The 144,179-nt window shown below is 39.4% G+C and overlaps 2 protein-coding genes across 2 annotated transcripts; one reads left to right on the top strand and one right to left on the bottom strand.

The window, feature by feature from the left end:
• The first annotated feature begins 41,941 nt into the window (after positions 1 to 41,941).
• On the top strand, positions 41,942 to 105,168 carry RBPJ (recombination signal binding protein for immunoglobulin kappa J region). The gene is made up of 11 exons (XM_086464605.1): positions 41,942 to 41,960; positions 75,937 to 75,975; positions 79,455 to 79,550; positions 91,873 to 92,038; positions 93,177 to 93,351; positions 94,827 to 94,964; positions 95,173 to 95,285; positions 97,466 to 97,606; positions 102,475 to 102,630; positions 103,327 to 103,430; positions 104,217 to 105,168. Exons 3-11 carry the CDS (start codon positions 79,462 to 79,464, stop codon positions 104,530 to 104,532), a joined length of 1,398 nt encoding a protein of 465 aa, XP_086320731.1. The 5' UTR covers positions 41,942 to 41,960; positions 75,937 to 75,975; positions 79,455 to 79,461; the 3' UTR covers positions 104,533 to 105,168.
• A 19,454-nt stretch (positions 105,169 to 124,622) lies between these two features.
• On the bottom strand, positions 124,623 to 130,908 carry CCKAR (cholecystokinin A receptor). Its single transcript, XM_086464379.1, has 5 exons — positions 130,788 to 130,908; positions 129,770 to 130,021; positions 127,512 to 127,773; positions 125,765 to 125,892; positions 124,623 to 125,149 (listed from the first exon to the last, which is right to left on the bottom strand). Exons 1-5 carry the CDS (start codon positions 130,906 to 130,908, stop codon positions 124,623 to 124,625), a joined length of 1,290 nt encoding a protein of 429 aa, XP_086320505.1.
• Between the last annotated feature and the right edge of the window lie 13,271 nt (positions 130,909 to 144,179).

The raw sequence follows: 144,179 nt of genomic DNA, 5'->3' as shown, positions 1-144,179 counted from the left end.
ACTTAGTGGCTGTGAAGTTCTGTCCCCTTCATCATGGACAATCTGAAAGTGGGAAATTTTCCTATAAAGATGCCAGAGCATTTAACTGCCTTTCTAAATATCATACTAAGGCTGAAGCGTGCATTGTGCCATGTGCACTGATAACAGCAATGGCACAAACAGGCAGCCAATAGAGAAGGCAGAAGCAGAGGAGGTGCATTTGGTCTGAGTTCTTTTCAATGAAACTATTTGGTATAGAGATTCACAGGTGGTAATGTGATCTTCTCTTTTATGGCATGCTGACAAATGGTCACCATTACTAATCACTTGGACATTTTTTGAGACATGGGCAAAGAATGAAAGGCAGTTAACCCTCCTTCTTTTTCCCTTTCCATTTAGCTGCAGCAAGTTCCTGTGAAGATTCCTTCACTCCCTTGTTCTGAATCTTTTATCATGTTAGCTCTCCATTTGGTAGAACAGAAAAAAGGTGATTTTGTTATTCTTATCTAAAGGTGACTCCTAGTTTCTTGAGGACAACACAAGACAAAAAAACTTAAGAGGAGAGGGCAAACAGGACAGCAAAACAGCAGCAGAGTCCTTTTCTCATTCTATTTCTTCTAAGCCTGCTAGAGAAAGAAAAAAAGTAGCAGAAAGCCTTATCAGCCACTCTGAGACCTGGCAAGTTTACACTAGTGTTGAGCTGTCAGAGACAGCACTCTTGGTTATCTTGCTGGTTGCAGAATTGCAGCAGTGTTGCAAAAAAACAGTTTAGGACAGACTAACTAAACAGATGGTAAGAACAGAGAAAGATTAACTGAACTGGAGAAGGAAAAGGAGATAGCAGGGGGAGGCTGGGAATAGGAACCTGAGCTTCACATGCTGGATATCATTCAGAAGTTAACAGAAGCTAGTAGAAATGGGGTTATCTTTTGGATCCTTCCCATCAACACTGCCACATCATCTCTTAGCATTAGGAGAATTAAGGCCCAACAATGCCATAAAGAACACTCAAGTCCCAGCAAATGGTGGGCATTTTGTACCACAAAGGTAAATCTCACTCCTTTCAGTCCTCTTGACATCAAATTATGGACACAAAAGGTCAGTAAGCAAAAAAGGATTATCCTTTTGTTGTCTGCCAAGTAAGCCAAATTTCCTGCTCATCAGTTTTGGGCCATTCCTCTCATTTGTCAGATGTAATCTCGCCCACCACTTCATTCAGCAAGCATTTTCTCTGAACTTCCTAAGCCTTTTTGTCTATAATCTTTCCTGACTTTATAGACTGTTCTATATAACAGGCAGAGGGAGTCTTTTGTTATTTGGACATTGATCTGTCCATGCAACAAGTCTTGTTAGTTTTGGATTAGTGGTTTTGACCCAGTGACTTAGCCACTATTAGTTTCCTTTAAAATAAATTAACTATTATTTTAGAAGGGCTTTATCATTGTCTTCTAAAAAATATGATATTGTCTGCTGTCAGAAAGGGCCACTGAAGGGTGATATGCCAACAGTCCTAGGGCTTCTGGGATAGTGGACTGCTATGGTGGAAATCACTGTGAAAGTCTCATTGTGCCATGTACCTGTCCCCTTAAAGTTTCATAATAAACAGAAATAACTTAAGGATATATTCAGGCAGTAGTCTCAGCAGAATCAGTTATAAGATGCTAGCTATGCCCTAGGCAGCATATCCAGTATTCGCAAAAGTGATCATGGGGTAGCACAGGATTCCGCCTGGGCACTGGGAACTACCTGGGACCCTGGCTAAAAGCCACGCATTTGGGTCCTGAGCCTTCACATTGGCCTTGCTCTCTGAAGGAAAGCTAGCATGGGTGCACCAAGTGGTGCAGCAACCATTTCGTCCTGCTGTCAAGTACAAAGGGAGTAAGAAATGAGAACATTATGCAAAGAACACTGCAGGGAACGCTAAGCAAAAATTGTTCTACAGTTGGAAAAATGCCATCATCAGATTTCCTCTTTTTGCTTCTGTAAATTGCAGCACCAGGAGAAGGGGGGAAGGGAGGAGGGAAGGGAAGTTTTTATTAGCCATTTAAATGGTAGTCCAAACATAGACTAGAAAGTCTTCTGTTAAGAAATTATTTTTTTAAAGTTGTCCCGAGTTCGTCAAAGTTTAATGCAGGGTTTTATTACACTGTTTGCCTCAGTAACACAATCAACTCTGAAATGGAAATAGTCACCCTCTAGTGCATATTGCCTCTTCATGGTGCAAAGGACTACCCTGTTACATATGACATTTCATTCCAAGAGGCAGAAAACCAGTATTTTGCAAGCTGCAGGTTTTTTATCTGATGTTTCGTGTAGCTGACAGAGAAGCTACCACAAAAAGGGGCCCAAAGAAAAACAAAATAAGGGGATGGATATTTAGCTTTATATGCTAGAACTTCGAGTGTTCAGGGTCCTGTGACTCTGAGACACGCTTGTGTTCTCCAAGATATGTTGTGTCCCTTCCAGCTCTGCTTCTCTGTGTCATTCTCCAGTTCAGTTACTCACATTAAATCACATTTCAAAAACCCGCTTTCTCCCTCTACTGAGTGATACCACCTGTACCACCCATAAAACCTAATTAGTACAGCTGCAATGCCATGAGGTGGGTCTTGTGACTGGAGTGTGAGCATCTGTGGCAGCAGCTTTGTTGGGCAGGTAGAGTCGGGGGAGGAGGTGCTGCACATTGCGGCGGGCACAGCCTGGTCTGCTAGCACTGAAGAGGTCTGGGGAGCACTGAGCCTTACCTATGCACATGTCTCACATCTGTGAAATTTTGAGAGGAAGAGTGACTACCTTTTACAGACCGCCTGGTCATTTTATGCAGCTGGATGGGACACCTACTTGGTAGTATTAAGGAGGAGAAAAAAAAAATCTTGTGCGATTTCAATTTGGATTTGCTAGGTATCTAATGCTGAATGCTAAAATCGACTCTAAAAAGAAGAACCAACTTTTAAATACAGAAAGCCTGGCACCTAGGATGGGGATGACTTAAAAGAGGAGCTGATTCTAACAGAGGAAGAGGAGTGCTCTATGATTTTGTTACCTTATGCAATCCGAATATGGCATGAAATGATTAAAGGAAAAGAGTGAGCCAGTTCCCTAAAGCAGTTCTAGGCATAGTTACTTAGGAACAGAAACTTAAGATGAGAACTGTTAATCAAAATTGGGAACTGTTCAAGGATCTACTGCTGCTTTGTCCATGCACAGCATACAGGAGAATTAAATGGAAACAAGTCAACATATACAGGTGATAAATGGCAGTCAAAAGAATAAACCGACTAGAGACAATTCTGTCTGGTGTTTGCAACGGAGCAGGAGTACACATTCTCTTGGCTGGACAGCAAATAGTGTCACACTGTGCCTTTAGCTGCCTCGTGCACAACACCATAAATGCCTTCAGCATGGCATGCCACTCACCAAACAGAAGCACAAGTCTGACACATGCTGATCATATGGGAGGAAATCTCTGAAAACTAAATTTCAATTCAACAGGCCTGGTTACCTCAAGGCACATTTACTGCTCTGTCACTGCAAGATACCTACTTACGTATCTAACTAGCAACTAGATCACTCACCACCTTTCTGCTCTCTTTTCTTTCACCAGTAAAGGTGAAATGGAAGGAGAGCAAGGGAAAAAACCACAAACCAGAAAAAAACTGAGAACCCACAAACTGTTGCAGAAGGGAGATTATTTTGAAATGTTTTCTATGAAAATACTAACATTTTCCCTGGCTCTAGTGAGTGCATGAAACAGACCTGCTATGTTCTGGTGCTTCTTACACCCTTCAGGTTGCAGCCAAGGGGAAGTATGGGTGCCTTTTTTGCTTGCGGTGTTTTTTTTTTGACAGGATTGTTCAGTATTCATCTTTTTATTTCCATTAGAACTTCACACAGAGCAAATCTTAGTATTTCCAAGCCTCTCCTTAGTAACTAACACTTAAAATAGAAAAATCTCAACATTGACCTCATTGCTTGCTCTCTGCCCTCCAAAACTCCCAATGATATAGAGGATTCTAAGAAAAGGAAGTGAGATGTGCAGGCATGGTCCAAGAGAGGGATCAGCTCCACGAAGACCTAAATACAGGAAAGAGGCAGAGCAGAGGAGCTGTCTTTCAGCTGCTGCTGTATCCATGCTGTTGTGAACACCACTTTTTTTCTTGTTGCAACAAAGCTCTAATAGCAGTACTATCTAACTTCCACTTTTTGTGTTTTCTTTGGAGAGAAAAACTGCCAAAAGGAAATTCTTTTGCCTATGGCCAAGTAATGTTATTCAAAACTCCTGTGTTAGACGGGGGTTGCTAAAATCCCTTTGGAATCTCCCTTGTGTGGTGTTTCTGTACAAACACAGCATGGCACTATGTTAAATCACCACGGTTGAATGATCTCTGCAATCCATGACATAAGGAAAATAGATTGATCATATGGATTGAATCACAATAGATAGGAAAGACTAACACAGAATATATCTTCTTTAATTAGGAAATCTTTCTGTCTCAAGCACTCAAAAAGTGAAGTTAATTCATGTAAACATTTTACATCTGGGCAGACTTAAAAATGCATCAGGACAGAATACTTTAAAGTTCCATCTTCCTAGGGGAAATTCAGTAATTTTTTAGGGCCAAACACTGAAGCCAATAGGATTTTCCTCTGTAGAATCAGAATAAAACAAACCAGCCCCATTTCTCCCCTTGACTATTGATGACAGGCAAAGGAAAACAGAAAACAAGCACTAATGAATTTTGACATGAACTTGCCAAGTTACAATGCTGTCTTCATTTAAGTCTCTTCTAAGATTTTTTCCAAGGTATTCACAGGAAATAAATAGCTTATGAAAACAGCAGTATAATTTCACTGGAACCATTGACATACCCAGGAGCCCAAGTCAAAGCTTTTTAATGTGAGTGAGAGTCTCCATAGCCATTGACAGAACAGCACACGTTTCACGTTTCATCAGTTTGGGGGTTAGTTTGGCAAACAGATATGGGTACAGTTGCTTGCTCTGCCCTGACTTCCTCTGAAAGTCTTCAGTACTTTTAGGATAATCCATTCAGTTCCTTTGGGTACCTCTCCATGCAGGGATGACCAAGCCAACTCTAAACCTTTTCATATGAAGATGATTTCTAAAGCCAAGATTCAGATACTAAAAGACTGTCCCTGAATGAGCAATCCTGGTTTCTAGAAGTAGGATAATCTCATTAGTAAGGCACAGGTTGCTTTCCAGCAGGGCTGACTAGTCAAGCAAGCATGGCTGTTGTTTTCCCAGGGCCTGCTTTGCCCCTATGTGATTAAGTTGGGTAGATTTATGTGTCCCTGCACCAGGCTGCTTAGTTATAACCACTGGGTCTCTGTTCTTTGGGTGTAAAATGAAAGCAGTAATAGCCGCCTCCTGCCTTGCACACATGTAAAGGGGAAAATGTTAGAAGACAGAAAAGCATGTGGGTGTTTCTTGTAAAGGGTACTAGACCTGTCTAGTATCTCAGATCTTTCGTTCTGATGCCTTTGTGAATTTTGAACCTGATCGATGTCAACTGGCCATGTGACTTCATCACTTTATCCACAGTCCTGCTTTTATCCTGTTTCCCTCCTATTAGTCACATCCAAGTTTGGGGAGTGCAACAGTCCAGAGGTATGGTGGGAAATGGGAGAGACAGAGATATCACAGAGCTGATGCTGGGGCTCTGTGGGTTACAGAAGGCCTCAAATGCAGTAGAAATCTGGCTGCGTCAGAAGCTTTCCAGCCACTTCCTTTTTCTGCTGCTACCACAGCAGGATGTGAGACGGGAGGCACTCTATGTTAAGACCTATCCTGAAACTCAGATGATTCTCTCTTGACCACTTAATATATTTTTTATTGGAAGATCATACTGGCAATGCCATCAAAGTAGTCATACTAGAAGGGAGGATGTCATTGAGTAGCCTGCTCAGTTAGAAGGTTGGATACACAAAATAACTGTTTTTGTACACGAACAAAGAAATACACTGTCCTGCAAGGTAATGAGAAAGAAGATTTCTGAGGTTGTTAAAAGTGCAGGCAAAACTCCTCCCTGTATCCCCTCTCCCCTTGCATGGGTAAGATGTCTCACACATAATATATGTTCCACGTATTACTGACTCATTTTCCTTTTCTTACTAAGATCACTTTTAAAGCAAAATTTCAGTCTTTAAAAGCAAGACCCTGCCCTTTTATGTATAGCAAAAGTAAACGACTTCTCTAAAATCTGTCTGAATTTCTCTGCAGTGGGTTTGTGGAGGTTATATCACAAATCTGACAGTCATAGCGAAAGAGGAATATGACCTACTCCATATATGAACCAGGAAGTCTACTCTTTTATGTAGAGTTAGTGAATTTCAGATGCAAGATCTGAACAACTTCCTTCTTCCACTTCAAGCTAAAAATAATGGAGCCCAGCCCAAAAGCCAGAGGGATTCAAAGGGGTGGCGATAGAGTAAGAGACTGTCAGTCCTGTGGCTCAGGATGTCAAAGCGCTGCAAGAACATCACATGCTGATACTGTAAACCAGACCCAACTAAAGTCTTGCAAGTGCTTATCATACTATTTAAACATAATCTTAAACCTTTCTGCACTGTTACTCTGCCTATTTCCCACTTCATATTAGCTCTTTTAGCAATACATTTTCCAGAAAACAGGACTTGATGCGAGAATTGTTAATTAAATGACCTCTGCCTGGTGCTATAAAGAAGTAGAACTATGTCATTTTTATGGAGGTCCGTTACATTTTGCCTGCCCTTCATGCCTACTTTTGAGAGATCTCATATTGGAAGGTAAAAAGACTGCAGTTTAAATTTGTATTTCTAGCTATTTTCTCTCTGTGAGCCGTATGGCTAAAGTTTTGGGCGTCTAAACAGAGCCTGAATGTCTCTCTCTGGATATGTTTAAATTGTACAGCAGGTACATGCTGTGAAGCACTTCAGGTCACTGTTCTCTACTTGTTCACTTCAAGCATGTGGCCGAAGTGTGTGTTGGCTCCCACCTGCCCACGAGTCCCTCCCAGGAGCTGGTGGGGAGACAGTGAGAATCCGAATCTCACTGAACTGCAACCTCGGATGTGGGTGTGCAGCCAACATCCCTTTTGCACAGCTGGGGAACCAATGTCTCCTGTTTGTGGGCCTTTGATGAGTATCTCAAAGATGACTTATAATCTCATTGATTATTCCCTGCCCCACAGCAGGAAAGTGGAGCTAAGTGGTGGAATTCAATATGTAAAACACCAACCTGAGAAAACAAGCAATTGAGTTGGCTAAGAGTTTCTCTAGCTGGCATTTCTTCAATAGCTTCTAGAAAATTGCAGTTCTTGTGTTTACTATTCAAGAATGATCTCAAAAAATTGGAGAGAACTCAAAGAGGATCTACAGCAATGGTTAAAGAACTGGAGGACATACAAAGACTCAGAGGAGCTCAACCTATGTATTAGGTAGGAGATAAAGTTAGGGGAGAGTCTGCAAGTCATGCTTATTGAGGAAGAAACAATTTCATGATAAAGGCCTTTCTGATCCAATAAACAAAAATACAAGACCTAGAAGATGTGATCTGAGGACTCTCCTAAAAGCCCAACAGAAAATAAAGTCTTTCCCAATAGCTCCACTCTGGTCCAACTGAGATGGTTGTGGAGGTAACCGTTCCTTCTGATGAATCCAGTGCAGGTACTGCCTCCAGCAAGACAAGCTGTGGTCATGGCCCTGATTTGGCCTCAGTGGTGATGACACACTATTGGATCAAATGCACTGTGCATTAGAGAAGAAGCCAGACGAGACAATGGCTATATAGCAGTCAGGTCACCTGTGAATTGCTGAGAGATTCTTCAGAAGTCTGGATTGATTTTGGTATTGTGGACTGGGCCTGGTAAAGCAGTCTTTTTAACATATATTAGGATTGAGCAAACAGAGGCAAAAGAAGTAAGGACTAAAAAGGGAAACAAATTTCATTTTGGCCCTTGGAAAAAAATATTTTTTTTTTTCATTTTTGGGTGCTCTGATCATTGAATTTGGCAACCTAGGGTCAGAGGCAGAGACATGGAAATCCCATGATACAGCTTGCTCCCACTGATGTCTGACAAATTCTGAAGGAAATTATTTCTGCCTTCATCATAATTCAGAAGCACCATTTCACTTAAAAGAGGGTTAGAGAATTTCAGATCTCTTGACAAACTTAGAGTAAAATGCTAAAGAATTTTCTATCACATAATGACTTCCAACTGGTAACAGATCCTGCCATCAGAACTAGCGCTGATCAAAACTCAGGCAGCAGACTCCAATGACTGCAGGAGGTGCTGGACTTATAAAAATGGCTAAATTTTTTCTTGTAAAGTAAAGAAAAAGGGACACTTACTTGTAGAACATTTTCTCTCCTTTTCTTGAAATTATTAGATTTGGTGATGAAAAACGTACATTTAACTGAGTGTACACTAGGAAAGATTTCTGGAATAATGAAAGAACTTTTAGAGAATAGAAAAATTTATCACAAAAATTTTTAAACGAACTCTATAACAGCAGCTCTACTGATGCATCACTTCACTCTCGTTGCCCTAATGTAGAGTGAAGGTTTCCAAAATTATGTTCTCCATATCAAGGGAAAAATAAGCAAAACCAAGAGCAGAATATTTATTGCCATTGAATTTTCTCCCTCAGTTTATGGAAGAATAACATTTAAATGGTCAAATTCCAATCCATAATTAAATCCTACCTAAAATTCACCTCTTGCCTAAACTGACTGACCTGTTCACACCTCAGTGCTACCTGCATTCCTTTATTGAATTAAATAATACTGGAATGTTTGTTTGTTTGTAAAACACTTTCGAATTATTTAAGGAAAAAGTTGCTCAATTAAAATTATAAAGTAGATACAGAGCACAAATTCCTCAGATTTAGTTTGATACAAACTTAGCTTATTTATAAAATAGTCCCACAGAACTATTGTATCATCATGTTAGTGGGGAAAAAGATAAAATCTATGGAATTAGTATGTCACTTCATAGGTTATTAGAAGTACAATAGTTTACTATAGGTGCCAGACCCTTAAATTATTATGGTTAACATCTTTAACATAAACTTAATTTTTATAATGTGATTCATAATCCATTGTCATTAGCAGTAATTAACAGCAGTAAAAAAATAAAAAATAAACTTGATGCTAAAGTGAAAGTGAAGACATTTAATAAGGGACACTTAATTGGAAAAGTTTTATATATATTTATCTTTAAAAAGTATATGTTACTTTGTACATCCTTAGTAGTAGGGGCTGTTTTGTCTCCTTTGTACTGCCTTAAGAAATAATTAATTTGGATGTTAAAAATTAAGAAAATATCCTTGGTTCTTAGTAGGAGGGGGTAAGGGACAATTCCCAGACATCACACATACATTAATTATAATTTTTATATGTTTATATATAAAATCAAGGGCCAAAATTAATGACCAGAGAGGACCACAAACAACATATTTAGCCATTATTAGAGGAAAATTAGAAATAATGCAGAAAATCTAGAAATGTTCAGTAAGTGGTTTTGTTCTTTTCCAGGGGAGGCGGAATGCAATACTGTAGTCACACAATCTGTTGATGAAGTACTCTCCACTACAGCAGTTTTCAAGGCATCTCTATTCAACATCTAGAAATGGGAGTTTTTTGCTGCTCATTTATCCCATCTGTCTTGGACTCTTCTCTCAGGACAGACTAAATCACTTTCTTAAAGTGCCTAAGGACAGAGGAGATTAATTCCATGCTCTGTGTCAAAGAACATGAATTTCTGTTGTAAAGTGGTGTTCCTCATCAGGGCACAAAAAAAAAAAAAAACCCAAAACCAAAACCAAAAAGGCTAGTCAGCCACAGAATGCAGTCAGAGGAACAAAGTGACCTGAATGCAAAAAAAGACAAGTAATCTTAGGATGAATCAGGTGAGGGAGTTTCTTTTTTAAAATGGGAAATTATTAATGATATTTGCCAAGACCGTCGGTACGATGTTATCTGGAAACTCTGTTCACTCATGTTTGAGAATTCAAACTTGTGCAGTCGATGGGTAGAGCAGGCACCTGGATGAAATGGGGAAAATTGCTCCTGGAGAGCAGGCATGAAGGAGCTTGTCTTGTTTATCATAGCAAAAGAAAGGCTGGGATGCAATATGATTGCTTTCTGGAAATACATCAGAGGGCTAAGCACCATGAGAGGAGAAAGATATGTGAACTAACAGCATATACAGGAATTGGAAGATCAGTAGGTAGATAGATAGTCACATTCAAAGTGACTCTTTCCTGTAGCAGTGGTAGCAGAGGCTCAAATAGCTGAAAGCTGAAACAAGAAAAAATCGAGTAAAAATGAGATTAAAATTTTAATTGTGATGGTAATTGTAGCTATTTGTCAGTTTGCAGGAGTCTCAGTGGAAACTGAAATGCAAATAGCATTAGAAATAGTGCTGCTCCTGAATCAGGAACTGATTCATGGAAATCAAATGGCTCTTATTTTGTTGTGTGTCAACTAGGTAGTTCCCATAGTGCCTAAAATCTTGTTGCTATCACTCTACTCATTTACTTTACAGCTCCTCTTAAATTGCAAGAACGGTGTAAATCAAACTCAACGGAAATAAAGATTGGGTCCTATGCTTTAGCACTTCTGTGAAACAAAAATCCATTGGTTTATATGTCTTTAATCTGTCTTCTTGAATGTTTTTATTTCGCACATGGTGATAGCTCAGCAGAAGGCTGTTGTTAGCTCACAATAATAGATTATATTCCAGTATTTTTTGTGTAGCTTCCTTTGCTGAGGAGGCCAGCCTCTAGGTTAACTTCTGGAAGTAACTTTGGAAACTAATTTTCAGGCAATGCTCCAAGAAAAAGAGGCACATGTTGAGGAACTGACATAACTTTTTAACACCACGACCAGCATATTTCTTCAGGCAAACCCAGCCAAAACAAATTGCCAAAATCAATATTGATCTATTCCTTCATCCAATCAACAAATGCCATTGTTTATAAGATATAACTTTTCTTGGTTAAAGTTCAAAGCTAAATGCCAAGGATTTTCAAAACTATTAAAATTAGAGGATTTAGGTTTCCAGAAACTCTGGCTTGCTCTCAGCCTCAGTGGGTATTCTGAGCCATCAGAAATAATCCAAAGAACCTCCGCAGTTTTTATATAGAACCTAGTGGTGAAACGACAGCAAAGAGAACGTGAATGCATGCACATGTGCATGTGCGTGTGATATATGTACACAAAAAAGTACTTTACAAATCTTATATCAAAAAATGGCACTTCAGATTTTTCTGGATAATTGAAATTTAGTTTGAGACTAAGAAGAGATAATTATGCAGTATGATTAAATGAAATTTGCAGGATCCTGTGTTTTGTGTGTGGATATAATATGTGTGTTGACAAAATGTCTGCTCTTCCAATCCAGCAAAATAAAAATTGTGTTGAGTTCAAAATTCCATGAGCTTGTGTTTTATAATCGTAAATCCATTGAATCATTGCATAGGCATGAGATTTATTTAACCTTTTCCTTAAGATGTTCCTTTAACAGAACCTGTCAAATATTCCTGAATTTTCCATGGTAATAAGATGTCCAGAACTACACAAACCCAGAAGAGGAAATGCAAACGTATATCTCTCTTAGTAAGAGATTTTCACAATTCCGGTCAAGGATTATATTCCAGAATCTGGGCTTCATTTTGTGAGACACCCTATAGGAGCTTTAGATAACATGTAGACAGGTAGGCCATATAGCAAAAAGCCAAGTTTTCAACAAATCTTCAGGAACCTCAATAATTGGGAGCTGCACTTTTGGAAGTTCTAAGTAATAATCTGTGCTCTAAATAGCACTGTCAGGGTGCTCTTTAAATATTACTGTATGTTGCTATCTAGCTTTGGCAGGCCATTTAGGTAATGATGAAGCCTCTTGCTCAGATACTGAGTCGTAAAATTGAGTTTATTTTCATAGCCTTTAAATTCCTGGAGCCATAGCGTAGGCTGATTTTTAACAGGCTTATATGGTACTCTGAGGTTGCTGCTTTGCTTTTTCCTTAGATTTAGGATTTTTAGTTTCCTAGCTTGAGGGTGAATTCATTGGAACCGATTATAATTTCCTATGTTGACTCTTTAAAAAACTTGTATGTGCCTATTTGCTAAGAATTCTGGTTACTCATTGTGCTGAGTGGAGATAGTGCTCCCTTCTCTTCACTTTCACCACTTCAGGGGCCCAAGTTTGTCTTTAAAACATCATAGCAGTTCCTCTTTGTGCCTCTGCATAATTTAAGTTTCTGTCTTGTGACACAACAGACAGCAATGGCTTAAATGCCCCCTTACTGTGTTACATGGTAATCCTGGATGTGACAGGGGACTGTGCCATTTTCTTACTGTCTTCTTAAAACTCAAAGGTATATTTTTGTAACAGGAATGCCTCTGATTATGACAAAGTGAATACAAATTGCATTAGTTTCACTTAGCTTTTTTGAATTATTCTCTAAAAAATGTGGTGGATTATATGGTCTGATATCTGGTAATCAGGCTGTAAGATGAAAAACCTAACATACTACAGAGTGGGAATTTAGTGTAAAAATGCAAAAAGGGCATTGTCTTTTTAGGTATTCTGAGAGTCCTTCAGATCTTCTTCTATGCAGAAAAAAATAAGAACTTATGCTGTTTACCAATGAACACTCATAGAAGATAGGTCTAGTTCTTCCAGAAATTGTGCATTATTCCGGTCTTAAGCTATGCTGTGCTTTAACTTTCGGGTTTCATAGACTCTGTTGTAGGACATACTTTTTATGCAGATAGCGTCATAATTTACAAAAAAATACCCAAGTCCCAAAACATTTTCTCAAAGAAACCCCCTTGTCTGTAGGTGCTGGGTTATTATGAAACTAACTTTTAAGTGTAGCTTCAAAATGAGAATCCCACTCAGATGTTAGTAGGCAGAGAAATACCCCCTTACCCCTAGTCTTTACCTGCAGGTCAATCATCTCATCTTAGGAGTAACTTGTTCTGGGTTTAGGGCAAGCAAAGATAAGGATCTCTTCCTCCACCCTGCTGGCAGAGCCAGCCCTCCATCCAACAACGTAGGCACTTTCTGTCACCCTCAGCCCAGAACTCTGCCTGATCACAAAACAAATAGCAGGGTGTAAGTACCATGAAAAGCTCCCAGAAGCACCTTGGATCATAGAATCATCATAGAATGGTTTGGCTTAGAAGAGACCTTAAAGATCACCTAGTTCCAACCCCCCTGCCATAGGTGGGGACACCTTCCACTAGATCAGGCTGCTCAAAGCGCCATCCAGCCTGGCCTTGAACACTGCCAGGGAGGGGGCAGTCACAGCTTCTCTGGGCAACCTGTTCCAGTGTCTCACCACCCTCACAGGAAAGAATTTCTTCATTATATCTGATCTAAATCTCCCCTCTTTTAGTTTGAAACTGTTACCCCTCGTCCTATCACTGCATTCCGTGATCAAGAGTCCCTCCCCACCTTTCCTGTAGGCCCCCTTTAAGTACTGGAAGGCTGCTAGAAGGTCTCCCCAAAGCCTTCTCTTCTCCAGGCTGAACAACCCCAACTCTCTCAGCTGGTCCTCATAGGGGAGGTGCTCCAGCCCTCTGATCATCTTTGTGGCCCTCCTCTGGACCCACTCCAACAGGTCCATGTCTTTCTTGAGCTGGGGGCCCCAGAGCTGGATGCAGCACTGCAGGTGAGGTCTCACCAGAGCAGAGTAGAGGGTCAGAATCACCTCCCTTGACCTGCTGGCCGCGCTTCTTTTGATGCAGCCCAGGATGCCATTGGCTTTCTGGGCTGCAAGAACTCATTGGTGGCTCATGTTCAGTTTTCTACCCACCAGCACCCCCAAGTCCTTCTCCGCAGGGCTGCTCTCAATCCACTCATCACCCAGCCTGTATTTGTGCTTGGGATTGCCCTGACCCAGGTGCAGGACCTTGCACTTGGCCTTGTTGAACTTCACGAGGTTTGCATGGGCCCACCTCTGCAGCCTGTCCAGGTCCCTCTGGGTGGCCTCTCTTCCCTCCTGCGGTAAGGATACACCACCACCAAGTATTCAGTGGAGACGGGACAGACGGGAGCACAAGGTCCTGCTCTGAGCTGGTCAGAAGGGGCATTTCACAGCAGGAGAAGGATTTTACAGCCAGCTTGGTTGACAGGGGCCAATTCAATCTTCTGCTGCACTTACACACGCTGCCTCGCAGACTGAGTGGTTTGCATCGTGGTGGCCTCATATGAAAGTTTCACATGCTTGAATGCAATGAGGAGATGGTGCTGTCATTTTTCAGCCGTTATGGTTGTAAGGTGCTACAAACCAGCTGGACCTGTGGGACCTAGGAAGCAGTGGTGGGCTGGGTACATACCAGAGCGTGGCTACACTTACCAGGGGAGGAGTTTCACATTTATCTGCTAATCACCTATTATGAGTTTTGTCTACCTGTTCTTATTTGATTCAGGGCTTTTTAAAGGGCTCCTACATAACTGCTTCACTGTGATGAATTTCACTGTGATTTATAAGACTGCATTGGGTTCATTTGTTCAGCATCTTAGGATGAACTGTGTCTGTACAGCAAAACTGGAAAACCTTACCCTCCTCAGTCCTTGCTTTTTTGAAAATCTTTCTGGATCTTGCTTAAAAGTAGCTGTACTGTTCACGTTTTTTTTCGTCTCAGATACAAAAGGCCATTCTGGAGCAGACACCCAATGATATATTTTGTTTTCAGGGAGATGTTTAAAAATATTTGAAATCTATCGCCAGTAAATATTCATAATATTCCCTGCAGAAAAGCTTGTTCCCAGAAGTTGCCATAGGTGACATGGAAGTTCAGGAATGATAAATGTTTCTTTTTGCTGATGATTTCACATTTTCTTCTTGCTGCTGACATTTAGACAAAGTTTTCTGCTGACTTTAGAAAAAAAAATTATTTTCCCTGTCCAGACGTTCCTGGCCAAAACACCACTTTTGTGCTTGCTTTTACATTCTTAAGTTCCCAGTTGTCCTAAACGAATTCTTTTTTATTGATCTAATGATTACTAGGTTCAAATTCTTCCTGATTATTCTTTCACTTTATGCCTTATATCTGTAGCAGTAGTAGGAAAGCTTGGACATTTCTTTTTTACTTTTAGTAATCTTCCTTTCTGTCTGCCTAGCCACACAATAACTTTCACTTGACTTTAGGTTAGTTAATGGCAGGTGTCTGCACAAATTCACATGGGCTTTTTCCCCATCTCTTCTGCAATCCGAATTAGCTACGCTTTCTTTCACCCACATTTCTCAAAAGTGCACCTACCCCATCTGTTCGGTGCCTTTGTTTATGTGTTGTTTTACAGCAATATGGTTGCAATTTCTTCACCACTCTTACACTATCAGGTGTCTCTGCCTGATCATATCCAGTGTTGTCCATCCTCTTGAGCTCTGGGCTTGGCTTCTCTCTTAACATCATATGTAATGTTCCTCAGTTCTGTACAAAGTCAACTCAGGCCAAAACTTAAGGTTGCAGTGGCCACAAATGAATATATTTTGAAATGGCCTTACTTTCTAGAACTAACATTCAGTATAAGTCTTATTGGTTCCAGATTTGCACAGATTTTTGAATGCTGCTAATTCAAAACTTTTGAATTTAATTTTATAACTCTTAGACAATTAAAAGCAGGCTGGACAACACTGAACAAATCTGGGACTTATTAGGACACCATTGTTGTTATAACAGTTCTGGCTGTTTGTATTTTGAAGTGAGAAAACTGAAAGTTATTCTGAACAAAACCAATGCTTGTGAATGCTAAACTTTTAAACTCAATTTCACTGCCTTTGGTTTTTCTAACATGGAAAAAACCATTCCTTAAAAAGAAAGTGACAAAAAACATCAGGTCTTGAGTGTTATTATCTGTCTGCCAATCAATAAGTAAACAAGAAAGGCACAAGTCTGCAATAACACAGGAAAAGGAAAACAAAACATGCTGGCCAAATCCTAGCCAATCTGAAAAATTAAACCGGTCTTACCTCAAAAGCCGAAACAGTTGGGGAGAGGCAATGAAAACGTTCTGCAGAAAAGTCTACTGCACCTTTGTAAGCTGGAAAAATTTGTTCCATCTATTGCTGCCAAGGGAGAGGGAAGAGAGGATACAGAGAGTTTTGCAGGAAACACACACTTGTGCAGGGCTTTTGATACTCTTCTTGTTGTTTATTGCTTAAAATGATAGGAACCTGTACACAGTGGTTCCTGATGAGCAAATCTGCTATGGTGGTAATACAGACCAAGAAAAATAGCTTGGTTTGGGATTGTACCTTCATTCCCTGAAGAAAAGCCACAGCACAGACACTTGCTGGTTGCTGTTTTCTCGGGTTCCAGATTCCTTGGATCCACACCAATAAAATAACACTTCGCCTGTGGAGCCAGATGGCCCACTTCCGTGCTTGCACCTTTGCAAATTCAGATGCAGTCGGTACCAGCAGAATTGCTTTGCAGTAGAAGGATCCACACTATACTTTCTGTCCTGCTACTCCAAACACTCTGTAATAGCCTTTATTTACAGATGTTAAAGGGATGGGAGGCATCATATGTAACAAAGACACTTGCCAAGAAAATTAAAATATTAAAGAGGCAGAAAATATTACACAATCTCCTAATTTTTAGGCCCATCGTCTCACAGTGCTAAATAACATTCTGCTATACCACGCTGTTCACTTCTACCTTAACAGACAAAAGAAATAATATTCTACCATGTCTTGATTACAGTCTTGAAGCTTTAAATCTGTAAGGTTAAAGGCCCTATTCCTGAAGGTTTGGTTGGAGGCAAAATGGAGCGCTGAAAGCACATGCAGCGTGTTGAAGGTATTACGTAAGAGACACTTTCCCCCCATCTCACAAAATTCCTTTTAATATAAAAAGAATGAGAATTTCTAGCAGAAAACAGTCATCCAAAAACTTCATTTTGCTTTTCTGTTCATGCCACTCCTAGTACCCCCGATAATGAAGCAATGGAAATGAGAATTGGTTCAGCTTCATGGAGGTATAATATTTGATACACTACATTTCAGTTAAAAACTTGACACCTTGCATTAGGTGACAGAAAAGACTACATAAATAACAGGAAGTTTCCTGCTAAAGCAGGAAGCTATTTTTAATTTTTTTCAGAAGCCCCACAGAAAGGTATGTTAATTACAAAGCAGTGATGCTTTGCTCTATTTTTTCCTACTTATCTGACCCAGCACAATGGCTACAGGGGCTTCCAGGTTTGGAAACCATAGCATCACAGAATCATCTAGAAATATACATCGTTAACTCCAGAAGGTAGATAAAAACAGTACTAAAACTAAGGCAATGCTAGATGTCCAGGCAAATGTCAGCTTTGGAGACTTCTAAAACTGCATTTACGTGTACCCTTAAATGATAGTGAAATCCCAAGCTCAGACAGGTACCACTGGGAACATGCTTTCCTTCTCCACACAATTTATATTGTTCAGCCACAGGAGCACAGGAAGTTTAAGAATTAGGAAGCTATGGACTTTTCCTTATGCATCCACACTAACCTTTTTTTTTCATGAGTGATTAGGTGCTTGTTTGTCAGTCTTAAAGCGGATATTTTACTAAACAACCCACAAAGGCCACAAAGGACAGCATTAAAAATTGCTGGGTAGAGACTTTACCAGAGCTGGAGAGGGAGCAGAATTTACTTTTCTGAATTTCCAGTTCTTGCTCAGCTTTGTTCAGCATCTTTGTTCAGTGTAAAGAACATGGAAAACCAAAGAACCTGGGTACTACCCCTTCATGGGATGAACTTTCTCAAATTTGAAACAAAGAAGACGGGCCTGGTCAGCCGAGCTCTACCTTTCCCTCTGTTAGGGTAACTCTGCTACATTTTGAGGGAGTCTTGCCATTTGAATCCATTAAATCATTCCTGAGATTTAAATACCAACATATGCACTGGAGGTGGCCAAATCCTAGAATATCTGAAGGGATGAAATTTTGGCATTTTTAAATTTGTTTATGTGCAGATTAGAAGGGAAAAAAGCCTGTGAAATTTCCCATTGAGCAGGCAGAGTGAAAAAATATAACTCTGGAAATACCAACACACATAATTTCCAAAATGAAAGGTGCTCTCTAGGGATCACAGCAGCAGTTTTGAGAAGCGGCTGCTAGTCAGGGTAAGCAGAAGTGAAATCAACAGGAATCATGTCAGCGTCTGCCATGGCTTTGAGACTCCAGGTGGACTTGGGAAGCCTAGAAAGCCAGCTGGACTGGAATCCTGGAAACCCTGGGACCCTCGGCCCAGGTCAATCTGAATTAGCAATGAACCTCTTGCAGCCTCCTCTGTGGTAGGATGCCTGGCAGGCAGGCAAATTTTGGCTTGAGCTGGGGTTGCAAGCTGACTGTTACAGAGATGGAGGCCAAAATAAAGTTAAAGCTAGTGCTTCCAAGACTTCCCTGCTCTTGGCTTGGGTAGGATCCCAAAACTCCCCAAGCCCCTGGCCCCAGGACTGCTTGTGCAGAGTGCTCTTCTGGAGCTGTGGGCTCTACAACCACGGGCTCCTAGACAGAAACCTTACAGCAATGCCACTGCAGCCCACCAGGACCGGCAGAGAGCACTTCAGGTTTGACAGATTTGTAGAAAAATTTTGTAACTTTTTTTTTTTTTAGACCAACAAGCTGACCTCTGAACCAATGCTTCCATCCTGGCCACAGGGATGCGGTGTGTAAGTGGAAAATACAAATGCCTCAGACTGAACAAAGACTGTACCATAATTTCACAGAGTTAGTAAATGTGTCTCTAAAATGCCAGAAGAGGCATTTGCTGTCATGTCATCAATCCTATGGCTTTTAACCCTACAAAACAGGATAAAACCCCTGCCTACTCAATTATCTTGCTAAGGCCAAGACTGGGATTTTCTTTCTAATAACTGGGTCATAGCACATTAAAAACTATCTATATATATACATTGTGTGTCAGCTGGAAGTGAACTAGTAGGACAACAGTGTAAGAACTTGACTGAACCAGAAACCTCACTAGATAATTTTGCCTTTGACTTTACTACAACTGTAATTATTTTATTTTCAACGTCAGCTTTCAAAGGGCCCAATTAAAGCAGGTCTGTACTTTGACCTGGGAACTGAGTACAAACTGAAGAGTGATTGTATTCCTGAACCTAAACTGCAAAGCTGGCGCACAACACATCTAGTTTTTTAAGGTTATACAGTTGTATACTTACACTGAGACAAGGAAAGCTGTATATCAAAAACATTATGAAACATTACATTGAAATACAGTGATTCAATTTACGAGCCAGATTGGCATAAATAGAAGACAGTTGCTAAAACTGCATTCTTGTGGATCTTGGTTGAAGGCTAAGCCAATACTCCTATCTCTGAAAGTAGCCAATATCGATTTCTCTGAAGGTATAATACTCTGCTACTAATTTCATACTTCTGTAAATAGGAGAAATTTTGTCTTCACCAAGCTAGTGGTCAGCCTGTGAAGCAGGACTGATGCTTCTAGAGTGTCTCCCCAGCTGGTAGTGTAGCAGTGGAGGTGGATGCAAAGACATTACAGAATGTAACATACATCGGTTTATTGACTCATCTTGATTCCTTCAGTAGAGTATATGAACAAATATGCAAAAAATATTGCCCTAACAAACAGAACAAATAATTAGTAGGCAAGAGGAAGAGCTGAAGTTCACACCATCATAGTTCCTTTTTTTTTCCCTTTCCACAAGATACCTTTTTTTTAAAACACGGACAAAGCTCATTATTCAGACACAGCATGAATCCCACACTGTAGTCCCTCTCCCCCCTTCCCCATATACATATAAAGCACAAAGTGGTGGGAAAATACTGTGGCTGCTTCTTACTGATTACTGTACATTCTTGTGATAAAATCGTTTGTGGGACTATCAGGATGAACTCCAGCTGACTGCTTTCAGTCCAGTAATATTCCATATAGCCAGGAACTAACCCTTGAAACATTTCCTTCTTTCCTTGAGCTCTGCAGTGAGGAACACTGGCTAGTTATCTGTACATCTTGAGTGCTTCTCTGTATTTCTTTAAAGCAAGACAAAGAGGCTTTCAATAGGAATTTGCCTGTATTATATAGCTTCTACTTCTGTTTTTGCCATTACCACGTATCAGCTCTGTTTTTGTTGCCCAGCCAAGTTCTTTTCATATTTTCCAGATCATTCAAGTGCCTGCACCCAGTGCCCCAACAAGGTTTAATGAACAAGTCAGTATTACTTTTTAAGCAAGTAATTATTTTTGATTCATCTCTTTTCAGATCTATAAGGGAATCAGTGAATTAAAGAAACTAATGGAAAGGAGTTCTCGCTGCCACTACCATGTGCTGGCTCTGAGCCAGAGCCTGTCTAACATTTGCAGGAGTCATGAGTGTGAAATGGAGGTGGACGACAGCTTTTCTGCAAAATCATTAAGAGTGTTGGTCCACTTTCACTCTTCTCATGGAAAGAAGTCAGACAGTTCTTGCAGAATAGCTAAACTCAAAAACATTGCTGGTCAGTCTGCAACAGGGAACCAGGATATCCTCAGCCAGAATTAGCTCTTCCAACCTTTCCCCCTACTCCCAAACGTGTAAAAAGTTCATAGACAGGGGTAGGTTTGAAAGTCTGACTGTTACCATCTGAAGTAGCTCAGATCAGGATTAGGTCTTTTGGATGAAGATTTGGCCACCAAAGTCCATTTATTTCAAGGCTGTTTTCTTTTCCATGTCTGCTGGTCTGGAATACCACCAAATACAAAATTTCTGCATGCCAATGTCCTACCATTGTCAGTCTTTAGCAGAAAACATCTTTGTCCCTCTCACAAGAAAAACACAGCAGAAGCTGGCAGTTTCCGCTGAGTTCTGACTGAATAGCATCATTTTTTTGCTTCCTTTTCAGCTGTGGTTTTTGTCATCTCTCTGACATCTCAGCCTACAAATATTACTTTGTTTTTCCTGTATCATTGACAACTTTTTATGTGTTGTATCGGTATATTGGAGCATGTGACATAACAGCCAGAATCTCTAACCTGACCATATCTCTAGTGGCCATGGAGGGCAGAAAGAAGTAGTGTCTGCTGTAACCTGTAGGCAACTTCAGCATCTAACTGGTGCTCTTTGGTCCTCCCTTATCTAGGGATGGCACAGTAAAACTAGGATTCTAACTTCAGTGTCCTCAGTGCATCTCATTTAGCTGTCAAAAGCAGATAGCTTTTGTTACTTTTCTACATGCTTACAGTGCCAGAAAATAATCCTTGTGGTTTTGTTTTACATTTGGAATCTGACGCTGGACGTGAAGTGAATTTATCGCTGCCCTACTTCCACTGCAGCATTGAAACTGCCATCCTTGTGCTCCTGATGACTAAGATGTCAAAAGAAATGCTGATGTTAATAACACTGGATCTTCTCACACAGAATTCATGCTAGAGCTCTTTGTCGCTGTGATTGCTTGCACTTGAACTTCCTTATTTATTTATTTTTTTTTTGTCTCTGGATGATGCTAGTATGAATGTCTAATACTTGTGCTGGTATTAAAGCTTACATTTTATTTTTGCTTATGTTGTATCTCTTTAGGCAAAGTTAATACTAAGGCTGTTATTGGAAAATGAGTCAGCACTTTCAAAAACTGCATCAATTCCCCAAATGCTTAACCTTGTATTGATGACTAAGGACTCCTGAAGCTTGGCCTGGACTAGCTGGGATTGTAGTAGTTGAGATGCTGGTGTAAGTTTGCAACTTTCATTTCACCCTAACGAAGTTTCCAGTACTGCCTGTACATGTGAACGGGCACAGATCAGCTGATACAACACAGATTTAAACACATTTGAGAGAATTTGAGTTAGACTCTAATTAGACTTGCTTTGGTATCTCTTCCCTGGAATATTTGGTTTTCAGAAAAGCTGTGGGCTCTTCTGACTTAGCTAGACAAGGAAACATTCTCTCTGCTACAGCGAATCCTTAGATGCAGGCAGCTGGAGTCCCAGTCCTCCAGTGCCCATCTTTTTTAGCCCCATAGCAGAGCTTGACCTGAAGATGAGAAATATGCCTAGGTCCTAAACTTTATCTTCTTCTTCTTTTGGCATTGATTTCTATTTACATCACAGGCCCCTGACTTCATTATCATTAAAAGGCCTTTATCACTCAGAACCATGATCACAGCTTTAAGCAGCATTGCATATTTCAAACTCCTATAAAGCACAGTATCTTAACATACCTTACACTTTCTGTCTGGAAGCATCTCCTGACACTGCCTGCTTTGGTTGTAAGGACAGGAGCCATTGCAAGTACTCCTCTGGACTGACTGTAACAGAAAAGAACAGTGCAGCAACTTTCTAGGAAGGGTTTTTTTTTTTTTTAAATGAAAACAAAGCCTATTGACTGGAAATGATCTAAATGTGATTCTAGCTACTGCCAGGTCTCTTGGCAGCATGAGCTGCCAGCTTGCCTTTCCTGTTTTTTTTTTTCCCTCTGATAACATATGTAAACAATCAGTAGTACACATCAGAAGGTTTTTCTTAGGCTTACGTAGGACCTGCAGCAAAAAGCACACACAGGATATGGGATGGCGAAATCTACTCCATCAGAGGTAGTACTTGTTCTGTCATAGGGCAAATTTGCATTTGCAGGACAGTAAAACAGCATGATGGTAATGGAACTATTTGCAATTCGGGGAAACAGATGCTGAGGACAGGGTCAGATAATCACAAGCCTCTGCCCAAGGCACAGCGTGACATGAAGATTTCGTGGTCCTGGCTTCTCACGCCCATCCCATGCTCATTCTCATTTGCCCCTCATAGGCTGATGAAGGCAAAGAGGTCATTCCTGCAAAAGCCAAGGTTTTGGAGGGTTTAATAGGGTCTTCACATTTTTCTCCTCCTGGCACATGGAGCCACTTGATAAAGTTGTCAGGGAGCCCTGAAGCTACTGAACACTACTGAACTTCATGATGCAGATCAGCATTGCTTACTGCTATTGCTTCAGACTGCACACGCAGGCATCAGTATGGTCATCAATATTTCTTCAGAGAGACTTATTTTTAAATGAATTCTATGATATAATCAAATGAATCTCAGCAGGTTTTGGCTCTAAACTATTAAAAGAAATTATACATATACTGGTAGGCAGGTCTTTCTCACCTTCTCATCTTAAATCCTCCATCAGTTCTACAAATACTCTTAACTTGGTGAAGTCCTTTAAATGTCTTTGTGCTTGTCAGACTAACTACTTGGAGCAGGGAAGGAAGAACATGATATAAAAAGGCAGAAGAGACTGTAGAAATTACTGGTGAAAATCAGAAAAGAAGTTGTAAAAATATGGGCAAAAGGTCACCCCAAATTCTCTCCTTCTGGAATGAAATCTCAGGAAATGGGGGATAATGAAACTTGGGCTGGGTAATTAAGCCTTCTGCCCTGTAAGCTCTGATCTGGGAGGCTCCAGGGTAATCCTGGAACTTACCAGGTTTGATCACTGAAAGACTTCACTGGCATTGGAGACTATGAACAAAAAAACATTGTGTTGCCTTTTTTGTTTTCTCCACCAATGTAAATGACACAGAATTGGGTCTATTGGAGCATCCTTAGAGACACTGACCTGGCGAATATCCTTGATATTAAAGGAATTGCGAATGATGCTGTCAAATGAACCCCTGGCTCCAACAGCCGATCCTTCATTATCTTGAGCGTTATTTAAACAGAAGTGAACAATATCATTTTGACACAGTAGTAAGTTCAGTAGTATCCAGATAATTCTCACTCACTGAATTATTATGCAGAAAAATACATTGCATTATTAAATAAAATGCATTATTAAAGCAGAGGTATAAAGAAGAGGCATGAGTACTCAAAAGGACATGCAACATGTGTTCTTCTCTCTAAGGAGCTTTGAAAATATTTCACCCACTAGCTGCAGAGCACACCTACTTTGTAGTTGACTGTAGGCAGCAGTAGATGTGATGTCCACAAGGCCATGCTGCCCCATATTCAAGTTCGCTTTTCCTGGCCACTATATCTTTGTCACAAATCATAAAGCCAAGCTATCCACATGCAGACTTTCACTCCTGTTTTAAAACCTAGCAAGCAGTCAGATTTCTGCTGCTTGTTCCTGACAGCCTGCTCTGCTCCATAAGGTAAGAACAAGGAAAAGTCACTAAAAGCTGGGCTGTTTTTATTTCATTTCTTCAGACTGACTAATACTCTCCAATCCCTTGTCCTTAGGGAAGATACAAGGAAATGATGTAATTCTTTTTCTGGTTTGTTTTTTTTTTTCATGCTTTGGACTTTTTCTTTTGGCATCATCTGCACTAGGTCTGTTTTTTAATTAATCTGTATGGACTGTGCTAAAGTAAAAGCCTGTGCTGTCTGTCTCTGTGTACTCATTTGTAATAGGGATGCAATGGTTGAGGATACGAAGTATTGATCTCTGACTTACCAGGTGACCCATTAACAATTACTCAGGAGTTCTGCAAGCTTTCCTAAGAAATCAAATTTTAAAAGGCTGACCAAATTTAAATTTTAAAAGCCTGATAAAGTTTAACAAAAGACATCTGTTTGAGAGATGCAGTTGTTGTAACTCCTGCAGCTCTAAACTTGTAAACCTGGGGCAAAAGGGAAGATACTTTACATTTCTGTGTTAAATTGAGAGAAGAAAATAAGAAACTCCTAGAAGATGTTTGATCTGGATGCCAGTTTTACAAACAGCTCCTGGTGTTTTATCAAACTGAACTGAAACCTTGTCTCTGAACACCCCTGTGGACCACCTCCAGTCCAGATTAAATAATAACCTGAAGCTGTCTGTAGTGCCTGACCATGAGAAAACTTTTGGTTTTGCAAAAATGCAGTGGAAAACTTTACAAAAGTATCTTCTGATCAGGAAACAAATACACTTGAGTTGTTTGTTCTAGGACCAGAACTAGAAAGGGAGATAAGGTGCGCTGAGGCAGAGGATGCCCAGGAGGTGGAAAATGTAGGTTTGAGTCCTCTCAGACTCAGAAAAGAGCTAAGCATGGCTGTCTCTGAAAGTTTCCTAAACTAGAATGACATTTCAAGGCCTAAGTGCAAAAGACGTTCTGGAAGCAGGTTTTAATTAGTGTGTGACATGTCAGGAGTTTGGAACCACAGCTGACTGACAACATCACAGCACCCCAGGAAGCAGCATCTCCCAGCTCTCTGGGCAAACTTAGCCTCTCATCTGAGGATAGGAAAATTACATTTTGGGACACTATCCTCAAAATATTGGTGGGAATCTGGACCAAATTGGATATTGCACAAAAGTGGATGGCAGCCTCGTATGAAGAGAAAACTTTCCTGCTCCTGCTGCTCGTACCAAACTTGGCCCTTATGAGAGATTAGGTGTCATTGAATCGAAGCTGGTGTATCAGCCAGGTCTCAATGGCAGTAAGCTGCAAGCTGACGGACACAGCTCTGAATACATGTAAATGCACAACCACAAGTGCCACAGGAGCCTCCAGGTCAGAATAAGGAGGCTGTCAGTGAGGTCGGGCACATCCACGGCAGCAGAGTGCATTTGCCTGAATTTCCTGCAATGCCCATGGTTTTAGGTGCCACCATTCCCTTTGGCAGCTAGCAAAGCAACCTGGAAAGCAGATTGTGGGTCTAATCTGCGGTGTAAACATGGGTGCTCTCTATTAAGCTTAAACAGAAGCTGAGCTGTAATTCTAACAGCACATACTATGAACTTTAGGACATAATTGCTATTTTAAGTGACTAAATCCCTTTATGGATTAGACCCCAGTGGAAGAAATTCAAGAGTATTAGAGCAAAGCCAACAGAGTACACTACTGCAGGAATTCTCTTTTTTAGCAGTCGAATGCTTTTTCACTATTCACTTTACATTCCTTTCTATTGGCTTTCTGGAAACTCAAAATGTCCCTGATCATTTGTTGAGAACAAATGTAAAAATCAGATATGCAGAAATTAACTGAAACTAAATTGTGTACTTCTACAAGCAGCTGAACTAGAAACTTGCCTGAGCTCTAGCAATCCAGCCAAGGAAATGAAATTACACAAATGAATGTGACTAATCAAAATTAAAACATTCAGTGCACAAAGTCATCCAGCGGTAGTAAATGAAATTCAGAGCAGCATTTTAAGAGCAAAGTAATGATTCATTCAAATAAAAACCCTAGAAATCAGAAAAGTAAACTGTTAAGGGTTGAACTCTTTCTTCTGTTCTTTGAAGCACTAATGTTCCTTTGCTCAGGTGGGAAACTTGGAATAGTAATGACTTGGCAAAAGCTGAAAATCCTTGACAAAGTCAGATTTAGCATTTGGGAGTTCTGACTTCTGATCTCATGATCAATACATCGATGTACTATATGGTATCTGCATTTCTAATGTTACTTGTAATTGCCTCTGGTAGCAGGGAGTAAGAACAAATGAAAGCTAACTACTTTTTTCAGACTTCAGATCTGATTCCAGATTTTTACTGATGCTTTTGGTTAAATTTTTCCTGGAGAAATGTAGAAGCAGAAGACAGAGGCTGCTTTTTATGGAGCTTTAGAATGTATCAACTTGCTTTCCAAGATTAACCATTAAAATAAGTGAGTTGGAAAGAAAATGTTCTCTTTTGTTCAGATGCTGAAATATATTTATGTGCTGTACTCATTGCTTAAAACGTAAGTGAAAAGAGAAGTCTATGATGAGCTGAGATATGAAAGAGAATGGTTGATCCTAGCAGCAAAACCAAACTTTTAATGTGAGCAAAGTTTTAAATATCAAGCTGCTTGAAGATCCCAAGCATCATCATTTTGAGTTACTACATCTATGTCCTTTTTCCTGCAGAGTGCCCAAAGTGTCAGCTAGGGGAAGCGATCAGAATTGTGGGATTTCCAATTGAGAAGAGAGAAGGGATTTATTAATTTATTTTACTATCACATTTAAGTGAATGAATTTTCAAGCACATGGCTTTAAATGAAATCTACACAATTCCAGACTTTTTTTTTCCTTCATTCTCTATTTGTTCTCATGAAATCCTATGTAGAGCAGGACCTTCTTCGACCACAAGCAATTAGTCTTTTTTCCTGATTTGGCAAACCAAATCACTGTCTCTGTTTTTGAGAATTGGAGTAAAACTTTCTCAATTTACATCATAGTTATTTCATCATGCAGCTTGAAAACCAGTTCTTCATATTGTTTATGTGAGGACCACAATTGTTATCACTTGATAAAATAAAATCTGCTCTTCTGAATTGCATGTAAAGTACATATGTAAGGATTTCTCTGCTTCAGTGTAGCTGGCTTTGGTCTTTCCATCATTAAACACAGAGAATTTACTGAGGTTGCTGGCCAGAAAAGTGTACAAGCAGATATATGAGTATTACTGTGCAAAATTGCTGGGTTTGCATACAACAGAAAAAATATGCAGTGTCTTCCCAAAGCCACAGAAACATATATGTTGGTGTATACATTAGCATTTTGGTTCAGAGCAGTAATGTAACGTTGAAACAAAGCCCATCCCCTGACATCCCCATTTACTGCCTGGTGGTTCAGTTCACAGAGCAGTTTTGGTGCAGAGAAGCACTGATTTCCTTTTGCAGTGAACTAACCCAGAAGCTCTGCTCAGTGCACATGAAATGCACTTCAGCCTCCAATGGGAACATAAGAGTCCAAACCAACCAGTGGGCCTTGGGGCAGCTTTAAACCAGTTGCATGGTGAGAAGAGCCAATCCAAGGGAGCAAGTTAAGGGTAGCCTGAAGTTCAAATCCTTAAAGTGCTTATAAAGAGCATGCTGATTCTCAGCACTAACTACTTAAATATGCTGATCTATTTCTGTTATGATGAATTACTCATTAATGTAGATATAGGCAGCCCAGGAGACATACCCAGAAAAGAAAAAAATAAATCCCCAAAATTATCAAATAGGCTTCACACAATATTTTGAGAGGTATCTCTACATGTTTGTTTATCATGCTGGTAGCTCTTCTACAGCCCTTGCTATCACAACCTCCTATGACATAAAACATACAGCTAAGATTTTACAGATGAAGCAAGATACCTTTGCTTTAAATTAACTTACAGTTCAGATGGAAAAATCCTGAAATGGTAAATTTGAAAATACGGTACCAATTTTGGTCTACTACATGTGAACTGAATAGATTAAATAATAAACACCATCTCATTCTTAAACTACTATACAATGGGGCATTTCTCATGAGACAGATGTGATGGTGGTCTCATTTTACAACTGCTAAAGCATCTGTAGGTTTTTTCAAAATTATAACACACACAGTAACACACAGTAACTCACTAGTAAAAATATCATAAGAAAATCAGTTCCATTCTACACTGCCTGCTATTCCTACAGAGAAAGACACATTGATCACTCTTCTAAAAATTGTGTGGATGCCATGGGTCATGCTCAAATTAAGTTTGCTTTGAAGAAACAGGTAATTTTTTTGACCTAAGCAGTAACTAACTTACAGCAGTAATTTCTCAAGACTGAAAGTAACTGCCAACTCAACAAGGCAAATGGAAGCATTTTATTTTAAATCTGAATGATAACTGAGAATTTTTTAAGAAAGCTTTATTGACTTCAAAACTCCTGTCATCAGGTCAGGAGCCTTTCTTTGATTAAAAATAAAAACTAATTTAAGATGATGACAGCAGGGTGCTCAAAGGCAAATGCAGGTAAATTGAGTTTACCCACTTCCAACTTGGGCAATACAGAATTTACCCCCTTCTCAGTTCCTGGCTGATATTGCTTCTTGAAACTAACAACAGCATTTCTATTCTTCTGTCTTAATTTTTATGGTCCACTTCTCTGACCTTTCAGAAAGTACCAAAATCTGCAGACGTTAGTTCTGTCTCCCAAGCAATATTCTCTTTTGCATGTCTACTTTACCAAGTTATTCCCAATAAGACCAGCAATCTGGAGTGAAACTGTTGGTGCTGAAGACCCTGTGTTCACCTGATATATGCTTCAGCAGATTTTAACTTGAAGTGGCTTGAGCTGGACCCATGGACTGAAAGGCCATGAGCCATGTGAGGAAATTTGAGGAGCTCCTTCCAGTTTAGTTGCTTTCTAACAAAATTCAGCTCTTGCACTCCCAGACCACCCTTCACCCTGAACAAGCATCACAAGTGGGGCCAGCTGGGAGATTACAAAATGCACTGCAGGCACACCCCCTGAGCTCTTGGATGCCACTCTTAGATGTCCCACCACACGGCCAGGCAGACAGCAGTAAAAGAAGTAAAACCTAGCCATGCTTCTTCAGTCTGAGCTATTGGTGACACCCTGGTTTCTACTCTGCTACACGTTCCCATAGCCAATGCTGTGAAGAACAAGGGAAAGGAGAAAAAGAGCCAGCTCTATGGCTTTGTTTTGGGCAGCATTTGTTTTCTCTCCGGGCTGTTCGAAGCAACAGTAAGACACACCGTCCTCCTGGCTTCCAGGGCTCTCTACCTCTTTCTGCTTCTCTCTGAAACAGAGGGTAAGGATGGGAACTGTCCTGTTTGCAGCACCACATGGTCCCTGCTGTGGGACCTGGTGTCTTCCAGTTGCTCTGTACTTCATAACAGTGTTTGTGAAAGTGTGGGACTAAAGAAAGCACGTCTGTATCTCAGAGATGCAGTGAGAGCAAACATTAGTAAAGTCTTACTTTGTTTCCTCAAGTCTTGCTATCGCAACTATATTCTTCGATAAAGTAGTGCAGAAGTGTTGAATATGACAACGATGATTTATTTTTATCACCCTCTTGCAGTGATTAGCACATTTTTCTTTTGATTTTTGTTCTTCTGCCTTCGGCTTGCTCCCTCATTCCCATTTGATTCTTTCCCCTCCCTCTTTTCTCCCCCTCCCTTGTTTTGTCTCCCTCAGGTTCTTTCATTGTCACATTGTGCTCCTTCAAATGCTGCACACATTTTGTCAATGGAGCCTCTGTAGTGGCTGGAAACCGAGAAGACTCTGTACTGCAGCTTGCCAGGCAGCAGGGGACCAGGGTTTTCTCAGTTTCCAGCTGCTTTTGAAGCAGCACTGATTGGTTTCTCTCGCTGCTGCAGAAAAGGCTGGCACACGGGAGCAACAAATTCAGCATGTCCTTCTGGCCTGTTTTCAATAAATCCGCAAGTGCCAGAACTGAGATGGGGAGCAATTTGATGCTGTCTGCTCAGCCATCCCTCTCTCAATTTGCCAAGGCAGCAGTCTCTCTCTTTGCCTTTCTACCCCTTTTTTCCTTCACTTCTGTGATTTGTCTCTGTCCCACATCTCTTTCCAGTCCACTACTCCAGCTTAGCCAGAGTTTCTGTAGGACCTTAAAGACAGAATTTTTCTCCTGTGCTACTTTTGCAGCACTATTTAAGTCGAGCAAGCACAGTTCTGTTGCTCAGTGAGGTGCTACTCAGCCATTAACACAGTACAATGGCTTAAAAGGTGCAACTAAAACGGAGTAATGTCACTTGCTTTTGTAACCAACATAAAGGACAAAACAAAAGTTTACTACGTTGATTAAAGCAAGACAACTCTTTCAATAATCTTTTCAGAACAGTTCTATAACAATGAAAAGTAACACCAATGGGAACAAATATATATAAATATTAAAAGCTGTGAATATCTTTTTCTCCTTCCTGAAGTTTTAAGCATCTCCAACACGCTTGGGGAACCTTCTGTATTATACGCTTAGGAAATACCACTGCAAAGACTTACTCAGTCAGGCAAATTCACGGGACTAAAATACAATGCTGTAAAGTGGGTAGAGCAAGCAATGAGAAGGGATGGAGGACAAAAGCAACAGAAGTCCACAATAACCATGTGTGCCCTAGGCCAGCTGCAAATCACTAAAATATTGTTTTCATAAAGCTACATAACTGTATTTTATGAATCTGTTATTTCCTAATGCTCCTTTATCTGGCCATTAGACATTAGAAACTGGCAGACGTTACTGCAGAAGCAATTCAGAGAAAATATTTGGAAGAAACAGGTTAGTAGATTTGTAAAAGAGTTCAAGGCAGACACGTTAAGAAACAGCATGTAAGTGGTCTGGGGGTAAAAATTAGGCCAAGGCTCCACCAGGCAGTAAATCCAAAGTTACAGCAGTTAATCCCAGATCAAAAATGTCACCGCCTCTTGATGCAATGTACTCAACTGGTACAGCTTAAGGTAGTAGAACAAATTTGTTCAAAAATGCAAAACCTTGCCTCTGTGCAATTTGGGTTTGATTAAGTATCTCTTTTTCTCCCATAGTTGTCATTGAGGCAGCATAAAGAATAAAGCTGGCATAAACAGCCATTATGTGTATATATTATGTGCTCTGGCTGATTCAACATATGTTTTAATGTGCCTGATCTGGACTGAATTTGTATTGCCCAGAGCTCTAGTAACTTGCAGAGCTGGTCTTCATAAAAACGTACCTACAGCCTCAGAGATAAAGGGTGATATTGATGAAGTAAAGAGGCAATATAAAAATAAATCTGTTATTCTGGCCTACATTTCCCAACAGCTCATCTCACACTTAAATACCTAAACAAAAAGTTTCCAGTGCAGCCCCTGGATGCTGTGTGGTTTCAACATTAGACTCCTAAGCTGTATGCCTAACTGGATACTCATTGGGCTGGACACTATATAAATTAATTTCATTTAGGCAATTAAGAAAAATAAACTGAACGCTTTTGTTCACACAATGACAGATTTACAAAATAGAAGTTACGGATACAGTTTATCCGGGGCATAACTTCTTTAAAGTATGCCACAGTATGGTTGAGGAGGAGGGAGTATTCCACCAACAAGTGCATGGTTTAGAAGGAACATGCCATAGAACAAGAGTACTAACATGCTTGTTCAATCACTCATTCAGTAAAAGCTTAATTTTTATCAGAAAAGTTATTTTATTAGGCAGAATGTATCTACTCTTGTGTTTCACATTTGTTAGTAAACACGGGAGTTATAAAATATCTCCTGAATACTGAAGTCCCTTATTTATCTGCAGAACACATGAAATCAGTCATAAAATTCTCCATCATTATTTGAAGAATACGTCTGAACCATGTCCAGAAGGATAACTGAGAAACCCAGTCTATTCCCCGTGCTAATCTAGTCATTGGCCTCTAGAATAAAGCCTCCAACACAAATGCAAGCAAGTGCCAGAAAGGATGTCTTCCATGATGTAGCACCTGGTATTGTGGACTAGACACACAGGACAACACATCAGTTCTCTTGGACTACTGATGGGAAGGACTTTCAGTCCCTACACATTTGGGGCAGATTTGCATCAAAACCCCTACAGGTTAAAGGCTCTTTATCCTTTCATTTTTTGTCCTGACAGAGCCATTCTGACAGCTTCCCATCCCCTGCCTTCCCCTCTCCAAAATTAGAGACATCAAGCTATTTATACATTTTAATATTCAACTGAACCATACATTGACTACTCTTCTGCAACTTTTTGCTTCAAACTCAGTTCCACAGCACTAGATTGTTTAAAAAAAAAAAAAAATTAAAAATCCTTCTTTTAGTTCTGATCTGACACTAAAAGGCTGCCTAATGGCAGTACAAACCTGTGCAGTTCAGTTCCGTGCCGAATGGCTCAGGGGAAGTGCCCTCCAAGTACAAATATGTAACTGAGCCTGGTGATGTTTTCCAAAGCAAAGGCTGCTCTGCATACGCCCGCAGGCTCAGAACCAGCTCTGTGGCTCCAGCAGCTGGGATGTCCGGGTGCCAGCAAGGCCGGGGAGGTGGAGTCTGGAAGGCATGTGGGTGCAGCTACCTGGAGGTCTCCTCTTCCATATTATGGTTCAGGCAAAGCATCCAAGAAGGCCGTCAAACATTACATGGACTGGAGAAGTTTTATGCAAAAATGCCCAGAGTGGAGCTCAGTAAAAAGCAACTGAGGACAGGACCTAACAAGATTGGGTTTGCTTGTGCCAAACCCACTAATTATCAGATGAAATGTCAAAGATTAGGTATGTGGTAGTGCTGTGACAGACACTGCAGCTATGTGAGGCAGGGACTACAGCAGTCCTTCGTGTGTTTTTGCTAGTACAGCACTGTTTCTAGTTATTTGGCAATGAGCCTTACTTAAAAAATGTCCTGCGTCCAGCTCCACCTGCCCTTTTCATAGCTTTCCAGGGCTGCTGCCCATTCTTCTCACCCCATGCTGGCACTGCTGCCTGCTTTAACAGTGCTGATGCTGAGACCAAACTAATAAACACAGTTGAATACTGCTGAATTTGTCCCGAGCAATGCAGATGTCTCTGCTCTGAGCTCCACTGCTCCCCTGCTTCCATTCTGATGCCGCGCTGAAACACTGGACTTAGCCCTGCAGCAAGATAGCCCAGATCAAAAAGAAAAGTTGTGTTTTACCCCTACGCCTTAACGTACAGCAAGGAGACCCACTGCCAGTTGTAGACACCAAAGGTGTCACATAGATGTGCGTACGTTCAGCCAAGGGTGCAGGACAGCCCTAAGTGAAAGGTTTGCAGTGCCCTGTGTTAACGCCTCATGTGTCACACTGGTGTTGTTGAAGCAGCTGTTTTTAGCAGAAGAAATGAATTACTCACTAGCTCTTCTTTGAGCAGAAGAGATGCTAAAACTGCTCATTCGGTTTCAACATCACAGTGACACAGTTGTACTCGTCCTGTTTCCAGGAACTGTCCAGTTTACGTCAGTCAGGGCTCTCTGCACCTCGCTCCAGCACATGGCATAAGCCCTGTAAAAAGAGATAGGCACAGACAAGCTGGGGTAAGTGGCAGAGATCATCCTGCTGCTGTTACAAAATAATATATCCAAGTGTTCAACATTTATAATTGAAGCTTTTCCCATTTAACTATCTCCTACAGAGGACTTGGTAAATAGGAAAAGGGTAAACATCAGAGACCCAGGCACCTTTTTAGCGATGCTATGTCAATTACAAATACAACGATCACTAGGTTTGGGCTTAGTGGTGACAGTTTTTCTTCCCTTCAATTTGTGTTACGGCCCAAAATCACAAAGCTGTGATCCCCAAGAACCTCCTTTGTAATGCATATCAACTTTCGTTGTGCCCCTTTGTTCCCAATGTGACGGAGCATTGTGGTGCCTGTGTCCAGGGAGCAGGTTCGCTTTATTGTTCTTGTAAATATGTACTGCTGGGCGCAGCTCGGTGGAAGGCATTGAGTTTGTGCATGACTGACGCCGACCCGGACAACTGCTCTGACCCCCAGCAGATGGTGGTGCAGGGACTGCAATGATCTGGAAGTAATAGCATGTGCCATTTCTTTTTGTTTGGAACAGACAGCCAGACCCTGCGTTTCCCTCCCCTGCGCAGCAACAGCTGTACATACAGTACAAACTGGCAAAACCCTAACTGTCACTCCAGTCTTCCTCCTCTGCCATTAATCAGAAAACCTTGGGTGCTGAGACTTCATCGAGATTAAATGCTGTATGAACACCACATGGCTCTTTCCAATGTTAATAAATTTGTGTGCATTGGGGCACAGATCAGTTGCTTTCCTAGAGAAAAGTGAGTAATAGTTAAAAATATCCACCACCCCCAATATTAAACTCAGTAGCAGTGGGTTTGCTGGTTTTTAACCCCTCCCCAGACAACGCCAGGGTACAGCAGTCAGTATTAACTAAGAATTTCAACTCTTAGACTACAAATAGCCTCGGCTGTAGCTTTAATAATTTTTCATTGTCATTTGCATTTGTTTTTATCAGGGACCAAAATAAGTGTTTGTTTTGAAAGCAAGGTATAAAATGGGTGAAAGTCCACAAGTGATGTTTTTTTTCCAAGGCCATGGGAGATTTATTGCCTCAGAACGATGGCAGAGCAGTTGGTATTTGATTTTGTAAGTGAGAGGCCACATTTTTTATAATTCATTGTCTATGGGGCATCTCATCAGAGGTCAAATATGACAAATTATAGTGTGTTGGACTTAATAATCATCCACTGTATGTTTGGCCTGTGCTACCAATCGCCACAAAATTGTCCTGACGGTCCAGAAGGCAACTTCCTTGGGATGGATGGAGTAACTGCTCCCTGCCCCTCCTCTCCCAGCCCTAGACGAGATGGCTATCAAAGAAAGGGGCTGAAAACCAGCTGCGCTCTAAACATTGTATTTCTGGCTGCTATAATGCTTCTGCGAGGCTTTCAGCCAGCCGGTCGAAGAAAGGCACACTTGCAGCGCTCAAAAAGAGGAACAAAGGTAGGGCAGGAGTAATTGCAAGGAAATGCATTTCTTTTTCCACAAAACCTCTTTAGACTTTTTCCCCATTCTGTACTGGCATAAACACCTCTCGGGGATTTCACAAACAAGACCCTCAACCTGTAAGCCCACATGCAAACTGTCAGACAATTCCTCTGAGACAGCGGGCACCCTTACATTGTTTAATTCGGAGCAATCACCCTCTTTCTGTGCAGGGGATACCTGTCCTGGGTTTGCCCCTCTCAAACTCCCCACATTAATGAAATATTCCTGGGGTGACCTGAAGTCTCCCAGGTTGCAGCATCATGGCATTGCTGTGAGGTTACAGTCAGTCTCTGCTGCTGGGCTGTTGGCCGAGATGATCATTTCTCATTATCTTTCATTTAGAAATTTCATCCTAGACTTGAGAAATGACCTCGTAAAGTTTGCTGAGATCTTGCTTCGGTTTTGACAAGCCCCCATCTTCTGAAGAAAAACAATGTTTGAAAATCCCTGTTCACCTCCAGTGTGAAACCACCTTGTGTTCATCACCCACCAGGTTTGGGTCAAGGGAAAAATGTTTGAATTTCTCTTTATATGACTTTTAATGAAAATCACTGTTCAGTCTGAATTCCTTCCAGACTTTCCTGATCTTGTTTCCAGTTGCACCACCTAAAACGACAAACACTTAAACAGAAGTAGCTTTACTTTCTTGACTAATCCCATTAGCTTTACTGAGTCTAATCGCATGAGTAAAATTATGCATGTGCTTAGCTCTTGGCAAGGTCAGTGCCAGTAACGAGCAGAAAAACAAACTGATAATGCAGCCATGAGTAATAAGAGTGCCTGGATATCTGGATTTCTAGAAAAAAGATACAGCTGTCTGGGACATTAAAAATGAAACACCGCTTGTTAAGATTAAAGAAGAGAGAGTGAATTCTGAACCAGGACTGAAAATAAATAAAATTCTACAGAAATTCTTGAATTAATTAGCATCCATGACATGTCTTCAGTTACCTCCATAACAGCTATAAGCTCATTACCTTAGTTATGACTTATCTGTTCATCCATTCATTTATACAAAGCTCATCAATACGATATCCAAGCACTGACGAACTTTAGCATTAAAAGGTCATGTGTAATCCCCTAAAAGGAAAAAATTCAAAAGGTTATTTTATTCAAAAGTGTCAGCCACCCTGGATCTGAGCAACGAAATATTCTTAGGCAATTTGTATGGAATTTATTTTCATTAATTACTGTCAGAAATAGTCCTTCTTGTATCAGGATAAGGATTATGGAAAATGAGCTACAGAACAGCAGAGGTTCAAAATGAAAGTGGTACAAAAGTTAGACTAAGTCCACAACAACCAGATTTTGTGCGACTGTTCCTGACAAAAGAAATAATCCAAATAAGAGATCAACATGGCAGTATTACAAGATAATTATTTTTTAGGATTATGTGGTCTTTGACCATGCCTTTAGACTACTTAAAGAAATCTTCTGTTTCAGAAGTGTATAACTTCCTCAGTGTTTTAAATAAAGAAACAGCCCCAAACCAAGTATCATCTTCATAGCCTGAGGCCATGGACAGTCTCTGTAAGCCACTAAACACACAACATCAGTTTGACTTCTTCATACAGGACCAGCACGAGGCTTAACTATCACTAAATTCTCCAAGTAATGTTTACGCAGTACCTAGCTTTATACTCGTTGTGAAGCAATTAATTTCCTAACTCCTGTCTCTAGCCATAACAAGGAAAATTCCTGTGTGCCCATATTTGTATGTAGAACTACAGGTTAAGGATTTCTGTCTACATCTCCTCCCATTCAACATAGCGTGTGGTTATGACTGGGACCTAGACTTTCCTAGCACATAGTAAAATGGGCTGGTTTATATTGTCAAATGGGTTTTTAGAGGTAGTTTTATCAAGGGGTTATGTGCAGTTTGTGGTTTTGTTTCAGAGTAGGCTGTTGAGCTCTTTTTTTGCACCTTGTTATAGTTAGTCTGAAATTCCCTTAAGCACTGTATCCAGCAGAAAAATGTGCATAATCAAGAGTAAAGGTTTCTCTCATGTTTTGTTGAACCAAATGAGGTTTTGTTCTTTGGGGGCTTTTCCAAAAACACATTTTATTTGCAGGTAAAGGTGAAGCATGTCAGCATACATTTTCTGAAAGAACCTCATGAACGGGAGAGCAGACTAGCTGAAAAAATCAGCTCTAACTCAGCCACTGAATTATAGGCTTGGGTGTGAGCACATCCCTGGCAGCGTAGATGATAAATTAAATGTACGTCATGAAAACAATACAACTGTGACAGCACTTCTGGTTAAATAGTTTTTCTGCACAAAGACATCTGTTTTCACATTGTTTCAGAACTGTCGCGTTACAAGTTCAATTTGTATTTATAGATGAATAAAATCATCTGGAGCCATATCATAATCTTTAAATCTTCCTTTTGCTTTGTTGATTATTTGTGATAATTCACAGCCTCACTGACTAGGTAAATCTTTCCTGTCCTCTTGATTTCAGTTGAATGCAACTAATTTCGTTCGGCGTACTCTGCTCAAAGTCAGTCCTACAGGGAGCAGACAGACTGAAAAGGAGCTGTATCTTCTCTAGCATCTTTTGGAAGCGCGGAGATTTTCACGGTTTATCCTGCTGTACTCCTTGTCAGTAATGACTTCGTAATCCTGCGTGCTGCGGTTTGATCTTAGAACTGGTTTGGTGGGTACACACGCTAACCATGGCATGAGGTCAGGCTGGCGCGGGAGCCATGCTCCCGGCAGCACCAAGGCTGGGCCCCGTGAACCCCTGCTCCGCCGCTCTCTGTGGTCGTGAGCACCAGGATGCAGGTGCTGGAGGTGCCTGGTGGGTGGCGGGCAGGCTCTGCCAGCCTCCAGGACATTTTACTCTCCAGCTAATTCACAGGTTCACTGAAGTCCGTCGGTACCTGCAGGGGCACCTTGAGGATGGGGAGGCTGATGGCACCAGCCACCGCCGCTGCAGAAGAGGGCTGCGTGTGGAGAGCAGGGCCAAGGGAGTAACCCAGTGCCACGCTGAACTGGTGGACATGCAGCATGGGCATGAGCAGAGGAGCGCTGTGTAAGGGAGGTTCAGAGACAGGCTCTTTGAAGAACCCTGTAAAAATAAGGAGAAGAGAGATGCAGGATAGTTTACACGGGAAGAGAAAAAAAACCTCCACCTAATGGAAAATAAGTGAGGATAACTTTTCTGGGGTAGGGTGAGGAGCAAAATTTAATACAATGTAAAGTATCTTAAGAGTGTGTTCTAGAAAAGTATTTTAAAATAAGAGGTTACAGAAGTCAGTCATCAAGCTGTTCACACTGTTAACCTACATAACCACATGATGTTATTACTGTTAACCTCATCTTCCCTCCCCCTCTTCCTTCCTATTGTTTGCTATACTCACTGCTTGCATCTTGCCTTTACATTACAAAAACGCTCTGTGAAGGGACTGTACTTGTTTGCAAGGCAACACCAGAGCGAGGCCCAAGCCCAACCATAGCTTTGGGAACCACACTAAGGCACACTTATACCTCAACTGGCATTAAGATGCAGATTCAGATTTTTCTTTGCTGTACCGACCTCTCTGAGGTTATGACACCCAAGTGAAAACTATTCAACAACGCTCCTGCTGCAGATTGCTAACTCGTCTATCCTTTCTCCCCATCACCCTCAAGACAACACTGCAAATCCTCTGAGCTATGTTGAACAACAGCTTCCATATCAAACAGCAGAGGCACTTCTGACGTCGAGCTGTCCAGCTAGCAGCTTAAGCGATAACTCCTGTTGGCACATGCACCAAAGTTCAGATGTAAGATATGTTCTGTGGGCAACTGCCTGTTTATTTTCTTTCCTAGACATGCGGTTAAACCACATTGTACATCCTGTGCTTATAAAATTCCAGCAGGGTTGTATCACAGTACCTACTACTAGAATGTGTGATTTACACCACCAGATATTAACTGCAACATCTTGAGATAAAACCTGCTGCTTATAATGAAGATTCAGATAACTGTGTGGTTCTACTACCTACAATGCTCTTTAAGGTCACTGGATTTTATAAATAATTAGGATTTTAGAAGACACACTATGAGTTATTTCTTATAAGCAGACTCAACTGAGAAGGGGACTCTTTGTCTTGTAAGGGCTTAAATCAAAAAGTCAAACCTACCAATTTGCATAGGAAACACTAAATTTTAAATGGTTCAAACCCTGATATTTGTTTTTTTACCTCAGCTCTGGAAGCGTTTACATTCATTACAGACCACAAAGTGGGGCCTAGTTCCCCCAGGTACCAGATGCTTTCAGTTTCCAATAAAGTCAACAGGAATTGCTCACACTCTACAATGTGAAAACTTTTAGCAGCAGAAGAAAATTCAATGCATGAACAATATTAAAAACCCTCTGTGGTTTTATTATCTTTCCTTCCAGTGGCTACTCACATTATCTCAGGCTATTGTTTTTGATTTGAATAGTATTCCTGGCCTTTTGAACTACAGACTGTTTATAATCACAGAGAAAAAACATTTCAATAGTTATTTGTTTTATAATGTACCTCCATCAGTGATGGAAAGGACTACAACAGCTTCTGTAATTACTAATTCTTCGAAATAATATACCTGCCCCAGTATCCAATTAATCTGGTTATTAATCAAAATGCCTTCTTTATAAAATATTAAAAGAGTCTAGACACTGCAGATTATTGTGTGCTTTATTTTTAGATTTTCCAGTTTGATTCAAAACACACTAAAAGAGGGGCCCCAGAAAATGACCATCTAGAGACGGTCTGTGGCAAATATCCAGAAACCATTCTTAATGGAATGGAGCTAGCACGAGCTGAGATCATTCTTTAGCCTTGGGAGGGGAAAAAAAAAAAAAAAAAAAAAAAAAAAAGAGATTTTTTTAGGAAGAGATTTCCAAAGGGATTATAAGTTGCTTTTTGCAAACAATACGGAGGATTTCCAGTATGCATTGTGCTTTTGCCGAGAACTGTGCCTATGAGGGAGCCAATCAAAGTCCTTTCATACCTAACGAGGAGGGGGAAATCACAATGGGGAAAGTCCCTTAATGATAGCAAACAATAGCCGTTTGTACAGTGAGTAGAATTACAGCAAACTCTGTTGCCATGCAAGCTCTTAAAACACGATTTTACTCATCCGAGACATTATTTATTGAATTACTATTAACAGCGGACAGCGTATGTGGGAGAGAAACCCAAAATCATATTCATGGGATTACTGACATGTTATCTTCTTTCCTAATTTGGGAGACAGCAGAGGTATGGAGATGAAGTAATAAAAATGATGTGGGTTTTGGAATCTCAGCGGATCTTTGAATCCATGTTGCGTTTGTGCTTGAAGTTAGATTGACATGTTGTACTGAAGACATAGAAGAAGTGGAACAGACAGGACAGAATCTTTGATGTAAAAGGATTAATTTTCAAACACAGTCTTTTAATGAACAATCAGACCCTTGCCTTGGAAGGGTAACGTTGTTAAATTAATCCAAAATTGGGGTCTCCTGTTTTTGTTATGTCAAAACACTGACACGCATCCAGGTAATTTTGTTTTGCAGATACCTTCTGTTCCCATGCCTATATCCAGCTGTCTGTCTGAGAGCTCACCAGAAGGTTCGCTTCACTGGTTGGACTCTTAGCAGATGCGACAATTTTTGTTTGCCAAACAAATGCATCTTACAACCTATTTCAGTTGTAGACAACAACAAAATTATGAGAACGAGCTTTTCATTTAAAACTGTTTTTTCAAAAAAGTGATGTACCATTTCTACACAAGAAATCTATCAGACCTTTCTAAAATAGCCACGGTCGATAAACAGGAACGAAGAAGCGTTTGGTGGGTTACTGCCCAGCAGAGCCATCAGAAGCAATGACACAGGTGACCTCCCGAAGGTGGGTTCGACTTCCCTGACAGCTCCGGTAGGAAGCCCAAGCTGCTCAACAGTTACCAACCTGGGTTTGGTTTCGTATGATTTAAGTGATTCAGACAGAGCAGGCGCCTCACTAACCAAGCTTCCACAGAAGCTCCGGTTTGAACTCCTGAGAAAACGCTCATCTTACACTGGGCGAAAAGAAAACCCTTCTCCGTCGCCCTCGTACACCCCAGCGCCTGCCCCACTGCTCCCGCCGCCGACCGAAGGCCCCGTGTCCTTGCTGGCGGGGCCCGGCGGGGGCGGCCAGGGCAGGGCAGGGCAGGGCAGGGCAGGGCAGGGCAGGGCAGGGCAGGGCAGGGCAGGGCAGGGCAGGGCAGGCCGCGCCACGCGCCCGGCCGCCGGGCAGTCCGGAGCCCGCCGGGCCGCGCATGTGCCGGGCCCACGGGCAGCACGAGGCGGGCGGCCCCACACGCCCTTCCCGCCGCTGGGGGGAGGGGGCGGGCGGAGGAGACGGCGGCGGCCGTGAGCTCCCCCGGCCGGCACTCCCGGCCGAGCCCGCGAGCGCCCCGTCCCCGCGCGCCACCTCCCCCCGCCTCGTCCCGAATGGTTTCTCCCCCGCCGCCGCCCCCCGCGCTGACCCGTCCCTCCCCGCCGGCGGGGGAAGGCGCAGGAGCGCGACGCGCGAGCGGGCAGAGGGAATCCCTCGGCTCCCCCCGGCCCCGGCGCGCTCTGCTCTCGCGAGAGCCGCCCCGCTCCCCGCTCTGCCCGCCGGCCGGCGGCGCCCCGCTCTCGCGAGAGCCGCGCGGTTCCCACGCCTCGGCTGTTGTGTCTGAGGGGAGAGCCCGGGCGCTGAGTGGGCGGCGCGCGCCGCCCCGCGCGTGTCTCACGAGCCCGCGCACGCGCGCTCCGGGCCCGGGGAGGAGGGCGCTCTCGCGAGAGTAGGAGTTTTGGCGAGAGTTTGTGGAAGATGGCGCCTGTTGTGACAGGGTAAGTGCGGGGGGTTCGCGGCGCCGCGCCGGGAGCCGTCTGTTTCTGGGGGTGCCGGGGTGCCGGCTGCTCGTCTCCCGCCCGTCCGCGCCTCTGTCGCCGCCCGGGGGGAGTGCGGGCTGCCCTCCGGACGGCCCGGCGGCAGGCCCCGAGAGGCAAACCCCGGGGGGCTGGGGTCCCCCCCGGGTGGGCGCACGGGAGGAGGCCCCCCGCGCTGCGGGTGACGGGCCGCGGGCTGTCGGGCTCTCCGGCGGTCCCCCGGCGCGGCGGTGCCGGCAGGGCTGGGCGCTTCCCTTGCTCCTCTTCGCTCCGGCACGGGCACGGCGGTCGGGACTCCGTGCCGGGTCAGCGCTGCTCCTGGCTGCTGCGGAGGGGGTCCCTCTCTGAGGGCTTCCTAGGGAGCGGCAGAGCCCGGCGGGCAGGAGACCCGGGGCTGGCACTGGCCGTTCTCCCCGTTCTCCGTCGCCCCAGCTGATCCTGCCGCAGGAGGGGGACCCCCGGGCTCCCTCGGCCACGGACCGGGAGCGCTCGGACAAAGGCGTTTGCCTCTGCGGTTAGGAGAAGTTGAGCGCAGCGCTCCTGTCCTGCCTCGGTCCCTCTCGCGCGGCGGGGTCGGCGGGAGGCCCCGGCCCGGGCCGCGGAGCGGGGCGGCTCTGTCAGTGCCGCACGGCGCGGTGGAGCGCTCTCGGTCGCGCCGAGCGCCGTCAGGCTTTCCACCCCAGCTAGCAGGACACCCCTTCCTTCAGGCTGGGGGACTGAGGTTCCCTTTCTCTCCTCCCCGCACACCGTTCCCAGGGCTTTGTTGGGTTTTAGCAGCCTTCCTCCAAATATTGCATCGCAGTGAAGGGTAGCAGCCTCCCCACCCCACTAAGCCACGCTGGATTGTAATGAATGATAGTTGCCGTGCATTTCAGCCGCACTGGGTAGTACTTAATCATGGCTAGCCAGCTGCAGCGTGTGTCACTGTAATGAGTGACACCCTCTTAGCCACCTACAGCTGATGAATAATAACAGATCCACTGCTGGTTTACAGTGTGCAATTTCACCTGCAGTGTTACATTGCTTATTGCCATCCTCACCGCATCTTGAATTCTGCTGCTTATTGTAAGTGCCGTGCCCTTAATTTTGGAGTACACTGAGCACATGTGACCTCCCTCTATGTGTTGAGGGGAAAGGACAGTCAAGAACAGGCCGTTTGTATACTCCACCTGTTCGTTCCAAATGAAAGCTTGACTAGTGAAAGTACTGCTGTGTCTTTCTAAAACGTGGACCTTATTTTATGATTTCACAGTGTGTCTGTGACCGTCTGTCTTCCCTGTGGGATTAACATTGTCTACAGCATTGGCTCTGTGGTTAGAGAGCAACAGCCTGCTTGGGGGTGGGGTGGAGTTGGTGGTTGATGCTTTTGTTCTCATGGAGAAGGTAGCATTATGGTATTTTGTTGTTTTGTTTGGCTGCAGTAGAGTTTCCAGTTCCTCACTCTTGTTTGTTGAAAACTAAATCGAAGCTTTTGCTTGATTTGTCTCCCAATAAAGGCATCTTGCGGCTCATACACATTTTCCCAATTAAATGTTCTTTAGGGAAGCTGGTCTTGTTTGTTATGGTTCCTGGAGTGTACTGTTTTAGAGGTTAGAGTTGAAAGAAGGGAACAAATGTTTTTGAAGTTTGCTGTAAGTATTAGTCTGCGTTCTAGTTAGCGATTAAGTTTTTCCACGTTTCTGTTAGTTTACTCATCTGAATATTTGGGCTCCATTTCCTTTTGTTTATTGAGAATTACAGGTTTGATAGAAGTGTTCTCATGTTTGTGACGTTACTTTTATCCTTTTTGGAGATCTGTTAAAATGTTGACAAGAACAACTAGACTTTTTTTTTTAAATAAATGATCAAATAATTTGAACATTAGGACAAATAGCATTTTAACAAGAGTGAAAAAAATTGTTAGTAGTTTAGGATTTTAATTCTAAATTTTTTGTTCAAAACCTGTAAATCAAGTAATTATCTGACAAAGTAGTCTTATTTTCTTACTGTTACATATTTGTAGCATTGCTAAAATTAAGTCTGTTAACTTTGGTTAATGTTATTGTTAGATTGCATTAAGGAGCCCGATTTTTTTAATTATATTACCTGCTTTTGGAGTAGAGCTCTGATGGTGAGTTTTCTGTGTGTATTAGGATTAAAAATTGATGATATTCCAGTAGCTGATTTTTTTTTCCAAATAGTCAGGAAGGGCAGTTTTCTTTCTAGACTGTTCTGTGAAAGCTGACATAAAGTGCTTGACTGAAGAATGTAGTACCTGAACGCCACACTGTATTTTAATGGGCAGTTTGCAGTTCTTAGGGGTGCTCAAACTTCGAAATAAAGCATTATGGCTTTTCTGCAGTCAGTGTAGCCTGAATGTAAAAACACGGGATTTTTCCTGTGAAAACTATATGCCTGAGGCTAAATTGTGGTACATAGGTTTAAGCTGTGTTGGAATGGAATAGTAGGGATTTACTGCAGTACTTTTGGGGAGCAGTCAGAGTACATTTCCAGTTTCTTGTCTGCACCATGTGGCACACTCCTGCTGCTTGCATCACAAGGAACGTTTTGATCAAAATTGCTCATATGTACGGTATGACTGAACCAAAATTGCACAGTGGCAGAACTAGATGTAATGAGAAAGTGCACAGAAACTTGAAACAAGTAACTGAAAATGAATTGCTAAATATTTGAACTGTTATTTAAAATGAAGTGGATAATTTATGGCTGGGATAATAGGATAGTATTTTGGGGTTTTGTGGACTATTTTTGGTTTTGCTTGTGAATGATTTAGGGAAACTTACTTTAAGACGACAAAATTAATGAAAATGTTATTTAATTAGAGAAGCACATTTCGAGTGCAAACCACTTCGTTTTAAATAATTATTGATACTACAAAAATACTTGTAGGCCTCAATTGGTTTGAAAATTGCTGTGCCAAGCCTAATACAGCCACATGGCAGCGAGAATTTCTAATCCTAAGCACTTAATTTGTTGTTATTTTAAATGACAGAAAATATGGAATGGTCCCTTCTCTGTAGGCTGGAACAACCTGGTCTTTAAAATACTGGAAAATAATGCAAGCAGCCATTGCAAACAGCCTTTGCGAGATTCCTATACCAGCAAACAAGTAAACAAAATTCAGAAAGGATAGATAAAAATGGTAAATGTGAAGCATTGGTTTGAGTGCTTGCTTGCCAGTGAAAACCTCTGTAATAGCAGTGTACACGATAGTATTTGGATTATTTTTCAAACAGGTTGAGAAGCCTTGAAAAAGTCAAAAATAACTGAGTGGGCTTATCACTGGTGTAATGTTTTCCATTGGCACTGTGAAGTAAAAAATTGTTTTAGTAACACTTAGTATTAGACTATTTAAGTTTTGCGTCTGAATTAGTCATCCCGAAGTTCTGTGGTTAAGAGGTGTTTCCTGACCCAGAATACTCAGCGATTTAAGGGTAAGGGAAGACACATCAGGTCTGTGATGACACAGGAGAATGTTTGGCATCAGTGCAGTGAATTTTAGCGTAGTGGTCTAGATGTGGCAGCTGTCTGGTCATTTTGTCTGTCTGTTTGTTTTTAATGAGAACTTTGGAAAAAACTTGCAGGTTTTTGAAAGAAGAATGTACTGCTTTGTGGAGCTCTCCCAACCACGAGTGCAACAGAAGAGAAGTTCAGAGATGAAATATAAAAATTCATCGAAACTTTAACCTCATCTACATCCTGATTAGGATGAGGACATTGACCGGTGTAAGGATCTTGAAGTAGAGTATGCGGTGGATGCTGCCTGAGAGATGGGAGGGGGAGGGAGACTTGTGTGATCTGACCTTAGGCTAAAAAAGCTGTCGAGAGAAGAATGTTCAGAATAAATACAGCAGGGTCAGCTCTGGATTTTGAAAGATGAAGAAAGTTCCTTCACTAGTTTGGATGTGAACTGGTGTGGTCACAGGATAAAATTTAAGCTACTAAAGGCGTATCTTAGTGATGTGGTGGGCACTGCCAGCGTCTCAAAACCGGGTTATTTCTAGGACCTATAAAGAACCATCATTTGAAGCTTGATGCTTAGTTAAGAGTCCTGAAAGTTAATGACTTGCAGTGGTGGGAAGGAGATGAAGCAATGATAGCCAAATTATGACCTGTGTATTGTCTACACTGAGACTGAGCTGGTAGTGAGGCTTCTGTTCGGAGAGAGGCGCAAGCTGAGGTGTTAGCTTGGACAAACATGGGAGATACGAAAGTATGTTTCTGATTTGTGGCAGGGAGTTAATAGTTGAGTTTGAATCCTGGCCCTGGTAAAGTGAAGGAGAATGAAAAGGGATGCAAGACAGAAACCTATTAAGTGATTCATAAAATAGTCCAGGGGAATGAGGAGGCTCCTTCAGGAGGATACACTGAAAGAACAATTAGAATGATAAGGGATGAATCATGAGAGCAACAATGCCAAGGAAACCAGGGAGAATATTTCCAGAAAAGCAGCATTGCTGATAGTCTTGGGTGATTGACAGGTCTAGGAAGATAAGAATTACATTTTGATTCTGAGCCTCATCATAGGGTTAGGCTGCAAGAGATGTTAGTGAGAATAGTTGCAGTGAGGCTCAAGGAGTGGAAACAATTGTATAGACTACAGGAGTAGAATTCAAGGATGGGATCTTCAGGCTACAGTTTTTACTGTGACTGGAGCTTTAAACTTAGTGCTTATTAAGATTTGAGTAATCGCATAACTACGACTATTGTGTATATGCACATGATGAGTGTTAAAGGTTGGGAAAAACTCGTTTACAATCAAATGAGTAGATGGTTTTGTGTGACTAACATTTAAATCATTATCAAGGAGCATGTGTCTTAAGTCTGGCTATTGGGAAATCTTCATATTGTTGAAGGAGTCTTCTGAGATGCTCGCAACTATTCTTTTAACCTTTTGTAGTTTCAGTAGGAGCAATTCTATGAAGTTAAGCTCTTGATTTGGATTTTATTCTCTTTGTTTATTCATTGTATTAGGTAGCTCTTTGTCATTTCTGACTTACTCTGGTTGATACAGAGCACAAAGAAACTTTGAAAATAATCTTATAGCTTGATTTCTCCAGAAATCTGCGGACTGTTTTATTAGGCATAATATATGCACGGGGTTTACTGCTAGTTAAAAGACCAATATCCTTTACCGATACCTCTTTGCAGAGATAACTCTCCTTTAAGTATACCATTCTGTACTGTGAATTGCATGGATGATCATGAGTTTGTAAATGAGAGTTTCTTTTCTCTGACTTGCTAATTTATACTTTGCAGTAATAATTCATTCTAGGGTTGGTTTTCATTATTTTGAACTTAAGCAATTTTTATATTTAAAAAGAATGTGAAAAGAAGCTGAAGTAGCCTATAGCTACTTCTAAAGTCTTCCTAAAAGACCTGTGATACCTTCATGGGCAAAGATTTTGAAAAAAGGTTTTATAGTTACTAACTTATTTTTGGTGAAGAGTACAGTTAAGGTGCAATACATAACTATTCTACGCTGTGTTTGTTTTTTTGATAAAGTTGAAGATAGAAATTGTAATTTTAGATTTGTAATATACGTATTTAATACAAACAGGTATTCTATCTTGCACAATGCGTTTGAATCTCTATTTGGAATGAAGAATGTAGTTTATGCACAATATTATTTTCACGCTTGGAGGGCAAATCATGTCAGCAGAATTTTAGAGTTTCAGGACATCTTTTCTATGTTTGTAATAATTGCCACCCTAAATTCTTTGGATGTTGATTGCAAGCACATTACTAACTGACATATGTGGCGCTGTAATGTGCTGAATCACTGCCTCCCAAGAGCATTTCACAGGGAAGGTGTACTTTTAAGTGGATTTTTTTAAATTTATGTTTCTGCAGTATTTTAAAAAATTGAACAATTGTAGTGTCTGCCTGCTTTTAAAGAGTTGCTTATTTTTTCCTGTGTATTTAGGTGAAGAAGTGAAAAAGGTAGACGTCACTAGCTGTATTGCCAGATGAAATCTTAATTCAGTTGACAAAACTGGATATGCAGTTGTATCTATAAAAGAACCCCACCTGATATATATAACGAAAAGTCTATAGTATTTCAAGGCAAGTTTATAATTATAGGTTTTAAAATTATATTCTTGATCTTACTGAACTTTCATTATTTTCATATGGAAATGCTTATAACATTCTAATATTGTATGCTTTTCATACTTGTCTTGAAGATAATTGCAATAATTAGTAATTAGGACTATATAAGGAAAGGAAATAATATGGGATTATGGTTATCTCTTTCCAATGTAAAAACTCAGAAAAGGAAACAGCCGATAAATTTCTTTGAAGAGAAAATTATTAATAGAAAGTAGCAATTTCCATATCGTTATACTCTTACTCTTGCAAAAGTAAGTGCTAAACTTAGAGTTTGACGTCTCATTTCCTGGGGTTCTACTTACGTTGTGGTGCACTTTACTCGTAGCTCGCACGCATAGGTGTGTATTTTGTGGTTGCTACCTTTTTTAAAAAAAAATGCTAAGTACCCTTTACAACCTAAAGAAACTCTTCTTTTATTGCCTGTTTCTATGTGACATCATAGGCCACTTTCAGATTCCGTGTATGCTATTTTAAATAATTTCATTTTCTGGAAAATACTTCATACTCTTCAAGTTTAGTTAGCCAGATAGTGTTATATGGCCATGTATCTTCATGCTCTGTTGCTTGTAAATGCATAAACTACAAATTTGCAGTGGTAAACTTTTTTACCAAGAAAGGAAAGAAGGTAAGGGTTTCAGTATGTATTCAGTGTCGCAGTTTTACATCCTTACAATAGACAGAAGTTATAACTTTACAAGGATAACCACTATTTTTATCTTCCATTTAGTATTTTTTTAGTTTTTGAAAAGCTTGACTGATCTATAAAATTTTACCATAAGATATAATCATTATAATGTTTTACTGTTTTGATTAATCAGATTATTTGGTGAATAACATGCTGTTGGGGCATGATTTATTCTTTCTAAAGCAATCTGAACATTTCAGTCATTAGCATCTTTCTTCAGTAAGTTCGTGAGGCTCTTTTTTGAACATGTCTTATGTAGATAAGTTGAAAACTTTTTTGTTGAATTTAACTGTATATTTATGTAATTATTTAAATAAAGTTGGTTTTGTTGCTTCACTTGGAAAACATGAAGACTTTAAGGTGATTGTGTTAAGGTATAACTTTTCCTCATTTGTTTCTTATTCAGGAGCAAGAACTATCTCCTCTTCATGTAATTGCATGACTAACTTGTATGAAGTGCCATTTAATCAGTATATCCAGAACACTTGTAATAAGCAACAAGCTGTTTTGGCAGGTGATTGTTTTTGACTGCCATGCGTGAGATTACACCTGTTACTTCATTTAATTTTTCTCCTTCTGGTAGGTGAGATTCAAGGATATATATTGCAATGGGTCCTAGTCAGTCTTTTGATTGCTGATCTATTTATTTATAGTTATTTGAATAACAGAACAAACATTTATAATTTTCCCTTTATGAATACTGACAAATGTATGTGCCAGAAAAAAAGTCTTTCTACTGGTATTCTTGGTAAATTGCTTGGTCTGTAGAACATTTCATCTGCACTTTGTTTTTTCCAAAGCTATACTTGTGACATGTTTACAGTGTGTGGTGCTTTGGGAGGTTACCGGGAAGCTTTGTATCAGAATGAAACTTGATCCGGCAGACATGAAATTCTGACTTTTCTAAGCCTGAAAGAGGGAGTTGAATTGTGTAAAATATTGGTCCCTAATTTTTGCCAGATCATAGAGATGGCACAGAGTAAAAAATACCCTCTAGGCAATATCCTACTTTCGTTTTCCTGGCGGCTCTTATTTTACCTCTGTAATTTAATTTTGTCTGGGAGCAGTGGCAGAGGATCTTGCAGGCAGTGTTTCTTTTGCAGACTGTGGATTAGGAGCTGCCAGTCTAGAAAATAAGGTTAAACTTGTTTTCTTAGTTTCACAAATTCTTCTGCTAAGCTTTTATCAGTTTTTGATACAGTGAGGGGGGGTCTCTGATAACGAGTTGCTGCTTTCACCAGTGCTGTTACGTAAAGGAAACTTCAAAACGAAGGTCTAGAGAATCAGAGGTGCTTGCACTCACTCTGAATTTATGCCATTGCGTAAGAGTTCTAAGGCCTGGCATAATAGAATAAATAATAATTAAACTTACTCGGTTATTTTATTGTTGTTGTTGTTCCAGCCCTCTACGTAAAAGCCCTTTATGTCTTGAACATGAAAAAACAAGCAGAAAAAACCCAGAGACGTGCCAAGGTCAAATGCAGAGTCCATGGAGAGGTGGAAATAGAATTACTGTCTCCCGATTTGGTTCTCGTTGCTCTGTGTGGTTGCGGGCCATTTGCTGTTCAGAGTTTGCTGGGTTTTGACAGGTGGCATCATGTCTTCTCTCCCTACTGTGACTGTGAAAGATGGTCAGAAGATATCAGACTTCCTTAGATTTTTGCTCTGTGTAACAGAAAGCTATGGTAAGGAAGGCTAAGAGTGACTGTATTCGTAATTCATGCATTTTTGTAATAGTGAGGGATATTAGAATGGACACTAGAGAGATGCTGCTCTTACATAACTGAGACATAAAAGCAATGGATAGGGTATGACCGTTGGGTAAATGAAAAATGAAGTGGCATTGCAGTGTGCTGTAGCCATGCCTTTATACTACTGAAGAACTTATTCTGTGTAGGTATTTATTTTTAAAATGCAAAATACTTTACTGCTTTCCAGATCAGCCAGCCAGCTCTGGCTTCAGTAGTGAGTGTAAGAATTCAGAAAAGAAAAAACTTTATTGAAAGACTGGTGTTATTCTGCATGTGTGTGTTTCTTTTCACGCTCTCTTAGTTTTGTAGTAGATACACAGTGATGACTAGTAAAATCCTTAATAATGTAATATCTTCCAGAAGTGAGGGGGATATAGCAAAACTATTTTGGATGTGTCTTTTCTGTCCAAGTATATTTCTGGCCAAATTTTTTTCTTCTGCTGTTGAGCACTTCTTTGCCAGCACTGAGTCCTGGGGTGTTGTTTTTGGTTTGTGGGGGTTTTTTTGGTGTTTTTTTTTTTTCCTTTTCTTTTTGCATTCTGTCTTTTTTTAGTATTGTGTGGTTGATGTTGTTTTTGGTTTGTTTTGTTTACATGTGCATTACAAATCTTGCATTAATAAGATATGCAGAGCAGTTAAACAAAATAAGTATTTGGGATCAGACTTCCTCTTTGGAAGAGGCGTGTAGCATGCTTGATGCATTGTGACAAACTTTTTCAGTCAGCGCAGATGATACTGACTGAATCCTAATCACACTGTAAAAGTTTGAGAGATTTAAGTACTAAATTTACACGAGTGGCTTCCGATATTAATTGTTTTGCTGCTGATTATGGAGGTGAATGTACCTCTTTTCAAGAGTGATAGAAGAATATATTAGGCAGAGGTAGAAAACAGGGAGTTCTTCAGATTGGAAGTAGTTGTCTTTGCCATAAAGGTCATCAGAAACAGGAAAACTAATGCATAAAAACTTATTCTAGTATCTATTTTAATTGGTAAATACAAATGTTGGCCAGTTTCACAATCAGTTTTGATAATACAGTAAATAGGGTTTGTGTTTGCGGTGCTTACGTTTAGATAGCAGCACTCAAAATACTAAGAACTGTGTTAAAACGAATGTGAGAACTACGCTAAAACAGACGTCAGAACTTTTTCCATTTTTATTTGCAGTGGACAAAATACCTGCGTTTCATAATAGTTAACAGGCAAAACAAAGGAGCTGTTATGAAACAATGTTTAAAAACGGTCGTCTTGAAGTTTTACTCGCAATTAGCTTGTTGAAGTGATAAATAGCACTTCAAATGGTAGCAGAGGAAAAGTGGACTGGGCTTGTACAGTAATTTGCAAGTGTTAAAGGCTACTGGAAAGTATAGGATAACTCTTTTTGTTGGATCCCTTGAGCTGTAAGGATAGTTGTTCTTTTTAACTAGCTGCTGCGTGTACATGTAGTAGAATCACAGAATAGTTTGGGTTGGATGGGACCTTTCAAAGGTCACCTAGCCCAACCCCCCTGCAGTGGGCAGGGACATCTTTAGCTAGATCAGGTTGTCAGAGCCTGACCTTGAATGTCTCCAGAGATGGGGCTTCTGTCACCTTTCTGGGCAACCTACTCCAGTGTTTCACCACCCTCATTGTAAAAGATTTCTTCCTTATATCCAGTCTAAATCTGCCTTCTTTTAGTTTAAAACCATTGCTCCCTATCCTATTGCAGCAGGCTCTGCTAGACAGTCTGTCCCCACTTTTCTTATAAGCCCCCTTTAAGTATTGAAAGGCCGCAATAAGGTCTCCCTGAAGCCTTCTCTTTTCCAGGCTGAACAACCCCAGCTGTCTCAGCCTGTCCTCACAGGGGAGATGCTCCAGCCCCCTGGTCATTTTTGTGGCCCTCCTCTGGACTTGCTCCAACAGGCCCATGTCCTTTCTGTACTGAGGACTCCAGAGCTGAACACAGAACTGCAGGTGGGGTCTAACAAAGCAGAGTAGAGGGGTCCCAGTACAGACCCCTGAGGGACACTGCTTGTTACCGATCTCCATCTGGACATTGAGCCGTTGACCACTATTGACCACTACCCTCTGGGTACGATCATCCAACCAATTGCTCACCCACCGAACAGTCCACCCATCAAATCCTTATCTCTTCAATTTAGAAGGAAGGATGTTATGAGGGCCTGTGTCAGAGGCCTTACAGAAGTCCAGATAGACGACGTCTGTAGCTTTTCCCTGTCCACTGATGTAGTCACTCCATCATAGAAGGTCACCAGGTTGGTCAGGCAGGACTTGCCCTTGGTGAAACCATGCTGGCTGTCTTGAATCACCTCCCTGTCCTCCATGTGCCTTAGCAGAGCTTCTAGGCAGATCTGTTCCATGATCTTCCCAGGCGCAGAGGTGAGGCTGACAGGTCAGTAGCTCCCAGGGTCCTCTTTTCTGCCCTTTTTAAAAATGGGTGCAGTTTCTCTTTTTCCAGTCCACAGGGCCTTCATGTAGCTTTTGAGACTGCAGTAAATAAAAAGTGACCTCAGAAGATATGCTGAAGGTACCTGTCAAGACAGTTTGAAGCCAGTCATTGTGTGAGCATTTCCTGTATCTAGGCTGAATTTCCATGTGGAAATAAAATATATAAGAAAGAATACCCTGGACATATCCAGTGGTTTTCCAGTGTTTCATCCAGATAGTGTTTCTGGACAAAATCTTCATTTATTTATTTATTATTTTATATTATTCAATACCTAGCAAGCAATCAGAACTGAACTGACTCTTAGCTGTTTCACCTTATTGTATATGGCATTTAAAGTCAGCAGTAGACTGGTTAGACTTGTCGGTTTGCATAGTCATGAAAGTTGTATTGCATCAGTTCACATTTGAAAGTTTATCTTTTTTGGTTAAAACAGTTCTTAAAAAAAAAAAACAAAAACAAACAAACAAACAACAACAAAAAAAACCCCAAACCCACAACCCAACAAAACACAGCAAAAAGCAACAGACCTATGTTTGCCGGAAGTTATTAGGCAGTGAAGAGTATTACATCTGTAGAGATAAGAGGCTTCTTCACTTACTGGAAGTTTTCCTCTGTGCTTCTGGTGCATAGGATTCAGGTTGTGGATATTGTTGTTTAAGGTACTTTCCTAACATAGATTTTACTGGTGGAACTTTCTCTTTTGTATTCAGTGTTCTCGTAGTTAATGCCCTGATTTTAGGCAATTTCCTTCAGTAATTATATTACTATTTTCTTTTTTTTTTCAGATGGAAGGTAGTATTCTACAGTGTCTAAATTGCTTTACTAACTAATATTTTCTCCTTTTTGTTTTGGTGTTAGTTGACAGATGTGTTTAACCACTGCCTGCCATTCCTTTCCTCTGATTCCAATTTAGATCAATTCTGCTGCTTCTTGTTATATATACAGCATATTGAAATGATGTTTTGTTTTTTTTTTAAATTTTGCTTAGTTACTTTCAGTCTTGTTCTCTCCTGAATTTTGTCACCATCCCTTGACTAGTTTTGCTTCTACATGTCTTTTTTTTTTTTGTTTGGTTTTTTTTTTTTTGGTTTTTTTTTTTTTAGATGGAGTAGTGCACCAGCATACCCTGGTTTTTTCTGAGAAGTTTCTGTATAAGCTCTGTTGTCTGTGTTCCTGGACAGTCTGTGTTCACTTACCTTTGTCCAGAGCGGTACTTCCCAACAGTGTTGCTCCTTACTCTGGATCTGTTATGTTCCATTTTTTCATCCTAATTTTTGCTTTTACTAGCCCTGTAAGGCTTGTGGTGTGCTTAGGGCATCACCAGCATTATCTACAGAATGGGGAAGTCACAGTTACGACTCAACCAACGTGATAATCTAACAACTGTGTGTTTTATGTCAAGTCCAAACCCTATTCCTTGCTTTTTGGAACTTGGAGCTTGGCCATATCAGTGTCTTTGATTGTGAGAGGGGATGTCTAATGAGCACTGGTATGCTGCTTGTCTCTCAGTTGAAGAACTGGTGAGGACTGGAGAGAAAATAGAGCCTGAAGAATTCAAAAAATCCAGATACCTCGTGTAACAAAAGGCAAACCATTGATACAGAGAGATAAAGAAAATTAAGTTATATGGGGAAAGCCAAAGAAACGTCCTAAGTGTTAACATTGTGAAAGCAGGAAATGTATTTTGGGAGGGGTGAGAAGACATAGTAGAAGATCACTTCATTTTGGAGGAGTTTTGTTATTTCCTTTTCACTATCCTTCTCTCTTTTAACATGTTCAGTTCTCTTCATTGTCTTAGAAGTGTATGGGAAGCTATTACTATTTTGTTATCCCTTTGCTACTCCAAGAGGGATGGATAAAATAGAACTTCGAATGAATTCAGAGACTGCAATCTATTGCTAGTGGCTTTGTAGGGAGTAGACTGAAAGCGGTGAAGAAACAGGACACTTTGTACTTACTAACATGGTTCATTTCTAAAGCAACAGAATGGGGAGAAAAGATTGTTTTTGAAGTGATGAAAGCAAACAAAGGAAAGCTGAGACCAGGTTTTAAAAGCTAAATTCTGTAAATAAGCATTGCCCGAAAAGGAGGGTGGGTGTGTGTATACAGATAAACTTCAGGTTGTTTGTTATACAGCTTTATTATACAGCTTTAATTAATATTTACTATACAGAAATTTTTTCCTAACGTAAGATGGGTTAAAAGAGCGTGTGTAATTTTCTGCATAAAATCGTAACTTTTCTTTTTGCCTGGTTCAGTGGTCGAATACAAACATTAGATTTGCTTTTCTTAATGCCTTTTCAGAACCATAGAAATAGTATTTTTACTGGGATGTTTTAATATAGGTTAAAAACTACCAGTTTAATTGAAATATTATCTCCTGCATTAGTTGTTTTCATCAGAGAAGGAGTCTTTAGTAGTTTGTAGGTTTTTCTGATACGTTTGACATGAACTTGTCTGCTATTGTTTTGTCACAAAAACATACGTACTTGAAAGGTTAACATCAAGACACTCCTGAAGTAGATTTGTCACACTGGTGGATGACTTGTTTCAACGTTGAGCCTCACTTTACTCTCGGTGATTAAGCAGCTCACGTAGCCCTCCTCTCCCCTTCACTTTGCAACAAAATTTAGAAAGTCAAATAGGCATGTTCTTTGGCTATCAGAATTGAGTCATAGTTCCAGCCAGTGAGGCTCGATGCGTGCAACCTTTCTGCTGTGGTAAAAGGAACCTTCGAACATTCAGTCTTGCAGCACTGGACTGTAGTTGGAGAAACAGGAAGCGAACGCTTAAGCTTTGTTCCAGATCTTCATTGCTCCTTCTGTTTGTGGCCTCTTCCTTTTTTCAGCTATTTTTTTTTTTCTTAATTTCTGTCTTGGAGGTCAAAAGTAACTTCATGCTGTTCTCCTAAGAGTTGAGTCATTTATCAGCTTCTCCTTTGCCAATAATTTGTAATGGAATCCACTATGTTTCCTTCTGCCTGAGGCCATTTATTACATTGTCCACTTGCTTTTGCCTTTCTGTCTCAGTCCTCTTGATTCCTTATTCCGTCCATTTTCTATAGTGTCTACAGTTAATTGTAGCTGCTGGAAACATCTTGAGGACTCCTGAGTTTGCAGTGTCCTAGGTCCTGGCACAGTATCATTCCTATAAGTGGCCTGTGTTCACCTATAACTCGTACTGCTGGCAAACTGTCTGCTGGATGGATGCAGGTTCAGGGAGCCCTTTTAACAGGGGCTCTAGTATACCTGAAAAGATGGACTGTGTCCGTTTTCATTACAAAACCAGTCAGGATAACTGGAGCTCTTGGGACCTCTCTGTACTCCATGTGTATTGTGAAGAGTGGTGCCCTGGTGGTGAGTATACTTTAGGTTTGTTCAAGATGTGCTGGCGTGCTCAAACACATCTTGTAACTATTAAAAATGGCATTGAGTAGCTGTTGGGTGCCTGTCATGGCATTGTCTGTATAGTTAACGAAGATATATTTCCTAAACGACGTTGTGCTTCGTAGTTGGCAGTCTCTGGGGAAAACTGGAAAAATCCTTTCCTTGGGAAAAAAACCTTAAATAAATGAAACAAAACCGAAAAAATCCACAAGCGCCTCCAAAAAACTCAGCTGGATCTGCAGCGCCTTTTTTGCCTTTTTTTTTTTTTTTTTTTTTCTTTAAATAAGGTCTTATTTTGTTCTCCAAAGTTAGAAATGTCTGATAGCAGGGCTGTCATGGTACCAAAGCAAAACTGCTTGGAACCCTCAAGTGTAGAAGCTCAGTTTCCTTATTTATTTAAATTAGCTTTCTGAAAAGCAAATACATGTCTAGTAGACATTCATTATGCTTTCCCTTACTGTTTGTAGTTAATTTTACTAATAAGCATTTGTATTCTTGTACCACACTTGACAGCTGGTCTTCTGTATGTACCTTCGGACAGCTGGGGCATTCTGTTGCAGTGCTCAGGTCAATGGTGAGTGTCTGTGGCTTCTGAGCCATGTGATTTGTAGGCTTTTCAAGTGTCACTCCAATATGAAACTGGCTTTGCTGACATGTTAAAACTGAATTTTAGTTCTAGGGTGAGGTGACCCTTTGAGGCTGATAATACTGATGATGCCAAGTTGCCTTGGGTTTCCCTTACACATCTAGTGTAGCCCTGGTCTGTGGCAGAACTCTCCCTTGGTCTCTTCTCTGCCCCGCTGGTCTCCAGAGCACATAGTATGTGTCCTTTATTATCTACAGTATGCTTGGACCATGTGCAGTCCAGTTATTGATAAAAGCTGCGTTCATTCCTGACATCAACATTGGGCTCAGAAATCCCCTGAAGAGAAACTAGTTGTAGGCAGGAGAATGTTCAGGGAAGTACCATTTAGGCTTGTCTGGTTCTTACTCTTCTTAAGCTGTCCATTAATCCTGCTGGTGGAGGTGGACAAATGGATTGATGGAGCCTTGGCCTGAATAAGAATAACCCCTGCATCCACTAGCAGTGGGAGCAGAAGGCCCTGCACCTCTGGGTGGACTGTCTTAACTCTGCACTTCTTCCTCATTGTTGCCTTGCTTGCTTTGCAGCAGCAAAAGGGAGTGGAGAGTTATGGATGGTCAGTAGTTTGGGGTTGGGGAAGAGAATGAACTCTCTAAAGACAAAGGTAGATGATGATGCGTATGTGTGTCTGGAGGCATCCTAATCCTCTTTTTGTCTCTTGATTCTCTTGAATTTTCTACTACTGCAAAGACGTTTTCTGAAGAAATTTTGGAAGTGGGAAAATGCGATTTTGGTATCTCAGTGTTGAAGTTCTTGTCTGATTCTTTAATTATTTTTTTTTTGTTAAGGTATGGAAACGTTGAATGGCTTTGCTGTTTTACACATGTTCTTGTATTTAGCTGTAGGGAAGTTGGTCTTTTTCCCCCACGGGAGTTTCCTGTATATATGGCAAAAATACAAAACAGAAGTGAAAAACACCTCAGGCTTCTAAACCTGCCACTCACATTTCACTTCTCCCACTACCCTTCTCACCATAGAAACAGTCCATCAGTTCTTCCTCTCTCCCTGTAGCAATGCCATCTATTTAAAGAGCTAGACACCATCATAGCTAATATGGTAGGTAACTTGGCACACAAAGGTATTACAACAACCTGTGAACCACTGGGGAAATAAGTAAAAAAAAATGAAGTTACTCAGTGATGTACTTTTCTGGTGTTTATCTTCAATTTGCCAGAATGTTTTATTAAGCTTTCTTCAGGCTAGTAAACATAACATAATTTGGTACCTGTTCCAAGAGGTTTGTAGTCATAAATAAATTTAGTATGTCACTCGTGTTTCTTTTTGTTTAAAAATCCACTTAAGGCAGGGGCCCTAAAATTGTGTGTAACTCAGCAGTTAAGTTGCATTTCATGATTGATTATTGTCATTAGAAATTCTGGAGCCCCTTTGCTTACAGTCTGACTGTAGAGCAAACAGTTGGTTTCTGTTTTTCTTATGCCTGGTTGAACAGCATGTACATAACAAATTGAAAAGACTTGTAAGATGAAATGCTGATATTGAATTCTATATGTATGAATGCTGTTTTGGCAGTATTTAAACTTCCCCATAACCATATAAAATCATTTTTGGACTTTAAAATTGGCATTCTGAATTTTCTTCATTTGTTTAGACTCTGTTTTGCATATACTATTGTCAAGTAACAGGGTTTTTTTGGTCTCCAAGTTGTTCTATAAACAGCTGGACTAAAGAACTTGTCTTTGCTCTACATTTGTGCTCTGTGTGGTGAGGAATGTACCATGAGAGGGACTTGAGGGATGATACTGTGAGCTCCTTCACTCCTAATGGGCACTGTGTAGCTGTAGTATAGTTAAGGCATATGTTTACTATCTATCCAAATGGCATATGCAAAGTGACCAGCTGTGAAACACTATGTAACTTCCAAGTTCTGCTTGTCTTTTTCAATGATACCAGTATTTTGGAAATGTCTATCCAGTCCCCGGTTTTCAGAAAACTCATAGCAACTTGTTTGTCTTTAAAAGCTCTTTTCTTCTTTTTAAACTTAGTTAGAACTGATTTATGGGTTCTAAAGTTATTGCAAGGATGGCTAATCAGTTTTATAGCATAAGCTTAATTTTTTGGTAATCTGTGAAATGAAAGCAATGAAGGAGTATTAGCTGTTAGTAGAATATAAAGCCTGCTCTGTGGACACATTAGCGTGTGTGTTATTTTCCAGAATGCATTTAATGCCTTGGAAGAAAAGATACCATCTCTCTAAAATGCTGAATTCTAAGTCGTAACTTCTAATATAGGTCACCTCCTGATTTTCTTTGGGATGAGCCTTTTTTTGTTCATTTATCTTGGCTGCACAGGCATCTGCATGCTTTAATTCAGGAGTTCAGCTTATCTGATTGCTGAACCTTAATGATTGCGTTTGTCCATGATTTTCCCGTTTTCCTTGGAGAGCTTAGTCTGCCCTGTTCAGAGCAGCAGTAGGCAGGAATTGCAAGAAGGAAATATCCCTACTGATTAGTGTGTTCCACCTACTACGCACTTGGCAGTCCCGTGTTGGCAGTCATTTTTAAACCAGTCAAGATAGGATTGAAACAGCGGTAGCTTCTAACTGAAATGACTTCTTAAACTTGGTTGTTTAGTACTTCAAAACAGTTTTGACAATTTACTTTCCCTTCTGGCCTGAATGTACTTGAAAGGATGAGACAATGTTTTGAAAAGAGGTTGGGTTCAGAGCTCAGCAGTTGAGAGTCTTTGCAACACTGCTTAGGCACGCTTATCGTGCAGTAAAATCCTCACACAAAAATTTGTGCCAGCACAGGCATTATTCTGGGAAACTAGTGTTGTAGCAGTCACAGGTTCAAGATCATGCAGAAGTTATGTTCAGTTGGATAAAACTTTCATTTAAAATACTAGCTCCTTAAACAGAATGTCTAGGTCGAGTTAAGTTTGCCTTAGAAACATTCTTGTTTTCAAGTTGGCTTGGTAGTTTATAGTGTACCTCATTAAGATGCAGGGAGAAGTTTTGCCAGTAATTTGCATCTGTGTGGAGTTTAAACTTGACAAACCTGAAAAGCAAGACTACTTGAATTAAGTATGATTCACACAATTTCCATTTTAAAAAATGGACAATAATAACTGCTTTGCATTTGTGCTCTGCAGATATTTTTTCCGTATGAAAAATGCCCCATAAAAGCTATTTGGGCACAATAGAAGCATGTGTAACTACGTGAGAGAACTGTAATATTATCATACCAGAAGACAGGATGATAAGGTGTTAGCCTGCTGCCATCCCAGACACGTAATCTAGTCTTTTCATATGGTTGTTGTAAATGTACTGTGATAAGGAGGAGTAAAAGTGTATTTTTGGAGTGTCCATTTAATTATCTTGATCAGGGATCATTGACTTATTTTCCACAACTGTTATTAAAAGTATTATTGTATTTGATGGTAGGTATTGGGGAGACTATATTTCTCTGCAATTTATTTCTAAATATTTGAGTTTTGCAATTAAAAATAGCAGTAATTGAAAGGAACTTCTAGCTTAAGCAATTTAAACAGAAATATACTTGTTGTTATACTCTATTTTCTTCTTTCTTTTTCAGTAGTTAGTTATTTGTTAAATGGGAATCTCTGTGTCTCCTGTGTGGGAATGCTCTATTTGTTATTGTAGGGACTGTAGCTGAAGTATGAGTTAATCTTTTAGAAACAGAAATAATTTACCTATGAATCAGTTCAACAACAACAAAAAATCCAAAGCTTTTAAATCCTTTAAAACATTTATGTTTGTATTAAGACACAGGTTTGTAAACTTCAGAGTGAATGTCACCTAATTTTGCTGTCTAATTATGTGTCTAAAGGTTCAAGAATAATTTGCTTGTATAAAATGCTCCCCAGTTGGAGACCTTTAGCACAACCACAGCAACAAAGATGGACGAAGAAGAATGACCTCCAAATGCTTTAGCTGTCCTAGAAAGTTGAAAAAGAGCCTTCTGATTCTTCCTCTTCTGGGATGTGTGTTTCTTGCTGCTGGTTTTTATATTCATGGGATGATGTATTCATAAGCTTAATTATGAAACAATATACTTGTGATTGATTAATTCTAGGATCCTGACAGCTCATTTTGCAACTGCGCCCAGTTAATGTTAGTGTAACCACATAATTCCTGGGTGATGCAATAAAAAACCATCTGAAATCTAGGAAACCCTGTAATTTTGTAAAACAGGTTGGTGCCAAATATGGCTTTGCTAAAAAGTGTATGTATTCACAGGTTTTGTGTCATCATGTTAATCTACTGAAGAGATGAATTTTATTTGCCAGTTTGGAAATTACTGTTTGAATGGCGACCACTTATGAGCTGATAACCTGTTCTCTGCTTACATACTGATATCGTTTGTGGATTGTTTTACAAGTCTGGAATCAGTGGATGAGACGTAGATGCATAGAAGTGAGCTTGTGTAACTCTAGCAGTTTCCTTTAAATGAATAGATGTAGCTGCTTCCATTGTGCATTTTGAAGGATTACAGCAGTATGGAAGTTGGAGGAAAAAAGGGAATGAAAGGAGAGGTTACAGAGCATAGTAATACTGTGGTTTTTTTTTTAAAAAAAAAAAAAAAAAAAAAGAAATAATCTGCAATATAAAAAGCTACTCAACTGAGTGAGTTGCTGGAGGAAGGAGTTGATACGGAATCGTCCCTATTTCCTGAAGGTGTTTTTTAGAAGTATAAAAATATAGTAAAGATTTTTTAAAATGGCTCTTGAAGCTTCTGCTTTGGTGGGCTAAGCACTGTATATACTATTGCTGTAAGAGCTTACAGTTCTTAAAACAAGATCAGTAAAGGGAATGTATAAATTGGGTTTTTTAAATGGCGTTATTTAAAGTTATTATGAAATGGGTCTAAACTGAAGCTATGGATGCACCATATTTTTAATAGTGCACTGCTACCGAAGTGGGAGGTCACATTCTCCGCTGAGTGTTCCTGTTGGTTGCATTGTGGTGGCACTGGCACTCACTGGGTTCGTGACTGAATCAATAAAATGCACTTTCCTTCCTTCCTTTCATCCCCTTCCTCCCCCAAAAGATAGTTTTTGTTCTGGGTTACTGATTTGTATCTATCTATGGAAAGGTCTGTCAAGTGCTGGAGTTTGGTGTGTAAGGGTAGGTCAGTGCAGCTGGGGGGAAGCCGGCAGGCGAGATCTCTGTGTGGTGGTGACAAATCAGCTCAGCTGCCCGCGAAGCCACAGTCCAGCTGTGAACTGGAGTGGCTGGGACGCAGACACGTTTGCTTACCCTGACCTAGCAGAGAGGTGGGGAAGGCATTTGAGACAATGATGACTTAAACTGTCACAGCAAGACTTGTCACAGTTGGTCTGCTTAAACCTCAGAGATGTTAGTATACTTAGCTGTCATTTCCCATTAAGTTCTGACTGCATTTGGGGTGAAAGTGTTACAACTATCCTAAGCTAAACTTTGACTGAGGGTGTGTTAGTCTGCTGGTAAGATCTCTTCATTACGCGTAAGACTTGATTTTTGCAAGTCCAAAGTTTTGAAATTTCCTTACGGAATTCTTCTGTGTTTTATTTTCTTGCAGATAGTTCTTTCCCATGGAGTTACAGGCTTGCTAGAATGTAAGAGAAAACAAGCTTAGCTGCTCCTCCTATGTTACCTCTTTTGGCTTCTGTTAGCGTTGAATTTGCTCAGGTGACCAAACAGCGTTCTGCAACCTAAACCACTGGCTTTCCCTCAGTCTCCTGCTTCGCAGTGTGTTAGTGGTGTGACAGATTGATGGGCAGAGTTGGCTCCCTCTGAAGGTCTGAGCTCTACAGGTCATGCAGGGGAAGCTGGCTGAGGAGCTTGGAGCCAGGACAGTAAGCCCCTTAGACAGATTAGTACATTCTCCTTGTTTTTTGTGGTCATAAGAAGCTGTCACTGTAGTAATGAAGCTCCTTTGTATGTAGGTATAGAGGAAGGAAGAGCACAGAAGAGTGATTAACCTATTACCTTGATAGAGCAGTGGTTAGAAATTGTGAGCTGACCAATGACTATCCCTGTCAAGAACCTATTATCTCTTAAAGAGGTGTTCGAAAGAAGTACGTATTTGGTTAGTGAGGTTAGGCTGGCTTTTTGACAGTCTTCCTCCTTTGCAAGCTCGGTATGGTTCTTTACCACTTCCTTGCAAAATCATTCACAATTTCTGCTTCTATTATGTGTTTTTGGCATTACAGCGAACGATGGCAATTCAAAGAAGACTGTGAACCTTAAGTTTCTGTGCTTCTTTTTTATTAACTTTTTTTTTTAAGTTTCCTTCTACACAGAAGATGAATGCTTATCTTTCAGTTAAAGAGGGGAAACTGTTCTCTGAACACTGCAGACATTCAGTCGTGGAAAGCAAGGTTGAGCAAATTGTCAGGTACTATAGTATAGTGGAGAGTTACTATATTGGCAGGAAAGCGGTCTGAAAAGTCTCATCTTGTGCGTAATTTGTGAGTTTGTCAAGTAATCAGGCAACGGAGGTAACAGTCAGTAGGTTTATTAAAGCTGATTCCTCACGCATCTAAAAAAATCCTTCATACTAAAACTTATTTGCAATTATGAGCAGTTGGTAACTGTAAAAAGTGCTAATATATTACTCAATAGCTCTGTTCTTACCATACTTAGAAATTTGATTTCATAAAAGAAAAGGTAGCTGCTTGTTTTTTGAAGGCTCGCTGGTACTTAAATTATAGTTTAGTAGGGGACATAGAATCACTTTCTTAGGAAATAAGAGTCCAGTTCACTTGTGAAATACCTATTCACAGCTCATGTGCAAGGTGAGATCCAGGGGAAAATTTACTATGCTAGATGGGCAGGAAGAATCCTAATAACCATACACTGAGCAAAGCAGTTGTCACTGAAAGCTGTGAATGTGGGATGTTACATGTGGAAGCATGCTTCAGACTGTTTTTATGTATCAGTAGTTTACCATTATTTTAGTAGCCAATTTTGTGAGCTATATGCAGATGTTTTCCTTTTTCCTAACAGTCACTCTTTTCTGGTTTGAGTGGATGAAGATAAAACTAATGAGTCTTACATTGCAATTCCCTATGCAGTTAAAATAGCTGAGCAAATTACATCGTGTTTTAGGGACTGAGAGTCTGTTGGCACGCTGATTTTTCAAGCTGATAACTTTCAGTTGCTAAGGTAAGTGTGTGCAAATCTGCAGTTTCCAGTGGACATTTGAGCCAACGTTAATTAGGGAGTCCATCAAAAAGAAATAATATCATGTGAATATAAAGGAATATTAATAAATGGGGTAATTTTTTGTGATGTTTCTCACATTATATAGCATTCCAACATTTTAATGGCATCCCTTAAGTTGATAATATCTAAGTTCTTCAGTATACTTGAGATCTTCGGGCTGCTGTAACTTCTTGCAGCAGGTACCCACAGCAAAAAGCGAAAACAGGGAAAACACATCTCCAAATACATGTTTAGTCGCTTTCTTGCTCTTAAATAAGCTGTCATTACTGACTTTCTTGCCTTACTTAGTATGGCAGAGTGGTGTGACTTTTCTCTGGATTAAAATTATGTCCTTTTTGGACTAGACCTTTGATTTTTTAGAACCTTGTGCAAGCGTAGTGATTTACTGGATGAAGGTTTTTTTCCAAATGTAGGTTGGCTGCTATAAAGAAATGAATTTGTTTACTTTCTGTAAGCTGTTTAAAAGTGAGCCTATTTACTGATATAGTGCAAGTTGTATTTAAATTGCAGTTGTGGTTCTGTGATTTTCTTTTTATGGGGATTGGAAAAAGAGAGAGGACGATAATGAAAGCAACGTGGGAGGATGAAAGTGGGTCAAAAAAGGGAGAGGGAGTTTCTAATTGAACCAGTGACTTCCAGTGAGAGGGCGTGACTGAATGAAGCAGAGCTTTTTCTATTGTATTTATGTCAGTATTATTTGATATAGTGCCAAAAGTGTATATAGTGCTGTACAGTGGAAGGCTTGTTTCAAACACATAACATGTTCCCTGTGCTGGAGGACTTAAATTCTTTAAGTATAGGCTGGAGCAGTACAGGATCATGCAGTACAAAGATGTGATAGTGCATGGTTGGTGGCATTCACCCTGGAGCAGGTGGGTGGTTTTTTTGTTTTGTTTTCTTGAAGAGAGGAAACGTATTGTGTATCGATCAAAAAATTTCTGGTTTTGTGATTTCAGGGGCTGCTGTGCCCCCTACTTCCAAAGACCCACGATGCGGCTGGACCACCCATTATTTGCTCTTTACAGAGGAGAAAAGGACTTTAGGAGAAATGCTAGCGTTGTTCATGTCCCTTAGGCATTCTTGGTTGGTGAGGTTTTAATTAATTTTATCTCCTTTTGTAGGATGGATAAGAAAGAGGGTACAGTGGGTCAGTATTATTTCAAAGCAGATTTGCTGAGGGTTGGCTCTTTGTGCATTATGTGTGGATACGAAATCTATATTTATTTTTAAAAACAGGTTACCTTTTAGTTCAACTCCTAATCCTCAGGACAAATTCTTTATAGCAATATTTATTACATTAGACACCCTAATGAGAATCAGGGCCTAAGTGCTGCTGGCAGGCAAAAGTGAGAGTGAGTTGATGACTGCATGTGTCTGTTAGTCTGTGTGTTCATCGTGAATGATGAACCGGCCTGCGGCGTGATGGTGATCTGGAAACTGTCATTTTGCTGACTTCATCGTCTCTTGAGGATCGTGCTTACGAACTCAGTTGCACCTGGAGGGAGCAACAGGGGAGATAGGTGTCATTTCTGCAGCAGTATCTGTACCTCAGATGTGTGATATTGTAGAAAGAATAAGAGCCTTTGAAATGCGTCATTTATCTGTGTATTTAGTTACGTATGTCATAGTACATAAATCTAAGTATGTTCATAGCAAAAAAAAAAAAAAACCACCACTCCTAAGATACGTGTATCACTGCAAAGTAGCATAATCTTCAGTGTCTTCTGCGCCTTCCTTAGAACTGAATAATGGCCACGGCAAATACTTTTATTGAGGAAGTGACACAGCAATAACTTCTGTGGTTCTGCTTAGTGAAAGGAAATAGTAGAAGACCTACCTAAAATGTTGAGAGTATGAGTAGTCTAAGGATTTGAAAACTCCTTTCTCTAAGGTGTTATGCAGATAAATCCACAGTAGTTAGGGATGCTCACGGTGTAGGTTGGGTCATATTAGGCTGTATGGCATTAAGTTACAACAGACTTCTTCAGTGGAGGGCAAAGAAAAAATACATGTGGGACATCGACGCGGGGTAGCCTGAGAGAAGTAAATCTGCTCAGAACTTTTGTGAAGAATGAAGGGTGTGTGGAATCGCAGGCTGTGGAATATAGAGTGGCTAAGAGAAGAATTACTTCATCACCTGTCCTTTCTTTTGACAGTACAAGCTTGTTTATTTTAGTTCTTTCCTTTTAGTTTGTGTTTCCAGTGTGGTGTTTGTTTAGTGCTGGATGTTAACAACTGCCTCTTTCCCTTAATGGTCAGACCTGTGGATATTGAACCCATTTTTGTTTTGGAGAAGATAAAATTTTCCTTCTGAAGGTCTTTGTTTTAGCCATTTGTCTGGTTCATTTGTGCAATATCCTCATCCATGGAAAAGATAAATGTGAAATGGTTTATTTGAGTGTAAGTAATACTATGCCATCTTAACTGAATTCATATATCCAATTATGTGTCTCTTGCATGAATCTCTTAGAAATTGTGTCCTTTAGGTGTTTGGGTTTTTTGATTGTTTTAAACCTGTAGAACATCACTTTATTGACGTGTGCATTTTTACCGTTGGCAAATCATAACAGCCCTCTATTTTCAGCTTCATCTAAAAAATAAAGGATATCAGTATGGAATAAGGTGCACTTATAGAAATTAAATGTATCAGTTATCTCCAACAGCAAACAAATATTAAAAGTAATGTGAATCAACATCTCCATTTGATGTGTATTTCATGGACTAATCATAGAAGAAACCACTGTAGGAGATTTTCTGGTCTTTTTTTATACGCCAGCTCATGCCAGATCACAAATGGCTATTTTTTAATACATAGGAATTATCTTTGTGTCTATGAAGCCACCAGATAAGATAACGTTTGCTAGTGATAGATGATCTTTTCCCTTGGGAGTTCTAAAATATTTGTAGGAGAATATAGTTGTGTAGGTGACTGCACAGAAATATTTTCACTGTTTGCATCTTGTCTTCACAGAAATCTATGCAGAAGAAAATACACTTACATAAAGAGAAAATTCCTGTGTTTTAAAATATACCTCTGCTGCTTTGCCTTTACTGTTGATGTAACATGTTATTCTAAATGTCGAAATCTGCAGAAACAAAACTAGGCTGATGTGGAGTAGCTGAGTCTTACTATGTAGGTTGCAGTGTGCTGCTTAACCACTATGAAACATTTTTAACAAATGGAAGATTAAGGGATAGCTCCTGAGAACTATTCGATGTGTCGTATACATGGGCACTGTTTTATATATGTTGGCTTTGATAATGCTAAGCATGTCTAAAGCCCGTGAGTATGAACTTTCCTTAGTGCTTTTTCAGTTGATCAGTAATTTGTCTGTGGTAAGCGAATTGGAGCTGGAAACAGGCAGAGGATAGAGCATTAAAAGAAAGAGAAAAGAGAGTTCTAGCATGCTACTTGCATCCATCTCTTTCAGCTTTCCCAGATGCTATCTCTGTTAACAGCTGAAAGGGAATACTTTTATATAAATCCTCAACCTTTAAATGTAAAACTACAAAACGTAGTATTTCACTTTCCTAGATTTTAGATCACCTCAGTAGGCTAAGTAAACCTAGTGAGGGTCATGGACTAGTGAGCTTGTAGTACACAACATTTGATAGGTTTGTGATAACTGATCACACGTAGCAACTTGAAATGAAAGCTTTGAAAAGTATTTTTATTTCTTATGGTAGAAGCAATAGGCCCTGTTATGATGAGAGTCGTCTTGTGCTAAAGGCTGAATGTACATTTGAAAGACTTTCTAGCTTTCCAGATATGTAGCAGTTGTTTTAAAGTTGAGGGAGAATGATAAAAAAAATACCTGTAAATGACTTGTTCTGATTTCTTTCTTTAAAAGGCTTTTGTCTCATTGTCCAACCCCAAACTCTTCACATTGGTTCACAAGTCTCATGACTATATGAGAGGTGTAGGAGGAGGTTGCATCTAATAGTTTACTGTGTTTCTAGAACTGAGATTAAGCGAAGCACAGAGGTTTCTTCTGCTACACTCCTAACTACAATACACCTATAGTAGTTGAAATGGCAGCATTTCTTCCTCCCTAATCCTGTCACATTTAATGGCTTTTGGGATACCAGCTATTTGGTAGATACCAGAAATGTTGGAACTTAACTTTGACCTCTCACCAAACTTCATTGTCACTTCATATTGTTGGAGAGTGGAGGTTGGAATTTCTTTCTTTCTTTCTTTCTGAATTGCATAGTGTATTCTGAAACTTCTCTAGGGATTATATAAAAATCTGAAATTCTTTTCGTTAGACTCCTCCTGTTTCAAGCATTATTTCCCTGAGACTGCCTCTGAAGAAGTAAAAACTTGCTTTAGTCACTGTGTTCCATATTTAATTTAATATACTTAATCATCTCTATGACCTAGTAAGCCTATGCAAAGCACACTCTATTTGTCTCAAAACCCATTTGACAGCTTTGTTTAAGGCATGTGGGACTTGCCACTCGATTGGTTTTATACTGCCCTCTCTTACTTCTGACAATGTTGAGACATTTGTGCTTCAGGAGGAGGAGATGGAACTATTGCACTGAACAGTTATGGGATAACATCCTTCCAGGGAAGTTTCCTTTTGAGCACTTGTCTGAGCTTTGTTTCCAGAATCCGTGCTGAGATAACTATAATCAGCTCTTGTAGCTTATTGAAGAGTTCCTCTAACATGTTCTGCAGCAAATACTGCGATGAGTGCTATCATATAACTGGACAGATAGAGAATTGGTTTTGCTATTCGGGAAAAATGTTAGGCCCTTGCTAGATCAGTCAAAAGCACCAACAAGTGTGTAGGTCCAGTTGAAAATGATTTGACAGTCGGATGTTTGGGAGTGGAACTTTTCCAATGAACAGGTACTCTGTGCCTTTTCAAAATCCCACACTTGTTTCCCATGTAGAAAGTACTGTTTTTTCTTTAGTTTTTTTCATTGTACTGGATCTGGCTGGGATGGAGTTAATTTTCTTCATAACAGCCGGTATGATGCTGTGTTCTTTGTGACCAAAACAGTGTTGATAACACACTAATGTTTTAGCTCTTGCTGAACAGTATTTGCACATTGTCAAGGCCTTCTCTGTTTCTCACTTTCTCCCATGTCCATCCCCCCACAGTGATTGGGGGGTGCACAAGATGTTGGGAGGGGGCACAACGAGGCAGCTAGCCTGAACTAACCAAAGAGATATTCCATGCTCAGCAATAAAATGGAGAGGAGGGGAATTTAGAGAGGTTACCAGCTCTTTGCTTGGTTGGGAACTGGCTCGACATCGATCTACCCGTGGGAGGTGGTGAGTGATTGGCTGGTTTCGTTTTGTTTCTCTCTTCTTCCACTTCTCCTTTGTTAAACAATTTTTATCTCAACCTACAGTTTTCTTGCTTTTTACTCACCCTTTTCTCTTCACCCGTCTGATGGGTGGGGGGAGTAAGCAGCTGTGTAGTGCTTAGCTGCCTACTGGGCTTAGCGCCCAACACCCACGATGATCTCTTCATGCTTGTGTAAGGCAAAAAGAAAATAGAAAGTTCTCAACTCAGATCTCAACACATGGCTATCTGCTATGGTTTTGGATTCTTCAGGGTAAGGCAAGTATTTTGCTTTTATTTTCAGTGTTGAAAATTTTAAGGCACCATGAAAACTTCTGTCACAAAAAAAATCAACAGAGAAAACAGTAACTGTAGTGTATTTTTCTATATTGTATATTTTTGTGTTTGTATATTCGGGAGTTAAATCTGAATGTTTTGCCTTGCCACAGGCTTTTCTGGTGCCTCATCGTCGGTAGTGTTCTCAGGCCCATTCTTCTCACTTGCAAGTCTTTGTTTGCCACTCATGTCTTCCCATTCTCAGTCCTCACTCTTCCTGCTATTTCCCCCATGTTGGCCTCTACAGTATGCTTGCTTTCTGCTCAGCTGTTATTCCTACTGTATTCAAATTTGACAACTCCCTTTTGCTTTTTGCCTCTCCAGAGAGGCATTTACAGAAAGATCCATGCTATTCCTACTAGATGCCAAAAATTGTGTCAAGTCTACAAGCCAAGTGAAGATAGAATTCTTAAGGCAAATTGATAAAGTTTGCCTCTGTTTGAATGTTGTGGAAATATTTTTTTTAAGGCTTATGTGCTCAGTCAATAAAGGTGAATGGACTTTCTCAGGGACTGTTAAAAGGATGTTCTTGGCTGAAGGCCAATACCGGAAAAATTTGAAGTTCTTATTCTAGGCAGGAGGATGCTAGAGCGGTTTAGTGACCACAGATTTTCAGGCAGAGTTCAGGATGTGACAGCATGTGATTTTATTTATTTTGGTTTTAATAATTTTGTTCTTGCAAGTTGCAAAACTTCTTGGTTAATTTTCCTTCCAAAGTTGACTTGACACAGAACCATTGAAAAAAATCAAATTCAGCCAAAACAGTTAAGTTTATCTCCAGAAATTAAGACTGTATAACAGAAATAAAGTTTGATACTTCTAGTAGAGGCATGTAATAACTGATAGATTGTCCTTGTGCTCCTCTGTAGATGCTCGAAGCAGTAAAAATTCATAATCCTGCAACCATAGAAAACTATAGTATAGTGCATACTGTATCTGAGCTAGAAATTCCCAATGGGATTTGGTATTCTGGTATTTTCTGAAAACATTTGAAACTTACCCATTATATGTTATGTTGTGTTAAAAGTTCGAGCAAAAGTGGTTGGTGTACTTGTAAGATTGTTAGTGCACTTGTTCATTTCCACAGTTACTTGAGGGGGGCAGTAAAGAGGTAAAAAGAAAAAGAGTTAAGTTCTCTTCCCATTCTGTGACTGGGGAAAAGAAGTTTGAATAAAAGTTTGAATGGCAAACCGGGACTTTCTAAATGAAAAGGATGGCCTTGAAAAGAAGAATGGTTTGGGACATGATACAGGAGAAAAGTTATGCCTAGAGTGCAAAATGTGGAAGTGAATATTTCCACATTTTCAATAATTTATGCAAAGTATCAGAAGACAAATAAAATACATGAAATAATAGAACACAAACTAGTGGTTGGAGAAAATACAGGACTGGAGAAAGAGTTATTAGAACAAGTATAACTTGCTGCAACTGCAAGTGATTATGATGTGACTAATGCTCACACTCATGTTTGCAGTGCAGTGTGTTTAGGAAATACCAATAAAATACAGTTTGCACTGTATTGAAACAGCAGCTTGACTGTATGTCCAGAATTCTAATACAGTACACCTGAAATAGTGCTTGGTCTAGGATAATGCAATTAAAAAAAAAACAGGGGAGGAACTTGGTGAGCGTTCAGATATAACTTATAATTAGGATTTCAAATTACGTATATTTAGCTTGTTTAATAACCACTATAGGAACAGAACTATGATACATTTTTAGTTTCCTCTCCTGTGTATTTTTGTTATCTATCAATCTGTGTATTTTCAAGATGTAAACAAAGAGGCCAAATAGAAATATCGAATGTAAAAAGAAATAGCAGAACAGTGAAATCCAGGGAAAACCTATGCAAGAAAAATGTTACAGTCTCTGCTGTCTCTGACAGGTGGCCTTGAAATGTCTGAACTGGCTTGGTTTTCAGCATGCCAGTCAAATAGAAAAGTTTGAAATAACAGCTATCATAGCTTGTACAATGTCTGTTGTTTAGTACAAAACCACAGATAATGTGTTTCTTGCACTTTCAAATGAGCTGTCTTAACATCAGAAAAATTAAAAAGCTTCTTAGACTTTTCTTTTACATGGTAGTTACTGACAGGTTTTGTACTTCAGGTTGTGTTGTTAATACAGGTATCTACATCAAGTTGCAAACATATGGAGAGGGTAAACTAGATGAACCATTAAATGAAATACATGAGATACTTTTTTTTAAGTTTTCATGTCTTATTTGTATATCTTGAGTTTTGCAATGTGACTGAAAATCTGGCATACTGGATGCAATGGCTGTTGTGGAATATATCTGGTTCATAGGAGTATACATACTGGACCGTGCTTGCTGGTCGTCAGTAATGGATGATTAAGGAAAGGATATGAAAGACAGGGTAAATTAGACTGTATTTTTTTCCTCCTGGTAACTTCTTTGCTGCTGGTAGAACATGGTTTAGGTTTTCCTGAGAACAAGGTTGTAAGAAATAGGTCATTATGCTTAATAGAAGCTAATGGAGTTCTGTACCAGACTTTTGCTTAATCTTTTGAGTCCATTTATGCTTTCAGCCTCCACAATGTCCTCTAGCAATGTGTTTCACAACATAGTTATAACAGTGTGTGTAGAGCAAGGAATTTCTTTTTATTCTAAAATGAAATTTTCAGCTATTAGAGATATTTCGTGATTCCTGTGTTTGTGAGACACAGAGAATAACTATCTCCTTTTCACATTTTGCATATCTTTTATTAGTCTCTTAGGTCTTTGCATCCATTTGTCACTTTTCTCTTGTGCTTTCATTCTTACTAAAGGCTAAAGAGTTTTAGCCAATTACATATGAAAACTATTGATCATCCATATTGACTTTTGTGATATCTTCTATTATTCTGAGATAACTTTTTTCCACTATGTTTTCAGTGAACTTCAGGCAGTTTTCAGAATTGTGGGTGTGTGGTAGAATGATTCTATGAAATGGTAATGTTTGTGTTTCCTATTCCGTTCTTAATCGTTCTTGAATTCTAACTTCTTTGGCTATTGCTATTGACCTAGGGAGGTTTTTTACTGTATGTATAAAAATGCAATGTCCATCAACCTCATTCATGTACATATCGGTTACTTATTTAAATAATTTATTTATAGCATTCCTGTACAAGTCATATTAATATGAGCAAAACATAAAATATGGTTATTTCTGTGAAAATGTCTACTAATCTAACTGGTTTGTAGGTCAAGTCTTAGATTTCTTAGTTCTGAAGAACATCTATGGGATCTTTGAAATTATTTTGAGGTAGTACAGGAAAGTGCTGTTCTTTGACACCAAGTCTAGGTTACATAACCGTCAGTCATCCCTCAAGGTGACGTTATTGAGGAGAAAGTAGCTGAATTTAATTTAGAGACAATAAAAGATTGAACTTCAAGTAAATATGGAGTTCCCTCTAATGTATATTGGAAGAGTAATAAAAAGATCTACCAAGTTTAGTTTGAGTCAGCTCTATGGAAGGCTCATGTTGCGAAGTGTAGGATTTATATGTGTTCACACATGGATTACAGTGACATCATTAACTTTTATTTTTGATGGGGGTGGCTAGGGAAAGCTGACATGTGATTTATAAAGGTACTGCACTGAGCATCGGATGATCAGGGTTTACCCTGTACATCTCCAGAATGACTCAGTGCTTTAGCTCTGCCTCTGAAGAATGGGGATTTTGGTACTTTTTCCTGTGCTGTGTATTCAGGATTTGACTAAAGAAAAAGATGGGGGTTTTTTTCTTTAAGTAATTACAGCTGTTGTGTGTAGATGCCTTGTTAATAAGGCTCCTTTTAGGCAGCAATACATGTATGTGCAAGAGGAGTGTGTCTGCTGTGCTCAAGAGTTCTGTGTGGGTAAATGTGGCCTTAGGGGAGTGTAAGATTTTTGTCTGGGAGGTTTTTTTTGTGTTAATGCAGTTTCTGATGTACTAGTGTCCTCATCTTGGATTGGATCTGTTGGCCACAGTACAAGCAAGTGTGGTGTGCGTAATGCCTCCTTTGCTCCAAAATAGGCACCTCTTAATTTTTTTTCATGAATTAAAATGTGCAGAGAGATTGAAACAGACTGTAGTTCTACTCAAAATCAGGCAGTTAATCTATAGGGAGATTGTTTGTCTGTAGAGTATTGCTTAAAGGTAATCTGTTGTCTAGTCAGTGAGTCACAGACAGGTGAATCCTCTGCCAGATATAATGATCCTGGGTCTTCAGGGGAGAACAGTAACTGCATAGATAGTGCCAGGAAGGTGGGATACACACACCTACTCACACTGTTATCCAGGCAAAATCAGAGGCAGGGCGTGCTCCGGAGGTGAAGCTGGGCAGATCCTGAAAAGATAAGTGGTATAAGCAGAAAGGCTTTGGGATATAACTTCCCTGCTGCCAAACTGCAAAGCTGTTTGGGTTTTCAAGTTACCTTTCTGCGTAACAAATACAACAACGCAGTGATACAGAAAAAAATACGAATGAAGTACACGTCAAATAGACCTTGAAATTTAAAATATATAAAAACAAATCTTGCAGCAAGAATTTTTGTTTCATTGTTTCATTTAAAGTTAAAATAAAGCCAACCAAGTGAACAGCATACTGACAACAAGAAAGTAAAACATGAAAGGAGCTTCTGTCTGGTGTAAAAATCATTTTTAATTTCATTGTTTAAACTGAAAAAAATATTTGGCTTCATCTTGTTTATTCAATTCCTCTCTGTAGACTGCAATACCAGTACTTTAGAAGACTAATTTCTGAAGTTTTGAAAAATAACTTCAAAATTTGCTGAAAGTTCTTGTCATGGTCTTTTCAGGATAGTGCTGTTCTACTCAACTGTATAAATGGCAATAGCTTTGTATTTTTACGTTGTACATTTCTAGAATTACTCAAACAAAATTGAAATCTATCAAATCATTCCACCACCAGTTGCTGTAGACTTCAGGACAGACCCACTGCACGAACAGGGGAATTTCGTGTCACATCATTTAATGATCAAGTTCTTGTTGTCCTAGGGAGCCTCCAACATTGTCATGGGGCAATTAGGAGAGGGGTTTTTTCACTATCCAGGAAGCATAAAGGGAAAGATACGCCCACTTAATCAAAGAGTTTGGTAAGTCATATAGATATTTATGAATGCTGGCAGCAGAAACACAGTCTTTTACACCTCAGTTTATTTTTGGATAGAAAGGTGTTAAGCTAAGCCTGCCTCTTTTTCTTTTTTTCTTTCTTTCTTTCCTCCTTCTTCCTTCCTTTGTCCTCTTTTTAGCTTGTGGTTATACTTCCTTACCAGGTTGAGCAGATGTACATTGCTGAGTACAGCCTTCCTTTTTTCAGGTCTTTTACCTGTTTGGTTTGCTTTAATCTGAGGATGTGTTTGTTAATGAAAATGTTTCTGTCCTGTGTAAATTCAGGGTCTTATGTAAATAAAGACTTTTGTGGGAAGTCTTAACCTAGTGTAAAGAGGGTATTCTCTCAAGAATAGTGATACAGCACTGAAAGAAAAACAGTTGTCTCAAAACATTTTGTGGCTAAAAAATGTTCAGTTTCTAGTAGGATATTTCTGGATCACGCTTAGCTACATTCCATGACAGAGATTTTTCTTATAATTCTGTACTGGCAAATATGAAATTGATTGTCATCCTTTTTGTAAGAAGTCATTAAGGAAAGACAGGTTTCTGAAAAAATGTCCCAATGGGAAGTATTCACTGTGATTTGCCAACTCAGAGATAAGTTTGTTAATTTCTGTATGTTAGCTGCTTTTTGTTGGCACTTCTGGTCGATGCTATGGCAAAGATCTTCTCATTATTTACATACTTCTGATATCTAAACTGTTCAAAAGCAATTCAGAGGGAAAGTAAATGTGACTTTAGCAAAGAAAATTATTTAGTGTTCCAAATAAAAAATACCTCTGCTATTGTGGGAAGAGCTGTTACAAGAAGGTGGCTGATATTTTAATGGTAATCTATTTAGGAATTTACAAAGAAAATAGACCAAATTCCGATACATTCAAAAAGTTGTAAAACTGGGATAGTATTTCACTGAAAAATTATGACTAAACAATTCTATTTTAAATTAACAACTACTACTTTTTTCAGGAAATTCGGAGAGCGACCTCAACCGAAACGGCTTACCAGGTAAGCATTAAAGAAATTCTGGTTTTAACAATTTTATAAAGTTACCCTTTTCCTTTTCAGAAGGATTTCTAAGTTAAAAAATTGTGGCTTCCTAATACTATAGTTTTAAATATCAGAGTTTTTCAGTTATTGTATGCAATCAGCTGCCGGAAGTAAAATTTTCAACAGCGAGTGGCTTTAATATGTTTTTAATATGGTACTCAAAATGCCTTTTTAGAAATGGTGTTGACTTCACATATCAGTTTTTGTAGATTATTCAGTAGGACGTGAATCTGCTTAGTTTTAAATCACCAGGAATGAGCTGGATTTCTTTTCTTGAGTAAAAGTGTCTTGAGAGGTCATGTACAATGATGCTTTTTACTGTCAAAATTCAGCTATGATATTACCACGCAGCAGGTAAGACCAAAATGAACACAGTGCTGCCAAGGAGTGATCTTAACCAGTTTTTGGTGAAACCTAAACAGTCAGAGAGAGTATCAAATAGTACTATTAAGTCAGTCCATTCTGAAAAGTGTTTAGAGTGGCTGGTGTACTGTGCCTGATTTAACTCCTGGTCTGTCTGGGAAGTATTTATGCTAGAAACTGATAAGTAGTCACCGTTTTTTCAAACTCTTGTAACACAGTCTATGCAAATATTTGTTATTCTGCACCACAAACTGTGCCGATTGTAAGTAGCTACTGAGGTTTAAATCCACTGTTTGCTTGAAGTACAGAAGATGTGAAATTTTTGTATAGTGTTATGTGATAACAGTGCTATATAAAAACATGGAAACCCATTGTCATTCTGGCCTACTTATGTTTTGAGTGAAATTATGATGCCTCATGTAAAGCACGGGGTGGTGGGGAGCATTTACATCTTGTGTTGGGGATAGCTTTGTCATTGCATTGCTGGGTAAGCTTCAGGTTAGCTTATGTCATTGTTAAACTTCATTTTAATGCAAAATTGATCTATACTGACTTATAAGTAATTGAACAAACATTGCCATTTCCTGTTGGCCTACCTATTTTTAGGGATATTTAAAGATCCTAAGTTTTAAGTAATAAACTCTTTTCCATCTGCAGCAGCAACACCTGTTAGTATCACCCTGAAGTTACTGATAGCATTTATCTTTCATGATTTAAAAACAACAAAACCAGAATTTATCTTCTGTGATTTAAAAAGAACAGCAAAAATAATGACTATTCAGTGTAAGGTCTTTTAACAAAGTTTTCTACTGACCATTAGTGGCTCTGAGTTTCATGTGCCAGGTACTCTCTTCTATGAGTACAGGGTAGGCACCGGGGAACTTCTAGCCATCCTTCGAAGCAGTAGCTTGTAAACTTTTTCTAGCCTGGTAGAGGCTGGAAACAAGCAACCTAACTTTTTTCCTCTGAAGAGAAAAATGCTGAAATGGAAAAACCATCACACAAATTTTTAAAAGTATGATTTGTTTATGTAGTGCTAAAAAATGTATCTGTAAACCCTTAAAGGCATTCAGTTCAATTATTGGAAAACTATTCTGTCTTTTTGTGTAAAGGCAGTCCTGTTTATCTAATAATCTATTCATTGTCGTGCAAGCTCCAGCAGAACAACACTGCTTTGTTCATACTCTGCTAGTTGTTCTTAGATGTAAACTATAATAATATTACCCTTCGTGGAGAGTTCTAAGATTTAATAATGAAAAATGTCATGTAAGAATTTCAATGGTTATATGTTTTCTTTATCAGTGGGAGGGGTTGGAGGGGAACATTCCTAGTTCTTACAGGAGCTTGGATTGTACAAGTCCACTGTAGCAACAGACCAGTAGAAAAGGCAGGATTTCTTCCTTACACCGTGCAAAATAAACATCAGATAGCACCTAGCATTTTTCTGTGTGGGTTACTGATTTTGAGTGGGGTGGTGGTTGTTTTTTTTTTTAATGGTAGTCAAGTCAAAAGTTTTTAGTATGACAGGTGTTCTTAATTTAGTATGACAGTACTCTTAATAGAGTATTTCATATTGTCAGATAAAAGGTTTTAAAACTGCTTAAATGCAGCTAATATATATCATAATGAAATGTATAATAATAATTTCACAGTGAATTATGTTTTGTGGTGTAAAATATATTCTTAAACTATGGTTGTAAATAAAGTAAGTCTGTGCACTTTGAGGCAGTTCTTCCATCTGTGCTTTCATGGATAAACATAAGTTTTACCGATGTTAAATGTAAATAGGTGAAATCCAAATTAAATTAAATCAGTCCAGATTTAAAACTGTAATTCCAAGTTTTTTTCTCTGTTCTTACATCCTGTTATTTACACAGAAAATCTAGCACGTTGATCACTGTCTTATGCCAGCATGACAAATGCAAGAATTTACAAAACATTATTTGCAAAGAAGGATTGTTGTTGTCCAACCTGCCTCCCACTCATCTACTTGCTTTCCTCTGTGAAACTATATGTGGAGGTTTCTTTTCAAAAAGATCTTGCTTATTATTGTCCATCTTTTTTCACTGGAAATGTTTGATTTTCTAGATCTGTCTTAAGGGAATTCAACCATTGGGTGCAGTTCACCAAAAAAAAAACCCAAACCAGACCAAAAAATCCCTCTTCTGTAGGGTTTCATCTCTTCATGTAATTTCCTGTTAAATTCGTAATTAGTTTCTCTGGTTGATGACTTTGAAGATGAGTGCATTGGTGGGCATTCAACCTGCAAAAGCTCCTCCAGGGACTTAAAAGTGTTCTTGTCAGCACTCTGACATGGCTAAACCCTGGGGTGTTGAATTTGGCATGCTGCTTAATGAACAGTTAGATTATTACACAGGAGAAAGATGGGATTTATTGTTCTCTTACTTCTTTCAAGGAATTGCTGTTGGTGTGTTTGAGGTAATCATAGCTTTTATATGACGTCCATAATTACAATGATGATGAACGATAGGAAATCTAATTTTTTTTTTTTTACCTGATGGTATGCAGGAAGTAGAAGCTTTCTTTAGAAAACCAGATGAAACAATAAGATGAAGAATTTAGCTTTTTATTAGTATCTTCACAACCAAAAGAAAACTTCTTAGAGAAACGTTGCATTTAGTTAATAGCTTGAACAAAATTTCAGCACAATTTGTCATTATCATGACAGAGAGACTTAAGTTGGTTAAGGAGACAATATTAATAAAGTCTGTTCTTAACAAATATTTGTGCCATGATACTTTATAAAATCAGGCTTTGAACATGGGGTAGTGATTGGCATTGGTACAATTTTACATCACAACCATCTTTTTATCTGGAAAATATAGTAATTGTAAATGACCATAGGCCCCTACTGCTAGCCTCATGCAAGATGCTGCTTTTTGCTATGTAATTGTCTTAAACACCGAAACAAACTCATCTTGACTGTATTAATGGTTGCCTTTTTTTAATTTCAGGTGTTTGGGGTTTTTTGTCCTAAAGCTGTCGTTGGATTATTATAATTATGAACAAAACCAGAAAGATGATCAAAGCTTATTTTGCCTTCTAATTTTTAGGGAAGCAATGCGAAATTACCTAAAGGAGCGAGGTGATCAAACAGTGCTAATACTCCATGCAAAAGTTGCGCAGAAATCGTATGGAAATGAAAAAAGGTAGGTCTCTGTCCTTTCCTGGCTTTGCTCTACAGCTCCCAGCTAGAGAAACTGTAGTGTGTAGTCTGGTGCGTAGTACATTGCAGAATTCCTCAGATTGGACTATAGTCTGAAGAAATGTAAAACAAAGTGTGTTCTCCTGAATCATTTAATTATGTAGCAAATGCTGCAAAACTGTGGCATTCAATGTAGTGATGCCTGTTTCTACCAACAGATTCTCTATCTGTGGGTGAAGTTTTCCTTCCATTGAACTAAAATGGCTCTAATTTTAAACCTTCCATTTTAAGTCTGGAGTAAACAAGGTGATTAATGGTGACTGTAGAGGAGTTTTTTTCCTGAGTAATTTCAAATTAATAGGAAAGAGAAATTGCTGGCCTGAGTAAAATACTTTTCTGAATCAGATTTGTAATAGCTTTAAAAAGAATGACAGGTCAATCATAACCATATTTATGATAAACATTTTCTCATAAAAATCAGTATAGTACAAGTTACAATAATAGGTATCTAAGGGACAGAATCTACAGGAAGACATGAGGATGAATGCTTTTTAGGCAAAGGTGAATTTCCTGCAGTCTTTTTATGTGATGCTTTTATTGGATGACTAGCACATGTGATGGTCATATGCAGATTTCTAGTCCTCTGATGAAATAGAATTTTCTTTAAGTATAAATGATATTATTCTGCCTGACCACATATTCAACACATTAATGGTTTTGAGGTTTTAGCCTTTCTTTCGCCGCTGTTGTGCAAGTCTTGTTGCATCATTATGTTTTTTACAGTTTTCTGAGATGTGAGATTATAACATATTTATGTATGAAAGTGTTAGAAAACAGGAATGTTAGAATTAAGCCTGCAGAGTTCTCAGTTCATTGCTACCAGTCTAAATTACACTTCCTGATGTCTGTGAATCAGAGATGCAGACTATGTTTTCAGCTGTTCTTCAGTATTCTGTGCCTGAGTGCTTGTCTTTCAATATGTCTTGCCTTTTCTGTTAGCAAATATCTCAAGGCCTTTCTTTTGGGCAGTGTCCAGGTTCTGTAGCTCCATGGAATTGTTTACTCAAAAGTGCTTTTTACATCTTCTTGAAATTCTTGGTGAGAATCAAGTGGGAAATCAGTGAAAGAGGAAGGGTGCAGAAGCAAAGTATGCTGTGTATCTGCTATATAACTATACAGCTCACTGCCACACTTAAAGGCAAGAGGGTTGCAATGCAAGGCCTTACTAGCAGTAAATGATAACTTTAACCCTTTGTAGCAAGCTCAACAGCCAAAAAGATTTATCATGACGATATAGGGATCTCCGTTATCTTCTCAGATTGTATTGTCATTCAAGAGTTGCATAGTTATCACTGTAGATGAGTTAGGCATATTACTCCCCAAAAATGAGGGGTATGCCTGCACATGAGAAGTGACTTTCTAAACAGTGCATCTGTAACTTCAGTCAGTTTGTTCTCCTGGGGCCAGAGCAGTTCATAAGAGCTGGAACATTTTGCAAAGCTGTCCTGTTTGTCATTATTTTGAAGAACAATTTGCATCAAAAGAAGGGAGAAAATAAGAAGATAAAGTATGTGATTCTGATTATTAAAAGTTCCATTACTGTTTGGAAAACTTACGTAAGTTTTCTGAAGAATACAGGGCAAAGCTTCAAGTTGTTATTTGCTAACAGTTTCTGAAAGCTCCTACGTGCATTTCATAGCATTGCCATAAATTCTTGTTGCCTTGAATATACCTGTATACTTCACTTGATGTTGTTAAAATCACTTGACACATATGTTACCTAAATGCTAGTAATGTTTGGTCATCTAGTCACTGGTTTCTCACTGCTTGAAACAATTGCTAACTGGAATTAGGCATTCTTTTACCACTTTACATTTTGTAAGGTGCAGTTCAGTTGCCTGTCTCAGTGCAACTGTATTTGTTCATGAAAGGTATCTCAGATTCACCTCTTTAAAAATGGAAGCATGTCAAATGAATTTCAGAGCTTTGCAAAAGACAACTAATAATGAAAATGGTTGGATGTTTGTTATAAAATAATATGGTGGTGAAATGATTGCCATTCTGTATGGGTATGAAATGAGAAGTTCGGAATACATGCTAAGATTTCCAGCATTTCATTTTTCAGTTTAAATATTTTAGATTTTCTCAAGTTTTAACACACCATTTAGGCTGTCTGGGGTACTGTTCTGCTAGTTCCCAGACTGTTAGCATCAGTAATGATGTCCTGTTGTTATCAGTGTAAAGAAAAATGCCAGGTATTAAATCCTTGGATCCATGTGTGCACTAAGGTACGTAGTGAAACTGAATGATGAAATAGCTTCTTTCTTCTTTTTTTAGACATTTTTGATTGCTTCTGTTTTATTCATAGCACAACTTGCCCTTTCATTCTCCATATTGCTAGACTGAGCAAAATTAGTAAAGATTTAAGGCTGCTTTATGCAACTGGTCAAGTTTTCACCATTTTTACATTAAATACCATTTCTGAAGTGAGTTGTTTTGCATATATCTGCTTTATGGACAGAAACCTATTTCACACCTGGTTTTATGAAGATATTTCATGTTTTCTGCAGGACTTCATTATGGCATGGATATAATCTGGTTAATTTTTGATCCATAAAGTGTAAGTTAAATTACACTGGTTTTGTACCTAAGAATTCAAGTTACAGAAGGAATTATTTCTTAAATTTGACATTCTTTCAAATAAATATAGAACGTAAAAAAACCCTAACCCTAAACAAACTTCCACCTTTTGTCTTTAAACCTTGTTTATTGTGAGATCATAGAAAATACTTATCACTAATAAATGTTGCATGGCACAATTAAAAGGTTAGCATGCTAACTACCTTTCAGGTTTTGATGAGCTTTAGTAGATGGTGAAATACTCTGTTGAAAACTCGCTGTAGGTGGTGCAGATCTGACGTAGCGTGGCCTGGTTTAAACAGGCCTCACAGAAACACAGTTCCAGGTTGTTGCCACGTGAATGGAGATTTTCTGGGTTAATTTGAGAGTGTTCTTGTTACTTGTCCCTAAATAACAGTAGTGAAATCATAGAATAACAGAATCACAGAATGGTAGGAGTTGGAAGGGACCTCTGGAGACCATCTAGTCCAACCCCCCTGCTAAAGCAGGTTCACCTACAGCAGGTTGCACAGGACTGCAGCCAGGCGGGTTTTGAGTATCTTCAGAGAAGGAGACTGCAACCTCCCTGGACAGCCTGTTCCTGTGCTCTGTCACCCTCAGAGTAAAGAAGTGTTTCCTCATGTTGAGGTGGAACTTCCTGTGCTCCAGTTTGTGCCTGTTGCCCCTTGTCCTGTCACTGGGCACCACTGAGAAGAGCCTGGCCCCAGCCTCTTGAGTCCCGCCCTTTAGATATTTATAAGTGTTGATAAGGTCCCCTCTCAGTCTTCTGTTCTCCAGGCTAAAGAGCCCCAGGTCTCTCAGCCTTTCCTCAGAAGAGAGACACTCCAGTCCCCTAAACATCTTAGTAGCCCTCCACTGGACTGTCTCCAGTAGTTCCCTGTCTCTCTTGAACTGGGGGGCCCAGAACTGAACACAGTACTCCAGATGTGTCCTCACCAGGGCAGAGTAGAGGGGAAGGAGAACCTCCCTTGACCTGCTGGCCACACTCTTCTTAATGCACCCTTTAGCCTTCTTGGCTGCAAGGGCACATTGTTGGCTCATGGTCCACTTGTTGTCTACCACAACTCCCAGGTCCTTTTCCTCGGAGCTGCTCTCCAGCAGGTTGACTCCCAGCCTGTACTGGTGCAGGACCCTACACTTGCCCTTATTGAACCTCATTAGGTTCCTCTCTGCCCAGCCAGCTAGCATCTGCCAGCTCCCTCAGCACTCGTGGGTACATCCCATCGAAACCTATGGATTTGTGGGTGTCTAGTTTGCCTAAAAGATCCCTAACCCAATCTTCCTTCACCAAGGGACAGTCTTCCTTTTTCCAGACTTCTTCTACCCCCTGGGTCTGGGATTCCTGACAGCCAGCCTTAGCAGTAAAGACTGAGGCAAAGATGGCATTCAGTAACTCCACCTCCTCCATATCCTCCATCACGAGGGTACCTACCTCATTCAGCAGCAGGCTCACGTTTTTCCTGGTCTTCCTTTTGCTGCCAATGTATTTGAAGAATCCCTTCTTGTTGTCTTTGACATCCCTTATCAGATTTAATTCCAAGTGGGCCTTAGCCTTCCTCGTTTCATTCCTGCATCCTCTGACAACACTCTTATATTCCTTCCAAGTGACCAGTCCCTTTTTCCACATTCTGTAAACTTCCTTCTTTCCTTTGAGTTTTTCCAGAAGCTACTTGCTCATCCAAGCAGGCCTTCTGCCTCCTTTGCTTGATTTCTTCCTCATAGGGATGCACTGATCTTGAGCTTGGAGGAAGTGGTGCTTGAATAGCAACCAGCTCTCTTGGGCCACCCTACCTTGTAGAGCCCTAGCCCATGGGATTCCTCCAAGTAGGTCTTTGAAGTTACTAAAGTTAGCTCTCTTGAAGCCCATGGTTGTAATCCTACTTATTGCCCTGCTTTTTCCATGCAGGATCCTGAACTGCCACCATCTCATGTTCACTACAGCCAAGGCTGCCCCCAACCTTCACATCACTGACCAGGCCTTCTTTGTTTGTTAGTACAAGGTCCAGCAGTGCACCTTTCCTCATTGGAGAGGCTTCTTTCTTTTTTGAGTGGACTCTTCTTACTAGCCTTGCTCTTCCCAGAGTTAATGTTGTTGAGTTTAACAAAGAAGCCAGGAGGTGAGAAGTTCAGGGGTGGACTTTAGTGTGAGTTTTTGGCCTGTGCTTCTTGGGTTTTTTTCTTATTTACTGTTCACTAAGACTTCTCTCTTCAGAGTCTGAGCAGTGTGAATATTCCACAGTTTAAAGGACTGAAGTGTTTTGGATTCCAAGACAGTTCATCAAAGACTGTGAGCCAGATTGGTATTTGTGGATTACATGCTGTTCTGAGTTTAAACATTATCACTACTGATAATCCTGAGAACGGTCTATTGAGAGTCGGTGTTAGTGAAGAAGCTCCTGTAATTTCTGCTTAAGTACTTCCCTTCACCGAACTGAGTGTGCCTGCCCTCTGGTTAATGCTCTTGTTATTGAGAGCATAGCCTTTTGCAGGGCTTACCCCATGGCTCCACTACTTCATCCTTAGCACTCTAGTGCCTAATGATTTTTAATTTGTTTGTTGTTGTATTGATTTCTTTAGTGGATGTTGTTAGTTCTTTCAGCTCCTATGAAGGAAAGAAGACTGCTGAGTAGTTTCATGCTCAGAACAACATGGGTAATTGATAAACACACCTCTTGCCTTGACTGAATCGGAATTGACCAACAGGTACAAAGGAAAAACTTCCTTGCTACTGTCACCCTGAATGTAAAGAAAACTAGCTGCTAGACACCTCTAAAGCCTCGTGAAGGCAAAGATTTCTGTAAGATGAACGCAGGGGTGACTTGAATGATTGAAAAAGCAAACCTTTGTGAACAGAAGCCTGCGGTTTGAAAAAAGCATTGAGTGCATCAGAACTAAGTAGCAATGAAATGAGCTGAGTTTATTTTACTTTCTACCCCTTGCTTCCTGGTTAGGGTAGTAGCTTCTCTACTTGAAGTAGCATATTTTTCTTGGTATTGGTTGGCCTGAATTGACTGAAAGGACTGAAGGAGTATTATTCTCTGCTTTGGTGATTGATTTAAAACAATATTCCAAGTGGTGCCAAAGGCTCAAATTATTCCACTTTCTGTTGTTGCAGTCAAGACTCAGAAAACACTAGAAATTATCTTGTTCTTAACTTCAAGTCATTTGGGATAAAGGGGAGTGTCCTTGGACAAAGCTCAGCTTGGTTTTCTTGCCATGGAAAAATGTTCAGTTTCCAGTTGGTCTGATGGAACAGATCTGTCAGACCAGATGAGTAACAGCTTGCTTCTGTTTGCTATACTGAGTTACTGAGCCTCGAGCCTAACATGAGGTTGATAATACTATGGTCTTTCCTCACTTGAGTGGCCCATGAAATTATAGTATAAGGCGGCACTATGGGGAAGCGCTTTACTTTTTGGAGATTGAGCCTCTGACCTTTCCTGGCTAGTATCAGTCCCAAAGTTAACCTCATTTAAATTGTTTTAGTTACACTGATCACAAATTCTTGGAAGATGCATAGGAGGAGCATCACAGAGAGCCTGTTCTGAGAAAGTGGGAGTCCACAACAAATCGTTGTAGAGATATGTTAGATACACAAAGTATTTGCAGAGACCTGGTGTCCCAAAATGTTGCCCTGGTTCAGTCACTGTGCTGTATGCCAGCAAGTAGGAAGCATTGAATCTGCATCTCGTCATACAGCTCTAACAAGTGTGGAGTAGTTTTGTCTAGGAAAGACATTCTTGGTGGTTGTTCTTCCAGTAATGAAAGAGCTCACAGAATTGATCCCTAACAGATCGCATTTTTTTAGATCAAGTTGTTAGGTGTTTACCTCATGGAAGAATGTCCTGTATTGTTTTACTGATCATTCAGCAAGGAATTGCCAGTCTGCTCATGGCATGGAGAAGAAGTGTTAAGAGAGTATGTTATAAATCCAGTGAGGAAATTACATCCTACATGATTTTCCATCATTACCTCTTGCACTGAAAATTCTGAACAAGATCAGAAGAACCAGACACAGCTGCCTTTCCCTCCAACATAATTTTCTTTTTACTATAGGTCAGATTAATACTTTAGAAGGATTTTTACCTCCTACTCAGTCTTACTTTAGTTTTGTGGTTAAAGAAAAAAGAGGGGTAGGCCCTGTAAATCAAAGGTCGAAGGAAGAGTATTTTAATTTTTTCCACCAAATATTGTCCTACATTATTTCCCATCAGTAATACTGGAAATTACTTTACTTATTTTGAGGAGGTGATTTTCTTTTTCTCATTTCCTCTTTATAATTACTTGAAAACCAACCTCTCACACAAACATTTACATTCCTATTTACATTGGAAATGTTTTGTTAATGAGAGAACCTGTTTCCAGCAGTTACTTTATACATATCAAAGACACTTTCTTTAATGCTCTGTGAAAATTAGAAATATGAAGATGCTCATGGTTTACTCACACTGTATTGGATAGAAAATTTAGAGTTAATGTCTTCTATTCATGACCTCAAGGGATTGTGAATGTGAAGTAAAAAGCCCCAAGATTGTACTTGCCTATCTGAAGGGTTAGTAAGAGGCTGACACATAAGAAAACTAATTCAGATTGTGAACCAGACTTTCTTCTTGTTTGGTAGTTTTAACCAAACTTAAAATTGGCTCAACTTCAAAAGTTTCTTTCTTTGTTCAGTAAGTCATAGTTTTCCAAGTTGGTTTGTTTTTTTGGGTTTTTTGTGTGGTTTTTTTTTTTTCTGTGTTCTAATTTAAAAACAGCACTTCAACTGCTGTGGCTTGTTTTCTCGTCATCAGTGGGTTAAGACTTGTTTCTTACAGGACTTCATTGCCATCTAGTGGCCATAGTTGTTAAAAGACTTGGTTTAGAATAAAGCTGAAACGAAAAAGGGTATGTGAAAAGGCCCGTCAGCCTGACCTCGCTACCGGGGAAGACTATGGAGTGGTTCATCATGAGGCCGCTCACATGGCATGTGCAGGACAACCAGGGACTCAGGCCCAGCCAGCATGGGTTCATGAAAGGCAGGTCCTGCTTAACCAACCTGATCTCCTTCTGTGACCAGGTGACCCGCCTAGTCAATGAGGGGAAGGCTGTGGGTGTCATCTATCTGGACTTTAGTAAAGCCTTTGACACCGTCTCCCACAGCATTCTCCTAAGAAAGCTGGCAGCTCATGGCTTAGACAGGTGCACTCTAAGCTGGGTTAAAAACTGGCTGCATGGCCAAGCAGAGAGTTGTGGTGAATGGAGTTAAATCCAGCTGGCGGCTGGTCACAAGCGGTGTGCCCCAGGGCTCAGTATTGGGGCTGGTCTTGTTTAACATCTTTATTGATGATCTGGATGAGGGGATCGAGAGCTCTCTCAGTAAGTTTGTAGGTGACGCTAAATTGGGTGGGAGTGTTGATCTGCTTGAGGGTAGGAAGGCTCTGCAGAGGGATCTGGACAGGCTGGATCGATGGACTGAGGCCAACTGTACAAAGTTTAACAGGGCCAAGTGCTGGGTCCTGCTCTTGGGTCACACTAACCCCATACAGCGCTACAGACTTGGGGATCAGTGGCTCAAAAGCTGCCTAGTGGAAAAGGACCTGGGCAGACATGAGCCAGCAGTGTGCCCAGGTGGCCAAAAAGACCAACAGCATCCTGGCCTGTATCAGAAATAGTGTGGCCAGCAGGAGTAGGGAGGGGATCGTGCCCCTGTACTCGGCACTGGTGAGGCTGCACCTCGAATACTGTGTGTGGTTTTGGGCCCCTCACTACAAGAAGGACATTGAGGTGCTGGAGCGTGTCCAGAGAAGGGCAGCGAAGCTGGTGAAGGGCCTGGAGAACAGGTCTGATGAGGAGCGGCTGAGGGAACTGGGGTTGTTTAGTCTGGAGAAGAGGAGGCTGAGGGGAGACCTTATTGCTCTCTACAGCTGCCTGAAAGGAGGTTGTAGTGAGGTGGGGGTCAGTCTCTTCTCCCAAATAACAAGTGATAGGACAAGAGGAAATGGCCTCAAGTTGTGCCAGGGGAGGTTTAGATCAGACATTAGGAAAAATTTCTTTATTAAAAGGGTGGTCGAACGTTGGAACAGGCTGCCTAGGGAAGTGATGGAGTAACCGTCCCTGGAGGTGTTCAAAAAAACTTGTTGATGTGGCACTTGTAGACATGGTTTAGTGGGCATGGTGGTGTTGGGTTGACGTTTGGACTTGATGATCTCAGAGGTCTCTTCCAACCTAATGATTCTGTGAGTCTGTGAAAAAAGGTTGAGATTTTTTTTCCTCGTATTCTAACCAGTAAGATAAATACAAAAGAGTACATGAGGAAGAAAGGTAAATGTGTGATGTTTGCTTTATGGTGTTGTACCTACTTGGAATACAAGGAGTTTGGTTTCTTTTTGCAAAGCATTGCTTTGTTAATAACGGTTTATATTAATTTTTAGTCTGTGTGTAATTTCTTTATTGGAAATAGCTTATAATTGCTGAGAATAAAATTAGTGGGATGCTTCTTTTAACACTGAAAGGGTCTTGTATTGTCATTTGAGTTGAGAGCTCAGAAGCTGACTAGATATGTGGTGTGCTTTTACTGGCAATCTGAGATTGTTTCTAAAAGCTTAACTCTTGAATAAATGCATGTGTTACTTGAAATTTCTTGCCCCCAAAATTGCATTTCATAACCTTGGGAGTTAGTTTATAAATCCCCATTTGAAAAGTATTGTTCATAGAAGACCACCATCGTGTTTTCTGTATCCAGGATGGCAAAGTAAAGTAGGCCTCCTAAACAGTACTTGGGCATGATCATTGCCCTCACTTGACCCCTTGCCCGTCTAATTAAAATGCAACTCTTTCTTACTCTTTTCCTTCCTTCCCACCCATATATATATATATATATGTGTGTGTGTGTGTATCTGTATTTTTTAAAAATGTGATCACGGTTGCCTACAGGAGAAATTTTCTCAGTTTAATGCTAAAGCTGTTTTTTCTTGCTCTGTTTTGGTCTTCTGTTTTCCTGGAACGTGCCAAGAGTTGCAGCGACCAGCAGATGAGCCTCAGAATATATTTTTATTAACAATTACGGTATTTACATCTAGATGGGGAGTGATATAGGGCATATAAATTAAATTGGTCATGTAGAAATTAAATATACACATTGTACTTAAAGAATTTTATGATCTTGACCCTTGTCACTGCACTGTCTCCCTCACAAACATGAGTCCTCTTAAGATCATTTTTAGGGTAGAAAAGCATTTGAGGGAAATAAGGTCATGTCATCTGTGCTGTTTGAAATAAATGCAATTGAAAAGTAGGAAATGCATTCCTGGTTTTGAGATCAAACATTTATCCTAGGAAGAGGAGGATTTAATTGGCATGTAACAGACACTTATGGTGTTCTTAAATATACCCTTACTGAATCATTCAGCATCTTCACAAAGCAAGCTGGAACAGAGGTCAGGTAGCAGAAGACAAGAAGCAAAAGGTGTACTAGCAAGCAAACAGTGTGTGCTGTTTGATAACGTTTATTACTGCTTACTCTTCCTATTCATGGTGACTTTCAAATTTCGGAACTTCTGTTCTTACAACAACCCATTCTAATGTCAGGTTGCTATAAATTTCAGCTTTATGATTCATGGTTGAGCTAGTGGAATTACTCTCTTTTGCTGCTACTGGTAAAGTGTTAAATTTTCTTTTTGAGGTAGCTTATTGCGTAGTTTGTCAAGTTGACAGTTCCATCAGGAAACATCTGCTTTGCAAATTGGCAGGTTTCTACCTGTTGCCTTGTTTATCTGTGTTCTGCATTTTCATTTGGAAGAAAAAAATGCCAGAGCCTTCATATGACCCATAATTACCCCAAAGAATAAAATACAAATAGTTAAAACTGATGCAATAAGCATATGAAAAAAACGTTAGTTGTTAAACTCCTAATAGTTTGCTTCTACAAGTGGCTTTCTGTTAATTCATAATTCCATATTTATCAAAATTTCTATGCTTCGGAACAGTGTGAAGGCAATAAAAGGAGAAAATAATTGTTATAAGTCTTTGCATTATCATAATGGAGGAAATACAACAAACGTTTCTGTTGGTTTAGAACTATTAAGTTTAAAAAGCAGTATGTAGGAGCAGTTTCACAAATTAATTTAATGGGCTTCTCAAACATGCAGATCTTTTCATGCCACGTAGCAAGCTACTTTCTACGAATTCTCTTTCGTAGGTGGTCTTTTTTTCGAACCAGAGCATGATACATTTGAAAGACATTCATAGCTATTTAAGCTGTATGCATATTGGTATATCATCAGTTTTCTTGTTTTAAAAAGAATGCAATTAAGTGAAAAATTTTCACTGTGGATTTATTGGCAAAAAAGTTGTGGGTTTTTTTTTAATTTTTTTTTTTGCCTGCAGGAGGTAATTTTTGCTCATTGCCATAACCACTGAGACATTTTGAAGTGCAGTAAAACTTAAAATTTGGTCGTTTGTTTCTCTGACAAAGAATATGTGTTAATTGTGTGCATTAGCTGAAATGATTACAAATGTTTGTGTTTATATGGATTCTTACTATTTACATTTTATTATTATGTGATTATTAACTCAGGACTTGGATTTCATCTGTTAAGAATTCTGTTACTTAGAAGAGCATTTTATATCTATCAAATAAAGGTAATTTTGCTAAATAGCTGAGATAAAGGAGTGTATTGGACTTGATTTTCATACTAAAGCTGACTTCCACTGGTTGAGGTTTATGTGCTGTTTAATAGAAATAATTCACCAATTCAGTTGTCCCAAGCCAAATTTAAAAAAAAAAATAAAAAAAATCCTGCCTGCCTACGTGTGTAAGGTAGGAGTAGTCATCTCTGGATTTCAGAAGTGCCAAGTTTTTTCCAATCTGAAATAAACAGAATAATTAAACTTTTTAATTTATCTTCTCCTTTCATGTCTCTTTAGCTACCTCACAACTGGATGTACTTGTTCTGCTTTTTAAACTTTGATCTTAGCTAAGTGATAGTAAAAACGCTGCAGCTGTTGGCTAAACTAAAAACCAAAAGTGATTAGAATTTGTCTTTTTAACAGTATTGAGAAACTTCAAGACCAATATGTTGTATTATAATGCTGAATTTAATTTTGAGCATGTTGCTGTAAGTAGCATCTAGCCTGATTTCAGTCAGTGCTGCTAAAGACTAGATCATACCTTTTACAGTTACTGAGGAAGGTGTAAAATTGTTTGAAAACTGAAAACAGATTTATGCTTGGACGGAATAGATTCTGTCCTTGCTAGTGACAAAACACTGAATGTTTAGGAGTTATAGTCAGCAGTTGTCCATTAAAGTAGTTTGTGGAACTGTTCTCTGTGTGTTAATCACTGCATCACGTTAAGCACTTACAAAAGCAAAAGTCATCACTTTTAACGCCTTTTTGCTTTCTTTGAGAACCTCTTCTTTGTAAGGGTAGAAGGAGTTTTCGTTTATAGAGTTGCAGACTGTTACCTATCATATATTGAAATCGAAAGATACTTGGTGACAGTGCATCTAATGCTGATCTTCCTTACTTTTTCTCTTTTTTTGATTTGCATTTTAGAAAATCTTCAAGGCAAATGAGGAGTATGCATGTATAAACTCGAATGTGAAGTATGAATGGGCTGAGAAAGCTTTGGGTACACAATATTTTCTGTCTCAAGAATTTTCTTGAAAGCTATGTGTAATCCCATAATGCATTTTTGTTTTCAGGTTCTTTTGTCCTCCTCCATGTGTGTATCTCATGGGCAGTGGATGGAAGAAAAAAAAAGAGCAAATGGAACGGGATGGTTGCACTGAGCAAGAGTCACAACCTTGCGCCTTCATTGGAATAGGAAACAGCGACCAAGAAATGCAGCAGCTGAACTTGGAGGGAAAGGTAGTGGAATTGTAATAAACCACTTGGATTACTGCAAAGGATATTATAGCTACTTGTCGCATATTTCAAGGAATATCCTTGCTTCTTTTTGATAACTTTTGTTATGCTGTAGTAGATATTCCGTAAGTGATTTAAAAAAATCCCTCAGAAATACATAGAACAGTTGAAATTACATGGGCTCATAGCAGGGTACTAACCTTTCGTTTGTAGGTTGTTGATTCAGAGTCAGTAAAATGGTAGGTTATTTGGTAGGCATCAGTGGTGAACTGAAGTAAGGTTTCTGGCCCGCGCTCCATGTCCCTCTCCCTGGCTTGCATGAATGGATAATCTCATCAAGGAAGTATCTGAACAACATCCATTGCTAGAAGTGGTCTTTAAGTACCATTGCATAAAACCACAATTAAAATAGCATCTTAATAAATTTAGTAGATTTTTTTTTTTACAGTGATGTAAATTGCTACAAGATTATTTTAATGATATTTGTGATGACTTGAACAGTTGGAATAGAACTGGCAGGCAGCATGTGAGTGCTCGTTTTAGCTGGTTGTTTTATTAAGCGATATTTTATAGCTACCTAGTATTTCCGATACAGTCTACTTAGAAATGCTTCATGTATTGCTGAATAGGAAAAGGGTAATAAAAGTCCCTTTTGAAATTTTTTTTTTTAAGCTCCTGTTGTCACCTAGCATAAACACTTAACCGAAAGTAACTTTCTAGTGTTTCAAAACCCAATCATCTCCCATCCTTTCAAGAAAAGTTTGGCTCAACATGTTTTCTGCACAGGCAGCCTCTTCTGCATGCCCACTGTACTGCCTGCATAGCTCTATGCAAATGTAGTTTTTAGTCGTGCTCTTAACTACTTGGAGATGGCTTTGACACAGCTATAGTCTCTAATCATCTGTTTTCCAGTCCTGGTAAGGGTTTTTAGAAAGACGCTGAAGTACTGAAGTCAGGTGCTGCAACTTCCCAAAGCTGAACAGCAGTCATAAAAGATAGCCATACGGAAGAGATGGAAAAAGCAGTTTCATGTTTTAGAAACTATTGCACAATTTTCCTGTTTTGTTCGTAATTAAATATACGCAGTTTCTTGAACTGGGTTGACTTGACAGAAGAAACAACAGTATGTTTTCACCTACAGAATTATTGCACTGCCAAAACATTATACATATCAGACTCAGACAAGAGAAAGCACTTCATGTTATCGGTAAAAATGTTCTATGGCAATAGTGACGACATCGGTGTGTTCCTCAGTAAACGAATCAAAGTCATCTCCAAACCTTCTAAAAAGAAACAGTCACTGAAAAATGCAGACTGTAAGTATTTTACAGTTCTTTTCTTTATTTAGCAATTCATTTTGCCTCCTACTAATTTTTCTTATGTATTTTGAAAATGAAATTTTCAATTTGTTTTTTTTTTAATGTATTTCAGAACTGTACATATCAGTGTATTTTAAAGTATTCTGATATGGACAGGTTACACTGTTGAGTTTTATACAGTCACAGTTAATTATTTAGTAAACATAAAAGGTCCACCAAAAAAACTTGATCTCAGAAGTGAATCCTTGTAGACAAATGCATAAAGAATGCTCTACGTCAGCTTTCTAAGCTGTTGCATCTCTTAAGCACAAGATCATGGCAGCTTAGGATGTTTTGACCAGTATCACAGAGATAGTTTTCAGATTGTGATAAATGACTGACATCATGTTATCCAAACTGCACTTTGTCAAATTACAGCCACCTTCTTACTGTCTCATGCCATTTTCGTTTTGTTTTATTTTTAGTGTTTTACATGGTTCCTTTTAAGTAATTAAGAAATCTGTAGGGTGATATTTCACCCAGGTTTGTTTGCTTACTGTGTTTTTTTCAACTAAAGATACCTCTGGTGCTAATGTATAATCAGGAGCATTTTTGCCTTTCCTCCAAGGTTTTTACCTGCATACCACTGGAGCACCTCAAGAGAGACTCTCTTTTTTGTTTGTTTTTCTCTCTCTCTTCACTAGTGCTTTAAAAGGCTCTTCCATCTATGTTGGGCTGGAACCCATTCACCTATGGAATGTGGATCTTTAGCCATATGGCTAAAGGCAATCTGTTCCTGTGCAGTTCACTCCCGTGGGCTCAGAGTATGCACTGTTGACTTTGTATTCCGACATAGTTTTGGTGGACAGTGAATAGGAACCAAGCGTTCTTCGGTAGTAAACGTGAACCAAGTGCAAGAAACATGCTCGTTTTGATGGCAAAATGCTAGTTGCTGATTTTTTTAGGGGAGCAGACTTAGTGTTTCTCTCTCTTGAATGATAAGTAAGTTCAGATCTGAGATTTCAAGTTGCATGGTTTCAATTTTACGAAGTTCTGTCTGTTTTCCTTTCAATTGGTTGTGATTTGTAAGAATAATTTTTCTTTATACTTCAAATATACTTCAGATGATCACTGAAGGTGGCCTAAGTACTTCACAAGGGCAAGCTAAAGCTTCTGCTCAAATAATCAGTTGTTGGAGAACTGTGAACAGAAGGAGTTTTCAGCTGGCAAGCACTGGCCCATTTGGCTAAGTGGCAAAATTCTGTGAACTAGCGTGCCTTTGGAGAACAGCCACTGTGTATGTTATCCCACTTGTAATTCTGTGATTATTTTGGGTCTGTCACAAATATTTTCTACATTAACCAATAGTCGAGAATTGTTTCTTGATTTCCAGTATTCATCAGCTTATTTTACTGTATCTGTGACTTTTTGTTACTTTTCTATGTAATAATGAAGTAATTTTGTAATCTCAAGTCTGTATGTGTTTCTTGCAGTATGTATTGCATCAGGGACAAAAGTGGCACTATTTAATAGACTTCGATCCCAAACAGTTAGCACCAGATATTTGCACGTAGAAGGTGGTAATTTCCATGCCAGTTCACAACAGTGGGGAGCATTTTACATTCACCTCTGTAAGTAAAAATGAAACAACTTTTTTTTCACCTCCCTCCCTCCATCCCCACAAAAAAGTCCTGCATTTTTTCCTCGATATTAATTGCCCATATGCAGATTTTTTTGTTACTGAGTGTGTATTTGATGTAATAGTGTGATGTAAATGTTCCTCCTGTCGAGGAAAACAGTGATTAAAACAAATAATGTGAAAATTCCTGTTCCATGCAGTGGATGATGATGAATCAGAAGGAGAAGAATTCACAGTGAGAGATGGCTACATTCATTATGGGCAGACTGTCAAACTTGTATGCTCAGTTACTGGCATGGCACTCCCAAGACTGGTACAGTTTGATTTCTCCAATGCTGTAATTGATTTGTAGATGGCTACTTAGTGTAATTGCATAGTTGAGTTTGCATTGTTCACAATTTTTGGGTTTTTGTTTTCCTTTTGGTAATACATGTTTTATATGGAAAATGGCATTCATTTTAATAAAAGCGTATTTTTATTATCTGCAGATTAATTCTGTAAGCAAAGAACAGCTTGTAAAATAAGCACAGGGAATTTTTCAGAATCCAAACCTGCCAAAGTAGGTTAATCTGCACACTGTCCTTAAGAAAATGTCTATTTTAAAAACGGTAATGTAGGTCCCAGTGTAGCAAAGTACTTTAAATATTGATATCGAATAGATAAGTAAAGTCTTTGCAGCCAGTAGGACTATTCCATGTGTTGAGTTAAGCACAGCTTTTTAAAAATGCTCTGCTGATTTGAATTTAAAAGCACTTCTATGTACTTCTAAGGATGCGTAATTATACCAATATCAGCTTGTAAAAGCATTTTGGACATTTATTAATACTGTCTGTTTTAAATATGGAACATTGGAAATGCCTTTGGAATAACTTTTTTTAGAAAGAGACAATTTCAGCCCTTGTCTTTGTCACAGATACAAAATTGATTATAACTGGTTCAGGTTTGTGAACCAAAAAAAGTATACACAGTAATGGTTTTTATAAATAAATTTAAGGATAGTTACAGACTTTTTTGTTCTGTGTTATGCTCTTAATGCCAGCCTACATGGAATTTTGTGTGACTGATAATAAACGATGCTTCATGTGAGCTCTTCTGTGAAATTGTGGTTTGTCAGCCCATTATGAATTTCATACAAGGCTTTGCTAATTCCACTTTTAACTAGAAACACTTCTTAGCATGGGCCAATGTAAAACCAGCCTTCCCTGCAGGCAGGTGGTTGTTCTCCTTCCCAAACTTACTTTACTAGGACTGCAATGAGAAATTATCTCCTGTTATCAAACTTGGGTAAAAAAGAAGATAGCCTGCTCAGAGTAATTTTTTTTTTTTTTTTTAATCACTTTATTTGACAGAGATAAATCCAGACCTGGTTACTACTGATCTGGTTCAGTGCACATGAAATTTAGTAAGAGGATCTCACTTCATTTGTGGGCTTCATGTTAATATTTTCTTATTGCCAAAAGGAGATACCATCATTTATGATTCCAGAAACCTTATTTGTAGGTAGAAATAGATTAAAACAAATTAGGCTAAAGGTTCCTGGCTTATTTGCTATTGGCAACATTTGTCATGCTGCCTTACAAGATTGATTGAAGGTGATGGGATGAAAAGGTAACTTGCAGACATTTTATAGGTTAATGCAAAGAACTTTGAAGAAACAAGTTAACCTTGAAACTTATATTGCTAATAATGCCATTTATTATCATTAGAAATCCAGAGGACATGGTTGGCTTTCTGATTGTCGGCTTAGAAATCTTCAAGCACTTTGGCTGCTGCTTCTGCTGATGTTGCATTAAACTTTTTTCTAGAAGTTGAGTTAAAATTCCAAGCTACAGATTTCCACTGTCTGTAAGGGAATAACTTTTTTAATTTTTTAAAAATAAATTAGTATAACAGCTCTGAATTAAGTCAGCAGTTATTTTTTCACTGAACTGCCAGATGTAAGGAACAATTGTTCTGCACAGTTGTCTTTAAGTAATATTTAATAAGCAACTATTGTTAAGATACACTATGATTGTGGTGTTTGCAAAACTGTAGTTAAGGACATCTCAATACCTTTAAAGTAAATCCTTCTTTTCAACTGTTCTGGTTCAGCAACCAATCTGCCACAGAATGTTGTTGATGCTATCAATGGTGGAAGCTTCTGTAGAAGTCTATTATATATACTTGACCTACTGCTCTTTTGTACCAGGAAATGGAACAAAAGTAGATTTTGCTGAAGCTTCAAGTTTTTTTGCCCATTCTTATGGCAAAAAAAGATAAGATATATATGCGTGCAGCACATTGGAGCTGTAGCACTGAGTGTCACTTCAGTGTTGTTTTCTTGTTTCGTAAGCATTGAGGATTATGAATCTAATGTTGGTATTAAAACAGGAGGCACGGAAATTAAAAAAAAAAAAATAAAAAGACCTTTCACTTCCTTTACTAGCAGTACATATGTAATCTCCAATGTAATGAAGTACAGAAATTGTCCTAAATATATATTTTCGTTCACAGATAATTCGAAAAGTAGATAAACAAACAGCGTTATTGGATGCAGATGATCCAGTATCGCAGCTCCATAAATGTGCATTTTACCTTAAAGACACTGAGAGAATGTATTTGTGCCTTTCCCAGGAGAGAATAATCCAATTTCAAGTGAGTTGTTTAAAACTATTTCAATAGATGAGAAGCATGGTTGTGAAGCTTTTCCGAATATTCCTAAAATATGTATGAATGCCAGTTTTGCAGTTGGTTTTTAATGCAAGAGGATGGAAAGCAACAAACTTTATCTGTCCCTTTCCAAATCTCTCTCTCTTTCCTCGTAACTTTGTTCCATGTCTGTCTAGACAAGCAATTCTGTTTTCTCCAGTGGAAGATGTGGAAACACACTAGCAACTTGTGCATGCGGTCACAATACTGTGGCTTAACATGTTGACATATGCCAGTGGAGTCGCACCACTTGTGTGTCCATTTCTAGATTATAGCAAACAAGAAACAACACAGTTCATGATAGTCTTATTTCATGATGGTCTTATTTCATGATGAACTTGGCAGAGTTGCACTGTCTTGCTCTTGGTTAAGAGCGTAAACTTAGACAGCTATGGCAGTTGACCACAGTAATTTGTAAAGCCACAGAAATTTGATTTGTCTGTAAAGAATATAGCTGTCTCTGTCTTCAAGTATTTGTTTCTCCAGTAGGTAGAGAAAAATATCCCTAGCAAGTTACTGTAACAGGACTGAACCCCTAGGGAGAGCTGTAAAAAAAAAAAAAAAAAAAAAACCCAACAACAACAAAAAAGCCAAACACCAAAAAAAACCCCACAGCGTACAGTTGTTCTGACAGCTTGTACAATATGCTGACAAATTGTGGGTTTAGTCTAATGTGTATGTTAACGTGCTTTTAGCAGACTTGCAGCATGATAATTCCCATCAGAGTAACAAGACTTACTCTGGAACAAGCCAAGTTCAGGCATACCTAAGTATTGCAATTTTCTTTAAACATCCAGGACAGCTCAAATAGCAAAGGGTATTGAGAGATAATGCTGTGCTCCAGGAAGATGGCCACACTTGGATAAGACTCGGGACTTCCTTAGGAGGACAGCTGTAGCTTCTTGGGTAAGAAAGGTAGAGGTTGGAAAGGGGGAATGGAATCTAACTTCTTAAAGATTTCCCTTAATTTAAGGCAAGGGATAAGAAGGATTGTTAAAGGCTCAGCTGGCTTCTGTACTGAATTGGGACAATGGAAAGAGAATATGAGAAGCTTTGTTCATATTTCAGGAAACATATTCATGACTTGTGGCTCAGAAGGGCCCAGATCTATTGGTTCTACCTACAGCATGTAGCAGAGCTATGTCTGTCAATATACTTCTTTGTAAAGGAGAATGGACCTTTGTCAAGAAGAAGAGAAAGCTATGAAATTGGAACTGCAATAATTCAGCATCAGCCTTGCTATCTGACCTTTCTCGAAGTACTTTTTGGGAAGGGCTGAGTGAAGAAGCAACTCCTGCTTCTCTGACAGCTGCCTTAGTTCAACATCGTGGAATCCCCTGTGGGACTACCAGGACGTCGTACCACTTTTCAGTTTCTGCAGCACTCATGGAGCCAAATATGATAAGCGCTCTGAACTTTCCACCTGAGTAGGGCTTAGATAAAAGGACAGCCCACTATTCTGAATTCTTTTAGTGGAGTAGATACCTGCTGCTTCTACTTGCTGAATAAAATATGTTAATTTGCACATTAGGCTGTAACTTTAATCACTCTTTGGTAAGTGAAATCACTATAAAAGATAAACTCTTCCTGCCAGTGGCAGGAGAGAAATACAATTTGACCTGTTTTTTCTTTGGACCAGAAGACCAAGGCGAGAGAAACAGGCATGTGTAGCGTCTTTCACCTGCCCGCTCTTAAGCATTTACTATTGAGTACAGTTCTGGTGGTAGGAGTCTAGGCAGACTGTTGTCAGAATTAAAAAAACAAACAAACAAAAAAACCCCCAAAAAAACCCACAACAAACCCAAATGTTACTTTAGGGTGACAAGTCTTTCTTGGGTTAATGGAAGTAGCCCAGTATAGATACCTTAGAGGCTTAAAGCAGAGAGCTGTAAAAAGTCAGCATGAACCTACAAAAACCTTGAAATTCAGTTGCTGAAGCGTCAGCCAGATCTCTCTTTAGAAGGTCTCCTGCCTGGAAAATACAGAAAGAATATAAATAATGCCTTACTGGATCAGAGCAGAGTCCGTATCTAAGTCTAACAGCAGCAAGGAGATGGTGCTTACAGGAAGCAGGCAAGCCTGGTTGCTTTATGCAGTTGAATGCAATTGAACTCTGCCAGCATCCACACTTCTTGTATTAAGGGTTGTTAAAGACTGCATCCCTGACTCTTCATCTTTTGGTATCATTTTGTAGATGTGTAGTCCGTCAGTTTGATTCGCTTTCAATGTGCTGATGCTCTCTTTTGCTGTATTTGTTTTGAATGATCTAATAGTTTATGTGAGTGATTCCTAGTTCTGGTTTTGCAGGATTTAGTGAGCAGCAGTTCTGCGTTCACCTTACCCATCAACATCTTAATTTCTTCTCTCCAAATTGGAGAGTCACAGTCTCTTCAATTTCTTCTCGTAAGGTCAGCAGCTCCTTGGTGATTTTAGTTGCCCCTTCTGTACCTTCTCTTTTTTCACCATGGCTTTCTTAGTCAGGGAGACCAGAACTGCACTCAGTTTTCCAGAATTAGGTGAAAAAAGGATTTACACTGGCAAAATAATATCTGATACCTTGTTGTCAGTATTTTCTGATGGTGTCCTGTATTGTGTTGCCAGTTGCAACTGCTACTGCACATTGAGCTGGTGATTTCAGAAAACTGTCCTGATGACTCCAGGATCCTGAGTTGTAACTACCAGTTCCAAGTTGAGTGTTTTGTGGGAATCATCTACAGAATTTTTCTTTAAAAACTCTCTTTTATCTAAATTGGAGATCTTACCCCTTTTTTGCCCTCTATGTTCATTTTGATGTCCTTCTGGACATAAAATCCGTGCCATTGTGACAGCATTTAACTACCTGAAAAAGATCATGCAGAAGTTTGAAGATTTGACATTGCCAGCACACTGGTGAGGATGTTGAATAAAATTGATCACAACACAAGTCTCCAGGAGGGTACTGCACTTGGCTTTTGTGCATTTTGAAAGGAGAATGAGTATTAAATTCTACCTTTTGCTTTCCTTTAATTAGCTTTCTAGCAAAGAAAAAAACAACCAACTTTTTCTAATCCATTATAATTTAATTTCTTTAATATCATTTGATATAGAACTTTCTTGAGGGTGGGTTTTTTTTTCTTTTTTGAGGGGAGGGAGGTGTTAGTGGTATGTGTTTGTTTGTTTTAAATTCAAATAGATTATATTCCTTGGATTCCTTGTCTGTGTCCTTGTTGTGCTTACCAGTTCTTGGGGAATTCTGTCCTTTATCCAGTAATGTTATGCAATTTTTTGTTTCCCATCCTGTCTCCATGTGAAGCCAGTCAATACATGAGGTACTAAGCATGATGTTAAAGCATTTCAGTCTTCCAGTGCCACCTGTTGAGAAAGTTTAGTTAGGAAAGGAAAGGAAAGGAAAGGAAAGGGAGCGGGGGAGTGCCTGGAGGTAAACTGCTGTATTTTGAAGTGACAAAGAGGAATGAAGAGGAATTGTAATCTTTCAAGAATTTCTGTGGCAGGAGGAGTAAAATGTTCCTGAAATGATTCTTGACGTAGCAGGACTTTCAGAACAAATTCTGTGGTATTTGCCTTCCACTTTGTTGCAGTGGTTTAGCAGATCTGAAGAAGCCAGTCAAGAATCTTGTACAGCATCATTCATTTTTTTATATCCATGGTTTTATTTGTCATGAGTTGAAGTACGTCGGTCCATGCCAACAGGAATTGTAATCAACCTGTAGGAAAAATGTCATGCATCAAAATAGTATACAACAGTTCCTCTTTTGAAGTTGGGCTAGTAATTTAGAAGCTCCATATGTCTCTAATAAAAGTATCAGTTGGGTCTTGAGCTTGGAAAGATCTGTAGTTAGTATCCTTGTTGCGCACTTCCCTTGCAAGCTGTTTTCAGTGCTTTTTTTACATGATCATATCAGAATGAAGAGTCCACATGGGAATGCAGCTTTGATTTTAACTTCCTTTCATCTGAACTGGTACATTTGTGCTAACTGAAGTTTATCTAACAGTTAGGAAGAGTAAAGGTTGTGGTTACATACCTAGATAGCCTTAAAGCTTAATGCAAGAAAACAGAATTTAGGTATTAAAATCAGAATTTTTGAGTCGCATTATTTTCTGTGCCTGTGTTTAACCTATGCACAATTTTCTTAATGGTTGCTAGAGGATAGAATTGTTCAGAGAGGCTTTCATTGCCATAAAAAATAGTTGTCTATCTACGTATATAGTATGTATACTAATATAGTAATATTTATTAATATTTACAAGGAGACAATGAAAGTTTTGAACTAATTTGCAAGGTTATTATTTCAGCTTCTCTCCCATGTCTTTGCACAAACACTGACATACAAGTTTGTGTTTTCCATCATTTTGTGGTGAAGAACTCTCTAAAAAGAGAAAAAAAAAATCTTGGCCAGATGCAAATCATAACTAATGAAAAGTATTCCACTTCAGTCTGTAGCTGGTTTAGTCATTTTGCATTAATAAAACAAAATCTAAAGTCGCTACTTCTAGTTGCTGTCATTTGTTAGTTAATTGCTGTTGAATAACATTAAAACTTTGCAAGCTGAACTGAAATAAACCCCAATAATAAACATAAGGTTGGAGCGGTAACAGCATCATAGGTGAGAGTTACAGTGTTCTCACAAGTTTTAATTTTCTTCTACTTTTGCTGAAATGTATATGACTGTGTCTCTAGGTCATTTTGTTACAGGAAAAACGTAAGGGAATATGTTTTTGAAATAATAGGTGTTGTTAGTGCCCGAGTTCGTTTTTAGCTCTGACTTGGCAAACAAGTCTACAGGTCAGATCTAAAACTTTTCTTTCTTTCTAAGGCCACTCCATGCCCAAAAGAACCAAATAAAGAAATGATTAATGATGGAGCTTCTTGGACAATCATTAGCACAGACAAAGCAGAATACACATTTTATGAGGGGATGGGACCGGTCCATGCTCCAGTGACACCTGTGCCTGTTGTAGAAAGTCTTCAAGTAAGTTTATTTTTTTGAATAAACTCATTTATGTGAGGTTATTTTGTCATACTGATTTAACCTTCATGGTACCTTTGTGGAGTACTGTAGGAAAACATTCTTACTAGCTTTATAAATAGGAAAATTACTTTATGTTGCAATAATTTTTCTTACCTGCATTTCAGAATACATGAGCCTATCCATCACAGGAATAGTGTTAATATTGTTCTATACATTAAGAATTTTATTTCTTAAATTGCTGTGGAAGTGAGATCCTTAAGACTTCTGTTTGCTTATTTAGAAATTTATGTTGGCTCTTAAAACAGACAATTATAGACCAAATTGAGCCAGACTGAAACCTTATTAAGAAAATCGGCGTTCTGCTGTGGAAAAAATTGAAGCCCTTCTAACATGTGTTCTGAAAGATTCTTTGTTCTTTGTTTTCAAAACCTTGTTGACTTCTAAGCAGCCACTATCAAAACTTAGAAGTTCCTTCAGGATACCAAATTAATTGGCAGTCTCTTTTAGATGTGTTGCTTCTTTACAGTTCAATTGTGTAGGTGTGTTTCTTTCAGTTTTATCCAGCTGATAGAAACAGCACTGGTTACAGTTACTGTACGCGTATGAAGAGTTCTTTTCTGGGGGAGGGGTGTTCAGTTTTATTAATACATGGTTTTTTGTGGATTTCCTTCTCTTTTGTATTCACTCCCTTTCCAGTTGAATGGCGGAGGGGATGTAGCAATGTTGGAACTTACAGGACAGAACTTCACTCCAAATTTACGTGTCTGGTTTGGGGATGTGGAAGCTGAAACCATGTACAGGTACAGTATTTCCTACTGCTCTTATGGTGATTACATTTTACTGGATGTTTTGAAGACTGTGTACTCACTTGTATATATTCAAGTGTACACTTTCTGCCCTGCAGAAAGGGATGTGGGGGTGCTGATTGACAGCAGGCTCAATAGGCAGCCAAGAGAGCAAACCACATCCTGCTGATCAAAAGACGTGATTATCCCACTGTATTTAGTGTTGGCGCAGCCTCACCTTGAGCGCTGTGCGCAGTTCTGGGCCCCGCAATTTAAGAAGGATGTTCAGGTACTTGAATGTGTCCAGAGGAGGGCAACAAAGCTGGCGAAAGGGCTGGAAGGAATGTCCTGTGAGGAGCGGCTGAGGACTTTGAGGGTTGTCTAGTTTGGAGAAAAGGAGGTCGAGGGGCGACCTTATTGCTCTCCACAGCTTCCTGAGGAGGGGAAGTGGAGAGGGAGGTGCTGAGCTCTTCTCCCTGGGATCCAGGGATAGGACAGATGGGAACAGTTCAAAGCTGCGCCAGGGGAAGTTCAGACTGGACACTGGGAAACACTTCTTCACTGAGAGGGCGGTCAAACAGTGGAACAGGCTTCCTAGAGAGTGGTTGATGCCCCAAGCCTGTCAGTGTTTAAGAGGCCTTTGGACAATGCCCTTGATAACATGCTTTCACTTTTGGTCAGCCCTGAAGTGGTCAGGCAGTTGGGCTAGATGATCGTTGTAGGTCCCTTGCAACAGAAATATTCTCTTCTGTTCTTTAAGCTTAAGATTTATTATGCTCCACTGACTCTCCTGTTTTTCAGATGCGCAGAGAGCATGCTATGTGTTGTTCCAGACATTTCTGCATTTCGAGAGGGTTGGAGGTGGGTCCGTCAGCCAGTCCAGGTTCCAGTAACTTTGGTCCGTAACGATGGCATAATTTACTCCACCAGCCTTACCTTTACATACACACCGGAACCAGGGCCACGACCACACTGCAGTGCTGCTGGAGCAATCCTCAGAGCCAACTCAAGCCTCATGGCTTCCAGTGAAACAAATACAAACAGCGAGGGAAGTTACACAAACGTCAGCACAAATCCCACCAATGTCACATCATCTACAGCAACTGTAGTTTCCTAACTACTGTTGTTTGTCGGGACTTTAACTGACTTTTAAGTGCTACATTCAAGAGAACCGAACAATTTTTGTGGTTTCATGGGAAAACACCTTTCCATTTTAGGTGATATTATTTGAACCTTGTTACCTGCAAGTGCTGATCTTAAATATAGAAGCCACAATAAAAAAACAAAAACAAAAAACATCCGAAACTTAAGAACTTTATTGAAAATCTATTTTTCAGCTGTTTTTTTTTAATGGGCAAGAAACAAAAAATGTGGCTGGGATACATGTTGAGCAAACTAGAAAACATGAACACAACATAGTTTTTATGGACCAAGGAACTTGTATAAGCTTTAGTATAAAAGGTACATTTTCACCATACCTTTTTTGTATCACAACATATAGTACACTTTTGTTACCAAATAGTTTATATTTTTTTTTCCTCTGAGCTTTTGCTCTGAAGTATATTCAGGTTCCAAGCCTGACCATGCTTGTATAATCTAATTACCATACTCTTCCAGTTTTAAAAAAATATATATATTTTTGGTCTGTGGCTGGAACTGTTCCTTTTTTTAAACTGAAGTCTTGTGACTTTTTATGAACTGAAATTGTTTTTATTTCAGCAAGTAGAACCTTGTAAAGGCCAGCATATTTTTTTTAAGATTATATGAAGTCTGTGCAAAAGCTTTAAAAAAATGCCTCTGCCTTGCCTGCAATACATGCAATGTATGTTAACTTTAGTGCTCTGTTTTCAGTCATTGTTAATAGTTATTTCTGTTTTCCTTTTTTAAATATGTATTTATAGTGATAATTCATGAGGTTCTAACATTACATGAGTTTTTTTTTTAAGTGGCATCTCAAGCAGTCATATTAATGATTGTTCATGTCACAGGCATACGTTGGTGTTTTTGAAGGGTTGTTACTGGGTTACTCCCTCTCTTCCTTGCTCAGTCATGTTGCATCTGAAAATGTTTCAGGATCTGTTCAGGTTTTTCTGATCTTGTACATAATTTGTATTAAGTGTAAGTTAAATGTTTTATTTCGAAAGTGGAATGTTCCCAATAACTTCATTTGGCAGCATGTCTTCTGTCTTGTTGGCATGTAACTAAAATACCATGAGAAGTATGTGCTACAAATGGGATTGGTAGGTGATGCCCTTCATCACTTGAGAGTCACAGCAAGCATGTTTTTCTTCATACTGTTCAGTAAATTAGGGCAGACTTCAGTGTAACACTTGTATTGAGAACGTGCTTTCATTGTGAAGTGATCATACCATAATAACTAGAAGTAAATTTTATTACTTAGAAATGGGCAAATAGAAAATCGTAAAAGCACTATGAAGATGTCAACTCCTCCCATCCTTATTTCCTGTGGGTTTCTCTCTCCCTGCCAACAGCTTGTGCAACATTCAAGTCTTCTCTCCATCAGAAATTCAAGGCTCATTTGCACTTTGACTTTGTTGGTTGTTGCATTTGTTTTTCATTTTGCCTTTGCCATGTTTTTTCCTCCTTGTAGACCTGCGTGCTTCATTTGTATTTGAAAGTATACCCCAGTAGTTCATTTGTAGTCACAGAACTAGGCATAGACTCATAGGACAAGTTCTGATAGTGTGATCTTTCCGTTTAAATGCCAAAATACGAATTTTATGGTGTGTTCAGCCTTTTCTATACCCTGATGCAAGAGTCACAACTGCTGTGTAAATCTGAACCTGTGGCTTCCTACAGTGCATTGCTTACGAGCTTATCTGTTGACCATTTTCATAGGGTTTTTATTTCTGACCACTTATTCCAGTTTCAACACCCACCACCATTTTAAAGCATTGTCTCTGCACGGTATTTGTGTACTCTGACGCTCCATTCTACTTGTTTTTAGTGCTCCGTTGTGTGTGTGTGAAAACAATGTGGTTAAAGGAAGAAATCGGTTATAAAGCATATTTAGCGAACAGTAAAATCAGTGCCACTGTCCTTCTAAAAAGTGCTTGTACTCTACCACAGGCCTTCATATTTGCTGTTCTGTATTACGAAACTTATTCCCATGACATAGTCGCAATGCTGGTTCTTAGCACTAGTGAAGACTGCCTCACTTCACCTCTGTTTCAGTGACCAAGGGCAGAATTCATTGTGGCCTTATCTCTGTTTTAAACTGTTTACTGGCATTTACTTGCGAATCTGTTTACCTTTGTATGTGCTATAAAGTTTTATTTCAATTGTGTTGTGGCAGGAATCATTTCACAGTGTTTTTGTTAGAAGCACATGAGTATCTTACAGTACGGCTTAATTCAAGAGCCACAGATTTTCATCACTAATTAGACTGAGAATTAAAATAAGCAAGATAGATAGATATAGATATAGATATCTATATCTCTCTCAGATTTTGAGGGTATTCAAGAACAAACCATGATATACACAGAGTAGGCAAACCATAGCAAGTCTTTTAACCTTCAAAGACTATTTAAAGTAGCTTTTCAGAACTTGACATGTGCTTTTATACTCATTATTTTAAATTTTTTACATATAAATGCAATACTTTCTATATTCAGTTTCTTTACTTGCAGTAATTTTGCCCGATAGATATTATGTTCATTGACTTGTAAAGAACCTAATGACTTAGCCTAATTTCTGCTGTTCTACACACTACAGCCAAGTGGGTGAAAAAAAAGAGACTATTAAGTTCTGCTTACAAGACCATTTTAAACCCCATTTTTCCCTTGGGCTTGTGGCTCCATTGTTGCCAGTAGTTACTCTGTAGTACAGAAATGGTCTTCCAGGTCCTTACTGTTGTTAAGGTGTCCGGTTGTTCAGATATATTACCTTCCTGAACTTTTTGCTGTGAGGTGATATTGTTACATTTATTGGCCTTGTGAGCTGTTAATCAATTTTCGTGATATTAACAATATCTCAAGATTTTGATAAAACTACTTTTAGAATGTTTCAGTATGAAACTATTATAACTGTTCAAGTCTAGCTGTTAAGTCTGCTGTTAATTCTATATACATAGAAATTGAGTCTGTGTTCAGAATGTTGTTATAGTTCCAACTTTAGGAAGAAAAAGCAAATTAAGTGCTCAAATGTAGCTATGCCTTTTCTTGTTTCCTTTTGTTTGGAACGGCATTTCAGAATTCAACACTAGTGTAGTCTTTAATAATCTGCTGCTGATGTTTTTCCTAATTATTTGCCCTGAGGGCATCCCACGACTGTGTTAATAATGGTATTCTGTACTACTTTTCATTGCACAGACGTATAAGGTCAGAATGGTTACCTGAAAAGACATGAACTCAAGACAGAAATCAGAGAATTCCCCATATACAAAATATTAATGCCGAGTGAAACAAATAATCCATTGGAAGTAAGTTACCCACTTGCAGATTAAATGACTCCATAGAGGTGCCCATCTTGAAACTAAGATGCTCTTCAGTTATTAACCATATTATTTACTTTCTTTCAAAAGCAGCTGTGTTTATGAGTACTGAACAAATGTGTATACTTTCCTGTGCCAGACTTTTGGCTTTGTTTTCAAGCACTGTACTGTGGGATTGAGTGGCAGCTTTGTTAGAAAAAGAAGTATATTAGGGTTTCTACTTAACCCTTTTAGGACTGAAGAATTTCTTCCCTTTAGAAGCTGTAAAATAAATGAGCAGTTCTAACTGCAAACATTCTGTCTGTGTTCAGCACTGCATTTGCCCCATCTGGAGGTGCTATGCTAATGTCATTTTTTTTAAAATCCTGTAGCATGTGCATACATTCAGTCTTAAAAGGGTTATTTTTACAAACTGTGCACCTGTAAAGTTTCTTAGCAATAAGGTAGAAAAATGAGCAAGTTTTTACCATAATTTTGTAGAATTAATTGCTCAGTTCCATATTTCATCAAGAAAACCCCTGCAATATGGGCAGTTTTGAGGATTAAATAAAAGTGAAATGTAAACCACATAAAAGTGTTTTTGTCAAGTGTACTCTGTGTGTGTATGTGCATATACTATCGGGTTTCTTTTTTTTTTTTTCTACAAGGCAAAAGATAAAATGCCATGTTACTGTTGATGTGACAAACATTGAACATCTGTATGATGATACAAGAGTAGTTATGATTTGATCAGCTGTTGAAACTTGCCACGTTTTTGTGGATTTTTTCCAATGTTAACCAAGGAATATGTTTTTTTTGTTTGGTTTTTTTTTGTTGTTGTGGTTTTTTTGTTGGTTTGGGGTTTTTTTGGTTTTTTTTTTTTTTGCGAATGAACAGTGAGTGGAACCAGAACACAACAAAAGAAGACCAACCCCAGGAGTGGAAAAGTCATCAGTAGTTGTGAGGCTGTGCACACTGGACTCCACTTAGACGGGATATGGAATGTCCACCCAGAAATCTAAATCGGTTTCCTTATTGCTTGTGTTATTGCTGGAGTTAGATAAGAAACTGTTTTTTCCAATAATGTAAAAAAAGAAAAAAAAACGGTTCACTTTTTTATATTATTTATTAAATACGAAAAAATGAACTGTGTTTAATTGTTTAACTTTAGCAACTCTATTATTGCAACTAGTATACCGACTTATTTTCATCTTGTTCTTTGTTGCATTTGATATCTCTTTCAGTTGGTTAATAATTAGAACTAGAAATTTAGCAAGCTGGCTAGCTTCTTGCTTTGACAGAATACTAGGGCCGTAAGGAACAACTAGAAATTATGCACTCTTTTAGTTTGCAAGCACAAGTGACACAGTCACTTGAAAAAAGTTTCCCGGATGGGAAGTAGACACAGCAGAGAGAGGGTTTGGAATGGCAGAAACCTACCTGTACTCCTTTTGTATTAAACCAATACAAGAACTACTAGCTTTATCTGTAAGACTGCAAAGAGGCCAAAAGTAGTTGTTAAGAAAGCGTGGCAAGAGCGAGAGAGAGGTTTCATTGGAGAAAATAGAACATTTGACTATAAGGAGGCATTACAGATTATTGAAACATCTGCAAAGGTGAATGCCATCAAGACACATAAAATAGCCAGAACCTCAACACTGGTAGAGCTTCTGCTGTTTGAAACGCGGACAGACGGGCAGATTACCTTTCAAAAGTATTTTAAAGACTCTTGCAGTCTGTTTTCGGAATGATAAATTGATTCTTCTGGAACAGGATAGAAATTAGATCTGAGGTTTTGGCAAAGCGAGTGCTTGCTTGCTAGACTTCTGTGTTGGTATAGTTGGAAGAAACTTCATGGGATGGTGCTGGTCTTAGGTGAAGAACTACAGAGCTATAAAAATCTCTTCATCTAAACCTTGGCAATTAGCTATATAGACAGTCTCAATAATAAATCCTGTTAAAATCCAGAGTAGTGGATTGCAGTGAGAATGATGTGAAATAGTTTGGCTGGAGGAAAGAGTTCATTAGGAGGATTACATGCAATATATATATGTATGCCATTTCAGAACATTGAGAATTGCTGAACTGGGACTATCCTGAGAAGGACAGAAAAAAACCTGTATGTGCTCAGTTAGCGTGTTTGTAAAGGATATTTATTTCTGATGTCCAGTTGCACATGCTTAGTGTGAGGCCAAAAGCATGAGGAGTTACAGCCCATATTATTTGTTTAAAAATACCTTTGTATTGAATATCAACATTAATTATCTATGCTAAAGAGAAATAAGTTGAGGACATCTTGATTCTCTGTAGATCCAAACTTGCAAGCTAACTGCTGTCTGAAAAAGTTCTGCTAAAGCCTTCTGAATTTGACATCTTTCAGGTTCTACGTTTCCTTCAAGTATGGAGAAGTTTACTGTCGTCTTTTCCATGCACTATTGCCTTTGTATTCTAGTCTCGGTTCCCTTGGTTTTCATGTGTACTTTTCCAGATCCTTAATTAGTTTGCAGTTTTTTCTCAGAACGTGTAGATCTTGCTGCATAATTTAGGACAGAGGAGTCAGTGTTAAGTAAGGTGAACTTTTGAGGCTAACGTGCTGCCATCTCTCTCTGCTGTTTCTACTGTTGTGCTGTGGGGTGGGGGAGAAAGAAATGTTAGTTGGTTGGTTTCTAAGCTGCTTGTAGGTACGCTGACTGGAAGTTTCTACAGACCTGGCCTTAATGATCTGCAGGTCTTTGTATCTGAAAATGACACATGTAACTTGGAACTGCATAAAGGTGCCTGTGAATCTTTATCTGAATTCAGAAATTCTGTGCTTGTTATTCATCTTTTAATTCCATTTGCTGTCATGTTGCCCCCTCATCTGTGTTCATTAAAACCTTAAATCTTCCCTGCTCTTAACTAAAATACCTTTGTTCTATTTGCCAATTTGTTCACTAGGAAATTGGTCCATTTCCACCTCTGCGAATCCCCACAGATGTGTTTCACGGGCAAGATGGGACCTTGTGCCATTTGAGCTACTTCTGTGCCCTACCTCCATCTCTTACTTTCTACTTTAGCTTCTCCTGAGTGACTTCACTTTGAGGCCTTTGACATACAAATAAATCACAACTGCATTCATTTGTTGGTTGCTATACCAATGCATTACGATGTTTATAATAAATTGTTATCCATTGCCATCCTTTACACAAGGCAGGATTTCGTTACAGAAGCCACAGCCTTACAGACCATATCATCAGAATCTTTAAGCACAGATCTATACATACGATGTTTTCTGTCTTGAAATTGTCTGTTTTAATAGCCAACTGGTCACAAACATATAATAAGTTCTTAAAATCTCCAGGTGAGTTTAATTCTGGTTTGAGCCCAGTGACTTTTTTTTGAGTGAGACAGTTTGTTCTTTTTCTTCTTGACTTTGATAGTTCTGATCGAATTGTGCATAATCTGCTTAGAGCTAATCAAGCCAAGGTATCTGCTGTGAAATGGGATGTGATCCTGAGATCCACATTAGTGTGTTCATTACACATGGCAAATGACAGCAGGGACTTCAGACCTGGTTTTTTGGTCTCTATCCAAGACAGCTTTGTGTGATACTTCTGTATGTGCATGGAGCTGCACAGGTTAGTTCAGTGTGAACTCTAAATTTAATTTCTTTACCTGCATAAACAGGTCTCATGCGGCACCATACAGAGGTACACAGGCACACACTAAAAAAAACCCAGACACACATACGGTTGCTTTGTGTCTTGTTAGCTTCCATTGTTCCCTTTTGTCCCCAGTAATCTATTACTGTAATGGTTTAAATTACGTCTTTTTCCTATTCTTGTACTTTTTTCTGTTTATTCTTAATTTTGTGTGCTTCAAATTCCGTTTCAGTTCTCTCTCTGCCAACAACTTTACTTTGTGCAAGTTCGGAAAGAGCAGGTAAAGGATTCATAGTGATTGAATTTACTGCCTTAAAAAACATAATTGGGAATTTCCCAAAAAATGTGAGACACATTCAACAACATCATTAGATTTTAACATGAAATAAATCATTAGGTTAGGAAATGGTGTATCTGATTTTTCTAGTGCACTCATGTCTTGGTCTTAATGAAAGGTGCTTCAATGGTTTGCCTTTGAAAGCAAGAGTTTTATATTTCTCCCACTGTTTAACGCAATTCTGTGGAATTCTTGGTGTGCAAGATTGAGAAAACAAGCACATCAACATACAGACAGGGCAACTGCAGATTTGCCTCTTGATGCTGTTTTAGAGGCTGCATTGACATCAACTTTCTTTTGAGGGAAGAAAGTAAGCGGTCCTATTGTTCTCTTATCCTGCTCAGATTTTGTAGGTGTTGCAGCCTGATTTGTATGAGAGTCATTTCAAGCATTGCGATTAAGTACAGTTGCTAAGGTGTCACATTCTGGCAGTCTGCAGTAACACAAAGCAGAATGCCATACCAGACAATTAAAAAAAGTTAAATCTTGTATTGACAAAGTAGACAACTAACAAAATTCTCAATGAAGTAGGGGTTTGGTTTATTTTTTTCCGAATGAAAATGTCTTGCAGCAGTGCTGTGCAGATTCCTGATTAGTTATTACAAATTTCAAAATAGAGTTCCAAGCAAATTAAATTATTTCTGAAGGGCCTGATGTTGATTAACCTTTGTGTGGGCATATGTATCTGTTTTGACAGTCCTTTTGCCGCTCCATACTGCTTTTTACAGCACGCCAGGGTTTGAGGAGCTGTCTGGGTTTTGGACTCTGCTTGATGTGATGGCCCCAGTTGTGAGACTGATCTTTGTCATCTTCCCAGTTTCACTCATTCAGAAAGTTTGGGACTAAATTGATTTTTGGCAAACAGTTTTGCCTTGGAGATGTAATAGGCGCACAATCAAACAATGGGCTGAAAAAATGGTGCGTTCTCTTTTAATTTACAAGGAATGTTGATAAGGAAAATTATTCTCCTTATTTTGGGAGGAGTGTTGAAGTGTTCAGATACATTTGCACTTTCTACTAAGTGATTAGTTTTTCAAGTTAATAGCAATTTTATGCTATTCATTCAAATAAAAAATTTAATGTGATTTTTATTGTTGTTTTGTATGTCTGCCTTAGATACCTTGGCTCTCGAGCTGTCATGAGCCAAGTGTGTTTCATCCTAAAACTTAGAAATAATCTGGGTGTCTTTATATCCTGGACTTCTTTGAAATTCAGAGCTTGAAATGATAAATTTTGATAAAATTCTACTTTTGCACAATTTTTTTACTGTCAGCTTACAGGTAAACTTACAGAAAATAGATCTCAACTACCAATATAAATGTGGTAAAGTAGAAAACAAAAAAATCCATTTTCTCTCACTGGACGTTAGGCTGGTGAAATGATGAACTAGACTTGCTGCCTGCATGGGATTATTTTAACAGCAATGAGAACATTTAAATATGTCATGCAGTCATAGCTTTTAAAAATTGTATGTGAATATAAAAGCTTGTTCCTCCAGCTGCCTTGAGGAATACAGTTATGAAATATGGATAGAGTTTTGACATTTGTCTACTGGGATCTGAGTAAGATTTATTAACCAGTTTCACATTATATTACAATTTAACTTCTCTTTCTCTCACCTGTATTTCATCCTGTTTTAACAAGTACATTCTTTGCAGCTTGTCATACTAGAGTGAACACTAACAATATTGATGTTTATCTTGTTTTTCAATTAATTCTGTACTTACGTGCCTATGAAAATGTTCCTTTCTTTTAAAAATTACGTTTAAATGCTACTCAGCTTGTGAAGTGTTCTCTGCAAAAGCACTATGGCAAGTTCAGTGCAAGTTGAACTGTTTTCATTATTCTGATGCAGGAGATTCACAGCCCCAAAAAACAGTAATATCCTGATGCAAAGGACATTTGTCCAGGTCCCAGGTGGAGGTTTAGACCTTAAATGAAATGTAACTACTGCCAAACTGGAAGGAGAGAGATAACCGCAAAGGTGAACACTGATTTTTAAATCAGACTGCTGGGAATTTCAAGGCTGATGGGAGTTAAGAATTATGTAATGGAGTCAGTCTTTCTTGTCGTGTAGGCCAAGAGGGTATGTTGTTTGTTAGGGTTTTTTTTTCCACTGGTCAGCAGTGATGTTGGCCCAGAAGGAGGAATGATCACACATGAAACCTCCTCGATGGCCAGAACTTACGAATCATATTATTCTAAAACGTAACAATGTAAAATGGGAAAAATCAAATGACAGGTGAATGATAATAGCAATTCAGTAAGATGCTGGACTGTAGCAGAACTGAGTTACAATCTGTTGTTCTCTAACAATTCATTAATTGTCATTGGTAAACAGTTGAGATCCCAGATATAAAATACCAAATCATATACAAGGTATCTACTAGGAAAACTCAGGCACATGTGCCATCCAAGTTGAAATCATCTTGGATTTACCTAATCTTAACCAATTTGATGTATTTTACAGGGCCACATAGAACAAGCTTTAAAAAAAGTGGAAAAAGGTTAAAAAAAAAAAAAAAAGTCTGGTTAAGATGCTTGCTTTGGATGTAAAGCTGGGACATGAGTAGCTCTCTTGCATCCCACTGAAGTACAGTAATCATTTTTCTAGAGTTTTATTTTTTTTTCCCTGTTTTTCCAATTAAGAACAGTTTATAGGCATTGATAAAAGCCCAGACCAGAGAGGCTGTAAAGTCCATCTTCCAGGTAAGTGTTTAGTGAGTCTGTTTTGCCTGGAATGGATCAAACAGGTTTAAATCCTTTTTCTGAAGCAGGATCAGAAAGAACTAAAACCTGGTTCTCTCCTATCTTAAATCAGAAATTCTGTCTCGGACTAGAGAAGCTGTCTCCCTCCCAAAAAGTGTTCACTCTGACTGGCTCATCTCCATCAAAAAGGTTTTTTATTAGAAAGTTTAATAGGAAAGTTCCTGATGATCTCTCACTTCACCTGACTTCCCAGTTGAAGTGGAACTGTAAAGTCCTTCAAGGAGTGAATTACACCCCTGAGATGGAGAAATACAAATGATTTGATGCGAGTCGTGTTACCTGAGGATGCTAAGGAGCCATCGCCTGTGGTGCTTTTAGGTCCTTGATAATGATCTGAGCATAGCAGACCATAGACAAAAATGCAAGGGATCAGAATGGATTTGTGTATAAGGGAAACTGGGGGCTGTTGGACTTCAAACTGTAGCTCTGCCCAGAACAACCCCGCTGGCTGTTGTTTGAGGAGGAGTACACCAATAATGTGCTGGGTTTGTACTTGCTAAGGCATCCAAATTAGTCAACCTGGTAATCGGCTGAGCTTTAGAATGGGGAGAGGCAGGAATCCGAGCTTGGAGGCAGAGCTAAAATTTCACTTCATTAGGAAGGTGAAAGAAGGATTGTTTTCCTGTCAATGATACAAATCCTCCAGCACCTTACTACAACACTAAAACTGCTCTAAATAATCTGAAAAAAAAAAAAAGAAAAAAAAAATATTAAAAATAGAAGTGGCCTGCACTTCGGCTGGCCCAATGGAGACTCTCCCAAGCTCCGGCCCCACACCACCCCCCACAAATGAGTGTTTGGGGTCATGATTAAGTCCCACTGGACATGCCTGAGTAGGATTCTGGGCTCATGCATTTAGGACCAGTGGGAACAAACATCTGAAAATAAATAGACAATCTCCTCTCAGATACCCAGAGAAAAAGGAAGTTGTGCTTTATTTGTCCATTCCAGACAAAATATCATTGGTGACAACAGACTCTGCAGATGTAAGACCAAAATTGGTTCACAGCAGCTGCTGTTTGGGAACAAACAGGATTAGATGGGACTGACCCCAGACTGGGTTTGAAGCAGAACTAGCTAATGAAGTATACAAGGTTTCCAAATCATCATCAGCACCTCAGGTATTTGGTACCTTTATTTAGACTATTTCTTGCAAGATTTATCCCTTTCTGAAGACTTCTCTTGCAGGTGTAAACTACCTCATCCACTCACCCAGGCCAAAAGACATTTAAATGTCTGCATTTGAAATTAAATTCCTCCTGTTTCAATACAGGCACAACCTACGTAGTCATTCAGTGACCTGAAAATGCACTTGTACTTTACCAGGTGCCAAAAATTTTAATCCACTCTCACCTTGCTGGCCCAAACCTCCGCCTCCCTTAACAATACATATGTATGTGCTGTTAGTCCTTAAAATGTGTTGCGAAGAGTGAAATCTAGAAAATACGTCTGTGTCTCACCTTATTTTCAGTGCCATTGCTAGGCCACTCCGTAAGAGGCAGATTTGTCGTCACATCTCACTTCACGCCATGGAAAGGCCTGAAGGGACAAATGCAAGAAACTAAAATGTGCAAGATGGTCCAACATTTTTGAAAGGTAACTTGTCAAAGAGGACATGGAGATCCTGAAGTACCAATAAAATTAACCTTGGAGTTTGATGAAGCCAAAACGCATCAGGAGGAGCAATCAAAACTTGCTTTAATTTTCTGGACACAAACTCATAGTTTTGCTGGTGACCTGTGTGAGAAAGCATTAGATCTGACATACTCCACATGGAAAAGTGGAATTGCCAGAATTAGAGATCAGTCACAGAAGGTGAAAGAGAAAGGTTCATATTAAAACTGTGAAAGAAGTTAAAGGGAACTCAAGCCAGATGTGAAATTTTGCAGTATAAAAAAAAAAAGTGGATGTAAAGTTACTTGATTGTGTAACTAAAAAGCAGGTGTTTCCATGTGTCCCTTCTTCAAAAGCCCTCCCGACTGCTATCTGCGATAACTGATCACACAGGTGGGGAGAGTCTCACAGACACAGGAAAGTACTCAAAAGCACTTGCACAAATATGTTCCTCCAGAGAGAACCAAGGACAAATGTAAGTAGATAACAATTCTTGGCTCAGAAGCAGAGCCTGAAGTTGCACAAATGGCTACATTTGAGCCCACAGGCGTACGGAAATAATATCAAAGTTCTTCAGTTCATTTTACGTAGTAGTAGATTGGAAAACAATATTCAAACTAAATTTGGTGGAAGCACAGATGCAACATGAATCAATTATAAAATTGCATTTTGGTAAGTTTATATTAATTTAGAAACATGTTGCTCTTGGTAGAGTTAGAAGAATAATTGAATGTACAAAGCATTGTAGTCCAAGCAGACACATAGATTTGGAAATTCTTATCTGGCAAAGCCAACTGGTAGCACCAAGATGCATAACAGACTGCTGCTGTCAGCCGTCAGAATGAGGGCACAGAAGCTCTGTGGTGAAAACAGCTTTAGCAAAAGTGAGCTGGAGGTGGGGCAGGAGAGGCAATATCTATTTCCTTCTAGCAGAGAGTACCACTCTTTTTAAGTTTGTTTACAGAATGCTAGTGAAGAGTAGACTTACAATTATTGGTGACTATTAAATGCAAGCATAGCAGTTTGGAGGGAGGAGGGATTTGGTTGTGGTTTTTTTTTCATTTCTTTTTAAAATAATCTCTTGTTTATTTAGGTACCTGTTTTTCTATTTACCTGTCTCCAACCGTTTTTTATGGTTTCTGAAACCTTTGTCACTTCTAGCTCTGTCTGATGGAATATAGGGTCCCTATAAGCTGCCTCCTACTACGCCAGCAGTAGTAAAGATAAGGTCTGTGTTGGCTGGTGGACGAGACGCGAGGCTGCAGCTCTCAGTAGGTCCCAGGGGGTGCACAGCGTTCTGGGGTATTGGGCTTTGGGGACAGAGGAACATAGCATTATATTCTCAGGCAGACTAGACCATGACAATACTGTGGCAGTGTAGTTTAAACACCTCACGTGAGAGATGCCTGGCTCGTACAGGTGTAATACAGCACACTGCTTGCTAGCAGCACTTTGTGCGCAGCGGTTCTCCGTGGCCCTGAGAACGCTTCCCTTTCTCTTTCCCGTTCACCTTCCCTTCCGTTCCTCCCCCAGCCCCATGCTTGGGCTCTGCAGAGCCACGTTTTTAGCTGCAAGTGGTTTGGATTCAGCTTTGTCTTCAGTCACCGCCTTTCTAAATACTCACTCTTCTACCAGCCTCATTAATCTCTCGTAAATCTCACAAAAGCAATATAGGACAAAGCTGTACACCTGCATCTTGCGCTCGCTCTCTCTTTCTCTCCCTCTCTATGCAGCCTCTGTAATTGGAGGCTTGTCAGTCTTGGCTTCAGTGTGTGGCAAAGAAAGTCTGTCCCAGTTTTAATAAATCTTTGACAAATTAGTGCAGCGGTGGAGTCGCGTTGGATGTTAATAAACATTTGGTGTCTTGTGGAAAGACCTGCCTTTCAATAAAGGCTTTTTGAGTTTCCACCAGCTTTTACTTCTCATTGCTTGAAAAAAGGGAGGAAATAAATACAAAAGGAAAAAGAATGCTTGAAAAATGCCAGGGAACACACAGCTATGCCTGGCAGTCTCTCCTGGACTGTGTTGTTTTGCTTCAGTCAGTTGACACTATTTAAACAGGTTTCCTATTTAATAAACACAAGGGCACTGAGATATGTTTTCTGGGTGCTTGTCCTAGATCTGCAATCCCAGTGAAGTGAGGACTTTGATATTTGCAGAACTTTCTTCTTGTTAAAAATCCCCTGTGAGAACCTGTCTTAGAGCTGAAAATCTGCTTTAGTCACCACTGTTTTTCTCATAACTCAGTTGAACACTGACCACATCTGGACTGCAAATGAAAAGCTCTTTGTCTTCAAGACACGGCAGCCTCCTCATCCTGCAATGAACTCTGTCTTTCCCCATCAGATGACCAGAGGGGCACTAAATTAGTCGTAGCACCTGGGGAAGCTAGAAGGGCCGTGAGGTTGGGTTTTCAGCAGAGGCAGCAGCTATGCCCTCTCTGATACAATGAATTAGTCTCGGTGCTGTAATTGTAGTGTTATTTTTCCTACTTGTGTGTGTACCGAGGCAGGACCATCTTTTGGGAAGCCACCAGAAAAAACAACTCTAAAGACAAAGTGTCTTGGCTGATATCTTTATGTATCTTTATATCATATATATATCCTTTATATGTCCTTATATTCCTTTACAATAATAGTAAGCCAGTCACAGCAACACTGCCAGTTGCCACCACAGGGATGTGGACTGAGTTTTGAGCCAGTTTCAGAGCAAGGAAGCAGCTCTGGTTGCTCCGCATCTACCTGCAGTTTGGCTGTGAAATCCGGAAGATCTCAGGTGTTAGAAGGCCCACAGCAGGTTTGTAAGAGTCAGGGCAGCGTTCCCAGCTGGCTGGCCAGTTCTCTCCTGGGTGTTGTCATCTGTTTATTGCGGTTGCCCCTGTGGTTTCACCTCTGTGTATCATTCTTCACTTTGTTATGAAGGAGGCCTCTTACCAGTTGCTAAATATTCTCAGAACAAGGACCTGAGTCACTGTCTATTAAAGAAAAAAAAAAAGGCTCTGACAGCAAGCCAAGAGCATGAGCAGCCCCTCGTCTTTCCTGTGGATTTAGGTTCTGTACATATGACTGTTCTCCATGCTTTTTTTTTGTAACATTGGTATTTGTACAATGTTCACAGGAGCTATGCAGTGATTTGTCCACTCATTTAAATCAAACTCAGTGTATGAGCTGCATTTCTTCATTCTATCAGGAGATATCTTTAAAATTTGTAATAACTGCCGAAACAGCAGGAAATCAATGAAATGATGTTTACCCGGCAGGGGATGATTCCTACTTGACGTTTGCTACCTGCGGATGCTAATGAAGATGTTTTGTTCTTGTCTGACAGTGCATTGGGCAGCTGACATCTCACTAGCTCAAAATTAGTGCTTTTTGGACACAACTGGGAGCGGAAGCCAAAGAAAACTCTTCATGCCATAATTATCTGTAGAGATGCAGACAAATAACTCCTAGTAGGGATGATTTGCCATTAGGCAAGCAAAGCAGGAGCTTTACAACTCACAAACATTTCCTGTGCATTATTTTTTTTCTTTGGTAGGTACCCAAGGCAGTCTTGCAGGAGGAAAAAATAAAAGTTAATGCTAGAAATAGGTCTTCTTATAAACCACTTTTAGACAGAAATTCTGGCATCTTTAAGGCACGCGTTACGATGATGTGGATGTAACTGATGAGAGAAGAGCCAGGGATGGATTGTGCATAAAAAGCTGGAGCTGTTTAACAGAAATGAATAATGCAGATATAAAAATGGTTTGGTAAACTATGGTCAGAGGGCAAGCAAACTGTGACCTACATGCACACCTGAGTGAAGTGTGATTTGGTTGGTCTGTGTCGTACTTTAAATAGAAGAGAAAATACTGGGGGGGAAAAAAAAAAAAACAAACAAAAAAACCAACCAAAAATCGATCCAAAACATGCCAACTTTCAAAAAATATTTTCTACCACGCTGTCTCTGATGCTGTAACAAAAAGATTACAGCCTCTCCTTTCATATAATCCTTACTCAAAGCCATTAAGTTTTATCTTTCTTCACTTTTCTCTTGAGAATAGGCATCTTTTGCCACTAGGAATCCCAAGTTTAGCTCAGCATCCATTCAATTTAAACTGAGGAAAAAAAGGAGAGGCATGTTTACCAAAGTCCTGAGAAATGGAAGAGGAAGTAAGTATACCTGAGAAAATAAAGGAGATGAGTAGCTGCTAAAAGCCTCTCAGCACCTAAATGAATACTCCCAAGAGTAATGCTTCATGAAGAAAAAACCATTTAAAAAGCAGCATTCACCATTGCAATGGTAAGATTACAAGCTGGTTTGCCTGCAGTCAGTAAATGCCTACCACACTCTGGTCTGTGCAGGGTGTGAGTACATCTGACTGTAGGTTAGATTTGCTTCAGAAACACTAGCAGTGTATATGCCCTGAGCCACACGGCTGTTCATCCAGGTTTTCCTGGCAGCGTATCCTTGTGAGGTCCCACGAAAGGCAGCTATCTTCAGATCAGCCTTCTGCCCTAGTACAGGTGTGCATGTGGCCTGAGCAAGTGCCTGCTTTTAAGGGAAATCCTGCCAAATGCTGTTAGAAACTGTGTGAGTTTGTGTTTATTTTCTGTGCTTTGGCTGTAATATGTCTGTATTCTATCGTATTTCAGGATCAGATGATCCTGAAATAATCTATTCCAAGACAGAAAAGCTTCATGATGAGCCACAAGGCATGAACACAGGTTGCACCATCCCTGGGTTTGGAGGCAGGAGGAGCAGGAGGGGATGGAGGAGCAGGCGGGACCCTGGACAGCTTCATCACCTTGCAGAGAAGGGCTTGGTAGCATTGGAAAAGAGGCCACGACTCGTGTAAGTGGGCTATAAACAGTTAGTGGCTGCAGTTCCAAATCCACATGCTGCTTTTCATTCAGAGCACCTGTATTTTGCCTTGGCAACAGTGAAATATATCCTTAATTTGACCCCCCACCAAGTGCTGTATTTAGCAGTATTTGAGGCATTGGTCTTAAAGCACGCCCTAATAATGGAGGTTGCGAGTAATAATGACAGAAGTGGCAGAGGAGGCCTTGGAGGTTATTTAGTGCTACGGTTTTGTTTTACGAACTAGCATATGCTGCTTCTTTGAGCATGCCAGGAGCCAGTGTTCAACAGAGACCATGCATGAACTCAGACGTAGGGTTGCAAGGGGCGATGCCAGGACTGTTGTGTTGTGGGCAGGATATATTGCTTGGAGCAAAGCGTTTCAGGAGTCTGTCAAATGGAGGTGACGGGGAAGTGAAGATGAGAGTGCTTTCTGGGAAAGTAAATCTGGGAAGGAAAATAAACCTGTCAAAGAGGAAAAAAACTCTAGCATTTGGGGGAGGGGGGGGGGGGGATGGACAGGGAGTAACCTGGAGATTGGGAAGGATACAAAAGAAAAAAAGTCAGTGACATGGAGCTGAAAGAGATAAGAGACAAAGGGAGGGGAAAAAAAAAACAGGAGAAAGAGGAAGAAGAGAAAGACTTCAGAGATTTATGGGTATATACACCTGAAATGTATTGGTTTGCCATTTGTCTGCTACATCTGGGAAAGAGTTTGCCTTTAGGTACTGCCCACTGTAGAAATAGACATTTAGGATAGGATTTCTCCCCCTAGCCCCTATAAACTAATGTTAAAGTAAGGAGACTTCATGGGCTTCTTTTAAATTGATATGTTTATTCACCTACAGTAAACTGTTGAAGATACATTTTCCACTAAAACGGCGATAACTGAATTAAAGGTCCTGGGAGGACTCCACAACTCTTTAGCAATGAAAGGGCAACATCTGCAGCCAGGAATGACCTCTGCAACACACGGATCAGGGAAAATGGCATTAAGATGCATGCTGGTTGCAGAAAGGGGGGAAGTTCCTGTGCTGGGAGACCAGGGCAGAAGACAACAAAATTACTGGATTACAATATTGTATTTTTAAAACTTAATTCCTACTCCTTGCTGGTATGTGGCTTAAGGCTTGTGATTTTGGGAATTTGGCCAAAGAGTTCATGGTTTCATTTAAAAAGAAAAAGGGTGCGTAGGGGGCAATGGAGAGGAAGAGTGACACAGGCACAGATGAGCCTTGGACAAAGGAAACATGTCTGTTCTGGTACATTTCTAACCCTTCCCTGATTGTTGCCTGACCACTATTCCATCAGGATCTTCTTCTCCTGCCTCCCTCACTTCATCACCTCCAAATTGTGCTCCCTGATCGATATGAGTGGGGAATCAATCAGAGACTCTGCTCCTTTCAGCCACAGGTACAGGAGGCCACAGGGGGCTGTGATCTGATTAAGGCATTGTTGAAAACAGCTTTTGCCTTTCATCTGAAACCACTATCTCCAGAGGAAATCAGTGGGAGCAGGTGAATGGCGCACATACTGCTATGAGGGCTCTAAAGGTACCAGAGACTCCACATCTACAAAAAGGAATTTGCCTTTTAAAGTGCATAGAGCTGTGAAGTAGGCTGTCTTGCTGTACAGCGTGTACTCAACAATATTCACATCCAGTACATTATTAAAACATGATTTTTTTAAAAATTAAAACCAACAATTTTTACACTATGTCCTATAATAAAGCCGGACCTTCAAATGGCATAAAATACTTCACAAATATTTTTTCTGCTCTCATTGTTCCACATAAATCCAAAAGCAGCAAAGTTTGTTCCTCCAGTTTCAATGCTCAGGACAGGTTTGCAGAGGGAAGTGAAGCAAAATTTTCATTTCATTGTTATGAATTAAATCCCATAATTTAATTCAGTGAGCATTTGCAAAAGGTCAGATCGATGTCAGTAGTCTCAGCAACGTTCCAGGAACAGTGCTAGGTTATTGACGTGGCAGGCAAAACATTGTTTCTATGGATTGTGCATAAATAGTGTTTAGAAATTTTTTTTAATTTCCTGTCTGTGGACAAGCTGGATGCAAAAAAAAAAAGAATAGCAAAGTTATGTGCTAAGTTGTATGGGTAAACTGTTCCAGGCAATAACTGAATGCAGAATGTGAATCTGGGTGCCTGGAACTCAAACCGTGTTCCCGAATTAAAATCATTCTGTAAAGAGATCAGATTTTCCTGATTAAAAACCTTGAGAAGGGTTATATTTAATATCCACATCTACATTCCACGCTGTGCTCAAATTTAATCTCTGTCTAATAACAAGTTTTTTTAAATTATATTGATACAGCTAGAAGATAGAAACATCTCCAACAGGATAGCTTCACAAAACAAAATAAATGATAAAACTTCTCTTGCTGAGCTCCACAGAGCAAAGGGAATGACCTGAACACCTACACTTACCTGTGCGCTGCACAGGAAAGAAACTACTGTCAGCTGAAGTGTTTCATTACCTCAGAACTAAATCCTCACTCAATAAAACACCAATAATTACATCATTCAAAGGTGGGGTTTTTTTCTATGTTGAGTTTTTTTACAAATATGTGTAGTTGGAGAAAACAGTTCTTCTAAAGTTTAGAAAAACTATATTTTCTGACAAAGTCTTTCAGCCTTTGCTCATTGTGTCTGCTCTTTCTGCCTTTCTACATCCAAAGGCTTCTGTTTCTGTGTGGGCAATCCCACACCAGGAGTGACTGTGAATATACCACTTCTTCGGTGAGATGCATTTATCCCTGTGCTTTCCAGTGTGACAATTTCCCTGAGAGCCTTTGGGGCTCGTGTAAGATGCCACCACTTGCACGTGTGGGTGCTTGTAGCTGCACAGAAGAAAGCTACTTCTTCATGCTTCTTCTATGGGGTTTGTTTAAACAAAAAATATATTAAATTATGTTAATTTAGGTTATTGTATAAGTGAAGAATGCATTCCATCACAAAGTCACCAATATTTATTTTCATTTTATTAGAAAAAAAAAAGGATGAAATTATTTTACTTAGAAGCATTATTTGCACATAGACAAGCCCGTTCTCTCCACCCCAAAATTCTTCTTTTGACTGTGACACCAAAATGACCTCAACATGTATTAGCTCAGCTAGAGTAATGTGAAAAAATACTACAAATGAAAAAAAGATTTTGATTATGAGGCATAGATATTGAAGACTGCAGTACATGTATTCGTGTTTGAGGAGAATCTATTAGCATCTTGGAAATTTTAAGAGCTGAAAACTGAGTGAAACTGTTCATGTAAGGGACACCAATTTTTACAGGAGAGTTTATGACAAACAAAGCATCTTCTAAGGCTTTGTATAAAGTCCCTTATCTTCAAAGAGCTCCCTTCCTCCTTTGTACTTTTGAAGGGAAAGTGATAGCATCCATTTCCCATAAAATTCTCACTGTGTTTACTGTCAGCTGAAGTGTTTCATTACCTCAGCACTAAACCATGTTCAGCCGATGCCACAGGCACTTTCCAAGACCAGGTGATAGCCACTTGAATTTCTGTAGGCCACTCGTTGCCTCTTCTGACGCAGCTCAGAGGGGTGCAGTTGCATTCGTGTGCGTGTAAGAACATTTGGAGAGTGAAGCTCCTGTGGTCTTCCCCTCCTCTTCATCACCACCCTCTCCCCGTATGGCAGGGGGCTTTTGCTTTGCACAGCAGGTGAAAGTGGCTAGGAAACCCATGCGGAAACGCTTGTTCATAAAGCAGTATATGATGGGATTCACACAGGCAGAAGTGTAGGACAACAAGTGGATGAAGGAGATGGGAGCCCCTGAGAGACGCTTGTCTGCCGAAGCAGTGTCAAACGCGCGCCAGGCATTGACACTGAAGATGGGAGTCCAGCAGAGGAAAAACAAAATCACTATCACCATCAACATACGGATGACGAGTTTCTTGGCCATTAAGTTGGCAGAAGAGCTGTTGCTTCTCACCCTGTCTATTTTGCTGTGGCTAGTGGCAGAGAGCTGTTGCAATGGCATTTTCCTTTTTCTTTTGGTTTTGTTGAGGTAGCATCCATCTCCATCCTCATATTTGGTGCTGCAGGTACTTATTTTTCTTTCTGTACATATAAATTGGTGCATATAAATAGTTGGCAAATTATCTCTGAACAGTGATCAAAAAAAATGAAGAATAGAGTCTAAGTCTGGAAAAATAACATGATTCATGGCCGCTGCAAAGCAAGCACTAGCCTACTTCTGAGTCCGTTGTGCATCAGCTGCTCTGCGTCTGCTACCTCCCAATATTCTCATGTCTTAACTCTATACAAAGTGATGCAAAAGATGTAAGAAGACTGTTTGCTCAAGTATTCACTGAAGATACTTTCCAAATTACATGCTTCTTTCTTAATTTGACAATTTTTATTGTGGTGTTTATTGACAAAAATGGTCCTCATCCACGGCCACAAAAAACCCTCTTGGTATTGCTATAATAAGCAAATTAGAAATTTTACGTATTCTGCCCATAGTCTTTGCAAACAAGCCACAGGTGAGGAATTATTTGCTAGTGAATAATGGAAAACTTTAATCAACAAATGCATCTGGCAGGTTCACAACCATGACTGACCATAATGATAATTTCTGCAAATAGAAAATCTTACTTTTAGTAGCCTCAAGATGACTGCTTGTATCTTCAACTCTAGCTTAAAAAAAAAACCCAAACCTAAATGTATTGTTACCTCTTGAAGATTTTCTCTGGCTGGTATCAAATTTTATTCCTCTGTAGAGTTCCAAAGAAATTAGGCCATAGGCAACCATCATTATAATCCCAGGTATAAGAAAAAGTATGAGTAGCAGGAAAGTGTACCTAAGGAATCAAGAGACAAACTGAGACCAGTGAACAGCACAAAACCAGAAAACCTCCTTTTTCTCCAGGTGAGAAGGGAGGGGGGAAGGGGGTGGGGGGTGGGGGGGGGGTGGGGGGGCAGGATTTCAAGATTTTTCTGAAATTTTTTCGTGCTAATACAAAGCATTATTTTGACAGTTCTGGAAATTAGAAGCTTCCCACCTCTTCTCCTCCTTCCCTCAGAAAAGTACAGCAGGAATAAGGCTACTGTGGCTGCAAAACATCGGTCACCCAACCTCTGCAGGCCCAAGGAGACAGGCGCGCCCATAGAGGTTAGAAGGGGTAGAAGGTCTCTCTGTCCATGAGTGGGGCCCCCTGCTGTTGGCAGATGAGTGTTGGGTGCCCTGTGGCTTTGAAAGATGTAAAAATTGCCTTGCAAAAGCCAGATGAGCAGCTGCAGATTCTCAAAGGAGCCCCTGGTACTGGCAGTCGCTACTTCAGTGAGATCTGACTTGCCAAGGGTCGTAGCACATGTGAGCAGGGACAGAGCAGCCACCACCTGGGCTTTCATCCCTGGGGCCACACAGAGCCCCCAGGGAGGGATCTCAGGGCTGGCAGCCCCTTTGCTAAAGGAAGCAGCTCTTACTTGGTTGCACATGTTACTCTCCTAGGCAGCTTCCCTAATGTGATTACAAGTTGGGGAAATAATTCTGTTTAAATGCATCCACAAGCCCAAGTCTCTTCTGCTTCCTGGGACTTTGGTGAAAACTCCCTAACGCACCTGGGAATCTGCAATGACACCATGGAGAGAAGAATTTCGCCTTGCACCCTCGCTCCTCATCTGTACTGATACTGCCACATACCCGAGACTACCGAAAGCATTAACACAAATCGACTATGTTTGTGGACACACCGTACTGAAGCAGTCTGTCTTTAGTCTTGTTCCCGGTTCCAGCTGACCTTCGGTAGTCAAAAAAAATCTTACATCTTCTCAGTGCCAGTTAAAGTGCTTAGTCATCATGCAAGGACAAAATACCTAAGTAATATTGCTGCTCGACAGTGCTACTATTTACTTACTCTGCCTGGACATGTAGGACTTGGAGCACTGTCTCTCCCCCTGTTCTCTATAAGTGACCAAAAGGGTTCAGTTCTCAAGTAGGGCATTTTGAACCTCTCCGAGTTGTCATTCTACTTTACTGCTTCAGAGTACCTTCAGACAAACAAATTAACAAGCAAAGCAGAACACAGAGGGGTGCTTGTATGTGTCTGCATTTCTGAAAGATCAGTCAAGGATTTATCTGAAAATATGTATGTTTATGTATAAATAAGTGAAATCAGTATTCCTACTTGAGACAGATGCTTTCTTTACAGCAACAGTAGGAGCTTAGCAGACCATAGTGTAAGAATCATTGTCATGTTGGGTATCATTCCTATGACACGGGAAAAATCATACAAGTGTCAAAACGTAAGCACCTTAAAAATATGTTTGGTTTTAGTTTGGTTTTTTTTACTTCTTAAATAAGCATGATAGAAGTGTAAATGTTTGCTGAAGGTTAATACTTGCTTTTCATTAGGCTTAATGCTACCATGAAATCCTGTTATTATAATTATGCATTGGCTAACAGTTGGTTATGTCTTACCAAGACTGCTGAATGACATCACTTGGCCAAAGGAGCCGACACATATTTGCTGTGGTGTTGTTATACTTGGTAAAAGGTACCAGTTTGCTGTAAATTGGGTATGGTGACATGATAGCAAAGGAAACACACCAGGTAGCAGCAATCACTTTCAAGGCATGAGATTTTGTCTGCCAGACCCTGGACTGCAGAGGTTTGCAAATGGCACTATATCTCTCCAAAGATATGGCAACCAGGTTGAATGTAGATACACTTACAGAGACACCTATATATATAAAATAAAGAAAAAAGTTATTCTTTTGTTTTAGTGGTTCGTGTTATTTCAAATAGTCTTGCTAGCTTTCTGTATGCATATAGAAAAACCAAAAATATAGCAAACTATAAGCTAAAATATTTATAAATATTATACTGATTAAGTCAGCGAAGAACGTTTAGGCAATAGGTCTGGGTCTCCAGACTGATGTTCCTGCTCTGTGCCTCTCTAACTCCAGAAGTCCAGAAGAGAAAAGATTCATTCTGTTAAAACATGAAATTCTGAGAGCAGAGAAAGACAACACTTTTCCTCCTAATTCTTCTCTTTGCTACTGTGCTTTATCCACTCCACTAATTGCACTGAAACGCAAACATTTGAAACCAGTGGCATTATGCTGTTAATTACTCTCTTAACGTAGAATTTCATAGTCCCTCTTCTATTGTTTTAATTTTTTTACGTGTCCTGCTTGACTGGTGATCTGATTTTCTCATTCAAGAGAGTTTAATGTGTTATCACTTTTTTAATTAGATGCTAATGGAGTTGCAAAGCAGGAGAAGTGAAGTCATGAAGCAGAATCTTTGTCCTTCAAGTGCCCTTAATTTCTCCTGTTCGTATATTATAAAATATAACACAGTGGTCTGTATTTCTGTCACTGAGGTGTCCTAGTTTATCACTGCAAGATTATAAATATTTCTTCTTAACTTTGTCACAAATTTTTCTTTCAGTGAATGAGCTTTCTTTTAACAGCCTTTGTGAATGTTCTAATGGGGGCCAAAATATGAAGTGCCAGTATCTTTACAGTTAGCTTCACACAAATGATCTGTAATTTAAAATAACCCTTCCTACACGTTAAAAATAAAATTTGAGCATAGGTGATGCAATGGATGGCAGTGCCTGTTCATCAGTTGAAGCCTCTGTTAACCTGAACTGCTAATGGGAAATAGCCACATTCTGACTTAAAATAAAACATCTTCATAATGAAAAACTTCATGTTCAAAAATATTTCACTGTATTTTTTTTTTAATAAAGTAATTTACACAGTGCAAAGTAAGAGAAAGATGACAATGCTTTAGTAATGTTTTATGGTATTTATGGCAGCAATTCATTATAATTGTTTAAACATGGCCTTTAGTTTTATGGTTTTATCTACAAAAATATGTTGATTTCCCATTCGCACTCTTTAGGTGTGTACTTTCACATTACATCAAAGTGCTCAAGGGCATGGGTTGAAAGGGGACCTAAGGTTTCTGCAATTAACCAAGGGTCTCCCAAGGTAGCAAAGACTTTACATAATGTTCTCTCTTTTTTTTTTTTTTAAAGAAACAAGCAAACACAGACATAGTATTGGAAGTGAGACAAAAGTCGCTTACACAGACATATGTAATCCAGACATTTTGAAACTCCTGGAGCCACAATCAAATGGGGTACGGCAAGGCATATAAAAGTGATGCTTCTTAAAGTCAGACTCTAAAACCTGTATCTGTATTTTGTCATCTCCTGGTGAGATCTGATCACACCTGGTCTGTTCTCAAAAAGTGCTTCTTCTAACTTCCAGCTCTGCAAATGACACCCACTTTGGCCTTTTTTTTTTCATATATCACTGCTACCAAATGCCTGTGGGCAAAATCTGCCCTTAGCGAGGACTGTCCAACCCTGTCATTTTTGATGGGTGATCTGAACACCGCTAACAACTCTGTCAGTGACGGGTAAGCAAGCATGTGTGCCGGGTTCCTCATCGAAGCTTGATCATGCAATACACTTCTCGCTTAACCTGATCCAGCAAAACACTTACGTATGGCGTTAAAATTAAGTGGCTGCCTCTGTATTTCTCTGGATCAGGCTGAGGAAACCAGAACGAACAAGATCTGTACTACAAAGCTGTTTCTTCATGATTTTGGTAACTGTTCAGTGGCAGATGGAAAAAATCAGCTTTTTACTGGTCTTTAATGACCATCTCACCTATCTCATTAGTCAGTCTCCAAAATAAGTATAAACTTCCACGACTTACCCATGAAATAAGTGGCAGTTTTGCAAACAGTGCTACCAAAAATAAAATCTTTCAACAGGTTGGGAATGAGGGTGAACGGCATGCAGAAAACACACAGCATCAGGTCACTGACTGCTAGTGACAGCAGAAACGTGTTGGTGACTGTTCTCATCCTCTTGTTTCTTATCAGCACTGTAATTACCAGCATGTTCCCCAAAACGCTGAGCAGAAATATCAAACAATACAACAGAATCCGAATTATCTGATGCAAATCTGAAAATTGTCACAAAGAAAAATCAGTCATAGTGTGTACGGTTCATAGACTAGTATTATACGTTTTATCATTTGACAAAAAGTTATAACCCTTTCTGTATTCAGTTTTACTATAGTTTACGTCTTTATATCAACGCAAAGTCAGTGGAAGTGCTGAAATTCTTAAACTTATTCTGATCCACCTGAACTGCGTCATATTAAAATACAATACATGCAATACAATGTACATTTGGAGAGCCAAATACAACTTCTTAAAAGCGCTTTCTGCTCACGCTTCTCAGTGTGCACCTCTCACCATGGGAGTTCCTCCTTTATGCGGAAAGTAAGAAACGATACAGCAATCAAAAAATATTTTAATACATGGATACTTTTTTCAGCCTCAGAGTGCTATAATTTCATATTTAATCACTTTCATACACAGTATCAGATCAGATAACTCCACCGTTATTGAATTGCTCAAAGAGTAAAAATCATGTTTCTCCAAGTCCTTAGCAGAGCTGTTTACATTTTGTGCACAATAATGCTACTGGTTTAGTTTTCCATTATATCCAAGTTTTGTTCTAGTTGAATTTTTAACTTTGAAAACCAGCACATACTAAATTCTTTCCTGCCTGTTTCTCATCCTAACTTATCAGCAAGCAGTTGATTTTGCACTGCCTCAGAGAAAAAGCCTTGTGTAGCTGTTTCTTTCCATAATATCTCTACTTCCAGCTAGAACTAAAACTGCCTGGAAAAAAAAAACAACGCACTATTTTTCTAAACATACCTTTAGAAGGATAAGGTGGATCATCTGCACAGAAGAAAGTCTCATTTTCCAAGATGATATCACACAGGAAAGCAGTAATATTAGTAGTGTTCCCAAGGAAGCTAGCATCAACTATTTCCATTCTTCAGTATCCACAAGTTAGCTTTGATGAAGAAGAGGGTGGGTTTGTGACTATCCGCCCATTCTTTCAGTAAACAAATACATTTCTGAATGAAATCTTCACGAGAAATACAAGAGAAGCAGTTGTGCAAGGAAGCTCTTCTACCTCTCCATCAGGAGCACCCGACACACAGAGTCGTGTTCAGGCTGAACAAGATTTATTCCAGGGGCACACAAGGCAGTTCAGAAAAGCAAAGCATGTGTGCACATCCACGCTCACGCGTATGCACGGCCATCCACACACACACACCCCTCAGGCACTTTTTTAGATCCACCCTCTTCTGTTACTGGACTAATGTTGGGATTATAAACAGGCTCGAAAAAGATTACAGCATTAACCCCTTGCAAGATTGTTTCTCCTCATGTCTCTGCAATATTTTTCAGAGGGATTCTGTTATGCCATGGCCAATAAATCACAGCCAGTGAGTGATGAGAGTGATAAATCAGCCTCTCAACCAACAAGATTTAAAATGGTAAGAGTAGCTGAATAAAAGGGCACAGAAGGGAAAAACATAATGAAGACTTTGCCTGCCTTATGTGAAAACTATTCTTATCTTCATATTTTTCAGAGCAGACTGAAGACTGGGTATGCTCAGAAAAACAAGAGCTGTTACATTTATCTCATTTGGTGAAGTGCTAACTTCATACAAAAGTGCTGATCCAAACCCCAGCAAGTCAACAGAAAGACTCAGTTTCAATGTTCTTGGATCAAACCTTATGAAAGTATATTAGAATCATCAGTAAATATAAGCAGAAGCCTACACATTTTCTCAGTACAAGAATTTGTGTATGACTTGAATACAAACTTGAACTGATAAACTGTGGCACATTAGTCACGCATTAGTGTAAAACACAACGATCCTGATTGTTTAAAAAAATCCTTTCTTCCGAGTTCTGCTTTTTGAATACATAAACATCATCCTCTCTAGTATTTTCACAAAGTCACAGGCTTTTTACTTCTGGTATACAGCTTGTTTATGACCAAAAGTGTAAATTAATATTATGAACAAATCCCTGCTGCAACTCAACAGAAAAAAATTCACATTTAAAATCTCTTATACTTAGATACGCAAAGCAATAACAGGTTCCTAATAACAAGCCCGGACCCCTTAAACTTGATATACACAGACTGGAAGGCCTGAACTTCTTTTCCAGTCTTGCCAGCTTTGTTTTATAGTGTCATCAACGGAAGTAGGTACGTAGGAGAGTAGATTGAAAAGTTACGTCTAAAGTTCTCATTTCTAAGTTATCTTTTCTTTAGCAGATTAATTATATTTTCTCCATTTTTTACAGATTTTTGCAGTTTTTAAAATTCTGAGATAAAACGAGTCAAACTGGCAATTGGTGTATACAATATGTAACTGTCTCAGCTGAAAAAAAAAAAAACATTCAGTCCAGCAGGACTCCATTCCAGTTTCAAAGGTGTAACATACTGGCAGGAAAATGATGCAGAATGACACATTCTAGTTTATTTTTCTGCTCATGGATCTCAAACTGGGAGAAAATCATATAGAAGAAACAAAAGTTAAAATATGTTTCCATTCCTGCAATGATTGAGCATTAAGCTTGAACACTAGGTACCAAGGTCTCTGAAACCAAATTTTCTCTTAGCTGCCTAATTCAGCTTTAAATTTTTTATGGGGTGCTACCAATCAACCACTCTATTAAATGACAAACATTGCCCATTTAATCAAACACAGACATTTTTTGTTGTTGTTTTAGTTTTGAATTTATTTGTAATTATTCTAGTATTTCCTGAACATTTACTCTGACAATTTAAAATTTTTCTAATATCCCAAACAGATGAAATGGCAGCCAAGACAGGTGCTGATTTAGTAGTGGTAAAGCACAGGAAAAGCAATAGATGCTTTTTAGAAAGGACTACTGAACTTAGGTTGTTTTTTTGCTCTTCTTCATAGACAACAGCAAGATGCAGACTAGTCCAAGCTGCCCAAACTTCCGGTTAACAACTTCTCTTTACTCAGAAAACTACTTTCTATAGAAGAATAATCGAGGACAAATCAACTCAGACCAAATTTTGTAGCCTATATCTGCCTTTCTAAGGTATCCTTTACACTTGAGGTACTGAGCCTGCTTTCCATATGTGACTCACTTCAATGAAGTCTTTAAATTCTAGAGCATCCTTTAGAGCAAGGATTTAAATAATGGCATGCTGAGTTTTTGTGTTGTTTTTCCTCTGTTCCTTTCCTAATAATACATGTAATCCTATTCGCTTTTTTAATGACTACTGAGAATTGAATTGATGCTCTCATGGAAGAGCCTACCTAAGTTCAGTAGTCTCTTTCCTGCATACTAATATCCAGTTTAGAGCCCTACACTGTTCATGAAAAATTATAACTGTTTTCTGCTTTACAGTGATTTTTATTCTCCCATCTTATCAGAAAGAGCTTTCTGCAATTCTTCAAAGTCAGTTTTTGCTTCTCTTCTCCATGAATGACTGAACATCAGCAGATAACTGTTTTACCTCACTCCTTTTTCCATTTTCTGCAGCATTTATGAAAGAGATGAACAGCTGTAGCAAAACTTCCTGTGGGGCTCCATTCCTAATCGCCTTTTGCTCCTACTTTTAATTAATCATGCTGTTCCACGTTTCACTCCAGACCAATGATTTGCTTGTCCATGATATTAATTGCTCCCGAACGCCTGCTTCCATGATTCTCCTAGTTCCTTCTAGCCAGCAAATCCACACCAACTTTGCTTTCTCTGCCCAGATATCTTCCAGGATGATCTGTGAACATTCATTGCCATGTGGTAAATCATCCCAGGCCTTAGGAAGCTATACCTAGAGAGGTGATGACAAAACAATGCAAGAAGTGATACAGCAGCTCAGTGATGTGGGTTGTACCCATCATGTGTTTTTAAAGAAACAAAACATGAAGCCTGAAGCACACATGCAAGTCATTGAAAAACTCAGCATGTATTCTACTGAGTTGTTAAGACCTTTACTGGTATTGCCACCACTGAATCACCAGTTACTCATAGCTCACTGGCTGTGTGTCCACAAAATGCTCATGTATGCCAGGAACTTGGCTTCCAAGTAATTACCTCTGATTGTCAGCCTAAGGAGTGTGCCTTTTTGACTTTTTTTCTGGGGAGAGAAGGAAATCAGTCCTTTCCATTCCACTTTTCCAAAGCTAGCCCAGAGCCATGTTTGCATTGCAGCTCACCTTTTCTAGATGTGCAAATTCAGATGAGATGTCAGGCTTATTGTCCTGCATTACATGTCAGTGGATGGCTTCATCCCTTGACATTCATGTCTTCCCAGCACAAACTCACTAGTGGTGCCAGTGGCAGTGCCAGGCTGTGTATAAGAAAGCCTGCCATGACCATGCCACATGGAAAAGGCTGAACTGGCAGAGAGTAGAGGGCTTTTGTGGAGGACTTAGCACAACATTCTTCATCTGTGGAAGTCCTGGACACAGCTGGTCACCAGTGGTACACACCTGCATGGTCCTATTAACCCCCTTGCTCTCAGGTGGGTGAGAAGCTGGCCAGGGCTGCAGGGCAGTACAACAAACGCTATAAAATCAGTGCATGTCTCTCACACCAGTCTCAACTGTATGTGGGAAGATGTGAAGGACTAGCTTTCCCAGGACAGCAGAAGCCCCTCACCTAGCCCCACTCCAAGGAATGGGCCCACTAGAGTGTCAAGACATGCTTCCTAAGCACATGCAAGAAGGCTGAAGCCATCAGGGCCAGCAGCCATGGCTGAAGGCTTTGTGTAGTCAGCAGAAATGCAAAATAGCCCAAACTCCTTGGACGCAGCCTGCTTTATGAAGCCTCTCAGCTTAGGCACGTGCTGTACAGACAGCAAATGAGCTGAGAGCTGTCTACCTTTAGCCCATATCTAGGGCTAAACTGTAACAGCTGTTGTACCACCTGATGACTCCTCACCAGCCAGGAAGGGGAATTGGGAAAAGGAGAGGAAACCCATGGTTTGAAGTGAAAACAGATTTAACGAAACATCACTAATACTAACAAAGGTACACAAAGCTATACTCAGCCAAATGAATACACAGCAGTCACAATCAACAGGAGAGCAATCCTCAGGAGCAGCAAGCCAGAGCACAAGGGACTCCAGCAGGAATCCCACAGGAGTTCTCTCTCATCAGCAAACTTTCCCCCTTTAATTACAAGGGACCATGACATTATGGTGTGGGCTACACCTGTAGCTAACTCAGGTCAGATACCCTGGCTGACTCAAAACTGCTAGCGGCCTACCCAGCATGGCTGGGCTGTGATGCTGTTCCAGCCAAACTAGGACAAGAGCATAGTGGTGAGAGACAGCATGTGGAGCATGGTCATAAAGGCTTGAGGGGTAAGTACTGAGCCATGATTGACTCCAGAAGGTATTCATTTCAACCAAAAGCAAGCGTGGAATGAGTGAGGGAATGCTATCTTATGCAAATCCCAACAACTGTGTAGTTCCTGTTTAAAACAAACTGGATCATCTTGTTCACATGCTCAGATTCTAAATCTGCAAGGTGTAGCTTTCCTCTACAAAATTTGTGCACACCATGCGTCCAGAGATTTTTATCTGTTATTACTGTCCCCAACAGTTTTCCTTCTGTGGGTGCCAGGCTTACAGACTGGCTCGTAATTCTATGTTTCCCCTGGAGCCCTTTTCAGACATTGGCATCACGTTTGCACAATGTTTTTCCTCTGGCAACAACGTAGTTTTAAGCAAGAGATTACACATCATATTTAATAATTTTACTATTTCCTTCAGAAGTTCTGGATGAATACCACCTGGTCCTGAGCTGAGCTGGATTCAGCATCTGCTGGTTAAATTGCCAGACCAAGTGAGTAAGAATTTGCTATGAACTCTTGACTTCCCTTTGGAGTGGATTTCTGCATGAAACATATTAAGATCAAAGACGTTTGTTTTTCTAGGCATTTTTTTGCATAGATTTACTCAAATATACAGCCAATGATCTTACTGTTTGGGCAGTTCTAAATTGCTTTTTTAACATAATTTTTCTCCACTACATTTAGCTAATTGCATGACAGATCACTTTCCATGCAGATCAGTATCATCTCATTATCTCCCTGTAAGCTTTAAGAGAGGAAAAAAAATTATACTGATTTAATGAAATGCTTGCTAATCACAGATATAATTTTATTATTTAGGAGAAACAAAAACCTGAATGTCTGTTCCACTTGAACTTAATCATGCATTATTTGGGATGTTGAAAGTTTTAGGCAAGAACTTCCTTTGAGTTGGCTGCTTTATTAACAATGCTAATTTATTAATAAAATTGGTTTTCTTAATTAAGAAATAATTTAGGTACCATAGTATACCTGTGTAGATAGTTTAAAGTATATAAATTTTTTTTTTCCCTGTCTTAGAAGAAGAGGAGGCCCACTAATCCATAACAACAAAAGAATCTGCCATTTAATTTTTTTTTTTATTTTAGTCTTAATTTTTTTCCCCCATAATGGCAAATACTGAGCACACTGGCTTTGCAGTCAAAACAGTTGCTGTGCTCTATTATTTCACGCTATGTGTATAATGCTTTTCTCATCCAAAATCAAACCACATCAATTTACAGTTGCCTCATTCTTTTTCCTTAAGAACAAGCATCTGTTCTCTTTTTTTCTTTAATTTAACAACGTTCTTTACTAACATTTAAGTAGAAACTCTGCTTGCAAAATTATAACTTTTGAAAAGCTTATCTCTATCTTGTGTCAAACCTACAAATAATTTTGAGGTTGTTGCCAGGTATTTTTTGTGCTGTCAAATGTAATAAAATAAATTAATTAGAAGAAACATATATGGAAAGTCATGGGTTACTTCTGTCCTCACTTGCCAGGGTTATGCTGGCATTAGGCCACTAATTCAGTGGAGTTACACAGATACAAACTACAGGGAGATCTGAATTTGGTCACACTTTCGGAGAACACACAAAGATCCAAGGAACATGTTTATTTTAAGATTTTCAAAGTGAACTGAACTTGAGTCCTATCAATGTCTCACAGTAACTGCAACTAAGACTAGTTTATATCATACTCATCTGAACTCAATAACATAAGGATGAAATTTACTTCAGAGCGCCTTGTTGTACCATCAGTGATTTCTGAAATAGCATTCACCAACTGTAGAGCGGACCAAAGGCAAACCAGTTGCTCTCGCTGTCACTGCAGCACGCCTCCAGTGCTCACGTATGACAGTGCTGTGGCATGTAGCTTAATAAATGTCTGGAAGACTCCACAGGTCTTGATACACAATACTCTGTCTGAACACATCTCAAGGTACCTTTTAAGTGATTTTGGGAGTGACCACTTTTCTTTCTTTTCAAGTGCCAATTCAAACTTCTTGGATGTTTGTAGTATCATCCACCTGACCTAACTGTGAGACACATTACAGCTGGCCCTGATCCCTTCATGGGTATCCAGTCAGCCTGTCATATCATCTTCCTCAGAAGAGAGGAAATGAGGCCTCTCAGGTGATGGCTGTGACGCTTGTACAATGCTCAGAGCTCACTGATGAACAAGATGAATAAGGCATATTGTCTCTATAAATCTTCAGGTCCCATTTCATAATGATGTTGAAGTTTTTCTGGGCTTTCTGGGTGAAAGAACAGCCAGAAATTCAGTTTTGCTCCAAAGATTGTTATGCAAGTGTTGTATAGGGAGAACTTCTTCAAATAAATATGTGTAAATGGTCTGTCCAGTGTAACATAAGATCATATAAATATTCTTCTGACATCCTGTGACAGCCAATAAGATATCATTAGTGAGGTCTGGCATGAATCATTATCCACTCATTCCTCCCCTATGGTTTATTGTGCATATTATGACTCACGTTGGCACTTCTTAGCCAATGTTGGCCTACCACAAGGCTCAGCTGCATCTCCTCTCTCCACATACCTAGCCTTCTAACTGTTAAAACTAAGGGTAGAAGTTGTAACAATGTTTGCTGAATAACTGCAGCCGATTCTTTTCCTTTTTGTGGCTTATAACTGATGCATAAGTGCATAGGAGAAATTAATAGAAACCCATGAAAGAGGAATATAGATATTTTTGAAAGGTGCTTGTTTCTTTTGTAGGCTACACTGGGTTGTACAACACTTTTTTTTCTTCACTTTGTGAATATATTAGTTTGACAGAAAAAACAGTTCAGGGTTCAAGCTAGAGGTACAAGGAAACAGCCCTGCACACCCTTGTGTTGTGGGTGCTAGAACCACACGCCAACTTACCAGCATCAACACATGGCCCAAGAGGTCACTTTTTTAAATTATTATTATTATTATTATCTTTACACCATCAGGCGTTGATACCATTAATGGGCTCCTTTGAGCATATTTTTGCATACTAGACCAACATCAGTCAAAGTCAAAATCCATCACATGTTTTAAGGTACCAGTCACCCAAGACTGTTTTCTGAGGTACTGTGATGACATGGTTTGTAACAAACAGGTAAAAGACATGGGGCTGCCACCAGAAACAGCCCCCATAGGTTATAATGTCAGCAACAAAATGGTAGAACTCTTCCTGATGCTACTCAACTCCTTAATAAAGCTCAAAACTGGAACAGACTGCTAAATAAACCACTACCTGTAACAATCAAGAATTGTGGTCTTTTCAAGATTCCAGTTAAGCACATAGCAAAGAGTCACTACTATTTCACCACTAGAGATTTTAATTATTAGATCTCATAGAAGTATGTGAAAGAAGCTAGTTATGTTAACTGCAGTTACTATGAGTTTCAATTTAAAGATGAAAAAAATGAAGCACAAGAAAGTGAAACATTTGGCATGGGCCACTTAGTGGGCCGGAGGAAGAGTCAGGAAAAGGAAGGCAGTCTCTTCAGACTTGGTTTGGTGCTATATGTGTCAGACAGCTCACTCTTGAAAGAAGCCATGCTATACTCATGACATTAAGATCAAATAGATTTCCACATATCCACAGAATTAGATAAGGAGATGTTAGTTTCACACCACCAAGTCATTAAGGGGCTGGCTGTGCAGTTAGTAGGGAGGAAATAGAGAGTCAGCTGATGTATTATTGGGTAAATTGGCACCAGCGTGTCTGAAGCTAGGGCTGTAATTTAATTTGAGATTCCAAAGTTTATGTGTCTTACTATGTATGGAGATAAGTTACCTTGTGTTTCATGACATCTAATCTGACCTAAACTATGCGTAGCAAGAGAAGCACTGTCTCTATTAGAAAAATACTGAAAATTACACATACATGAGAAGAATTCATTTAATTAACAACAGTAGTTCTTGAAAGCTTCAGTTTTTATAGGAATCATAAACTTTCTACGAACAGCAGTCATCTGATTTGACATAAATTTGCACAAGTCTGCACCAGAATTCAAACGTACAATTTGCTTGTGTTTTGATGAACTATTATTCAGTAGCTAAAGAGGGGCACATAGCCTCACCTTTTTTCAGAGTAACTAACTGGCTAAGTCTCTTAACAACTGAATTTTGAGTATGAATTTTAGTCATTTGAGACAATTCAGACCATGGAGTGAGGATAAAGAATAAGAGAACAGGAAATAAAGTATTTGCAGTAGGGTATCTGGTTATGAAATAGCCATCCAGAGATATTTCTAAATCCAGGACTATATTTAAAAGTTTTAGGAGGTATTGCAAAACGTCTCTCGTTTAGAAGACCTTTCTACCATTACTACTGCTACAACATAGACAGCTACTATGGTCTACAAACCCCTACCAGCAATCCCCACAAAGAAGCAATACTCCCTCCTTGAAAGTTCTAACCCAAGTAGGATTTTGATATAATAAAAAGAAAAGCAAAAGATTGCATGAGTTCTAGAATTTTGCTGGTTTTCCATCATCATGATTTTGCATGGAAGGGTACTCAGACAGTGAGCTAATGGGTTCCCTTCAAGTTCTGGGGCTCCTAGAATGAAAATAAGATTTTAAGTTAGGCTCATGGCTATGCATTTCGTTGTACACAATTAAGTATTTTATTGTTTGACTCTTGTTCTTTTACTGCAACAATCTCCAGGCCAGTCTTTTCTGTTAACTGGAACTCCACTAGCTGACAGTTTGGACTAATTATTGAACCAAGTAAGACGAGGTACAGGGAGACCTTTGGGAGTGAACACAATTTACCCCAGCTGAAGTTCTGTTCCAGATCTTCACTTCTGGAATGTTTATCTTTATTTGTAAATTAGCTAAATTACCTTTGCATTTTGGACTTCTTTGATAGGTATAATGCTGTCCAATAACTGGATGTAGAAAGCGGTCAGTCATAAATGTTTGAGAAACTGAGAAAGGTGGGTGAAGCCCACACTGATAACAAATACTGTGATTTGTGCTACTATTGCACTAAGCTGCCCTGGGAGTATTTGACGGTATTTCCACACAGATATAATAATTTCAAAACATTACCCAAACACTGAAACACTGAAAATAATAATTTCCAGAGTTTCAGCACAAATGGGCTGTTAAATGATAGTATTATTGGCCTTACGTGCCATGCTTTTGTCTATACAATTCTTAAGAAAACACACTCTGAGGAACAATTGCCGTCGTTAGTTTGGACTATTTGCTCATGTTTATACAATATTACATTGTGCAGGGAGTTAATGTGACTGAAAGCATGTAAGTTTTAAATTAATTTTCACTGTTTAGTCTTTGCTTACATTATGAAACTGTTTTAAAGCTGCCGGGAAGAAGACTCGACTTTCAAAAGAAGGGAGAAACAAAAGTCCAAGGACAAATTCTGCTCTGAACTCTTTGCTCACACTTTTTGATAGAGCCAGACTCAGTTAGGATGCTATGGTATCCCCAGTTATCCAGGGGCTTATAAATCAGGCAAACTCTCAGAAGTTTGATCTCCGGAATGTAATCCTTGTACACAGAAAAGCTATACGACACACTCCCAATTTTGCTTTAACAAACATCTGAAAATTTACAATGAACATGGATGATTACTTTTAATAAACTTTTGTGTGCCTGAAGTCGTTATCTTGCATTTGCAATTTCATGCATATTCGTTTGGCCCTTTCTGTAACCAACCGCACTGGTGGTAAGCGTGCTTTGTACAGACAAAGATCATACGAATTGTGGCTGCTGCATCACTTCTCGGATACCTTATTTCTTGCCAGTGTTCTCCTTTTATTCTAATGCATTCATTTTGCGATCCTGCAATGTGGGCAAAATGAATAAATTGAAGTAGGAAAGGTATTTCTGGTGAGACCATGACAAAAGATCAGCCACAATTAGTATTTTATTTTTACAAGCATTGCTTATTGAAGTTGCTTGAGCAAGTAAAGCATTTTTTAAACATTTCAAGTGATGTGCTAGTGAAATGCTCCCAGATTCTACTCTCACTCAACCTGGTTTTAAACCTAGCAGTACCAGAAGTATGATCTTGCTTAAACCATCATCTTACAGTGAACTTATCTCTTTAAATCTCATTTACATTTCAGTTAGAAAGCCAGAAGTGTCAACTGCAATTTTATACTTTGTAAAGACAGACCTCCCCAAAGTCTTCACTTAATTCTTAATGACTGCTCATAAAAGTTGTTACTAGAAGTCAAACGGGAATGCTCTGGCAAAATAAAAAGTAAAGCACTATTTATTTCATGAGCTCTTAAACGGTCATTTCATACTGGAATATCTTGTTCACAAGACCTTATATAGAGAAGGTTGGAAATTTAAAATTGGATTCTGGGGAAATACTCAAATAAATTCTTAAAAAATCAGATTATGATATAAATTGCTAAATAAATTTTGATTTTCTGTTTCAAGAAGGAGTAGGGGGTAGGTCATACACAATATTATCCAACCTAAAATGATAGGAAACTTTTTTTCTTCTGGTCTGACGTGTTTCAAAATATCCAAGGGGCCTTCCAGATTTAATGCTGTTTGAGAAGAAACTGGCAGTACAAATTGATACTTCTTTGATGAAATCCAGCTTGCTTATCAAGAAGACAGTAAATTTCATTTCCCTGAATAGTACAGGGGAATGAGAAACAAAACAGGATTTTTCCTCACTTAAACTTTTCCCATCATGCTGTTCATTACATGAGGTCTTGTTTATTTAGTGACATGGTAACAACTTCTTTTCCTCTGTTCCGTCTTCAATGCACCCTCATCAGTGCTTCTTTAGCTATTGCCCTTCCTATCTGTGTGCGTTTTCTCCTCTAAGCCAACTTAACCAAAACTGTGAACTTGCAAACAGCAACTTAAATCCCAGGTGTTCATCTCTTAGGCCACGCAACTGAGCTGCATCAGTACCTTCAACAGGGGTATCATTTCCAGTCCTAAGGAGTAAATAAATGGTTAGGTCTCAAAGACTTGTGCCTCTTGGATGAAGTTATGAAACCTAGTGGTAACTTACTGCTTAAGGGCATTTTAAAAAAATTCTTTTAAATTAAAACCCCCACAACTTATTAACTTATGTCACAGTTAAAGCTCACTGAAAGTTAAAACCGTTGCATGGCTACAGATATTTGGGAGTTTTGGTGTCCTAAACCACAGTAAAATGACACCAAAGCAAACTGTGTGACTATTTGATTATAAAATCAATGTGCATACATAGATTTTCTCCTCCAAATCCCTTACCAAACCTGCTCTGTAGGCTATTTTAAGTCTTTGCCGTATTCATATTCTTGTTGCAAACCTTCACAGTTATATTTGAGGAAAAAAAAATCAGCTATATTTTGAAAGTAGCTTCCTTCAAAGAATCAGTGTCATCTCCTGTTATTATTTCCCTATATGTCAGTACACATGTGGGGGGACAGGCTTACGTGTCCCCTTTTCAATCTAAATCTTTATTATGCTGCCTTTATCATTAATCTAAGTGTACCAAAATTAAAAGCTTCATAAGTGAAGGTACGTCCTTCTGCTGCTGAACAAATCCAATGAGGTATTTTAATGCTATATTTTAGGTTGATGCTATACATTCTATCCTGCAGAAACTTACCTTGCCCTACTCTCCATGGGTGCAAGCCTGAATGCAGATTCTGACAAAGACCAGGAAATTTTTATCCGCATTGGCTACTACTGTGTATCCACATATTTATTTAAGCTGGGAGCACATTTTATCCCATCTGCTCTGGAAAGTGTGTCCTTTGGCAAGCAGTGGGTAGGAATGTTGGCTGCAGGGGTCCTTCCTATGAAGTACAAAAGTGACCAATAATAAAAGTCATGAGGGAGGGTAGGAGGCATGCCACTGAGGAGGATGGACTATGGCATGTTACTGACAATCTTCAGCTCAGGCATGTGGACTCCTGGAGCTGGATCAGGGAAAATCTGACTTTAAAATATTCCACACCTTAGCTGTCTAATATATCACAGCTATCCTTCTGACATTACATATTCCTCCAACTACGTTGCTATATGACTGCTTACTCGTATTAATGACTGATAGCCTCAGCTAGGGCAAATCTGTACAGTTTTGCTAAATTGTTTTACCAGCTTCATATCTTGTCTCTTCACTTTCTTTTTTGTGATGAATACAAATAATTCCAACCTTTCTTCAGCCCTTTAGCACTATGACCTTTGTCAACATTTTCTAGTTTTCCTTCCTGGTCTTTCTGGGAACACACTGCAGTATAGATTGTAAGATGCAATCCTGTATCCTGGTAATTAACAAAATAATTTAGGGGGTTTTTTATGCAGTAACTTAGTCCTTTTTTTGGTTTAGCAAATTTGTTGTCCATTAGAAAGATTTCTTTACAGAGCTCTAAACAGTGATGCAAAACAGAAAACCTGGCTCCATTTGCATATTTACTTTTTTTTTTTGCTTTCAACATGTAGAGCTTCATCTGAAATCAAGTCATCTGTGTTGGTTTGTGTTCCCTTAGAGCTGGCTACAAGATTTTGGTGCCATTTTTCCTTTAAGCAGATGTGTATTTTTTGGGTTAGCAGGGTAGCCTGCTATTCAGCGGCTCTGAATCCAGCCCATGATTAATGAGAGGAAGACTATGATTTAGACACTAAACGACATATTCAAGGTGACATGCTGGTTGTTGAAGACCTGCAATACACACTGACATGACTATGTAATAAACTGTATATATTCCAGGCAGCGAACAGACTACCTTAAAACATTTATTACATTTTCCACAGAAGACAAATTGCCCTACTGCAATAACTAGGATATGGTATTACAAAGCTGTTTCAGTGGAGTAATACTCAATACTGTATAATAAATAAATAGAAAATCAGAGTTTTCAATATTTTTAAATAGTAGATATAAACTCCACCACGTACATTTGAATAAGGG

This window comes from Leptosomus discolor, chromosome 4, assembly GCF_034619465.1.
Source record: "Leptosomus discolor isolate bLepDis1 chromosome 4, bLepDis1.hap2, whole genome shotgun sequence".
NCBI classification, from domain to species: Eukaryota; Metazoa; Chordata; class Aves; order Leptosomiformes; family Leptosomidae; genus Leptosomus; species Leptosomus discolor.
The sequence above is the reverse complement of the archived record's forward strand: the minus strand, read 5'-3'. Positions and strand labels throughout refer to the sequence as shown.

What these genes read in the sequence shown, in the direction of transcription:
- RBPJ (XM_086464605.1), top strand. Translation starts at nt 79,462, where the DNA reads ATGCGAAATTACCTAAAGGAGCGAGGTGATCAAACAGTGCTAATACTC. An exon ending in GCATGGCACTCCCAAGACTG is followed by an intron (nt 95,286 to 97,465) that starts GTACAGTTTGAT and finishes TTTCGTTCACAG; the next exon opens with ATAATTCGAAAAGTAGATAA. An exon ending in GAAGCTGAAACCATGTACAG is followed by an intron (nt 103,431 to 104,216) that starts GTACAGTATTTC and finishes CCTGTTTTTCAG; the next exon opens with ATGCGCAGAGAGCATGCTAT.
- CCKAR (XM_086464379.1), bottom strand. Translation starts at nt 130,908, where the DNA reads ATGGAAATAGTTGATGCTAGCTTCCTTGGGAACACTACTAATATTACT. An exon ending in TCCACCTTATCCTTCTAAAG is followed by an intron (nt 130,022 to 130,787) that starts GTATGTTTAGAA and finishes GACAATTTTCAG; the next exon opens with ATTTGCATCAGATAATTCGG. An exon ending in GATGTCATTCAGCAGTCTTG is followed by an intron (nt 125,893 to 127,511) that starts GTAAGACATAAC and finishes TTGATTCCTTAG; the next exon opens with GTACACTTTCCTGCTACTCA.